Genomic DNA, 144,179 nt, shown 5'->3' with positions numbered 1-144,179 from the left:
TGTACGACTCTACGTTATCTCAAAGTTTAAAGTTAAGCTGATGAAAGACTCTGAAACTTGTGTGTGAATATGTATACATGCGCATGGACACACGTCTCCACTGTACAAATGTCTGTGTTTCTAACCATATTTAAGTTTGAGCGCGTTACCAGGAGAAAAGCTGCTGACAGATGCTACTTTTGCATCCTCGCAAAAACCATAGGACACAATAAGAGTGGACAAGACATCTGAGGGATTTCACACATGAGAGCGGCTTGGAGAGGTACGACGCACGCTGAGCGGATCCAGACCCAAGCTTACCGCGTCCTCCACTAAAAGGCTTCAGCTTCCTGCCGGTCGCCCCGTGGTGCGTGGATGTCAAAGACGATCTCCGCTCCCTTTCATATGTCGTGTAATTAGCCATCACTAGGCACGCATGGCTGGTGGCTTGGAGCTGATGCATCTGAATAAAACATCTGTGGGACTTTGAAATCCAGACAGTGTTGGTAAACGTCTGAGCAAATTAGCAGAACATTGAATCCGTTATGTGTCTGCAGAGATCTGTCTGAGCAAATGCACGTGTGCACTGGTTTAAGCATACATCCACACATTGCTCGATTGGTTTGTCTACATGGCAACTGAATGGTTCAAAAATATAAATAACTGGATAGAAATCCATCTCTCTGCCAGTAACTTTGTCCAGGAGTTTGGCTGTGAGCAGACATTCATTTTCTTGATGCAGCTTCCTGACCGGAAACTTTTGCATTTACAAAGCCTAACGAGGCTCAGACTAGTTATTTAAGCGGAGGCAGCAGCAATGACACTTTCGCAAAGGCCGACAGCATATTTCAATCTCCTTGCACACAAGCCTGTATATATACCCACACACACACACTCACAGCTACCCCCCACTCTCTGCACACACACACACACACACACAGAGTCCCCAATAAAACTCCACGGCTCAATTATGCTCACAAAAACCCACATACCTCACAGCCCAGCGTGGGCCTATAAATCATGGTCTGCTCTAACAACTGGTCTTGAGGATGAGCAGAACAAGCCTATGGGGCAATTGAGGATGGGATGGGATGGAGGGGGGGAGGTGGAGGCTAGAGACGTTAAGCCAGAGCTGCGGTCGCACGTGCTTTTTTGCTAACAGACATTTTTCTCAATCTGGCCTGTCACCCGGTGGAATGTTCTAAGCAAGATTAATCTCTGGTTTGGGATGCAGGTGAGTACTGTGGCATTTGTCATGTAATAGAAGGAGAAGAAGCTGTGCTCCACAAACACACAAAAGGCACATACGCCATCTAGAGCAGTGGAATGCAGAGATGGAAAAAAAAAAGTACACTTTCCTATCCTCTGCTTTAAGAGCTTAAGTGATCGACAGGTAGAGTTAAGGGTTTGCTCTCTTGAATTGGCAAGTTCCGCTGATCCTCGATCTATTGACTTTTGCTGGCAATATGACAATTACATCCAGTATTTGACACATAAAGCTCCTTTCATACATATATATATATATATATATAAAAAACCCTCAATGGCACATTGATGTACAGCAGCTTGGATACAAGTGCAGGTATTGTAAATGTAATATTTCCTCAGAGTTTCTTTTGTGCGCAATATTGCTGAAAAGCCTGACAACACTCCTGTGTTAACTGTGTTAACCTGGGTTTGCATGGTGTGCAAGACCCCAGCTAGCTGCTAACAATTAGGCACCTCAACATGAGACAAGTTAAGGCCAAAGAATAATGAGAAGGTCAGCTAACAGCAGCCCACATCCTGATTAGCAGAGGAGCCTGTGAAAGGACCACTCAGTAAGAAAGCCATTTAGCATAATTAGATGTCCAGCGGCGAAAAGCGCTCCAACGAAAGGGGGTGATCGTTTTAGATCGCATCATCTTGCCAGTGTGCCATCGTACTGTGGAGGAGGGAATGAGGGCTGTGTGCATAAGTTAGAGACATTTCTATTTTGTATGTAATTTCACACATCATTGCTGTTGTGGAATGTATTTCATATATGTATTGCATATACATAAATGACCTTGTGGGCTGGATGCAGAACAGTTCACAGTTGCTGTTGTTGTTGATCCAGAAGTGTAGTTAATGTTTTAAGAAGTTTTCCTTTAAAACAGTCGGAGAAAATTGCAAACACAGCTTTCTCACTTCTCGTGATACTGACTGTAGCATTTAAAAATAGCGCAGGGATCACAACTTAGACATTGTGAATGGCTATTGCCTTAGTAATGCATTTTTCCAGATTGAAATATTTATGCTTTTATAGGTTTGAGGTTAGTATCTGTTGAAGCCAATGTAGGCAATATGTTGACTTTGTGCAGCTTTGAATGGGAGCAGTTTCTGGACATCGCCGAGCCTAATGCTGTTATGTTGCAACAGGAAAGATAAGTTATCCTCAATTGAGTTAAGACCCATTAAATGCTTTACAAAACCAATATCACTTCTGTGTGGGTTTGTGGCAATAAATGGACCATAATTTCTTCGAGCATTTTTTTCCAGTGATAGTTATATGAGAGGGCTAGTATTTGTTTACTGAGCTGTACAAAATGTTTAAAGTGTAAAAAGATGTGAAACTCACTCTGATTGGACTATAACTGCGGGAATAATGCTGTTTTAAATGCACTTGGAAATTGTGCGTAGCAGCCTTTCGGTAAGTTAGATCCTCTCAGCTGAGAAAAAAAAGAAAATCATGAAATCTGGAGCAACTGCACTGAAAGAAAATAGGGAAATAATACTGAGGGAAAGAGGACAAATTAAGAGAAGCACATCCTTTGAAGAGGCCGCTATGTAGGGGGGATTCTAATTTGCTTCGGGTTTGTTGCTTGTTTTTTTTTTGCACTCATTCAATTTCTGGTGACATCTGCACTTTTTTCTCCCCACCCTTCTCCGAGTAATGAGTCATCCCGAGCAAAATCCCTGCATTACTAAACAATTAGATCAGAAGCCTCCGGTAATGCAGCAGGGATCCAATGCTCCCTACCTACTGCCGCGGTGAGAAATGGAGGGGGAGAGGGTGTCTAGAAGGGAGGGGCGACGGATCTGAGAGGGCGGTAGAGGAGGGAGGACTGCAGGAACAGGAGTATGACTCACAGATCCACACAGCCACTTTCCAGATATACAAAGTTTCTTTTTTTCTTTTCATGCTGAAAAATGTACCTTTTATCTTCCGTCTCGTGTTTCTTTATGCTCATCAGATCAGCTTTGAGTGATGTAAATGTTTGATTTGTGAGAGTTGGATAATGACTGGTCCAATAATGGTTCAAGATAACCACATAGTCACTTCGAGTGGTGTCCTCATTCATCACACTCTCCCTTTCCCCGTTTTGTTGCATTTCTTCTGATAAATAATCTGACGCATCAAAGGGTATTTGCTATGAATCACTGGTGTTTTCTAATATACATTTTTGCTAATTCATTTCCCTGGTGGATCTCTTCGCAAAGCCTCTTAAAATCATTGACTGATAATGAAGCTCATTAGTGCGGCTTCGCATTCTGTCCATTTTCCCCTCCGCAGCTTACTTAGTCTTGACAAGCAACACTAACAAGCAGCTGAGGGTCTCATCAAATATTATTATTTTTTTTCTTTATATAGAACACAACAAAGTGGAGCTTATTATATTTAGAGCACTGGAACAAAAGGATTAGAACTGGTTGCTTATCATTCAGTGCAGTTTATGAATGGGATTACTATTCAGTGGAATATGGTTCAGAAATTGACACCATGATCAAGTGTTTTTAAATGCAAGTTAATTATTCAATCATCCATTTTTATTTAAACGCCTCCTATATTTAGTGATGCCAGGGTAGATCGAAATCATTCGAAGGCAGGGATCGTAAGACGCGTGTATCATGTGTCGAAAACTGTGAAAAGTCCTTTTGATTCAAACAAACATGAACCCCACAAGTGCAGTTTATGTCTTGTCAGCTGGCAGCTAATGGATTCCTGCAGCATTCTGCACTAATGAATGTCAATGTGTCGCGACTTCCACAGGTGAGCAGGTGTGAAGGCTAATGAAATCTCAAAGAGACCCTGCCCTAGCTATTACATTGTTAAGTTTCTTGTGATTTTGTTAAACAGAACTGCCAATTACATGTGCTTTATGTCTCTAATATCACATTTTCATTACGCAGATGTAATATGGATCTCCTGTCATATCCGCACATTTAGCCTTCCAGATTCGCCATACCTAGAGTAGCATTATTTCGAATGGTCAATCACTCCTCCAACCGTAATTAGATTTTCCCTGAGTTTTGGCCGACATTCTCCCCCAGCTTGATACCGGGCATTTGTCTATGGTAATACTATAAAAACAATTCTATGGCAGCTGGAATTGAGTTTATGCCTTTCTCATTTTTAGTGAAAGAGAAAGGCGGTAACTGAATCAATCCTATCATTTAAAGCCATTTCTTCTAAGAGTCGAGATTATGTAATATCATATAATGGTGGATATAATCAATATCTTCAGACAAAGGAGCACTGATGTGCTCCACAAGCTAAAGGCTGCTCAATAATTTTTGTCTCCCATGTTTTCCTCCCTTTTGTGCAAAACTTGCTTTCATAAATATTTTCTTTGAGTTGACTTTCTCCATTGTGTTTGCCTTTCCACATACACCAACTCACACCAGTGGATTTTCTTGACAGTGAAACTGTCATTTAATTGCCTTTTTTTCTAAAACTATTCCCGTGGTGTAAAAGGTGTATAGGAGGAAGAAGACATGCAGTAGAAAACCTATTTATAGCATTTCTGCAGGATGTGGGTGTAGAAAGACAAGCATTCGCATTGCAACTTGCTTTTGATGGTATATGAGCCATGTAAGAGTTTTAGAGTATTAGGAGCCACTTATTGATCTTTAGGGTTTGGTATATCAGCTTGCAGTAATATGCTAATAATTCGCCCAGATGCTTTGTTATTAATGAGAATATAAAAAATAGACACTACACAAGGGCTTTTTGAAAAAACAACATGAGAGTGTTGAGATTAAGAGTAATAGTTAGAAGCAAAGTGAACAAATCTGTATAAACACCAGACTAATATATGATTAAACACTGAGTACTGTTACTTAATCATATCATATATTAGTCGGGTTTAAACTGTTTACAGAGACTTGTTGACTCTGCTGCTGCAGTTATACGTAGCAAAACAGTCATGGGGGGGTATAGCAGGTTAACAGTATATGCCAGTATTGCAGCAATTTTGGGGTTTACACAGATTTGGTGCTGAATTTAACCATTTTTTAAGACTCGAGATTTCATAAAAATGATAAAAAATCCGCAAAAAATCCACATTGTGTCACAGAGACCTTGAGAAAACACCATAGAAAAATCAATTTGGTATCTAAGACTTTTGACGTTTGGAGTTTTCTAAAAAGAATTGTATTTTTCAGTGATTGAATCCCATTTGTTCTGGAAACTGCTCAGAAACCCCTCTATTGCCAGTATCCTATAGTCACCCATCATACATATTGAAATACAGTTGGAATAATTGAATCAGCTTCCCATGCATGGCATGGTTGGTACCTATGGATTCATTAGGTTGTCTAGTTCCACAGTCTCTGACAGACAGTAGTGGGTGCGATGTTCATTAGTTATTCAAACAAGATTGACCTTTTGGCTCGAAGAGAGACATATCCAGTGTCAAGTTTGTGTGCAACATCAAGGGAGTATTTTGAGCATGAAAATTATAATTATGATCCGTGGTGTTTCTCCCAGCCAGACGCCTAAGCTGGGTTGTTAATCAAATCTGTTGCCTGAGGTGAGCGGTTCATGTTGCCTAATTAGAACCAAAGTTAGTTTTTCAGCCAAACTGTTAGAGGTCGTAAACATGTTGTGTCTAAAGAAACGCCAGCCGTGCCGCTTTCTTTCCTTTTTTCCGAGGTGTCTGAGGGGGTTGCGCTACTGTCGCGGATGCCGGTACGAAGCAACCAAAACTTGTGTACGGTAATGAAGACGATGAAGTTGCAGTAATTCAGCAGTAAGCCTCACTGACTAAACTAAACAAAGGGGATTTCCAGCACCGTAAATCCCTCACAGTGGCTTTAGCCTCCTGCTCAATTCGTCTGTGTCAGTTTGGCTGACCTTTCAACCCGGATGGTGCGACGTCATTGGAGGGAAAGGGTGAAGCACGCAACCGTCCGTAAGGCTTTGGGTGGCCCTGCGCTAAAATGATTAACTTCTCTTGATAGTTAAGGATATAGTTAAGGATTCTCTGGAAAGATATCTTCCAGGGTTAGGGTTAGTTGCGGCATGATCATCTACATTGACAACAAATGCAACATGTTGGTGGTTTATGTGTTTAAATTTCACAGACACGGTGGCAGAATCTGCCGTGATGCTGGGAGTTTCTTAGGATTTTCTATACAAACCTTTCATGAGTCGTCCACTGAACTACTTGACATGAATGTCATTTCAATGTCCTCTCCAACAGCAATCAGAATATATATGACAACGACATGACAGCTGGTTATGCGTCATTTCACTATCCTTTAAAGTAGAGAAAATGCAAGTGTTTATGAGGAGATGACAAACCAGCAAAGAAAGATAGAAAAAGACCAATTTTACAACATATTTGTATGCAAATCCATACAGCTCAAGCGAGGCATTGCAATGTTCTCCCATGTGGGGGAGACTGTGCAAAATGTAGGAGATTTTCTCAAAAGATTTGCCAGAATCCCCATCTTTATCTGCAAGTCATCGCTCGTGGAAATCAAAGAAATTTCTATTGGATTTGTGTCAAGCGATTCAAGCGTCTTCATGTGAAATGCAGCTTGCTGTTTTTTTTTGCACCACAGCTTTGCCAACTACGAACGACTTCTGCGGTAACCATGAAAGCACTGGATCCCCATAGCTACGGATGTGTATGTATTGGATAATGAGGATGCAGGGGGAGTGGAGGAGAACATCAGCGCTAGTAGATCTATTTTTGGCTGCAACAATTCCTGTTTTTAGACAGAAGCAGTCATTGAGGAACTTTGATAAAAGTATCATGCTTCCATTCTATTCATGAATCTAAAACAAACACAACAAAGCTTTCTCTCAGAGAGATGGAAAGCTTTATCTAGGAACGTCCTGATGCAAATGAGGGGCCTGTCGGAGAGTTAATGAATTTTTGAATGAATTACTGTCTTTAATTTATTCAGCAAAAAAAAACAACAACATATGATTATCTTCATGAGCAGAAAGATACGGTCTTTCTCGATGTTACAGGATATACCTGACTGCTGAGATTCAAGTGATGCACTGAAAACGGTTCTTTTCTTTCCACACGGGTCAAGGCCGTGGCCTCTGCTGGACACTTTCCGTGCCGTCGGGAAGACTCGTGGCAGCATCGTCTGCTGTTTACTATTCCTCATCAAAGAGAAAACACCCCTATCAAACAACAAGGGCCCACTTTTGCACACACACACACGCACACACACACACACACACACACCCACACACACGCTCACATGTCTATTAAACTCATCTTTGAGCAGAGGACAGGATTCATTAGTGAGACCAGCGGTGTGCTCCTCACTAATCCAGATTTTCACGTCTCTTTGATACATCTCTCCTGTTATTCTCCTTGACACTTCCCCGAAGGTAACGAGAGCGATATTAGGGTGACAAACACCATATTTCCCTCTGTCCATCAGCCAGGTGAGATAATGCAGAGTAATGGGCAACTACCTTTGTAACTTATTGACTTTTGAATTAATGCTAATCAATTAGATTAAAAGTTGAAGTGAGCCGCATATGAACTCCGAGAAACATCACCGTTCATCCTTGGAGGCGACCAGGCCCGAGCCACACAAGAGGCCGGTTTAATCATCAACAGCACGTTCAGCAGACAGCAATTCAGACAGGCCTATAGAAATTATTTGTACAAGGCTGCGCTCGCTGAAGGATCAATAGCAATTAGGGGCACTGTCTCCTCTCTCGCCTGGCCAGCATAGACAGAAATATTAGAGAACTTTAAGGGAGCTCATTAGACTATAAAGTGCGTCTCCCTCCCTGTTGATCTGAGGGAGTTCTTGCTGTCTCCATAGGGAGTTTGAGAAAATCTAAAAGTTGTTTGCATTATTAGTCACTCCAAGGCAACAGATAAAGTGGAGGAAGAAGCTAAAATAGTCTGCGAAGGTTTTTTCCGGTGAGCCCACAGCCTCATCACGTGCTCTGGTATTGTCGGCGAGTTTGTCCAGAAGTGGATTCTATCTGCTTCGTTGTCCTGCTGGGATTCCCTGACAAGGAATTGGAGAATCATTTTCTAACATAATCGGCACTAGAAGCACCGCGGGAGCACAGCGACGGTGTAAACACACTCCCAACATGGCCGGAAAGGGGAGAACACATTTCCCTCACCAGATCAGGGTTTTCTGAACATTTTCTGCATTGGAAGCCGCCGCCAGAGTTCACACGTTACTATCAATAAGGTCAAAGATGAACATGAAAGCACCCGTATTAACACTGCAATACTAAACCGCAGGTGACTGCTGTCTGGAGGGACTGTGAAGCCATTACATAGATAGAGATCATTCTCTCACCTTTCTCTTATGGGTTCACCCCATTACTGTATCCACACTCGTCGCTCACTCAGCTGTGCATTAGCTGTGGCTGTTATATTTGCAACTTAAAAGTTGACAAAGGAGCCATGAAGACAAAGTTGAAAACCAAGCCGATAATAATGCTAATAATAATAATAATAATGATGATGAATAGAATTTTCTTTGCAGAACATTTTGAGCATGTTTTTAATTCCAAACCTTCCAAAAAGCTCTTTGTACACATCCTACATTCAGTATAATTAAACACCTAGAGATTATATGAGAGCTACGATGGCATTGAACACGGGTAATATTTCATCAAGGCATATACAAATTTGCCCACACAGAGACATAAATAGACACCATGAGCATCATCACCGAATGTGGGAATCCTCCTTTCCTGCTCTTCCCCCCAGTTTCACATTGGCAGCAAAACAATATACAGAAAGAAAACAGCTATTTCATGGCAGCTTGAATGATGTAAACAAGTGGGATTCACTCTGCTGGTTTTTCTTTAGAAATGAATGTCCTTCATGAATCATATTTCATTTTGTGAATCATATTTTGGGCAGGTAAGAAGTTGTTACATGAATGTTGAATATATATTTATGTTTGCCGTATGTACTACTGTAGGCACACTTTGCATACCATATGTTTGCCCTAAATGCAAGTAATCTTTGACGAGCACTTTTTTTGCTGTAGATGCAGCAAATCTGTCTTTTTTCATAACCTGAGCATAAAGCGATGATATATTTATACAAAACTCTTCAGATTTACATAAAAATGTAAAGAGAGGGAGGTTTCATTCTCATGCCTCTGGGCATTTAAGACAGTGTGAAGCTAATAGAAACTAATGTTCAGAAGGGCTCAGATGGTTATTAATGGAAAGAACCAGGAAGAGATCAGCCTCGGAGGATGAGTCACACAGGCCTCGGCCAATCCCTAGAGGCCCTCCGCTGGGCAGTTCTTTATTATCCGAGCCTTCCAGTGGTTGGGTGGGATCTAAAGAGCAACCACAAACTGTTCTTTTTTAAGGCTTTGCTGCGCCTGATGTCTCCTGCTTCCCAACTACTCAGTGTTCACCACGCCAATAGCTTGTTTGCACAAGAGGCGTTGTTATAAATAAACATGTCTGGTGGAGGTGGCTGGAACAGAAGACGAAGAGGATACAGTGAGGGTGGGAAAGAACAAAAGGGTCATCTATTTTGTATGTTTTGTCCAAGAAAATGTAAAACAGGAGGAAGTGTGAAATGCAGGAATGAGATTTCTTGTCTCCTTCATGGAAACATCCATACAAGATTTGCATTTGGTTGTCGGTTCCTGTAAAGCTATTAATATGTATTGTTTTCTAAATGAATCTATTAATTCAGATGAGTCTTTCATATTAGGGAAAACAGTGCAGGCTTCAAGGACAAAAACGTCCGTCAAATTCATGTCTCCTGAGATTATACAACAAATACTTTAAAAAGAGATATTGTTACCAGACTCAAGAAATGTTAAGGCTAAGACAAAGTCATTCTGGGACACGTCGGAAGTACAAGAACATTTTTTTTTTTTTCCAGTTAAGATCAACTAGACATCTTAAAATAGGTATACTTTTGTCTGAATTGACCCAGAAGATCAGACATTCTGTTATGCTCTGGTATAAAAGGAGATATTTGGTGTAAACATAAAAAAATAAGACAGTCTTTGCAGGACTTTAAAAGAGTGATTCATTATTTATAGAGTTTAGGGGTCAAAGGTCACATAGGAAGGTTGGAGAAGCAGGCTTTTAAAGCCATCGCTGTCTGTTCAGATCCTCTGACTGCCTCTCTGAAGAGCCAGAGCTGTCCTTGAGCCTGGCTTAACTTCCAGCTGCTGCTCAGCAGCAAACAGCAGACGACGGGCATGCGTGTCAGAATAGTTCAGTACAAAACACACAGCAGACAGAGCAGACTATTTGGGGCAATTTCATTAAATACCCAAATACCCTCATGTATTCCTTTGCTGGAATTGGGGATGTCACAAGAACCAAGTTGCAGCTTTGCATTGTTGGTAATCCAGCCTCGTAGATAACTCAACTGTGCTTTTTTATTGAGAACTGCCACAAACTTTCTAACATACTTCTCTGCGAGGTGATTGTATACCGACATTTCCCTATTCTGTATTGTGGATTGTTTTTGTATTTTTACTGAGGTTAAGTATATATTTTAAATATATACTGTGTCTATCCCTCAGCCCCAGTGTGCACACACAGATGCATCCAGAATGTTAAGCAGCACTTTTTTTCCTCGAAAAACATTAAAGTTGTGAACTCAAGCTCCCTGAGGTGCATTTTAAGCCTCTGTATGCCATCAGCAGCTGAACATATCATTTCCCAGCACTCGACCGCGCCGCTTTCTGACCTACTATGTCCGTCTGGAGCTCATGAGACGAGCTCTCCAGATTTATTCAGCCTCACTGAACTGCCTTTGACTTGCGGTGTGGTGGTTTCCGATTATCGGTCCAGCAGTGCAGGTGTAAGAGGCTGGCAGAAGCTGCTACCTATTCGCCGCTTCTCAGCTGAGCCCAGACACATCAGTTGGACCAATTAGGTTTTTTCCGTCACTCTGCTGTCACACGCGGGCTCAGAGAGGCCGGATGTTACACTCAAGACACCAGAATAGACCCAGTGGAGGTTGAATCCAAACCTGTGGCTTCACTGGAATTCATTCATCAATTCATCCAGTCTGCTTAAACATGTTTTAGATGCAAGTGATCGATGACCTTAGAGATGACGGTTCTTTTCTACGGTTACTGACAAACAATGGTTGGATAATGCAGGTATCATCAATAGTGTGTATATGACTTATTTTCTTATTTTGTTTTGTTGCTTTTTCTGTATGACTTTTTTGTGCAACTTTTTGGAGGTACACACAATTTTCTTTAAATATATAGCAGCGAACCTTCACTTTTAAGAAGCTAAGACTGCTGAACGTTTGGCATTTTTGTAATTGATAAATTAATTGATCATCAAAAATTGTTCTCCGTCAATTGACGTGTGATGCTCAGTTCAAACATCTCAAACTAATGATTAATAATGGCGGCAACAATGAGGATACGTGGAGTAGCGTGAGTAATATTTAACATAACAAATAAATACCCTGAAATAAAAACGTTCTGCTTACAGTTTAAACTGTTCTTAGAATAAGCGAAGGACATCCAACAACTGTGTGTATACGGGCAAATAAAATGAATACCATCTTATTTCATATGATCCTGAAAAAAACAAGTGAATTTTCTTTTTCTGTCTATTTTTGTAACATGTTATAGCGAGGAGACTGCCTTTTTCAAAATGTCAAAAAACTGAAATCTGTAACTTTCCACACACCGTCAGCAGTGAGAAGTACCTGCAATACAATTACAACTTTGACAAAAGGTGGCCAGGTTGTGAATCCTGCTGTTCTTTTCGGAATCCACCTCAGGAAAACCTGAAAAAAACATCAGCTTGTGTGTTGCCATTAAAGTTCAGTGTGGAGGATGTATCATTTCACAGTTCCTCTGCAGGTTACCCTGCCATCTTTCTCTCACTCCCTTTATTACATTTTCTGACCGCTTTCAACTGAATTCGATTTCGCAGCAGACTCTAAAAGCTTCTCTCATTCACAAAAAAAAAGAATCTGTTGTTGGACGCTGTTCTTTAAATACCACACTGATGTTATCCATCTGTCTGCCTTTCAGACTGAATGTTGTGAAACTCTTCACCTCCTCCATTACCTTTGTTATCCGATTGTCTCAGGAGGTCTTCGCATCTCCCGTCTTCATGGATCTGCATTTTATGAAAATGCTACGCTTCTGTGACGTCAACACTCCTGAAACACCTCTAGCTCTAAAATCGATCGATATACATTTGATGTATTTTAACTTGACGTTATTTCTCCTTTTTGAGCCAAATCTCAGATCATGATTGATGTCAATCTCATCACTTCCACTGGCTCTGACTCAACCCCAATGCGTGCACACCATGCACGCGAGCAGTTTCTCGTTTGAGGTCTGTTGCATGGGGAGAGCCTCGTGTTCTCCACAGATGCAGTGGGAACCAGCAAGGAAAAAAACAACAACAAATAGGCTAACAACGCATAAATAAAACATGAGAGTGAACTAACCTGGAACCAAAGGCGGAGCTTTGCAGCATTATTCAGCAGCAAAAAGAGCTTCAGAGTAATTGGGTTGGGTTGAGGTTACATTCAGGGTTATGTAATGTAAAAAAAGACCAAAAACACTACTAGACAACAAAGACCGCTACTACACAAAGACAAATACATCCGTGCACATTTACACATGTGGACAAACGAGATTTGCACACGGTGACATGTTGTACAGCTTTCACTACTTGAGGTCAGAAAGTTGATACTATATTAAAATGATAAATGTTTTGCCTTACAGCCTCACCATAGGAGGCCGGGGATAGTTTTCAGTACAATGTCAATTTCAAATCTGTCTGGAAGCCTTTTTGTATTATCTTTAAATATTTAACAACAAAGGATGTTTCTTTACCAACTTTAAGATGTTAAATAGTAAAAATGTTGCTGTTGTTCAAATGCTAACCGAGATGCAACATATCAAACATCTTCCTCCCCCAGGACCAGATGTGTGCGCACTAAAAACTTTCATTTGTAATTTTCTACACATAAACTGGTATTCGTACATGTAGTGGAAATGTGTCACGCATACTAAAGGCTTTCTGTAAAGTGTGACGTAGGGCTGCAATTACAGTAATGATTACTTTCCTTGTCAATGAACACGTTGACTGCATTAATCAATCAGGTAATAATTTTCCGAAGGTGATGATGTAAATTGTTGATTTGATTAAACAAATGATGTTTTACTCAATAATGAGAAAACAGAGAGACGCGGCAACTTCTTACATTTGACGTTTGACTGGCAAAAGCATTTTGTTATTGATCAACTTCAGCCAATCGTTTCATCACCTGCTAAATTATGAAATAGAAATGAAAAATAGGGTGAGATGAAATCTAATATGGAACATTATCCTTTTATTTTATTATTCTTTAAACATGCAGTACACTTTGAGGCTGTGGAAAGAAGCTGTTAACACAATACTAATGTATTGGAACCTTTTAGGTTGATATGGCAAACTTATTAGCAAACAGTTGCTTATTTACACCTGACAATCGGTTGGTGGAGATGCTCTGATTGCAATTTTCTTCGCCGATTCTGATTTCCGTTTGTTTCAAAGTCTGACCAGCCAATTCTGATTTTCTTTTTAATTGACAGCAAAGCTCCGGATCAATTCATGGTTCGAAAGGTCTCCAGTTGCATAATCTTCTGCTGAAAGTGGCGACTGTTAAAAGTTCAGTCCTGGTTGATTTAAAATGTCTATTTTAGTGAAAATAGAGAAACTGGGCTGACAGTTTAGCCGTCCGGAGACTTTGACTGCGTCCTAAATTCCATATTAGCATGCTATTTGTCAGAATTGTGTGCATAGTTTAATTATTTTTCTGTATCCAATGGAGAAAAACTGTAATACAGCAAATTTTCCAAATATATGAATATTGCAATACTTTCATCAGAGGACAACAGACTCTATCACCATTGTGTGATTGAGCCTCCTTCAGGGATAGATAGTGACTTACCAGACATTTATTTAAATCAAAATCTTCAAAATTGACACTTCAAACACAAATAGTAAAATATGACTTTATCATATATTGCCTCCTTTGATATCTTTTTCCCAACATTCTACGTAAACCTACAGGTCCAAGTGTATTTTAGCCCGGCTGCCAAATAAACTGTTGCATATCCACCACTATTCATGTGATACCACCAAACACAGTGCAGACACGTTAAGATACACTGGTGGAGATCCAAGGGGGCCGACTCTTGCAGGGAAATCCAAAACCATGGAAACAAATCCACATGGGGTAATCGAACGCCATGGAAACAAATCAATTGTGACGCCACAGATTCGAGCTGGGTTTAGAAGTTTGCGAGCAGGCAAGGTGAGATTCTTTTCTGAAGAGAGGAACACAACACGTTTTATCCCCAACTACACACGCCCTTTTCTTCTGGTTCATTCAAAGACACGTTGACACGCTCAGAAACGCCTCAGATTAATTCAGTTTAAGCAGTTTGGTTATCAATGCCAGGATAAAGTATGATATTTGCAAGTCTTTTCAAAGGTGCCACTGGCACTGCTGATTGTTGTGGGCTTGCCAACCAAACATCCCACATCCCTGCAGTCAGAGAGAGGTCAGAAGGACAGAGGACCAGGGGGAAGCCACAAACAAGCGCTGGGAGGCATGCTGGTGCCCATGTTTATGTGAAAGTGTATGTATTAAATCTTTCAGATGCTACATTACCTGTGTACAACATGGAAAAAACACAATACTGCAATGTTGCACAACATGAAGACTTAAATGTATGTGAGAGAAGGATTATTGGGAGGGTTATTTCTTTGTTGGGGAGAAATTCAACACTTATATATGTGTTTTAGGTTGTCTTAACACTCCATTTGAGTGGCTGTGAGCATCGCTGTGTATAATGCAGCAGTGTGTTGGTGTCACAGCAGACTGGAGCGATGCAGAATGTGATATATCAGAGCCTCTGTTTCAGCGCTTTGCCAAGACTGTGAGTGGGCTGAACGTGAAAATAGAAAGGCGTTTATAGGGAAGGTCAGATCGCTGATATTAGCAGCACTCAACAGTATATGAAGCCTTTCGTCATGGTATTCACTTCTTAAGTTAGCTCTCAAATATATAACATGCATGAGTCAATTGACAGAGAAGCAAATGTTGGGTTTTGGAAGCAAGCTATTTGAAGGCTTTGGAAAACTGTGAAGGGCTTCCTTAGCCATGCTAGCGGCTAGCTGGCTTCTCATGTCAGTTCTATTATTGACATGCAAGTCAAAGTGTGACTGCAACTCCTTTGAGTTTTTGAAAGGCCAATACTGATTCTGATGAACTCATCCGCATATTACTCCAGGGATGAAGTCAATCCATGTCATAACCATTTTAAGTTTTGAGTCAAGTACTGAAGTAAACATACTGATTCTCCAGTCCAGGGCACGGGTTGCTATGTTAAACAGTAATTAAATGAATCTATGTGTCACAGAAATCCTTTGGAAATTGAGGTCCAGAATTTTTCTCATCAGGTATCAGACACGTTTGATTCCATATTTTGGAATACATAACGTTGTTTAAACTATTAATATGCTCTCAAAAACTAAACCCCACATGTGCCTTATAAGGCATTGACTGTGTCATTATGAAACAGATTGAGTGAGACAGAGTGCAAATCTAAAGAAAATTGTAAGTTTTTTTGTCTTCACACCTGCAAGCCTGGAGGCCTTCGGTTGAGTGAGCCATAGCAGCTCAAGAATAGCAATTCAATTAGTACAAAACAGCTCTGGTTGTCAGGCAACACCAAGGACACGGCATTCTTTGGAACTTCGGCATTCAGCTGCTTTGCAAACTCTAATGACATTAAAGTGAAATTCACAGCCAAGGATGATTACAAACCTTTTTGAAAAGCTCGGATGAACCGCGATCGTCACCCACGCTCTCTTTTGTTTGATTCAGCCAGTTGATGCGGGAAAACCGTGACTTGTGGTTTGACAGCACCACCTCGATGACAGTGAACACCAAGAACGCAGTCGGAAGGCGTACAAGCTGTGAAGACAGACAATATACGTTATTCATACGTACAGTTTGCAGACGCTCTACCTTGTCAATGAGTAGAACATTGAGAAGTTACGCTAAAAGAGAGCTGGTTTGAAACACAAGGCTTTTACCTGAAGTTCAAATTGAAAACTAGAGGTGATGTTTAACAGAAAGTTCTAGCACACTCCAATTTTCAGTGTTAATCATTTTATCTTCAACCCAGAACAGAAACCAATTTTGTTTTACTATGTGCGACACAATTCTGACCAATTCTGCACTCACATGAAATATGCACCTTCTTTTGCAAAGGCACGATTGCACACTAATAATGGGGCATACGGTTCAGTCCATCCGTTTCGTCTCTGTGCCCACTACAACAGGGTCACGGGGCGGTTGGAGCCGGTACCAGCATGCACTGGGGGAGAGGAAGGGTTTCCCACGGGCAGAGGTTGCCAGTTCATGAGCCCATCACGTTACAGGACATCCTTCCCGTAAGACACAATTCTCTATTTAATGTGGTATTTACCTCAAGTTAGTGTTTAATCGAATCATAAATCTCTAATATTGTAATATATATATATATATATATATATAGAAGAACATCATTTCATGAATACATTTCCTTTCCTAAATGAATTTAAAACCGACAAATGAATACAAGACCTTTGTCTCCACTTCACCAGAGAAATAAATAAATAAAAAGACCGAGATAAACTGCCAACACCTGCTATGAAGACGTGTTTCTCGGCTGTAAAAGAGTCGTTTTAATCCCAAACACTGTAGTCTACGTGCTTTAACAGAGGTAAACAAACACAAAATAACCAATGGCCACTTTCCGGTTTCAATAAATCAACAGGGTTTCCACACTCCTTTGATCAGCCATGCCGTCCCTTCAGATGGATCAGCCAGTTCTGTTTTATTAGCTCAGCCACTCGTGGACAAACAAGGAACAATATAAACCGTAGGTGGTCGAGCTGTCACAGAGACCAATAACAAAACAAGGCGTTATGAGAAATGATGCCATCCCAACTTTCCGCTTGTCCTTTTCACTCCCGACAACAACATGAACACGAGTAACAGTAATAAACAGCAAACAGACTCCCACACACACATATGCCATCGGATTCCTCTGACACCTGCGTGTACTTGTAACACGACCACTTTAATTCACCAATCATCTAAAACAACACTACCAGCTCTGCTTAAGGTTCCAGGAATTACGCTTTAGTATCAACTTCTGGATAGGCTGAGATTGACACCTATGACATGCATGACAAGTGTTGTTGAATGCACAATTGTTCAGTGTGATGGTGTTGTCATTTTATAATTGCCCTTCATGATGCTGATGGAGGAACAGGTGTGTGTGTGTGTGTGTGTGTAAATATGTTCTGTTCGAGTAGTACAAAGTAAAGCACTTTAAGTGAGGTAAACAGGTTGTTGTTGAATGCGTTGCTTTAATTAACACCATCCTTTGATTAAAACCTGTTGTGTGACCTAAGCTCTTACTAATGTAACTGAAATCCAAAATGATTACAGCAGCATCACATTATGTAAAGTGAAACCTTGCAGTTACCTTACCCAGGAGGAGCACTGTAATTATGTAATATTGTAAGATGGCGGGTTAGGTCACCTCCTCAATGGCGAGGGCTTTCTAAAAAGACACCAACACTGGGAGCCTCCCAATGCAAGTCCATCAATATTAAAACACGTAGCGCGCATATTCAGTACGTCACATACATCTCTAAAGTCATCTCTAGTCAGTGAATGTCGGAAGCTCTGGACCCATCACGCCTTTGAAGCTGGTTGTTCCGAGAAGTGTTTCATTTCTCATAAGTAATTTGTTAGAATATTGCGTCCTCTGTAATGTGATGGCTTCAACCATCACATTAGAATTAGAAACCTCTACTTGTGAAAACCTGTAAGCATTCATCTAACCTCCTGCTGACTGTCAATGGCAGACAGGATGAAACAGCATGAGAGGTATTTCATTTTTTTCCATGTTGTAACTCTCATCACTAATTTGAAAAGACACACTACAATTACTATTAAAAAAATGATACAAGACAACATTTCTGCTATTTTCTTTAAGTTACAGCAAGGTATCAAGTTTATTTCTAATCTGTTCTTAGAAAAATAATTTGTTATCCCCCAACTGTGACTCTGAGAAACAAATCTGAAACCACATTTTAAACACGAGGACCGATCCTGCCAGCAGGGCTCATCACGATGTGGCCCACTGAACAGATTTCAAGGTGATACTTAGTCCTGGCGGAAGTTAAGTCAAAGCTTTTCATCTCTAATTAAAGGTGAGGTGATGGAATAGTTATTACGTGGGAGTCTGGGGGGGGGGGGGGGTAGTTTTGTCAGCTTTGAACCTGACACCACCTCTCCCACGGGGCGAGGTCTTTTTCTGTCTTGCACTACACTACCCAGAAGTCACCAGACCAAAACAGCAAGGGAGTTTGTGAAGTATAATTTAAACACATGGCCGCACCCCTGAGTAATTAAATCACCAGGGGAAAGCCATGCGGTTTGTAAACAAGAGCAACAGGTAACAGTTCATCTTTAGAAGTTCCTGTTATTTGCTGCCTTTACTGATTGCAGGTCTGTTTCAGTCTTTGCCTTTAAAAAAACACACCGATGTCCGCAAAAATGTTTTGGTCATGTGATTGACAGCCCCTTAACCTTCACTGCTTTGTGGTTTTTCCATGACGTGTCACCGTGTACGCAAGCAGCTCATGGTGGAACAAACAAACCTTTGGCGGTAAAGCCTATACGTCCAACACGGAGCGTTGCTCACTCGGGAGCAGTGGAGGATGGTGACGGCTGTGGTAGTCACCGTGAACGGTGAGATGAAAAACACTCAGGTGCAGTGATGGAAGAGCTGAAGAGGGGAAAACAAATCCATGCACAGCCTCATGACTTTTGTAAGGTGGGTGGGATTCATTAACCCGGTCTAATAAGAACTAATAAAGTTGCTTTGCCATTGTTTGGTATTGATTTATTTATTTTTTTCTCTTGACTGTAACACCAGCCCTCAAGAGAGGTGGGTGGATCCATATGTTGGTTCATATGTCTGTTCCGGACGTGGCTTTCGATGGTTTTTCATGGTGAGTTATTGGCTTTGATGTGCGAGGCTTTTATTAAGGCACCTGTGTGTTTGTGGAGATCTCTTCTCAATTGACCTGTGGTAAGTCGAAGTTATTAAAACAGTCCCTTCTCGCCTTCTTCTTTACCAACCTCGTCCCTTCGTTCCCACACCTCCCTCAGAGCCGCACACCTACTTGATCACTTTCTCTCCGGTTTGACAGCTCCCTCCCACTTGCTCTCATTCATCATTATTACTCTTTCTCTCGGTCCATCTCTCAACCTCTTCCTCTCCTGCTACCCACTACCCACACCCTCCCCTGGGGTGTTCTCCAACTCTCTGTAAACTGCTTTCAACTCACCCTCTATCCGCCGTCCTGTCAATTCAGCCGCCCTTCATTGCCTGAACTTGCCACCGCATTGTAACAAGGGATCGTTTCCGAGGGTCTCGTGACAGCTAAAGTGAACACTTGTCATATTACTTTTGGTGACAGAGTGACTCTTTCTGGCTCAGAAGTGTCGAGGCTCGTCTCTTTGTTCCGTTTCCCACGGTGTTCCCGTCCAAATCCAAGGACTGGCCCCGAATTCACAAACACGAACGTACAAAAGACACAGAGTTATAATACTTCTATTCATTGTTTTGGAGCAGAATCATCAGCCTGAGGAAAGATAAGATGTTCTATGCTTCAAGTGCAACGCAAAGAACTAATCTCAAGAGGCTTAGCAAGTCATCTGCAGAGACGTGACTCCGGCGTTTTGGACTAGCTTTCTAAAAGGTGTCGGAGAAAACAAAAACAACTTTTGTTGGTTTCAACTTCTCGTGAAAGGTTACAGAAATAATCAGAAGTTTTCTGCTTGGGGAGGAAAACACTGCAGGCAAACCCGGCCAGTGAAGGCACTTACAAAGCACTAAACCTAATAGCTACATTAAGTAGCAAGAGTGCTATTAAATGGATCTAAATATAGTCGGAGGCATCATATTCCCAAAATTATAAATGTTTTTCCATGTGTAAGCAGATATGTTAAGGAAACAGGGTGTAGTGCTGTTGTAGAGACTGGAAAGAATAAGATTACACTCACCATGTGTATTGTTCTGCTTAAGAGTGAGCTCTAGTGGCAACACGCGGAACCACAAAGGATTGTGTGGTAAACGTTAAATGCATTACACTTGTAATCCACTTGTAACACAGCATGGATCTCTTTCTGTTGGTATAAAGATATTGAAAACTCATTTTGCAGATATTGGCACATTGGTCAATTTGAGTGTTAAGTAATAAAAGAGCACCAACAGTCCATCCACCCTGCTCTGTCTCCTGCCCGCAGACTTAACATCCACTTGAATTTGTAGCGTCCACGATTAAAACCAAAAGACATGAACTTTCCTTTATTTTTTGTGCATTGAAATTCTTTTATAAATTATGTATTTTTTTTACCTTTTTTAGTCGTCATGCTCTTAAATAGTTTTATAAAGTGTTATAATTTGTCTGAAATGACCGTGTGTGCAGGGTTTATGCTCTTGAATCAGGCTTTGGCACAGTGTGCGCTGAACCCAGCACAAACCGCGTTCTGTGTGATTTTATGCTGCCTCGTCAAGACTTGAAACCAACAATAATCTTCTTTTTTTTCCAAACTAGATTTATGCCTTTAATAATTGCGTGTTAAAGTGTCTTATGTTGATGGTAAAACTGCTACCCTTTCATGCATAAAGGAACAGTTACAGCCTTCCTCAACACCACAACAAACATTAAAACATCCACTGACCAGAAAACATTCGTTCAAAATGACTTGAAGAGGGATTCTGGTGAAGGAAATGGCACTTTAATGGCTCCCGCAAAGTGCTTTGGAGATCACAATCCTCCAAAACAAAACAATAACCAGCAGTGTGGTAGCCTGGAGATTTGGCTAATGAGGAGAGAAAGTGAGATAAACTATTTTACTTATATTACAGTCGCAGCTGAAAGCACTCTAACTGCTTTCACTTGGCCAAGATGGTGTTTTCAATAACTAAGTGGGGCATACGTTATTATGTGAATGACGCACTGTTGCCAGTTTCTGTAAAAGACGGACTCAGGAGCAATATTTGATGATCAACAAAGAAACAAAATGAATCTCTTTGGAACTGCAGTCTCGTCTGTTTGATGTGTTGGATGCGAGGTCTGACTAACAGAAAACGTTTTTGTGATGAGTAATAAAACAGAATTCAGAATGAACCCCTTAAGTCATGTCTCTCTGTCTCTACCTTGGCTAAGGGAACATGCAGCTTTCCTTCAGGTAACTCCGATTGAAGCAATTCAGCAACAGATCTCCTGCCGGACGCGTCCCGATTGAACCTTCAGAGGTCGGGTTCCTCCCCACCGACTAAATCACTGTAGATGCTCGGCTCGCTCACTCCCTGTGTGTCTCTCTCAACCCTGCCTCTGCAACAAACAAACAAAACCTGTTTATTATTCATGTTTATCATCACACCATGTCTACTGTTTGCTACCAGTTTCATGGATGGACTGGCAGCAATTTAGAGTTGCTACATGAAACCCAGCTTTACCGTCAACACTGAAACGGATCCCACTTAGTTCAACACAGCCAACCGCATTGATGTGTGCTTGCAGAGGGGCTTGCGTGCACACACACACATACTTAGAACAACCGCCCACACACACCAAACATTCACATACAAACACACACATCAGTTCTGGGAAATGTCTGTCGGTATCACCATTTGAGTTCATGTGTTTTCTCTACACCATGGGTGCTGGCTTCTCAGTCGCAGCCATCATTCAGCACAGTGGAGGGAGGAGAAATGAGAGTATTGCCGCAGTAATTGCAAATCTACTGAGATGGTGGATAATTACCTCGCAATGACTTCCTGGGTATATTCTAAACCTATTGAGGGTCTGACACCGTTTTTCTGGGCGCTGGTGTTACACATGAAGAGATGCAACACACAGGCAGGTGTGCAGCATTGTCCCGTTACATTCCCACCTCGACGCAATGTGTCTGAACATCCGCTGAGCATCTGCTTTATGGTTTTTATAGCCAGATGATGTCGGCTCGGCAAACTTTCTGCAAAAACTCTCCACAGACTCCTGTGATTTAAAAGCTCCTAGTTGAGATTCATGGCTCTACCTTTGCAATGAGATGCAAAGCAACAGCATGAGGACGTCACGGTCCAGTTCAGACTCAAGACGTAATCAGAAGTAGCCCTGATAACAAACAACGAAAGCCAACAGGAGACATATTTCATTTTGACATTGATTAAGAGAAGTCTGTACACAAAATGACTAACAGCATATGTCAACTGCATGAGATCATTAGATCTGATATTTCCAAATATAAGGACTTTGACTAATGATTATAATGTTATTACAATCCGCCTTAAATCAAACCTTTTCAAAGAGGATCGTGATTACGCTGGAAGCTTATCTTGTCCTTTCCCAACTTTTGGGTCAGTACTGGATCAAAGCTGAACCATCATCACTCATGACATCACAATTTGACTTTAGGCTGGACTACGACATTCAAACGAACATCAGGTAAAGGTTAAGTGTAAAAACAACAAGTTGCAGAAGTATTTCTTGGCCCGGGAGCAGAGAATTCCTGGAGTCTCCGATGGTTTCCTGAGTTCCAGAGGTGCTGGTAGGCAGATTTAGTCGTTGGGTAACGTGAAGCGCTAGCACTAGCTAGCGTTATGCGTTTGTTTACCAGGTGATATTTGTGACTTTAGCCTGACTGCCATACTTGCTGCTCTACCCTCAACTTTGACTGAAACCAAAAAAAAAACAGTGTCATACTGTGTGCCAGACGAGCTAAACTAATTAAGCTGCTCATCATTTAAACAGGCACCAAACCAAAACACAATGTACATTAAAGATTTATGAATAATAAAAAAAACTTTGACACGCAGTGCTGAGCTGCATCTTAAATGAAATCCCCAGGCTTTCAGATGATGTACAGCACTTCAATGTGGCGTATACTTTTCACCTGCTATCTCCCCCTAAAGATCACCTGTCTGCTCTAGAAAAGACAAAAATGATCCATGGCAGCGAGAGGGGGAGCGGAAGAGCACAAGCTACAATGATTTAAGATGTTTTCTTGGGGTTGTAAGATATATTGTAGGCCAGGACATTTCTGCAGCAGGACAATATTTAATTCAAAATGGTATTTTGACACAAATATTGCCTTTAACAAATACTGCACCTCCTGAGATTTAAACATTTCCGTCGGCCATGTTAGGCCATTTTGATAAAAATCGGATTCATTGTTAAGCCTTAGTTTTTAGCGCAATGATGCAATGTCCTGTTCCATCATTGAAAACCTGGAGGGAATATGTTCACAAATGACCACAGTACCCTACAATGTTCCCCCATTGTGCATTTACACCTTCGAACACTTAAAGCTGAAAGTCACAACTTTACCTTCAATCACCAATTCAATTCAAATTGCGACAAAGATGGTGTCCGACTGGAGTAAATATGCTGCTCACACATCATGAAAACTGTGACGGATTTGGTGGAGAGCAGTTGTTCCACATTTCCTGAAGAGAACAGAGATGGCGTTTCGATTTTTTAAACAATCAAATTCACATAAATGCTCGCGGGCTCGCTGGGGACGAACCTCTCAGTCGGGATTCATCAAAACTAAAACATATCCCAGCTCGAGTGTCGCCGCCACTGTCATCCACATAAATGTCATCATCATCATCAGAGATGTGGCAGTGATAACAGCATTACGCCTCTCAAAACAAAATAGGGCTGTCAAAGATATGGCTACGTCTATAGCTGTAACCCGCCCCTCGACCAATCGCGCCGCAGCCTGGGAGCTCAAAATAACCCGAGTAAATGAGTTGACCCTGTGTGCACCGCGGTTTAATAATAATGCCACCTCTCACTATCCCCACTCAACAATAGGGAGCAGGATTTCACACACACTGTCTTTGTCCAGCCTAAAGTAATTTCCTACTGGCAGGAATAAGGTTAAACTATTCAGTGAAAAAGCCAAATTAAAAATGTTAAAGACGGGTCACGGTCGCTCTATGAAAGGATCCCGTTGTTGTTGGATGCCGAAAGTCAGACTTATATCTGATACATTTTGTATTTCCTGGAACAGCACAGCAGCAGCATCAGACTTTTAAAAATGATCCTCTGGGTGGGAGGAGTGATTTCATTTTGTATCACACATATTTATTTCATGAAGCCCTAAGAGTTCATGTTCCTCCAGACCCGCAGCTCACATTTCTACCTGCAATCACCATTCCCGGCCCGCCCAGGGTAAAATGAGAGCCTGTAATTCCTGTGTCTCACCAGCCACCTCCTGGATCTGAGGACTTATCTACCCAACAATCCTTCATCCGTTTTGTTTCCCTCCATCTCAGAGGCCCATGCCGCTCTCACTCCACTGAGGAGTGTCTGAGACGACCACTTTCCACCACTCTCACTAGCGGGAAATGAGATGGTGTCGTGATGAATGTGGTCGATGCCTATTTTACACTGATGAGCTCAAGGATGACTGTGGCTTTACCGCTTCACCACATGTTGAGTATGATGATGTCAGGAAAAAAAAAATCAAGCTTGTAGCAAATAAAGTGGCAATGAAGGACAGAGAGAGAAAGGGGTATTTAATAGCACTGCAGACAATAGACATCACCGTCAAGGTTCTGCTTTTTCATCCTTTCACAGCCTGTTACTGCATCATCCGCAGAGTAACACCTAAACGCACACCCGCAAGCTTTCACACACACACACACACACTCGTCACTTTTTTACAAAACGGTGTCACTGGGGAATTAACCTCTTCAAGTACATTCTATCACCCTTCGTTGCAAATCTTTGTTCCCATACAATTTGTACCCCCAAAATAGTAATTATGTACGTACCCAAATGGCCTGCATTAGTATGAAGCTGTGAACAATGGTGGACAAAAGGTAGTAAACAGACATGATCCCTCACTGGTTTCCCATCCACATACACTGACAAATAGGAACTGTCCTTTCAAGAAAAAGAAGGAAAAAAACGTAATTTCTGGTAATGTTGTCAAATGGCCTATATTTACAATTCAATGATCAGTGTTTTTACAGTATAACTCGCTAAAAAGTAAATGATTTTGACAAAAAAAAAGATTATTTTCATTATCTGTTTATCTGTTGGTTATTGTCTTGCTTAATCACTTCATTATTTGGGCCAGAAAAGGTCACACCGGTATATTCAGACAGACAGAATGAGAAAAATAATGTTTTTATACATACATGTAAATTTACATCTTTTTGTATTTCAAACAACCCAAAATACAAATATGAACCTGAAAAAGAGCAAAATATATTCCTCTGTATGTGAATTTAGTAACCGTACTTTTTATTCAGGCTGAATCGTTACAAATGTTAACCTCAGATTTTCAGAGAACTACTTTAAGGTGAGTGATGAGATATGACTCATGGTAATTCTGAGGAAAAAAACCTTTCCTGTACAAAATGTACTCCACCTGTGCCTCCACTCTTGATTTATCTCTCACACACACACACACACACACACACACAGCTACACACTCATGAGGTGGATTATGATCTATAATATGCACCACGCTATTTAATGTGAGAGAGAGCAGGATAGTTTCCCAACACCTCTGTCTATGAGAAGATTTTTAATCAAAAAGAAAAGGCCTGTTCTGCTCAGAAGTATACATTTCCTCTGCAGAGATGAGACTATCTTATAATATTAAAAAAACAAACACACACCAGCAGGCTGCGATTCTAAATTAGACGGTCACACATGGCATTGAAGTGCTGATGCACAGCCACATCTACACACTTACAGGCACAGAGAGAGACGCTCACAGAAGCCTTCAGTAAATCAGTTTATGATTAGAATTCCATTTAGTGAGTCAATATCTGTGAACTTGCTCCACATAATGAATTCATAATGGACAAACACGTGAATACGCATTAGTGCGAGCATCCTCTTTTCCTTCCCTTGCCAACAACTTGATTCGCCATCGGGTGGTTCGCGGGCATCAAAAATGCTTCGGTAAGCACACCCTGCGGACGCATCCGCCATGACACCGCTGCTCCACATCGTTCTCAGCAAATTGGCTGCAATTGCATCAGGAGGTAAAGTAAAGCTTTCCTTCAACCCCATTATCCTTTTATCTCCTTGGTGATGATATAAACTAATCCTCACAGAACGTGGTGGCAGGCCGGACAGGTTTCCAATGACCTGACAAAGTGAAGCAGGGACTTTTTAAGCGCCGTTGTACCCTGTGGATGAGCATCTCCGCCATGTGCTTTGACTCTAACCACTGACTCAACTAACAAGAGAAGGAAGCCGGCAAAAAAAAAAAAACTTTCCCCAGAAAGCAATTAGTGGAGAGTGCGTTTGCCTAATTCGACGTGACATGCCTGGCTGCGAAAAACCACGAGAAGCCCGAGACAGAGTTGTGATGAGGGATCAGAGGTTCGGGCCACTGTGAGATGAATTGTCTTTTTTTTTTTGCACCCCATTCCGGTTCCTGTCACTGCGTGGTGACCTTAAGCTAAAAGCCAACTGGGTCCGGTGCCTGACTCCAGCAGCTTTAGTATGCTGCATTCAACCCACTCATCCATCACATTTTTAAGGTCAGCTTCTATTTCCAGTCAATCTATCAAATGATACGTAGGCACACTTAAACATGCACAAAGCCAGTCACGCACACACATGACAATGACATGCATGCAGATCAGGTGTAAACATCTGCAGGCACACGAGCGCTAAACAGATAAAGCGTGAAAGCCACACACTCAACCATTCGACTAATAAATGACGACGCATAACATTTTGCACGATCACAAGAGGCTCTGGTTTAAATTGCTTTCAATAGACGCCGAGGAAATGTGGAAATATCCCCATCACATATCTAGTGTCTCCTCCTTGCACATTTGTATGCGTTACTGAAAGCATCATCTCCGTACCAGAAGGGAAAGATAAAGATTTTAATCAAAAAGGAAATTTTCCATTAAGTATTTGGGATTTTACAAAGGATATGCATGGTTCAGATACATCTAACAAACCATCCACTGGAGTATTGTTGTGAATTTAAGCTATAACTGTTACGTATAAAACTTAACTCTCCCGAAGGAGCACCTGCATTAATGGGGCCGTCGAGCAGCAATCTAACAGCACCCTGATTGTATATAACCACAATAATGCAAAATATTTTCCCCATTCTTTCAAGGTGATAACAGTATAAAATATGATGCCTTCAAAAACTTCAATCAAAGCTTCCGATGTAAAATAATGACATTGGATACAGTGTATTACTAGTATACTCTAGTATTTACGAACAGCATGAGAGGTGAGTTATTCTATCATGTTGATACATTTTGTGATAAAACTCAAAAAAAGAGAATGCGAGGGACTGAATTTGTGCAACATGTTGCACAGATGTTGCATCATTAAATGTCTTTTTCTTATGGTGGCCAACCAATATCGTGTTTACGATAAGCTCGTCATATCGCCCAAGCCTTCCTCCATTACACTTTAACGGTTATTTTTATTTTCCTGTACTCCAGTTCCGTTCCAGTGTACCAACACCGTTCAACTGAACTCTGCACAATTTCAATATTAAGATCACACCACTTAGTAGTGCACTTATTTGGTTGGAAAATACACACAAAGCAACATTAAAAGTCTTTTTATTTAACTCTCTGCATGCACAGAGTGTATTCTCCCATCACATATGCAGCCAACACTACTGACGTCATGCAAGTTTTGATTATGTTACTGGACTGAATTCATTTGATATTTCAGCTAGCCAGCAGATATTAGCCTAAAGCTTATTACACAGTTATAACTTGTTAACGCCTTCTCCTAGTTTTTGTTTGCTAGCTGTTATCGTGTCGCATGTAGCTTGATTGTGCTAATTGAGCAGTTTAATTAATATAATTCCATTCATTCACTGTAAAAAAATTATTGTATGAATTAGTTAGCTGAAAGTTGACATTGTAGTACCTTTCCTTACATTACCTACCTAATTCACCACATGGCATATTTCACATTGTGACAAATCATTACATTTCTTTGACAAATTAATTGTTTATGTCTGCTAATGATATGGTGAAATGTTTGAAAACTACCTGCAGGTGACATGGTAAATACAGCCTAAGCAAATAACCCCTATTTCCATTTTATTCCAGTTATTACCCCCGGTAAATGCATTACATAAATTACTGTTAATTTCCAAGGAAAGTTTCCACCTTAAATATTGCCAGAATCCTGCAGCTCTAATTCAAACCGTAGCCAACTGAATTGCATGAAACATAACTGCTGTTAAGCTAACTGGTGTTGTTCAATCTGTCTGACAAGTAGTGAAAAGCAGAGAAAAGTGCAATTGTAAACACTAATTAGTGTAGTTTTCGACTATGCACTAATCTATACACTGCATATAGACTGCAAACCATTTCCATGCCTTACCGGGCTACTTGAGGTAGCAGCTGATGCTTCACCTTACTTTGTCTCACCCTGGAGACGCCCCCCAGGACATGCAACAAAAAAACAAGAAACCTGGATTCTGGTGTCCTGCTGCTGGGACTCCATCAGTCAAAGCCAGCATGTGTAGATGCAACAGTGTAAAGTATGCGTTTACGACCCCTCAAAGGCAGTCAAGGAGCCTTTAAATAAATGTCTGCATGTTTGCAGAAAGGGCAAAAAGTATGTTACGGATGAAGATTTGTCGTTTTGTTTTAGTTATTTGATTATAGCAGCATTTTAGATGCATTATACAGCAACCTAGGTTACATCTGTAACAGAGGGAGGAGAACGTGTATTGATATACACTGCTGAGATGTTTCCTTGTTTAAAGCAAAGCAGGACAGGCATGTCTCATTAGCAACGGACCGACATGATTGTCCAGATTAGTGGGAATATGAAGGAGAGAGTGTGACACAGCGTTAGCGTGCTCCATTAGAGAGCGTTGTCATCCTGCTTTTGTGTAATAAAGCTAGCTATTCAAACTGCTAGCCAAACGTGTGTGTCCGTGTGACATAACAGGCGGTACACACAACTGCCATCCATCACCCACACACTGTCAGCAGGGGAGCAAAAGAGTACACACATAAGTACACACACACAAACACAAACACACAGCCTGTGTGCTCTAGCTTGGCACGGATTGGAGACAAATACACACACACACACACACACAGTCAGAAGAAAAAAAAGTTCTCATCATTTCTCAAGAAATGTTCCTCCTCACAGTCTCAGACATGCTATTTTTGTGATAAGTTAATAACCAGCAACTGACTTCCAGCTCTCAAACCCTAAGTTTTCAACAATCAATTACAAAATTAATGAAACATCAGGACACGAGGCGAAGCTAAGCGTTATTATTTTTGTCATACTGAGCTGGCAAGCCCGAAGATGAGGTCTGTATTTATTATAAGCAGTGGTGAGCGTTGACTTTCCATTCAGTCACATCATGATCATTCCCCTACTTTTTAATTGGATACACTTTGTAACCTTCCGCTCGCACTGGCTGGTAATTTACTGGAAGGGAGATCTCTATATTTTAGAGGTTTGTTATTTCGCGCGAGGGAAACGTTGCCATGGTGTCCTCAGAAAAGAAAAGAAATAGATGGATAAATAAATATATAGGTGGATAACTGTATCTAAATATCATGCCATGTCTGCCAAAATGTCTCTCGGTATCTCACAGAGAAGCCCTTGTCAGCACAAGGCTCTAATTAGACTCAAGAGTTCCTTTGTGGTTGTTGTTTTCTAGGAAGCAGACAGGCATGAAAACAGGTAAACGGTAAAAAAATAAATAAAGACATGCCGTGTGTGTATGGACTTATCTAATGGCTCGTTGCCGACGTTCAGCAAACAGATGAAAAATGACTGCTCATCAGGAAGAGGTAACTTTAAAAGTGAAGAAGAACACTGAAATGTCCGGCTCGTGTGCAGTTTTATCTTACACGTTCTTTTTTCGGAGTATGCAGCTTCCCAGTATTTGTTTGTGGTGCTAAACCACTAAAATGCTAAACTTCAATAAGGGCCAACACTGAACACCTGAAGGTAAAAATGTAACAGACACACACAGATCTTCAGGACAAAGTGAGATATTGATATGCAGATCATCTTACTGATGAGGCAGAACTTACTATACCTCTGTGGCAAATATATATATTTATCCTATAGTGGGTCTTCAAGCAATAACAACATCACGCAAGAAACTGAGGCGTAACATACTTGAACTGGGTGCACTTGCTCGCAAACACATAATCACACCTTCCACTCGCGCTTCCAGGTCTCATTATCTTTCATGATCTCCTGTGCAATGTATCTCTTCAGATAAAGGTCGACTCTTGTTACAGTGTCACAAGGTGGAAATACACCTTCACACATATAAGTGAAGAGTGCAGAGCCATGGAGGTGTCACGGAGAAAGGAAAAAATAAGTTGTGCTCTTGACTAAATACCATATTTTATGTCTTACCTCTACTTCTTGTAGAGTGCAGCAAACACCTTTGGCACAGCGCAGTCAGTCAGCCGGAGGTTTAAAGCAGACGACAAGGTGTCGGCCACATTTATGAAGTGCTCCAGAACCCTGAAGCCGGGATTTTATGAACTGGATGACATCTGCCGTATCAAAAGTTCTTTTTACGGCAAAACAGCTATCCTGTAAAATATGTTTTAATGGATCTCAAAGATAACAAAACAAGAATATCCACAGATCTCAGTCCAAGATATAATATAACCGTATTAAATCAAAGCGATGCATCGTGAGAGTATGCTCGCAAAATAAGAGTAATGGTACGACGTCATTATGGTTTATTTCATGACCCCTCCCGGCTCTTTAAAGTAGCCATCTGTTGTGACAACCAAAGTTATTTTCATAATGATATTGTTTGATACAGCACAATCAATTCAACAGTATGCAGAGTGAAAACAAAGGGTGTATTGTTAAGTGTATTTATTATCCGTCTCCTGTTATCGTTCATTTTTAGGGGAATATCATCAGACATAAAAGATCTTTCGGGAAAAGAGACATGCTTCACAGAGTAGGATTTTACACCACTACATTTTAAGAGTAATGGCAATATTTCACCAATAAAAGAACTCTTTCATCTTCCCTTTCCCCTAACATACCCCTCTGTAAATATATATATATATATATATATATATATATATATATATATATATATATATATATATATAGAGATAGTGCCTTGTTGCACTACAAGGTGAAAGGAGTGCAGTGCATTGCCCTCGTTCAGGATGCATCTGGGCACTCTGACACCTGTCAGAGTTTGGCTGTCTTGACTTTTAGCCTTACGGCAGCAACAGTCCCGTTTTTAATGAGCTCATTTGTGGCTACCGATCTACACGGGGGTGGACTGTCAAGAGGCCATGGCAGGGCGTCAGAACATGGCGGTTTATCCTTGGCCAACCTCATCAAGACACAAAACCACAATCGCACTCTCTTATTTGTCCTGTTCTCAGGTCTTCTTTAAATGTTTTTCTTTAAATCCTCCAGGCTGTCGTTTCCATTGGGTCTGTGTCGGGGCTTCTATACATTTGATCGGGGCACTGCTGCTGCTAACAAACAACTTTGTTGAATTTAATCATCATCATTTCATCATCTGACCACTGATCATGGCTTCTTCATGCCATAGTAATCAGTAGTCAAGACACCTCTAGTAGGCTGGATTCCAGCAGTGCATTGTGGGGGAGTTATGATTGATGACAGGCTTCTCTCTCTCCTTCGGTGTTTCTTTGGTGTTTGATGTCTCGGCCCTGCCCCGGGCCTTTCCCCAAGCTCTCGCCTCGAGCAGATCATCTCATCGCCCGAGCAGGCTAAACTTAGGCGAAAAAGAGAGGCTGAAATAAGAAGCTCCGGATACAATACAAGCCAACTGGCCACAGAGAGAGTAACAGAACGTGTGATTAAAGCAGCTGCGGGCAGAGAGGCGATCAGAGCAGAGGGGTGAATGTTGGGATCATTTCACTGTTAAAGAGTGTGGCGCTTTAAGCTTTCCTTCCTGGAGGAAGGAGTGAATGCTCATCTCTAGCTCTCTCTATGCTAATGAATTAAAATACAACACTGTGTTCATACGATACAGTAGCTGTTGAGTATAGTCTTGTAAGGATGTAGAATATGTGCATCAGGTGGCAGTGGAAAATATCCAAATGAAATTTGTATCACCAGAAAAAAATACTTTTGGTTATCCGGACGTAAATCTACAGCCAAGGCCGTGGTTATATCCAAAATTGTATTTCCTGTGCTTTCAGACAGACATGCGAGCAGACGGACGGAGCTCTTAACATCACGCTGAAAGAGTTGTGATTTGTTGAAGGTCAAGCTTTCTTGCCTTACGGGGAAGTCTTTGTCTGCGATTTCAATAGCAAAGTATTGACGTGACAACATGTGGTCCCCTATTCAGATGGAGACGTGGATCATTTTTTTTTCCAGGAGCTCTTAGTGGCCCTGAACAAATGACAAGCAGCTTGGCCTCTGAATAAACCCCAGTATGGTGCATGTGAGAATCTTTGATCACTGTATTTCTAACACGCACGTACCAACTCACTTGCTTCTCCTCCTCCTCCTCCTCCTCACTATTTCTTTCCAAACCTTCTTGATTTTCTTCTAGTAGTTTAATTATAGGTATCAATATTTCCACTTATTTTAACAGTATTACACAAAACAATGACATACTTGACACTCACAATATTAGCTCGTCGCTCTTGCCATTTAGTTAATATAGGTGTATACTCTGGAGGTCCCTGAAATGGCAATACACTTCAAAAATGCCATGAAAGGCGAGTTGCCATCATAGGTGGAAATGTTCTTGTACGGCAATTGATCCGATTACTGTGATTGGTCATAATGCCAAGACTGACATTTCATCATCCATTAGGGAACGTACAATCGGAGGGAAGCACTCTCATGGAATTTAATTAAAAAACAAGAAATATCGCAATCCTTTATGTTTGGCTGAAGCTCAGAGTCCACACAAAGGGAGTGGCTTTGTTGTTGAGAAATCATATGAAACCAGAAAAAGAAAACTTTATATATATATATATGCTGACACAATTAGTTGATTCATCAATGGGCATAAAATGTATCAACTAATTGTCATTTATCAAGCAGAATTACCAATCATTCACTGTCGCATGGTTTCAGTTTCTTAAATGTGAGGATTTGTTGCTTTTCTCCGATTTATATTATTGTTAATTTAATACATTTAGGTTTTGGCTCGTTGGTCTGACAAAAGCAAGACATTTCAAGAAATCACATTGGGCTTTGGGAACTTGAAATCAGCTATTTTACACTATTTTTGACAAAGATTAAAGGACACCGCTGGTGATATTTCCATTTTAAGCCGATGTTCAGCAAGGTGCACTGCTGCCACAGACAGGGTAGTGAGTTCAGACAGCACTGAGAGACAGACTTGTTGGTTTTGGTATTTGTTTGGCCACTTGTTTACATATAGAGAGAGAAATAAATAGGTTTCAGCCCGATTGTATCTGCTGTCCAAGCATAAGTCCTTTGCGGTTGTGCTCGTATGATTTCTAGACTCGGTATACAGCGTGAAACGCTTCAAGCTGTCAATATGTCTGAACACCGATGTCACCGAGACAAATCTGTCCCTTATTTCCTCTCTGTGACTAAAGCACATCAATAAAGGCTGAGGAACGAGAAGACACTGTACACTGTAATGTGTGTGTCTGTACAGTATGTGTGTGTTCGACACCTCCACAGCAGACTTCTCCTTTTAGACGAGCCCCCACAGCTCCTTGGTGTTTCTTCACAGTGACGGCGAAGTCACAATCAGTGTGTGATACGCACATTTGACACCTCTGACACATTCACAACAAAGAACAATTACCATTGCTCCGATATGAAGCGAGAGCAGATTACACTCCGGCCGGCCTTTCTTATTGCCAGGTGAAGCCTCAGCGGCACTGATACCATTGTTGACCTTTGGCTCTCTTAACCCCACCACAACAGGCACTTCACTCGGAGAGCGAAAGAAAGTTTCACAGGAAGATAAAATCATTTTTTCCCCTTTCTTTCTCGCTTTTCATTTGGCTCCAGTCGAGAAAGTGGACTCACCTCAGTGTGAGTGCGCTATTAGACGAGCAGAGATATTGGCGTTTTGAGCCTTCCAGCTCAATGAATCTCAGCATCAACCGACGAGCGTTCAAAAACAAACAAAACCAAAGCTGCTGCCTTCGAGCCCCCCTTGTCCTTTGTTCGGCTCACATCAAGCTCGACTCAGACCCGAGTGTCGAGAGGCAGCCCACTAATCAAGCTGACCATAATGCTTTCAATCAGCCCTCTCACTCGCTGTTTTCGACTCGTCCCCCCCCCCCCCCGTTCGTGGCTCCCACCTCTCAGTTTCTTTACTTGGCTCACTCTCTCCCGCCATCACTCCCACTTAAACCCAGTACGCAGGAGGCCTGACCGAGCGGATTGATTTCCAGTAAGACGGTGTCTGGAGCGCGTTCTGGAGCTTTCCGGATACGTTCATCCTCCTTTATTGCACTCTAATCTCAAGGGGCGACCGTGTCTGCTTCTCAGGCTTTGCTGTAGACACACACACACACATAAAATACATAAAAGCTTACACACATCAACACACTCACACATCCACGTGGAGCCCACTGTACAGTGTTTTTAGTATTTGGCACTTCCCTCCAAAGGGCCCTGCTTAATAGCTAAGCATTGTTATTGCCTTCTTTGTCTTAATGATTTCTATTGGCCTTTCACAGTCGAGTCAGTCTTATTGAAGAATGAATAGGCATTTCATCTATAGCAATATATTATACATATATCAGTGTTAATGCTCCAGTACAGGAGGCTCATACTCAGGTCCGATAGCCTAAGTCTGAGAGAGAGGATGCGGTCTCTTTTGACCCTCGTACCGCATCCGTGAACCCTCATCCCTCCGCACTCCAGCTGTCGAGCTGGGAAATTCCTCGGCCTCTCCCAGTGCAGGCGCTCACCAAGTCATGCCCAGTTAATGCCGGGGTCAAAGTTTTAATACACCGGCCGAAACGTAGTTGCTATTCAGTCCGGTACCCCGAGATCAAGGCCCAAGAAAATGAGATTTCTTTGCACCTGGTGATTACGCCGAGCATCCGACCAGAAACACAACAGAGCAGGAGGGCAGGATATGCCCACTGATGGTTCTATTGCTTCAATCGACCCAAACAGCCTCGCTCTATTCTTAGCCATGTTCTGCCTGCCATTTCCTCCAGGTTCAGGGTTTTGGGGGTGTAACACACACTCTGAACAACAATTACCAAGAAGGATAGGGGAAATAAAGTAGAGCTCGGACTAACTAATAAATAAATTGTGTGGTGAATAATGTCAAAAAAGCCCTTCACAAGTTCCCAAAATCCAAGTTGATATCTTTAAATTGCTCATTTTGTCCAGGCCAGAAATCTAAAACCAAAGGTTTAAATGAGAACATTAAATTGACTGTGATATAAAAGCTGAAACTAACAGTTATTGTCATTGTTAATTATTATTATTTCATAACATTAGTGAAAAATGCCCATTGCAGTTTCCCAGAGCCCTATGTGACATCATCAAATGTCTTGTCACGTCCAGTCTATATTCGTAGAGCACCTTACAACAATTAAAAGTGCTTTACATGAAACATACAGCGGTATACAGTTTGTGCTGCAGCAAACAATTATTTTCAACATGGATGAATGTTAATCAATGGATTGATCTGTTAAACCTTTAGTCTAAAACATATGAAAAATAATGAAATATGCTCAGAGCCCAAGTTAAGTTTTATATTGTTTTTTGTCCGACCAACCATCCAAAGATGGCTGGAAAGGAATGTTTTGCAGTTTTACATAATAAATAACTTAAACAATTAATAGATTGTTAACATGAGTGTGGGATATTTTTTGTTGACTATTTGGTGATTTCGTGATTTCAGCACTATAAACGTTGCAAAGCAGCAAAAATGGTGACATTTCCAATAAAATGTTCTTCAACAGTGAAACAAGTCCTGCTTTCTAAAGTCCAAACCTGGGAGACAAAACCTCGCTATGATTCCACACAGAAAGCAAAGAGACTCTCGTCTACGGTCATTGAATCTGATTCTGCGGCTGAGTGAAAATGCTCGCGGTGTGACACGGGCTGACGGGGCGCCGGTCTCAGCATCTCAATAATGATGAGATAGATGTATGACAGCCACTCACAGGAGAGTGTCAGCCTATTTGTCTCTCTGTCTCCACAGAAAGATAGAGGACCCTTCAGCCCTGCACCGCTGGAAATATTCACAGTGCCGCCGTGTCACAAGATGCCCATCATCATCCCTCACCCTCGAGGCGGTCGCCCCTCAAGACTTCACAACTTGTTAAGACGGCATCAGTGAGCTGCTTTTGACGTCTGCTGTGAATTCTGTGGACTACAGCCATTCAATGGATGGTGATTACTCATGCTGAAATGGCAAACCCAAAAATAGTGAAGGCTATTGAAGGGATGTTTTAATGAAATCGTAAAATTTGACGATTGACATTTATTATTCGATTTGTAGAACACAAAAAAACATGTCATAACACAATTTGTTTTGTCTTTAAAGCTTCTTTAGAAATAAAACTAGGTCTAATCCACATTGCACTAAAAACCTCCGTCATGAATGAAATAAAAAAAAAAAATGTAATTAAATGTTTGAATCTACATTTTAGTAGTGAATTTATATATTTGGTACAGTAACGTTTTTCATTAACATTTGATTATCTTCAGTAACAGCATCATCTGCATGTGAATGTAATTCTCCATTTTGCGTTATACATCTTGTTAATCAGTAACAATTAATTACTGAGCAGGATTATGTAGACACACACACACACACACACACACACACGTCTCTGGGGATCAGAGGTCAGTCATAGATGGGACGCAGAGGACCACGGCAGAAGGCCGGCCGGAAGATTGGAGGAAATAATTATCTCCATACATTTCAGCCCCTCATTTCCCTCGAGGGACGCATCGCTCATGTTCCCAGCCCCCAACATCACATCAGCTGTACAGCCTTCCTACAGCGGGCCGTCTTATACAAGTGAAATCCACCTTTCTGTTGAAAAGGTAAAATCCACTCCTTAACTTTCCACATGTGCAGCTAACCCCAAACTCTGAGACACGTCATGTGATCGACTTCAAGGACGTTGTGCGGGCGCATTGTTTGGTTCAGACTCGTTTGGTTGGCTCCCACGGTTACCTTGGTAACAGCAGGTTGTGCTGGGGGAGTTCAGAGAAGGTGCGAATTGAGTTTGTTGATGCAACAGTTGTTAATGAGAAAATAAGTATGGGTGGGTGCGTCTCCTCGTCAGATCTCTGGAGCCTTGACGGGCAATCACGGCATCCAGTACACCACATCGCATTAAGGTTATTCCATGATTACTTTCAGTCATTCAAATTCATCAAATATTGAATTCTGCATAGTTTGTTTCATTCTATTACCTTAAGAAAAAAGGATCCATCACATTTGCATTTCAAACGGATGAACAGTGGCACTGTTAACCAAGACTTTCAGCACGAAAGCCATTTAATGTCCCTTAAAATTCACAATGCAGTTCATCATGCACACATTAAGCCCTTAAAACTTGAGCAGGTAACACTCGAGGTACAAGCAGAAGATTGTGTTGCCAACTCTTTTCCAATGATAGCAGCTAGCAACACTAGCTCCGAAAAATGCTAAATTCAAAGAGAAAGTCGCCAACTCTGCAAAAGTGACAGCGCGTCCCTTCAGGCCTCCCTCCTAAGCCACTCCCCCAAAAATGATCATGACGAACGTAAACAACAAACATGGCTATTGTTAGTACTCACAGCTGTCAAGCTAGCAGCTTAAGGAAGACTCCAGTGAAGCAGAACATATATTCATTTATATTATGATGTCCAATTTATCCCAGAGATGTGTTTTTGTCTGACGTTTTATAATTCAATGAAACTAAATGTTGTTATTAGTCCATTGAGTTTCTGTTCTCATCTAAGTGACTTTTATAGACCACCGTGGGCTTGAAAAGATTTCGGTTCGGTTGTGAGGCACATGGTGTCTCCTCAACATCCTTACTCACAAGCCACTTCTAACAGTTGATTTGGTCATCAATGTTTCGGACTTCGGAGTGAATTTTTAACACTTAACGATACATCAATTATTTAACAGCCAACTTGATTAACAGCCAAAACCTATAAACGTCCATTCTGTAATGCCAGGGAACAGCAACCTCAGTGCTGTGTTTTAAAATGTTGCTGTGTTTTATTGAGGTGGTTTAAATGTTTTGTGGATCCACTGGACGTATACTCTCACCATCGCCAGAGACAGTTTGATGGATGTGGATTTACAGCTGAATAAGATTTGCTTTACAGTTTATGTGCGGAACAAGAAGGTAAAGTTGTGGTTCAAACGAACAACACTGTGGGAAACCGCCATCCAGATCCTGTTCAGAACAACAAGAGTAACAAGAGTTACCTTATTTGTTTACATTATAGTTGATGTTGTGTTTGTATGACTTCATACATTACAGATGTTAAGGAACTTTTTGAGACAGAAAGTATTCTCAAAAATCAAACTTAGAGTAACAACCCTTTACATAAACAATTGTTTCAAGCTCTTACTCCCAACTTATTCCTGAAGAACTTAAGCAAGATGACAAACTATACTTATTGGCTTTGAGATAATGTAGGTATCATGGATTTCTTATAATAAATGTAATCTTTAAAAAGGACCAGTGAAACAAGTGCTTTTGAAAAGTTAGTTGCAGAATAACATTTAGACAATAAAAATGGCAAAATACGACCTCTGGCTGTCTCAGGCTTTAAGACACTTTCCATCAAATTGTAACATCTCCAATTTGAGTCCAAATCAATGTAGAGAGTTGTCTTGGCTAACTTGTTGCTAAAAAACAAACAGAAACTTACTCACAGTCAGACCCCCACCACTTCCAGACATACTGTAAATGCTGTGTATAATGTAAGTTAATCAAAAGTCAGAACAAAATGACATGATTTTGCAGAAAAAAAACATGTCTTTTAGGGGGTTATATTTGTCAGAGTCAACGTCATGTAACAAAGGTGTCGTTACCTAATCAGCTTATAAACATAGCAACTCACATGCTCCAATTATTTATCTTTGCAGGTGAGAAAAACCGAATTTGTAAACCCTATTGCCAGTAAACAATCAATAGTGTCAATAGATTCTGAAGAAATCAACATTTATATGTCCAACGTTTTTAAATTACCACAAGCTGTGCTATAGTTAAGGTAAGAGAAAGATGAAATCATGATTATGACTAAATTAAATATGGTACAAGTTTGGTTAGTTTTAGTAAACTTTAACACTTCGTAAGAGAAAGATGGTGATTATGTTGGTTAATAAAAGGGCGAACATGCACGTCAGCCGTGGCACATTCCTGGAGATACTGAGCTGGAATATATTGATAAGAAAGCGACACGTCACTGCTTGAAACTCTTGTTTATCCCTTTCTACCAAAGACAAGCAGAGAATCAGTATTAACAGAGTTCAGGAGCTGGATCATCACAACATGACGAACCATTTACATCAACATTAAACGTGGGTTTACCCTGGAGAGCGCCACTGCTGCTTGTAGTGAGCAATTTTAATGAAAGAACCATTTTCAAAGGGTTGTATTACTTACAGGGATTGGAGCTCAGGAGGATACACTGCCCATTTAAAAGGCATAAAAATATTCTTTTTTTCTTTTTTTTTCTTAAATATGTGAAGAAACTTCAGATGAATCCTTCCATCCCACTTTCCATATAGTAACTACCTCTGATGAGCCTTTGTACGAGTGTGAATCACGACCATTGCCCAGTAAAAAGGAAAGCTACCTTTAGCATGAGAAGTGAGTGCTTTGACGTATCTCTTCACAGGGTTCAGCTGCAATACCGCTCTGAACTCGAGAGACATTCAATTATCATCTGTCCATTTTCCACTTTCTTCCTCCCGGTAATCAAAAGGAACCAGTGGCACATGCAACGGAGTGATAGATCGGCTCTGAAATACACACCAAGGTACCTGGAAGTGATGAAATACTAATAATCAAGAGCACCAAGACCAACCGACAAACAGTATCGCTAACAGCTGCTTCTCACACGAGTCGTGGCAGCTGACGATGATTAGATCTCCACAGTCTTCCTATTAGAGCTGCACCGATCGATAGGCCACCGGTCCAAACTAGCCGGTTGTCAGCTGATCGGCCGTGATCGGTGACCTACCGATCTGTCTCACACATCCAATTTCTTGCTGGTCAAATTTACACATATATGGCGGTTTTATGTTGCGCAGACAGCGATACGGACAGTAAGGTCACGGCGTGGAATGGCGTTAAATAGTGATGTGCAGGTCGGGTTGGGTTCTGGGTAGCGTACCTACTATAACATATCACAGGTTCGGACAGGCAGGTCAATAAGGAACAAAAATGTCTGTGTACATGCCGTCAATCATAGTTTTGAGGAAAAGAAATCGGAATGAGTAAAAATCGGAATCGGCAACAAAATTGCTGCCGGTCGTCTGCACTTCCTGTCTCCTATATCTCCACTCTGAAGCATTGCACAGCAGCTAATTGCCTTGTGAGGGAATGTTTGGCATCCCTTCAGGCTGACCGTTGAACAAGACATCTATAAGGCTGCAGTCAACCTTGTCTCATTTCTAAAGCCTGATTGATTTTTTTTCCACTATTTTTCTCTGAAAAGATAAATAGATAAATGTCAGCCGAGGGACGCAATCTCCCACCAAAGTGTTTGATCACAGGCTAACTGGGCAATTCAATAAAAGAGTTTGTCTCAGCTGGAGTCTTGCCAGACTTTTGCATTAAAATGCTATCCCTCTGAGTCAGAGGTGTCGCAGTCATTGTTGCTCCAATGCCTTTCACACTTCCAGGGCCCATACAGCTAAAACCAACCCTGTTGGAAACTATGAAACTATTATTGGCAGCACTGTCGGCGAAAAAGACATCGGTGATCAGAAAATACATTTTACATTAACATTTACCAGCCTTATTGAATGGATCGTCACTCGTCAGAGGGAGGGCAAACACAGAAATAATTGGTTAGGTTGGTTTAATAAAGTTTCTAAAAGTACAGCTTGGATCTGCTTTCAGACTCAGGGGAAATATTCTCTCATTACGCCGGGTGTGGGGGAGGCGGGAGGCAGCAATAAGGTAGATTTCATCCGAGGCTCGGGAAAAAAATGAGACCTTCCGATGACAGCAGAGCATGTAATGTTTTCATTTGTTTCCACCCATGGAGGCAAATTAAATGCAAATTAATGTTGCATGTTTCTTTCTTTCTTTCTTTCTTTCTTTCTTTCTCTCACTCTACTCTGTGACTGATTGTTTGCTTCACAACAGGACAAATAAATGGTGATTTTCAGTCTTTATCTTTATGGAATTTGTACAAATACCCGATCCGATCTTCTGCCTTTGTTGTGCAGGACATGTGAGAATAGTCTTACAGGTTGCTCCCATCAACACTGCAGTCTCTGTAATCAAGTCTTCCAATTGTTTACTTCGTCTGAACAGCTGCAGGACAGTTTCAGCTCCTCCTAGATCAGTTTTTACTGAATCCTCCTGGCTGGAGAGGTGAAGGTCATTATATTATATGGTGGTGAGCCAAGAAGGAGGAAAGACAAGAGCAGGTGAAATAATGATAAATTATCAGAGCAATAGAAGGAGAGTTGAGCAATGGTGTTTCCAGAAAGAGCTGAAACATTACTCAAACATCAAATGTTTGAGAATTAACCAAACGTACTTTGGAACTACTTAGAAAATAATCTGCAGATTAAATCAATAATGAAAATAATATATAGTTGCTGCCCTTACAGTAAAATTTTCGAAGATCTCGGTTTTGTTTTCTTTGGCGACATCTGTGGCAATCAGCCGCAACTGCAGGTCGGTTTTTCGGATTTCACTTCCCAGAGAGCGGGAACGTCACCACAGACACTCATAATATGTAATATAACATCAGTTGGCCATAGGCTCAGTCACCATTGTGTTACCTTATTTGGCAATAGATAGTGACTTAGTTAACAAACATGTATTTAAATGAAAATCCTTGAGATTATTACTTTAAAAGTCAAACATTTCCAATTCAAAGAGAGCAACAAGCCAGTATACAACTTGTTGTAGTTCATAGGAAAATATATAATAGAAAACACCCTGGAAGAGAAATCTATTTGGTACATCTTCAATAAAATGGAATTGAAGATTAATATTTTTCCTCCATTTCAAAAAGGTCTTTTATCAGTCCATAACTATTAGCATAACTCTATTCATGCAGATGCAAATCAAAGCAATCCAATGCATCATCACATGGCTTCCACTGGCTCCCAATGCATTCAGCTGATCCGACTGAGACTTTTTTTTTTATACATATTTTGCATATCAATATCGGCCTCAAATTGAAATCCCTTTCTATTTCAGGAGATGGCTTTCTGACGGCGTTTCATTACAGGGATGTTGGATATGGTGTCAAATAAAAACGTCATCACGGGGTGTTGGGAGGGGGGGAGTCCTCTCCGACACAGACAAACGTCCCTTTACAGTTTAACCACCTTCACCGAGGAGATGATGAATAACAGAACCCAGCGGAGGAGCTGCACAGCGATGGGAGGCTGAACGAGCTCTTGACGAGGTGCCAGTCAACACGTTTGTGACAACCTTACACGCTTCCTCCGGTGGTACTCACCGGCCGTAATCACTTTAAGTCAGAGTTACACTCAGGCTTATCAAGCTTGCTCCTTTACAAGTTGCCTCTAATACATTAAGGAAAACCAAAACGACACATTGTAAAATGAGAAATACCTTTGTTCTTTGTAAACAGAAATACAGAATACACTGTTTATGTGACACTCGTCATTCGAGTATGGAGCAGGAGGATTTTTAAAAACTGAAGGATAAGGGGTTAAAACATGTACCAGTATCACGCAAAGGTCCAGGATATTTCTAAAGTGTAAAGATTTGGTTCATTGAGTGTTCTGAACAGGGTTACACAAACCAAAAACACAAAACGCTGTAAGCTTGACACACTCTTTCTCAATGAACCCGAGAACACGGAAACCAGCCGCTCGTGTCTCTTGAGCTTCACATTCAGCTGCATCCGAGTCGAGGTTAAGAGTCAATACACTGCAGCGATTTCACCTCCGTGGTAACCTATTGCTATAACCTCAACATACACAGCTTCCTATTCCCATCCTGCTCAAGAGCGCCAATGACTGTATCCTCTAACTAATTCTTGGCCATTGATGGCAACCACTTTTTAACATACAATGATAAATAGGGAAGGCAAACAGACAAATGTGCACCCTAAAATAAATACATTTGACATACATAGACACATTTATATTCCAAGAATTGAGGTGGACACTTTAGCTGATGACATAATGATTCAAATTCTGTAAAGATAAAACACAAACTACAAAGATTTTTGTTTGGGTTGTTGGTCGACATTCTTTTTGTCACATTTTCACGATCAAGCGGATGTATAACTACATAACTACACAAAATATAAGTTGACCCAAAATGACAACCAGATTTTCAGTTTTGGCAACCATCAAGTTAGTGTTGAGACCTGAAAAAATAAATACAAAGTTTGTATATTTTCTTGATGAATCACTGCTTTTCCGTGTTTCCGTCATGATGGAGCGGGAGGTCACGGTGCGTGATGTTACCCGGGAGCGCTAACGGAGCCTGGTCTCCAACGCTGCAGCGGTTTAAGCTGCGAAGAGAGAGTCGAGCAGTAACGAGCAACCTGTGGAGAGTCACTTCAGTAACGAGGTTTTATTCAGACGGAGGCTGTGTCAGGAGGACATCGGGCCCTTTCGTGCGGACAAACATCTTTCCGTCTCAATCCGTAAACCCGTGTTTGTGTGCGTTTGTAATGATGAGCGGGTCTTGGGAATGAGACGGAGAGGTGGGGGTGTGTAATGGAGAGGGAGCGTACTGTGGGTGCGTGGGTGGGTGGCATTCAAAAGAGGAAGCGTGCAGTTGTTCCAATCACTGATTAATGAGGCCATCATACTTCTCGTGTGTGTGTGTGTCTGTGTGTGTGTGTGTGTGGGATCATCTAGTATTTCTGTAGCTGAGGTCAGCGCTGGCTGACGTGGTGCTAGTGTGCTAATGCAGAGGAGGCATTAACCCCAATCTCTCTGGTGAGAGACCGCTCGGCGAGCATCCGTCCCCAGAGACTGGTGGCATGCTGCTGTCCGCCTGCCTGTCTTATTTCCCGGATAGCTTGCACACTTATTTCATTTTGGCCTGTTTCACAGCCCTGTATTGATTTGTGAAACATCATGCTGGTGCGAGGATGAAGGGCTCTGTAATAAGCTTGTTGTGTGTGCTGCTGTTTGAGTTTCTTCCCAGTAGTCAATCGATTCCTTTGTGTTCATGTTTATATCATCATCACAAAAGGATCATGATTTAAATGAATTAAAGGAAATTATTAATCAAAATCTGACTTTTAATTTTAATCCTCACTCAAGTTATTTATTTTTGCTTTTCCTTCCACAGTACCTGCATTGTTGTTTTTCTGTGCTTTCAAACTCTTTAATCTCTATGCGTCTAACCTTTCTCTTCCCCAGCTTTTATTTCCCCTGTTGCTTTTCTTACCTCGTGCGCTCGCTCCGTCTGGCTTAGTGTGTCGAACCCAGCGGATATGAGCCGGCGGGCCGGGTATCGGAGACGTCGCTGTCTGTCTGTCTGTCGGTCCCTGTGGTACATTAGCCGTCCCTTACCATGTATTATTGATTTCCCTCTCTCTCTAATCACCAGTCCAGTGTTACAGATGAGCCTTTACTGCCAGCAGCGCCTGAACTCTGAGGAGTTTCTGGCAGCAACAATCCTGGCTGAGGCACAACTCTGAAAGATACTGCGGTTTTGGAGTAGCAGTAGCCGCAACAACAACAACAACAACAACAGGTGAGGTATCCTGAAATCACCGCTAACGATTAACATTAAATGGAAGTATTTTCCAACCTCGGTCATACTCTCATAATTGTATTCATTTTGACTAATGGGCCAATGGATTCAGGCAAAACAACGTAGCCAACATAAAAGCCACCAGTCCGACTTTTACTCCCCAAATACTGACTCATCTTTGCAGATCCATGATCAGTTTTACAAGGACTGTATCGGTCCGTCCAAAAGTAGACCACAAAGGCCTAAATAACTAGTCATTGCGGGTCTCTGGCTCAGTAACCACAAGTGCCAAGAGTCAATATGTGGAACTTCTAACCTGCAAAACACGGTATTTAATAATATATGTTCCTGTTTTCCTACTGCTAACCAGCTCACAGTAGGCTATACATGCTGGCGTATGGTCCATGCCGTCACTTGTCCCTGTAAACATGAATTATTTACACAAAGGTTTCTCCAAAGAGACCGCTGTAATGAAGCCATGATGGGCATAAGACGGCCATGTGTGCTGCTATACTGTGCCTGTGACGGGGATAAAACGGATATATAGTCAGAGCTGTGAGATAAAGCCCAGATTTTCTCTGCCCTTTCAACTATTCAGTCAGCGTTTGTTCTGTGATTCTGAGAGACAGATTCCTCACAGCGGGAAATCAATTACATTCACACAAATATGGATCAGAGACCATTGGTGATCTGCACCCCCCCCTCCCCTCTTCACTCTGTGTCTTGCCGAAGAACAGAGAAGTCATAGTTTCTTCTTTTTTTTAAAAGAGATGACTACTTTTGTGTGAATCCCTGCTGCGAGCTTTGGCTCAGAGTGAAACACTGCAAACAACGGGGTTGTGCTGCATGTGGGAGGAAGAGTAGGGACTATGTACAGTAAAAAGGGAGTGGTGATTGAACTCATCGAGTCACAGGTCTCTTCTGACATCGTGCTGACGTCATCACCCGTGACCCCTGGCCCCACCCGACATACACGCAACACAAAAAAGAAAGAATCACTCTGAGTCATACTGCAGCATAAAGAGGTCGATAAATACTCTTTGGATGTTACTCAGAATGATTTAGCTTCATCACTTAACAGCAACGCACTAATCAGTTTCACAGAAGTTCGAGATGAAATTAAACTTAAGAGAGTGCGTCAGATTTTTTGGAAACCTGTATCCTTTTCCAACAAACGGCCAGGCATTCAAGACAAAGCTCAGGGTTACTTCTTTCTTCACACTTTTCGAACAAAGGAAGCACAGACGGAGAAGTGTTTACTCCCTCCGAGCAACAAAAGGACAAATTCTGAAAGAGGGTTTCATCACTTACATCTGATTCAGAGTAGTCCTTGACTAAATGATGTGAGAACGGAGGCATGCGACTGCTTGACAACGGAGTGAATAGAAAGATAAATGAAATTTTAAAATGGAATAAAAGAAGAAAATATAAAAAAAAGGATGACACACGAAAAGTTGAGGTTGACTCATGACGTGCGTCTTTGATTGAAATTACTTGAGACGTTGAAGGAATTAGAAAAATCCAATTTCATGTGAGAAATAACTTTAAGCTTTTCACAGTGTTTTGTAAGATTTTGGTTGCCAAAAAATGCGTTATTAGCACTCTGTTGTACTTAGCTCCACCCTCTCGGGTCACCTCTGGTTGGCAACAGCCAAAAACTAAGATGACGTTGGCCAAAACTGCCAAACTCAAGGCTTTAAAACGGCAGTCCACAAACCAGTGGGTGAAGTAACGGTGACTACTGCTGGAGGAATGAGTCCTTAAACCTGGAAACGAGTTCGCATTCTTTGCATTTTTGGTCCCATTGTCTCAAAGTCAATGGGTTCTTTGGTCAAATACCTGAAATAAGGTCAATGGTTAACACAAGCTTAAGAGATTTTAAAGTGTTGTTCTCTGATATAAAATAAGTCAGTAAATGCCCCTCTCTTGAATTTCAAAGCATTTAGGTTTCTCCTTCACAGCCTCATTATGTGCCTTCATGTGACCATCGTATAGTTTGTTTACAGACTAACGCCTGAACATACTACCAGTGCAGTGTGCCAGACTTCGGCCTTCAGCAGCCATCATGTGGCCATTACCCCAACAAAGCACCTTCATATTCAACTACTGTGGTAAATAAATACTATGGAGTCAAGTGAGTTGGATCAGTCCAGACACAGCTATCCACCTGATATAAGCAGCCAAGGACACGTCGGCTATGCAGCAAATCATTCACTCACACAATCACCCATCAGTACACAATAAAAGCCTAATGCTGCCACTGAGTGAGCTCAGCAGGTCAGATTTTATTGTGATACGAAGCAGCAAGAAGTCACATAGTCCCACTGCTTTGAGGGGAAATGTTGCTGAAGCTGATTGAGAAGTGTGTGAAGACAATGTGATTTTAAAATGTGCTTTTAAAAAGGAAAGAAATGGACAAAAGAAACAGTTGCGACAGGTGAATTTAAATGCACTACACCAAATTTAAACAATGAGCATTTATAGCGCAACAGTAAAAATACTTTAACAACATTATGGTGTGAATAAACTGAATAAAAAGCATAAAATGCCCAAAAAATAAGATCATGTTGTCCAAAGCAGAGATTCACACTTAGCTAATACCAATGCTGCACACATAGCTAGCATATCGTGGCACAACAGAAACTAGCAAACACCAACACATAAACAACAAGCTCTCAGCTGTTGACAGCCGAGACGTCGCTCACAACACACGTGTTAGCATCAACAGCAAACACTCACCTTGGCTCCGTGAAGTGAAGCAACGATCCCCCGGTCCTTTGGGGACGAGGACGCAGAAGTCCGAAGCTAACGTTACGGAGATGCAGGAGAAGGAGAACTCCGGGGTTGATAGTATTCCTCCACGAGGCGACATGGTTGCAGCAACGTTAGCATCACAAACAGTTTAGCAGACGCAGCAGTGTTGCAGGTTCGATAGCCCGCCTTATTGTGAAAGGGTGTGATAGATATACGGTCCTTTACAGCCCGTAGAGTCACTTATTCTAAGCAATGGTGGAAACTAACGAGGTAGCATACACTTACTCAAGATCTGTACAAATTTGAGGTACTTTTATTTATTTTCATTTTCTGTCTACTCAAATATTGTATTTTTTTAACTTCAATATACTTATTTGATCATTTAAGTCAGGCTACGATTATGGATGGAGATGAATAATACAAAATATAATCAACAAATAGATTATGATGTATCAGTATGTGTTAATGGTTAATATAATACTTAATTGATTCACAATCTACTATGTAGTATATAAAGTAATTTAAATAAACCCCACCAGCTGCAACATTAAAGTGATGTTATTATTATGTCAATGATTATCTTCCCCTAATAGGCAATATGCTGTTGTCTGGGTGAATACTTCATTCTGATTGGCTGCAGGGTGACCATTAATTCCTGATAATGGACACCTGTTAAGTAGTTGCGGTTAATGTGTCTGTTTGACTGTTTGAAATAAATGCGCTGGCTGCATTGAATGAAATAAATAAATACATTTGAATATCTAATTTAAAGCATTGCGTGATGTCCTGGTTTCTTGGCTCAGATTGCACAAAACGTAGCGACATCTTGGTGATTATACAGGGACTGAGATGAATGGAAATACATATCCAATAGTTGATTGCAATAAAAATGAATACTTATTTTTGCTCAGATTGTATGCATATGGCAGTGTGTTCTTTATACGATGACAGTTTTCAGAATTAAAAAATCCCGTTATATCGCCAGTTTATTATGCAATATAGCACAAATCTTGAATTGTTACCCCTGTATGGTGTTAAGTATCCCTGATAAGAATTATAGTTCAAATGAGCTCCAACTTGTCCAGCCACCACATTCATTATTATCAGTTAATAGACTTCTCTCTCAGCAGGCACTTGGACTTTTCAAACACATGTATTTATTTAATTAATAATGAACTGGCTCACGCACACCTACATGGAAACCAGCCACTGAGGTTTTTCCGCTGTGGAAAGTCAAAACAGGTTTTTTCTTTTGTTCTCATTAAAGTCGCTAAAATAAAAGTCCCATTATCATCAAAGTGGCGATGGAACCTCATTGTTTGGTGTTCAAGCTGCAGTGCATGACCAACAACATACTCACCTCAACATACTCACCTCTCTCACTGATTAAGAACTATTCAAGAATAAATATCATGCACTATTATCAAAAAGGGTTAAAGTTTGTCTTAAATTTAAAGATAAGAGTTCTTTTTTCCACAAGTTTGAACAAGACGGTACAGACGTAGACTGGTTGAGGGTAGAAATGGATATTCATCACTCAATTCCACTATCAGAACGGTTAATTCATACACCGCCATACATTAATTGAATTACTCTATGGCCCAATGGGCACGACCCATCTCAGGTGCCCTGGTTTCTTATCATAGCGTGTGGGGGGGGGGGGGGGGGGGGGGTTGTGGATGCAGTATTTGCTCAGTATTTCACAGAGACCTCACAGCCCCAACGCAATCTCACCTCATTAACATTTTAGGTGACGAGTCTGTCGCGGCCTTAATTAACAATTCATGAGCCGGGCTTATAGCTATATTAACATTTTACAACCAATAAATCAGCTTTCTTAATCGGCTGTGTGTGTCTGCACGCACAGTCCCATGTGTTTGTGCATGTGAGAGACTCGGGGGGGACTTTTGAGTGGGTGGGTGGGTGCGTTATTTGTGTACATCCACAACTACAGCAAATATCTCTCTCCCTTTGTCTCCGAGTCTGTCTCCCCGTCTGTCTCTGACCACATGTCTTTGAACTTTCTCTGAATCTTATGTTCTGATCACGACAGTATAGTGAAGAATTCCCGTTCTTTTTTACTCGGCAAAACAAGATAAATTCAAGCTGCAATCTGATCCAGAGGAGGCCATTCAGAGTGCCAATTAATTACCGAAAAAAGCTAAATCCCACGAAACAATTGTCACCCATAATAGAAAGGTCGACTAATTAGGGAGCTATTTTCGATCAGTCGACTATTACAAAGCGACAGCGATACAAGTCAGTCTCTGTCAAGACTGCTTTTTTTTTCTCTGGAAAGCGAAATAAATGAGAAGGGAGACGAGAAACAGGGAGAGGAGAGAGATAAATCTGAAATAATGGTGGAAGACAGTCTGGTGGGGTCTATTCTCTGAGGTATCATCATTTGTGCTTCTCTTACACCTAACACATATTCAAGAAGCCTCTGAGAGTGGGTGTAACAGCATGAAATTGAGACTAAGGAGTCTTTAGCTGCTTCACCGTGCTATGAAATGCTATGAGTATGTGTGTGTTCCTGCTATAGTATAGTATAGTATAGTATAGTATAGTGTGTATCTCAAAGGGACAAACAATCCACAATCTTCTCACCAGGAATGATAGACAGGGATCCTAAATTTGAAGACTATAATTTAGGCCCCAGGGCCTCAGATTTTTAAATTCATTCAGCTCAACATCTTGGAATGACTGAATAAAGTAGAATATGTGATCAAAACACCACGTCTCACACTCTCTCTTTCAGTCTGTGGAACTAAAGAAGAGAAAGGTGAAACTGAAGTCACAATCTCACCGCAGCAGCCTTCGGCAGCCCCTTGACTACACTTTGAAATCTATGTGGGCAGTGTGTGCATGCCTTGGTTCCCCCACTGACTTACGCAGTCTAAGTGCAGCGCTGTCAAAAAGCCAGTCATTTTTATTTTGTTTTGCTAAGTTTACAAGAGCATGTTTACTGTGAGGAAGCCACAAAATCCACACTGCACCCACATGAACAGGCTGAATTTAGTTTGATCCACATGACATAAAGCAGTGTGTACCCGGACATATGTGGCTTAATGACTCTACTACACAGCACAAAACTGGTTCTTTCAAAGAAAACCCTCCTTTGTGGTGCCTCAGAAGCAGCCTTGAACACCCCCCCCCCCCCCCCCCCCCCCCCCCCCCACACACACACACACACACACACACACACACACACACACACCCCAAGGTGAACCTGCACATTTATTATAAGTTGACAAAAAGTTCAGCGTCAGTGCTTCAGTGGGAGCACGTTGAAAAGCAGTCTTGGTGAGGGGTGGCCTTGGAAAGTTCATGTCTCAATGACAAATGCATTGTGTGCTGCAAAGGACCCACCCTGGTTCAGTGCAGGCTATTCCAATTTCAGTCAGTACTCCAACTTCTGCAAATTCGAGAAAAAAAAAAGAAAAAAGAAATCGATCCCAGAGAGGTGAAATGAGGAAAAGTCCCCTGGATTTATGGTCGAAATCAAAGGGTGTTTCTTGTTAAACTGAAGGCTGGGTATCTTCCTTCAGTCATGACTCATCTTACTCCCTGTTCTGCATGGATATCAGGGCATATAAGAAGATAATGTCTATTTTTAAATTGAGCAGGACCCATAGACTTAATGTCCACATGGAATATAAGTACAGCGTAAGTGAAGAGCGAGGGGCTTTAGTCCAGCTGCAGTCAGAGCCCTGAAAACAGATCGCGTGGCTTTGCTTGTGATTCTCCACACTGGTGACGATAATCTCTAAATATTAATTGTAAAGGTACCATTGACAAATAACCAAAGACAGAAATAGAATTTGGTTGATGAGGATTTAGCCTGAGAGATAACATGATTCCAATAAAATGTACTGTACTCATGATAAGGGAGGGTGAATTCAGAGTGCATAACACAGATAATTGACATGAGCAGAACATGGCAAGGTGATGGAGCTGGAGAATTGCGTGCGCTCATACTGCCTCAGTAATAAAATGTCCTTTTCTCACTCCAACAATTTTGGAAAGGAATTGCCATGACTACGAGAGACAGTTTTTTTTTTTGTTGCTTTCTTTACTGCTGCTGTGCTGCCCTCTTCTGGTGACTAAACAAACAGACATATACGGTCCACAGATCTGGCTCCCGAGAACCCCATTAAACAACCAATTCTATTTATGCATAGCCTGCAGATGTCTAGGTTTGCAGAATGTATAATATGAGAATTATGTGTAAATATAACAAAGTGAGAGGAAATCAACAGAGGGAAATCAATGAAATTGTCACTAATCTCCTTAAAAGGATCCTGTGGGTGGGAGGTATGGGTTGTAATAATGAAGTGTCAAGTTTATCTGATGCTCGTGTTGATTACTTGAAAATCAAATCCCAGTAGACATCATTCACTTCTATAACCAATTCCAGCATCTCTCAATTGGCCGGCCCTCAGTGCACGCTGCCTGATGAAACAGTGCAGGCTTATTTTGGGAAGGGTTATCTCTGGTCTGACACCAGTTCAGATAAGAAAAGAGCTTGTTGAATGGTGAAATGGTGGTTCGTTTGGAGGAGGGTCCACATGTGTGTTTATACATCATGCTCCCATAATGCTTTACAGCATTCCTCTGATTCATTATCACCCCATCTTGACTTCTCCACCCCCGCCTTTATCTAAGTCTCTTTACGTTAAATGACAGAATCTATCTGATCGGGGGAGAGTCATCCGGTGTGGCCCACGACAGCGGAACTGGAGGGAAATGGCTTCAGGCTCACCAGAAATTATTTCCACAGCAGCACTGTGTGCTTGGAAACTCTCCTCTTTCTCACACTGCCACACAGCTCTAAAGCACAGACAATGAATTCCTGCCTGGAGTGCTGTGAATTGTAGCTCTTGTGTAATTAATGTGTTACTTTCTGTCTCCCTACACAGTAAGATGTTGCTCAGCAAATTGCTCAGTTTGGCTCTGGAAAACAAATTATTGCTCAGTGCAGGAAAGAACAGACTGCACACTATACCCCCCCCCCCCCCCCCCCCCCCCACACACACACACACACACACATCCCCATTCAGCAACAGAGCAGAATGCAGACTACTGTTATCTCTGGCCATGAATATCATCAACACCTTTCAACTCAGGAGGCTGCATTCTAAAGACGTTATCCTGTCATGGTCATCAGTGAGGTGTGAATTACTGGCTGTTGGCAGATAAACAACTAATCAATTCCCAAATCGTCTCTGGTGGCAACATCCTCTCCGACATTAATTACTGACTTAAGCATAACTTAATTAAAGGAAAATATCGCCACAAAGGTTGTTTTTTTTTAAAGGTCGGGGGGAGTTTTTCCTCCTCGTGAATTTTTGGGAGGAGGGTGTTGGCCCCAAACGTCATTCCAAGGGAGTTGAAGTGAATGTGGACTTCCCCAAACTAGAAGTTTCATCAGTCACTGGGGCAATGTGACTGTGGTTTTTTGGGAACGTCGTGCATGATAATAACAGAGTTGCCTCTTTTTTTTCTGTTAGGAGTATTTATTTTAAAGCGTTTGTTTAGTATGAATTGCAGGAGCGGAGAGATGGACTGGCGGTGGACAATTTTCACACTGTTTTTGAACTTTCAGTTCACTTACGGGTCTCCCTCCTCTTATGACTTGTTCCAAAGGGCTGCATACACTGGAGTGGTACAGAGACACAGAAACAGGTACGTTACGGGTCTTTATACTCATGTGGCCAACCATTGAAACTTTTCTGTTTTTGAGAAAGTCACAACAACAAATTCAGCACGGGCGTTTCTTTAATCCCACTTTTCCCGAAGGTTAAAGCTGCGTGCCTTTTGTTGCGCAGTTGCCAAAAAAGAAACCGCGATGAAGTCCACAACTTCTCATTAATCGGAATGACCTCAGACCGGTGAAGATGTAGCCTCTTATGGTCATCTGCAGGCTGTTAACATCCACTGTGCTTTTATCAGCCCGCGGCTAAATTTGGCTGGAGTTTGCCAGTGTTGCTAAAAGGTGATACCATTTAGATAAACGCTGGAATGGCAGTGGATTACTCCAACTCCTCATTAAAAGGAGACCATTAGTTCATTTGCAACTCTTATACAGATAAACTAAAAAGACGCAACTTTCAGGGTAAGCTAAAGCATTAGGGCCGAATTGTGGTGTTTTATTATGATCTCAAATCACTAAAAACGTAATAACTCACTTTATTTACGGAGTACTTCTCCAAAAATGTTTCTGATAGTTCTTGGTATATACATCTTGTTTATTTCTGCCTTCTCTCCTCTCAGGAACTGGTGTGCCTATGTGGTGCGCAGGAACGTGAGCTGCGCCGTGCAGGGGAGTGTGGAGAGCTTCCAGGAGCCCGTAATGGCCCCCTGCCCAGCCTACCAGCCCGACTGCCAGCGACAAGTGACGTGAGCATCCGGGGGACGAGGGCACGGGGTCGAGGGTGCATGTTCAGATGTATGAGATGGACCGGAGTTCTGATACAAAATGTTTCTCTGAGAGAGAGAGAGAGAAACAGAAATATTCACAGCGGCGAGAAGAAACGCTGTTGGCAGAACCATTAGCACAGCTTTTTTTTTTAGCAAGTTAAAAAGCCCACTGAAAAGGCAAAGGCTTAAACAGGAAATGGAGCGTAAAGCTAATGAGGACTAGCACTCTCTCTCGCTATAGCAATACATCTGGTTACCTGAAATAACCTTCCAAGTTACAGCCATAGTGTTAACAGTGATCACCTGTGGACACGCTCCACTTTTGAACACTCCTGCACTACTTCTATTTTCTTTCAAACACAGTTCTCTACATGAAACCGCTCACAACAAGGTCTGTGGATTATCTTGAGTAACAGGGTCATGATCTCTGGAAAGAGACATTGCTGTTGAGTGTTTCAAATGTATTTTTTGGCGCTTTGAGCAACACAAGCAGAGTGGAGTGTAGTACCATTATATTGGAGAGAAGGCAGACACCTCTAACGCTGATAGCTCCCAAACTATGCAACTCTTACCAAAACAATCTAGATTGATAAAAGTCCTACAGGTGAGAGGAAGAATATGCATTATTCATTTTTGAGGTGAACTGGCCCTTTAACGTGTAAAATAAAAAAGCAGCATATTCATGATGTTCAAAGGATGTGGTTTCTTGGAGTGTTGGCCAAAGTAAGACGCATAGTAATTCAATTTAACTAGTGCCGCTGATATGTATGATGACCCTTATATCATCCTGTACTCTGTAAATTACACTAATAAACTGCAAACAATGTCTGAAATTGATCTATTCGGTTAACATGCTTGTGGTGTTTAGCATCACAGGGATGTTGAGCCTATTACAGCTCTGACATTTTTTTAAAATAAATCTGCACATTAGTCTTCAGATATGTGTTGTATTACACTTACAAATGCTTTACAGCTTTGTTTTGTATTATTAGCAGATGGCCCACAATACTATATTACATAATTCAATGTCCTGTCCTTCCCTTTATCAACATAACACAAAAATGATAGACCTCGCTATGAATCCATTTGGAAACTGCATCAAAAGGAATCTCATACTCAGGAGCTGCAGAAACACAGTTGTGAGCAGTTCATGAGAGTTATTATCAAAAAATATGAAACTGAAAACTTACTAATAAAACAAAGAAATCAGTTCCTCTGATGGAGTAATTGTGTTTTTTAAATGGGAGTACCGTGGAGTACAGTGATTAGCAACCGTTGTTATTGATTCTTTACTGGAACATGTGTTGGAATTTAATATATTTAGTTTCGTGAATCATTTTTAGTTGTGAAACGACACATGCTATCGGTTGTTGAGCTTTGTCATCCAAACGGTCACAACAGCCAGTGTGTGGTGGAAAAGATCCCTGGAAACGAATCATTCTTAGGTCACAAGAACACATTTCCAAGAAGACCTGGCAGTGAGAAGAGACACCTCTGGATTTTTCCATTTCTAAGTGATCACATAATGTATTGGCTTTATCTCATGTGCAGATGAGATGAAATTAAAGGAAAAATCCCCTTTTTACCCTTTTAGATCACATCCAGGGTCGTATTGTGCACTTATTTAACAATATATGCAAAAAAGATGAAAAAACACAAATTTCTTTGTATTGTCATATCAATATATCATTTTATTTTCTTCCAGTAAAACAATATACGAGGTGGGCTTACGTAAGCTAGTACCAACAAATGATATCAAGACATAATCATTCCGTTTCACTGATGCTAAAGGCGCTTTCGGTTTCATTGGGACTTTAAGCACACATAGTTGACTCCAGCTCTGATGTCAAGGATTACAGTTTCCGTTCTTCTATTTGTCAAGCTAGAACAGTGTTATCAGTGAGGGTGTCAGTTAGGAAATGTGCAAAGATGATTGTTTCAGTCATCAACTTTCCAGATGTTCTGCATGACATGAGCCCTGCCTTCAGGGAAGTGATGTCATCTATTGTTTCTTTGGTAACTGTTTTCCTTGGCTAGAAAGTTTAAATGTTCATGATAAAGTAGAGAAGCTCAAAAAGTGTTCCCAAAGGCAGATGTTTTGGTGATTGCAGGAGTCAACAGATCCCAATAAAAATACACATTATTGGAACAGTTTCTTCTTTTTTGGAATGGCAGATTAGATGTAGAACAACATCCCATAAATGGTCTGGATTTGATCTTGGAAATGAAGCTCAGTGTTCCCAATTTTATATTCATGTTTGTTTGAGCTTTTGAAAAATGTGTTACTCTGCCCTGTTTTACAGATACCAAAATCGCTTTCGACCTACATACAAGATTGCCTTCAAGACGGTCACAGAGTTGGAGTGGAGATGCTGTCCTGGTTACCACGGTCTGGACTGTAAAGATTTAAAACCACCCCCAGACCGACAAACTGTTCAGGGAACACAGCCTTATCTCCCACAAAATCCTGGATATACATACAGACACACACAGAGTAAGAGACAGTTTTTTGAGTTTTAAAAATTTCTGCAAAAATATCTATGTATTTCCAAATGTAACTAAGAACCGCTCAACAACTAATTTGAGCTACCTTAGTGTCTATCGCTTAAAGGAGGAGAGAATGTAAACAATAATAATCTAATAACTTATTTTCTGATCATAGGGCCAGAGCGGAGAGAGACAGGGCACCATGAGGGGAGGCATGTTGGGACAGATAAGGTGCGTCTTCTTGAGGGTGAAGTTCAGCGCCTGTCTCAGACAGTCCTGGATCTCCAGTCTGCTTTGACAGGGTTAACTGCCAACCTCCGCACAGATCTGCAGGAAGACACAAAGAAGATACTGGTGACACTTCTCAACAACATGCGTCCACCAGACAGTGCTACGGCTGCGGGCGCAGAGGACAGCCCGGCAGTGCTGGATGGTCATCAGGCTACCAGAGGTGGGATTGCTGGAGACAAGGCTATAGAAAAAATAGTGACCCGGTTGGATGATATCAACATTGAACTGAAAAGCAAGGATGAAGCTTTGGAGGACCTAAGAGGAACCATGACAAGTCACGAGGGGCAGATCCGAGTCCTGATGGATGCCTCTCAATCTCAGACTCCAGCCATAGCGGAGTTTGATGTCATACAGACCTATGTTGATGGAAAATTTGAGAAGCTGAAGAAGGAGCATGACCAAAACGTGGAGGAACAGATGGCCAAGCTGCAAAGCTCATGCAACGACAAGATCAAGACCTGTGAAGACAACCGTGATCAAGGCTTGGTCAGCCTGATCAAGCTGGTGGATACCAAGGAGGCTGATCTGAGAAAGGAGATCCGGGCACTACGTCGGGACATGGCAGCAGCAGATGGACCTATACGAACTCAAAGGCAGACTGATCCATCCAAAGTGGAAGAGGAGCGTAGTGACCACAAAGACCTGTGGCGGGAGATTGACCGTATTGCAGAGGCTCACCGCATCCTGAACGTCCGCATTGACAACGAGCTGGCGCACCTGTCTGCTCCTCTGGAAGACAATGATTTCGGCCCGATGATTGAAGAGCTGGAGGCACGCATTAACATCACGGAGCAAAATGCAGAGACTCACTGCTTCTATATCGAAGAGAAGCTGACCCGAACGATCTCAGACGAAGTGGCAGCACTCCGGCGGCTTCTGGAGGAGCGTCTGGACAGCATGGAGGACCAGTTTACGAACATGCTGGTGGAAATGAGCAACAGCTCCTACCCTGGGATGTTTGGTGACTCCATGGATGGCATCCAGACAGAAGTCAACAACAATAAGTTCCTCCTCAAAGGTTTGGATGATAAGGTCAATGCTGTTGGAGAGTTGTGCTCTGCAGGATGTTCAGGCTCAGGAATTAGTGTAGGTGCAGTGAGTTCCTCGCCCACACCTAAAGGTCTAGAAAACATTTTGACGGACCTGAGTCGGTACAGGAATGAATTGGACGTTCTCAACACAGATGTCAATGCCAACGTGGACAAGCTCAGGCAACTGGAAGATCTGGTTGCACGGCAGTCAGTCGCAAATGAGAGACGTGTGAAGACGATGGATGACTTCCAGAAGGGATTGATTAATCTCCAAGATAATGTGCTCGGTCTGGCTGAAGGTGTTACCGGGCTAGGTGACTCCTTAAGCAAATACACCCAGGATATGCACAAAATAAACTCGACATGCTGCCATGCAGAGCAGAGTGGCTTTGGGAGTCCAGCACGGGACAACTGGGCATCAGTGATAGCAGCACCCAGTAGCCAGGCAGAGGACACCAGACGACATGTGGAAGAGCTGAAAACCAGGTTTAATGCGCTCAGCAGGCAGGTGTCATCTGAACTGAGTCAATGTAAACAGAACACGCAGGGTGTTTCTGATGGCATTTCTGCTGTGGATGGACGCGTGTCCAGACTTGAAGAGGTGTGTGGAAGGTTAGATGGGGTTTCTGCCAACATCAAAGAGCTGAAAGATGGACTGGAGAGACATGTTGTTGGTCTGCGGGACTATGAGTACAGGATGAACGTCACCTGTGGAAATCATGGCGCGGACATCATCGCGCTGCAGAATTCCTTGCAGAGGTTCCAGGCGCAGCTGTCTGCGATGGCCAAACATGTCTTGAAAGACGTCGCCGCCAAAGAGCCAGGTGAGTTGATGACATCATTGGCTGTCTGTGGTAATGTTTGCAGAAGGAAATGATCATTTGGCATTGTGAGGTCATATTTAGCAATATTTCTTTGGAGCCAATATTCAGAGGCTTTATCTCTACAGAGCTTCAGTTTGCCAGCACAAGTTGAATGGATTATTATTTTAATGTTGAATTTGTACAATATTGGTATTTGGCTCTGACTTTTCACTTCTGAAAAATGGAAGCAGCACACTCAACACAGCTGTAAGTGGTGGTGGTGGAGGCCGAGGCTTATGAAATGCAGCAGCGGTAATGTGTCAGAAAGGGACAGCAGGTTAAGTACCGCTTAAATACACCACAATGAAAAAGAGTCCACTGCATGTATGTTGCAATAAGAAGAGTATATCATGAGAGTGTAAAATGAGACTGGCTACCTGAACCATGTTGCAGGCGTCACATCATTAGTGAATTTAAAGGAAAAGTTCAACATTTTGGCAGATAAGCTTATTTGCTTTGTTGTTGTCTTATTCAGCATTCTGTTGTAGGTAGCGCCACCCACTCTTGTCACATCTGGTGGCAAAAAGCTAAGATGGCGAAGATCAAAATTCCAAACTTGAGGCTTCAAAACGTGTTGTGTGCTCAACATTATGAAATTCATTTTGTAGAAAGGCAGGCTAGCTCTTTCCCCCTAATTCCAGTCTCTATACTAAGCTAAACTAACTTGGTGCTGTCCGTAGCTTCATATTGAATTTCATCTAACTCTCAGCAAGAAAGCAAATAAGCACAATTGTTACTTTAACCTATTACATTTCAGTATACTATATGACAGTATTAGATGTAGATTATGGCACAGTTTCACCACTCAAAAGTCTATGGATTCTCCCATTAGCGCAGGCAGGCACTTAAATTACTAAATACACACACTCCTTTGTAGCTTCCTCTCTAATTTCCACCATATGATTTTATCAAGTGTGATTAACATCTGTGTAAACACAAACTTTTCCTGAAGATAATCCTCCATATAATGCATTCTGCTTGCTTGGCTTATATGGAGGCTTGGTGGGAAGGATCAGCTCCCATGAATGGCCGCAGGGTATTTCCCAGAGAGGGAGGACACGGGTTCACTGGGCCTCCCGTGCTCGCCTTGTCATTCAATATGTCCCAGCACCAACAGGCAGAGGCCCACGATGGAAACTTCCTGCGACTTAGATCCATGTTTTCCTAATAATTCCCAAGTTTTTATATAAGGAATTACATTTTTAGATGACAAGAGGTCAGCCCCTCCTAACTACCGTGATGATTTGCTCGCACTGTTTTGTGCCTCATTGCTCCCTCATGTAAATGTCAGAACACCCGAGCAGACTGGTGCATCCACGTTGAGCTGTGAGGTCTTTTTTCTTGCACCGTGACATTGCTTTTTTGTTGTTGTTACTCATACCACAGAACTGCAGACCTCAATCTCAATTCCCGGTCTCTCAGTACACAATTAAACACACACACACGTACGCAATGCACCTCCCTCCCTCTCTTTTTTCCTTACACATACCAACCTCCAGAGATTCCCGTAGGGTGACCTCAGCCTGATGTGTGGAGTCTGGTCCTCATTAAGGGCCCTGACTCACTGCTGGAGCCAGTCTTGATGGAGAAGGGAGAAGCAGGGCTCCACACCCAGGACCAGATGCTTCGACTACCCTTAGCTGTGATGTCATGGCTGGGGCCCCATCACCGCTGCCGCCCTCTCTCAAACCATCCAAAACAATGGTATGATAGGGACCTGAGGAGGAAAGGAGGGCGGCTGGATTAGTGGTTGTGGAGGAGAGAGACGGAGAGAATGAAGGCATTTTCTATTCCATTTCACTCTTTGCCAAATTTGGGCAGTTATTTCCAACTGTGATATATGATTTCATTACTGTGTAACAGCACACTGCACCTCTGCCCAGCATTAAATCAGACAGGCCTGTGCATACTGTAACAAATTGTCGGGGCCTCTTGATTAGTTGTTTATCCCTAATCCCTGTATCAGTTTCTAGCTTTTTTTCAATATGAGGGAGCATATTTAAAGTTTGACATTTTGGGAAATACAATAGACGTGTATATAAGTAGTCACCATCACGTTGCCCGTTGGTTTGTGGACTACGGTTTTGAAGCCTCGGGTTTGGCATTTTGTCCGTCTCCATCTTGGTTTTTGGCTGCGCCACCTTGTTTTTCTGCGACCAGAAGCGACAAGCGAGGGTGACGCTAAGTAAAAAGAGACATTTTCAGGTGACCAAAATGTTACAGTTAACTTTCATAAACCAAAAACACACTGTGAAAGAGTAACTGTTTTAAGACGAAAACACGGACAACTCCCAGACCGGAAAACTCCATGGCAGCAACCTGTCAATCAATCACAAGACAGCAACGCCCTAAAGCATACCCTGCTTTATTGTCTATGTTGCTCTAAATGCAACTACAATTTACTAAATGAACATCATGCTGTATTGAAGAAGACTTGAAACTAGATTGAGACCATGAACTCATGTGTATAATGTTTACTGAGGTAATAAATCAAGTGAGAAGTAGAGTCATTTTCTCATAGACTTCTATACAATCTGACTTATTTTTGCAACAAGGGGAGCATCAGGAACACATAATGCAAGTTCAAGGCACTTTAGCTTTGGCTTCACTTTTCAGCTCTGGAGGTTGCCGCCTGGGAAATATGCATATTCATTTTCTTGCAAATACTTAGTTGAGAAGATCGATACAACTCACATTTGTTTGCTACACGTAAAGCTACTGCCAGGAGCTGGCTAACTTAGCTTAGCATAAAGGCCGGAAACTAGCCTGGCTCTGTCTAAAGGAAACAAAATCCTCCTATACCAGCACCTCTAAAGCTCACTAATTATGTTTTTTTCAGGCAACCAGCAACAATGTTTTTGTATGGATTGAATAAACAAGATACTTGTTAATTAGTGAGCATCAGAGTGCTGGTAGGCAGATTTGGCTACTTTGGACACAGCCAGGCGAGCCGTTTCCTGTTTACAGTCGTTGTGCTAAGCTAAGTTAGCTTGTCGCTGGTGGTAGCTTCATATTTACTGTACAGACATGAGAAACGTTTATTCTTCTCTTCCAACTCTCGGCAAGAAAGTGAATAAACGTGTTCTCCAAAATGTCGATCTTTTCCTTCAAGGGCAAATAACATGATATTCTCTCTCTTTGTGCTCATAGTCTGTATCCCCCGAGAGAGGGAGTGGTACTGTGTGGCTGAGGTAGCATGAGGATTTTATGTTTTCCTCAAGTAAGGGAAGGAGATAAATAGTCTAAATGGAGATAAAACATTTCTATGAAAAATCCCAGCTCTGCGGGTGTGGTGTTGGTGGTGGTGGAGAGCCTACTGAAATGTTTCCTCAGTCATATGAAGACCCCGACGAGGCTGCGAACAGATGAGTTGTTGTAATAACAGAACTGAAAGATTAACTGGAATAGCTTTGCCCTTACTCAATGTGACTGCTGAACGGAATTTGTGTGACTTCAGTTGCAAAATGTTGGCACTGCTTTGCCCACAGCAGCTGCAGCAGCGAAGGTCTGCTGCTGCAGCTCGTCAGTGTTTGTTTCTGGCTGTTTGCTTTCCGAGAGGGAGTCGTGGTTAAGCAGCAGTGACTCTGTATAACACAGGGGTATCAAAGTAATTGTGAAATGACATGTGATAAAGCAGTCTGTTTGATATAGGTTATTAGGAAATGCTTCTGTTTTCAAAGAGCTTGAACTTACTGTTCCTCATTCAGACGGTGACTAATCAACTGTCTTGTTCTGAATTTTCTCATTCGATTCTCAAGAAGTTTTTTTTCCTCCTTTTTTTGGAGGTGATCCCAGTCTAACTCCAATCACTACCCTGTTTCTTTCTCCCTCTCTTATCTCTGAACTACTCTCCCTTTTCTCACTCATCGCTCTCTCCTTCTGTCCAGTTTTTTTTTTTTTGTCCTTCCAAGAGTGCCAGAGGACTTATTTTCCTCCTCTCCCTCCACCCTGTCCGTTGGGTGTTTCTATTGACAGACGAGGCCTTCAGAAAAGACAAAGAAAAAGCAGTTGTATTAAAGCAGGGATAAATTGAAGGCTTTGATTTCATGGATCAATGCTTTGCAATTGATCATTGTGACTTTATACAGGAGAGACAGGCAGTGAGATTAACTGTCTACCGTGATGAAGGAATACAAGGAAAACAAGATATCAAAGGCTTTTTGAAGTCAAAGGGTGTCTGCTTGGAAAAGAATGAAAAATTGAACTCGACACCACAAACACACACACTGTATATATTTAGTGCGCAGGGCGCTTTGACTGCAACAGCTTCCCCCCCAGAGAGATCTCTGAAGCCCCGACGTGAGGTGTTTCCATCTCTGACCGATGAGCCCATCTGGAAGTCTTCAGAGGAGAATGGACCCCGAGTCACGATGGGAGTCTCCGAAGGTCTGCCATGCAATGCACAATTTCAACCTCCCATCATTAATATCACTGGGTGGAGGATGAAATTATGTCCATGTGCATAGCAAGAAAAGAAAAATGTATGGTCGGAGTGTGAGCGATGCGTTGTTGTGTGCGTAACCGCCACTCCCTGCTCTGTGCCCCTTGACACCATTTTCCATCGCATGATCAGCTTGTCTGCTGCAATATGGCTCGACGCTTTCAGACACTTTTGAACACTCACGCACTGTCACCCGAATCTGTGGACTGCAGCTTCCCTCCCCTTGGCGGTGTCTCAATCTGCTTGTGAGTAATAACATCTGTTTTTGGTGATGATCTTCTTGGTTGCACCAGCACTGGTGTGTATGTGTGCGCCAGTCTGTGTGTGTGTGTGTGTGTGGGGGGTTTTTTTTGTTCGACTTTGTGGTTGCCCCCTTAGTGAGACACTGGCTGAGAGCTCATGGGAAATATGCACTCAGCCAACCAACGTCCTGAAGGAGGCACGGGAAGGAAATGAGGAAGTGATTTCTGATTATCTCAGTACAACATGATTGCTGGGTTTAATTTGTTTTTGATTATACATGTGGTTTCTGAGTAGCTTGTGGTATCACTTGCAGTAAGGAGGAGGAGTTTCAATGGTTGCTGATGTTTTATTTAATAAGAACAGAGTGGATTTCATAATCCGGGAGCAACAGGCAGACTTTAATGTAATACCGTTGCTCTCAGGTACTTGGATTGATCGCTTTTCCTCAGTACAAGACTGGATGTACAGTTGACTTCAGTTGATTCATCGTTCAAGCTGAAAAGTAATTTAATGGTACCCTGTGGGTTTGAGCGTGAATGTTCATTCATGATTTATCAGTCTTGATTGTTTTGGCGTGAGAACCCTTCAGAGATGTCTGCCTTCTCTCTAAGATAAGGGAACTCAGCTTAGCTGCTCAAAGCGCCAAAATCCATAGTTCTCTACGTGAAACAGCTCACAACCAGGTCTGTGGATTATCTTGAGTAACCGGGTCATGATCTCTGGAAAGAGACATTGCTGTTGAGTTTTTCAAATGTATTTTTTTTTTGGCACTTTGAGCACCACAAGACGAGTGCCATACAGTCCCGTTATACTGGAGAGAAGGCAGACCCCGATATTTCCAAAACTAGGCAAACTAGGAACGTTCACTAGCGTGAACGTTCCCTTTAAGGTTGGTCTTTAACTACATTTTGTGGTCGTCATCAGCAGATGGAGTTCGAGCAGAACTCCATCTGCTAATGAGGTATGGTTGAAAGCTGTAAAGTGGATCTTAGGATTAATTTGTGAAAGTACCCAGTGGAGTTCTCTTGTAATATAACGCTGTTATGTTTACATTAAGTATTTCTCACTGAAATACATGAGACATTATCCTTGAAGGGCCAATAAAGTGGTTAAATGTCTTTCCCAGCTCATTAAACCGCAAAGACAATTTTGGAAGAGGCACTTGCACCAGCTGATCGGTGATCAGCTGTTCGTGCTTCAGCATCTTTTGACCTATTGTTACTACGGCCGATCATCTACCAGCTGACCAGTAGCATCGCATTCTTAAAATAACATGAAAAGCTAGCGTGCATTCTGTTTGTTAAACTGATGAGAGGAAATGAAAACAAAATGAGAAAGCCTGTTAATTCCACCCAAAGGCATTTATTTGCTCTCTTTTATAAAATGTTAAACATGGTGCATATGTTTTCAATAACACATGAAGTTGTGATTCATCACACGTACATCTCTTGGAAATGGCTGGTTTACCTATTCAAGAGAATATAAGGTGATGCGGAAATGGCAGTGATGATGCATTCTTAACGTAAAACCTCTTCACTGAATCTTAAATGCAGTTCGACACAATCAGCCTGACACCTGGTTGTGAGACGGAGCTGGCACAAAGCAGGTACTGTAATTATGTTTTGTTATTTGTCCCCAGGACACTCTCACAACGTCAATATGCCCACCTCAGAGGCCCAGGTGATGTCTGAGCCCTCAGGGGGTCTGGCAAGCAGTCGACTAGTTTCCGTTCAGATGGTTCTCGTTGCCTAAAACTCACACCGACCGCTGGTTCTGCTTTTATGAACGGTAATAATGGTACCGGTTGAAAAAAAACAACAAAAAAGCTCAGAGGGCCACTGAAAGCCAGGTCTAATTTGGCCTGTCTTCAAAATTCAAGCTGTTAAAAGAGAATTCACAAGAGAAGGGAGGGATGTGGTCTGAATCTTAGAGAGGAAGTGGGACTTATAAACAAAAACGTTCACTGGAAGCTTGTGCCTTTGCAGAGAACATTTGACATCACTTTGAGTTGTCGTGACCAGATGGTAACGGCAATCATATGGTCAGAAAGTGAACTGTAATTTGATTTATTTACAATCTTCCCACTGTCTGTCTTTTTCTTTCTAAGGAATGACCTTAAGACCAGAGAGGCCCGCTTCTTTGCCAGATCCCACCAGAACCAGAATCCAACAAATCCACATCCCTCTCATCATCCCAGCGCTGCCATCCAGCCCCAGGCAGCCGCACAATCCCAGCCAGCCACTGCAGCCCAACATGCACACGATCAGGATCAGTCCGCCAAGCCAGCCGTCCAGCCCCCGGCAACCGGGCCACGCCACTCTCCCGCTGGTTCCCATGAGGCCGGTGGTGGAGACGGGCGAGGCCGGACCTCCGGGGTACAGCCGCAGGGTGACCGTGCGGAGAGAGTCTGAGGACTCGTCCAGCGTGCCTGTCAAAGGGTTTGCTGGCGCACCAGGTGAGAAGTGCTAATGGTGATGGTCTCCTGCAGCTCTAATCTGGATGATTTCATTAAGTCAATCTGTGTGAACACCGTGGATTTACAAATAAAACAAAGACCAATCAAAATGAAACACATAATATAGGTACCTCTTGGTATATACAAGTTGACGAAGTCAATCAATTAATCAATCAATCTTTATTTGTATCGCACCTTTAATACAGATTACTGCAGTTCAAAGTGCTCCACAGATAACTGGCATGCCAAAAATAAGATGGAACAAGTGTGGACTGTGTAAACAAATAAAGCGAAATAAAAGTTTGGAAATGTTACGAGTGAAACTTAACAATTTGAAACCACTGCACACGAGACATTAAAATGATAAAGTGTAATAAAATATAATTAACAGCTATTAAAACCTAGTAGTAAAGGAGCGTGAAATAAAAACTAGATGAATAAAATAACAATAAAATAGAATAACATTTTACAACTTATATACAATCAAATAAGTGAATTGAATAGTTTAAATATCTATAAATATATAAAGGCCTGGCCTCAAACGTGCATTACTGCTCCCCAACATTTAAAAAACATAAACAGCAGCTTCAGAGGCCCACGTGCAGCCTCATGCTCTCCGTTCCCCCGGGCTGACATCTAAAGCGTTAATCCAGATCTGGATGCACAGAGTCGACGAGCATGTATGAACGCTGAAACTGTCACCGCCGCTGAGACGAAAAGAACATTTCATGACACCGTGTCATAATTCTGGCACCGTGGAGAGCGAGGCTGAGCCAGCGTTACCACATGTGTGACACAATAAATGCATGTTCCTCTTTTCAACAGTGCTGTCAAATCCCAGTCACATCAGATGTACTCATCCAAACCACATCAGCATTGACAAAAAAAAATGTGGTTTCAGTCTTTTCGTGTCACACATGGAACTCATAACATAGGTTTAATTATCCATGTACTCTGTTTTCTTTTGTCATCAACACAAAGGAATGCTATACTTAAAAGGCTTTAAACTGGGGCCAACTCAAATTGGACAGAAGAGTCAACAGATAGTCACAGAGACAGTTCTGGATTGAATTAATATGACTGCATATATAGGATGAGTAGGGGAAATATCATAGGCTTTGTTTTAGCCTCCCCGTGGCACATTTTGGCAGTAAAATAACAGAGAGCAGTTTTAAAATATGTCCTATAAATCCATGTTGGTCGAGATTCTTAACCTGAGAATCAAACTGCATTCAGCATTCATGCAAATCTTCAGGCTTTAATATAGAGTAGTACAAGTTTTGAATTACTCTGCACCATTGAAGGGCATGTTTCCACATCATCATTACAGGGCTGAGAATCCTTGTGATTGGATGGTTGTATATCTGTTATTATGATTGTTGGTCTTCTTCAGAACTAAAACAGCACAAATATCTGCAGGTTTAGATCCATTTCAAGGAAACTGGCAACGCTTGAATCTACTTATAGATCCCCATTGTCCTGGAACAGCTAAAACAACATCATACTCATTCAAAAAGCCACTTGTAAAACCAAAATAATGCAGATTACAACCCGTTTTGTTTTAATTTATACCTTCTCTGGGAAACCACCCCGCAATGTGCAGATGGAAAACCAAACAACTGCCTCTGGCACTAACTTCTCTCTTCAGATGATGATAAAACATGATGTGTTTGTCATCCGTTCCTTTTGCAGGCTATCCTCCTCTGCAGCCTGTGTCTTTCAAGCCCCAATCACCCAGCCGGCAAGGTATAAGCAGTTCATTATTCAGTTAAACAACAACCCCAAAAACTGGAAACGCTGTGAAAAATGTGTAGCCTGAGAGTGTGAGGGAGTGGGAACTGGATGTGTTTAGTTTAAGGAGATGTGGGCGGACTATGGAAGGATTTCAGCTCATCTGAAGGCACTCACCACAAAGCTTTACCCCGGGCTGCATGGTGTTACATTTGGTGACGTTGGAGACAATTCCTGAAGTAGAAAATGGCTATAGTCAATGGCTAAAAGTAGATTCTGTATGTTGATTTTTAACATATCATATACTCATAATTAAATCTAAAATCAGTGTGTCAACCCTTGAGCTCACAGCCGTGACTGTAGGCATAAATACACAATCAACACTTTCTTTATTTGTACCTTGTAGTTCCCTTGGCAGCGAAGATGCCCTGGAACCCGATGTATCACGCTCCAGCTGAATCAGCAGGTACAAATCAGCTCTCTCAATGTTAGTAACTGCATCGAATAAAGAAAAAAAAATAAGTAAACAAATAATGAGCTCAAAAATAAGGATTTTGTGTTACTTTATATAAAGTGAGAAATGTAGTTCGTCTTTGAAATGAGGCTCTGATCGACTTACACGTTATCGTTGCAGCGCCTGCCGACATCGGCGCAGATCCCTTCTCCTTCTCTGCCGGCCTCACACAGCAGCCGCTCTCTGGAGACTTTGGCTTCATCCGCTTCAACAGAGTTCTGGTCAACGACGGAGGACACTACAATCCCCACACAGGTACACAACAGCAGCAGCAGATTTAATATCTGTTGCAGTGTCACTACGACACTGTACGTGGACTTTTGACATTGCATTATAGGCATGCAATAGGCATGCAAACAAACATTCAAGTTGCATAGTAACACCAGTTTGTGGTTTGAGTCTTTTGTGGTTTCTTTAGTTTTTGGTCAGGGCCAGCTGACTCACAGCTAGAGTTAAAACTCTTTTGCTCAAGTTTTTCTTCTTTATTTTGTGCATATAATAAAACATAACAAAAGAGACGAGATATACAGTAGCATAAGAAAATGCACAGGTGGGTTGAAAAAAACCCCCCTAAGGCCTGAGGGCTTGAACCGATCCATGTTTGTGGTACCGCAAACTAAACACAAACTTTAAAATTCATTTTTATACTCAATGAGGACTGTGGATTTTGTCTCTTCCATTGGAAGTCCAGCTATTAGGCTATGACAACAAGACCCACAGTAGGAGTAACATTACATTAGTAAATATGCGACTCTAGTCATTGATCTTACCCACTTGTTCCCTTTCTCATCTCCTCAGGGATCCTCACCGCACCTCTGGATGGCCGATACCTGATATCCGGACTGCTGACCGCAAAGCAGGGTGACCGTGTGGAGGCCGTCCTGTCCGTGTCCAACCGCAGCGTCCACAGGCTGCAGAGCTCGGCGGGGCCTGCGGCCGGTCAACACGGCGGCTCAGCAGGCGGCAACTGCGGCTGCGGCGGCTCGGTGTCCTTCAGTCTGATCCTGCCCCTGAGGAAAGGAGACCGCGTGGGCCTGGTGAGGACCGGAGGCCAGCTGGCCACCACCGGGGCCAGGGAGATCCTGTCCACCTACAGCGCCATCTTCCTGTACGCACCACAGGACAAGAGATAGCTGGAGCTCAGCTGGACTAGTTTGTTCCAAGACAGTTGGACTGCAGGAGATGTTGCAGAAAGCATAGTTTTCACTGTTTTGCTGTGATGCCGCTTCTTTGCCACGCAGTGCCGGTGTGTGAAGATCCTCACTTATAAATTCAGCTAAAGTCATTACATTGCCATTTGTAAGCCATTTGCCAAATATACCGGAATACAAGAAGCAGGATTTGTTTCTAATATATTTGATTATCAAGATGCCTTTTTTTGTACCTATTGTGAATGTCTTGTGTAAATAAGTGTTTGTAAATTAACATAAAAATTCATAAAATGTTATTTTAACAAAGCCATCTCAGAGACTCGGTAGGCAAGAATGCGATATCACTATCCATAAACCGTGATAAATCAAAGCATACGCTCACTTCATCTTACTCTGTAATGCACACTGTAGAAGGAGAGAATGATTAATAAATACACATGAAGAGGTTTTGCAACACAACTTGCTTTTATTAATATTCCAGACTCGGCTGGCTTCAGACACTGCACTGAGAAAGACGGTCTGAAGGCAAAAAAAAAAACCATGTGTGTCATCACCTAAAGTGGGTGTGGATGAAAAAATAAATTCCCCCTCACTTCACTCCCGAGACTTCAAATATTCGAGCAGCAAACTGTAAGAAGCAGCAGCAGAGTATTTAGCCTTCAGTTCAGCCTCTCTTAACCTTTAAAGAGGAGAGAACTGCAGATTTATATTCACAGTTTAACAGTAACTCAGTGGGCTATTTGGTTACGTGATTCAATAAAACAAACACGAATGTGGAATTACCCGAGGTATTTTAACACTTAACTTTTATTCATGTATTGATACTTCTCTAGCCTGTGGTTACTGTTGAACTTCTTAACTCAGAGTGGAGACGGAGAAAAGCGCAGCACACAAATGTATTCAGTTAGAAACTTTATTCGATACAAATATGGACCGCAAGCCACACTTTGTTAGCTTCAATAGGCCTGCATTTCTCTTTTCTTCTTACAACTTATTTTGTTCTTTAAACATACTTTAAACCACATCTCTATACAAATCAAACACAGCATACATTTAAGGTATTTCTGTTGGTCAGACAATCAAATAGCAAGCATTACCTCCAAACAGAATGGAACAAACGATCATACGCTTCATAAGAAATAATCAAACGATAAGGCATCGAAGACAGAAGAATGTGATGATCAGCGCACACGCACACACACACACACACACAGGATCATTTTCCACAGCAGTTGAGCGAGAACAAACAATATTATATATTTACATATACCACGTATCCCACGATCATAGAGGATGAAGTGTGATTCTTCCACACGAGATGCTTTACTTTCATAGAAAGAATGGAATTCATTTTGTTAATCATAAAGATAGATATCTATTTGACTTCACCAAACGTTGCAGAGCACAAGCAAATTAAATCAACGCAAAACACGCATCTTAAATCATCACAAAAACAACTGAGCAACAGAGTGAAAGCGGAAAACACTTCAGCGAAATAATGACGATAATAGTGACGATCTGGACGTAGCCATGATCGTAAATTGTGCTTTTTTTTTATTGAATGGTTTTCGTCGATCAAGTCTCGGTCCGACTCTTGTCCTCAATAGCACACACCATCATGTTACTGTCACACTTGTGCTGGAGGTATGATCCATGTCAGTGGAACGGCCCACGAGTCTTCTCCTACGACACAACACACATAATGCCAGTGAAGCACTTTCAAAAAGCTTCAAGTATTTCCTGTTTATCTCCAAACAATGACCCAATGGCTCTTCCTCTGGCTCTTCCTCACCAGAGGCCCGGGATCAGTCTTTTCCCGTTCTCTCACACACACACACTCACATCGCCTTTTAATAATTGCTTTTATTGACATATTTCAGAATAGCTGCGTCGTTGTGGTGTCAGAAGGTCACACACAAAATAAAAACTTGAACTCTTCCACCCTGCATTGATTGCATACTCTGGTCCACCGTCTATGGAGACCTTCAGTGAAGTGCATGTGGGTGAGAGGTGTTCTGGGTTGCACCTGTGGGTGCAGCTTAGACAAAGTGTGTTGGAGAAGTCTTGGCAAAGCCACTGACTCATGTCATCCCCATCAGCAGCAGCAGCAGCACTCTGTGATTAGGTATGCACACACACGCACACACACATATCTTCCCATAGTCATCCTGCAGAGGACCTTGCTAACGGGGAAAAAAAAAAATCCTTCATATTAAGCCCTCTCTCTAGATCGGCTCACTGCTCCAACTCGAGCGTTACCTTTTACATTTACACACATTTTAATACTAAATCCGTGGATTCTGAGGTTTGCTGAGGAATGTGTATGTACCTCCTTGCATGTTGAAAGTTTCACTGTTAAACAAGGAATACAGATCGTTGTGAAAATGGGATACAGATCTGAAAAAAAATTTAAATAATAAATCATACAAGGCCTACCAGTTACTGTTAAGTGCATGTTAACGTATGACCGCCCATACAAAATACCAATTGGAAGTATTTCCACATCGCATTGGTGATAAATTACTTTTTTCAGACAAGCAAAGGCATCACGATAGAAATCAATAACTTAAACATACCAATTATCATAAATAATGACTGCATTGATAAGAAAACACACTTCATTCGCCAGAGCTCGTATAACAGAAGAATCCATTTAAAATAACAGCGAGACGATACACCACGAAGCGCCTTCATTTTGTTTTTAAGTCACATCTAAATGTGCATCTTCACATACTTGCTGGCAATCCCTGGTATGACCTTGATTAATACCAACATCACGCATTCGGTACAAAACGTTGTAAGCTCTCTCTGGCGATCTGGAGTCTGTTCCAGCAACAGTGCACTAATGACCAGTCAGTCGACCCACAGTAGAGAGTCTGGAACAAAACGGAGCACCTACAGTGGCCGAGTATGGTTCATGGTACTTCATGTTTGAGAACAGGACTGGATAACTGTGTGTAGGCAAACATAGCAGCCACAGCTAAATATTACCGTGTTGATTGCCTACCCTGTGTGTCTTTTTTTTTTTTTTTTTTTAGCTTCGAAGGTTTCATTTCACTACTTCATGGCGCTCAGGAAATGTGAAAAACTTGATTCAAGGAAGAAAAAAAAAGTATTTTCCTTGAGCTCAGACTCTGTTGCTAAGGGCCAATACCTCGCATGGGGCTTCAGTCGCGTCCCTGATGGCAAATGCAGACCAACCTGTTTGCTAGAAGTCGCAGATCGTTATCCCTGTACTTTGATGGGGATTACATAGTGCTCGTTGGGTTAGGATGCCTTCACAGGCATGAGGGAAGATGATCATTTAGTCTCTAGGGATTATTCATCAGCATTTACTGTTCTGGAGATAACTTCCACTCATCTTGATAATGGGTAATTACTGTTTGTGTCTATGGTCATAACCCTGTTACTGTGTGAGCATGTTTAAGTACTATATAGCAAAGTTTGGGTTTCAGTCCACGTGTTTACTAGAGATGCATTCAAGTGCACAGTCCAGCTGCATGTATACGAGCACCTGGGTATCCATAGGTGCTGGATTAGACCAGCTCCTCGGGGTCGACGTCTGGTATGGGCTGTCTCCAGTAACAGAAAGAGCTGTACTCCGGCAGGACAAAGGCCTCGTTCTGCTCTTTACTCAACAGAGGGAACACGTGCTCCACCAGCTCACTGAGCCGGCCGTACCTGTGGAGAAACAGACGAGGTTAGAAACAGAGACAGAAGGGTAGAAACAGACAGAAAGAGAACAGAAATATTTAGAAAGACTTAAATAATGATATTAACAGGTATTTCTAGCTTGTAAGCAATCAAAGAAAAACAAAAAGAAATGCAGTAATGACAGAATTCTTATGAAGGTTAAGAGTTGTAAATTGCGTAAAATGTAAAAAACCGTACACAACGCTGATATATATTACATCATAACGTTATGGTATATGTTAGCAAACAGTATTTACACATCAACCAGACGCTGAGCAACATTAGCATTAATTTGACATCATGTTCCTGGAAAGCTGACAATGAATTTTAATCCAATATACACTCTCCTCTGAGGCAAGTGTCCGTCTCTTCAGCTGCTAAATGCTACACTATGTTCAACATCTACTCACTAACTAGTCAGTAAATCTGAGGTGTTTTGGTCTGAAAACAGAGGCCTTCTGTTGCTGGAAACAAGGATTTAAAAAGACACTAAAAAGCTCCATAAATCTGAGTTAATGCAGAGTTGCATGATAAATATCTGTGGAATCATCACTACGATGGACCACTTTCACAAAGTAATTGTAACTCTGTTAAAATAAAATAACCATTAGGGAAGCTTTATGCTTATATTTCCCTCTCATAATAAATCCCATTTGGTGGGTATTTAGTAGAATGAGTGCACTTGTTTTCTGAACCCTTTTCTTTCCGTGCTAATGTCTAATCATTACTATTAGGGACACAGATCAGTCAGTCAGTCAGTTTATGTACTTACGAGGACTTGTTGCCCTTGGTCTGCTCCTGGATCAGCTCTCCCTTGGGGTTGACTGTGAAGATCCTACACACTGGAACTCCCACCTCCTTGTAGGCAAACACATCCTGCATGGAGACGAACAATCAATTAGGATTAGTTCAAAAACACATTAAATGAAAATCTTCTTCTTAGATAAAAGTATGAAACTGAAACGTAGCCACTGGGCATATAAAAGCCATCTGAGATCAAGTCATTTTCATAAAGTAGCTCTCATACATAATACACACTGGGTACAAAGTGACATAAGAGCCTTAATAACATTAACCACATTTCCTGTTTGTGTTCCACCTAATGCACGTAATGGCAATATTTCCAAATGGAACATTTTGATGGGAAAGTGCAAGTGTGTTTGCTATTTTTGTTTGTTTTTCTTTTCTTTGGCGAGCGTCGGAGACAGACAGAGGTCTGATGGCCGGCCCAGTGCTTCATCTGGGTGTTGGTGTTTGTGCAGCTGAAGATGGGATGCTGTGCCCGGCGTGAGCTCTTTTCCACAGACGGTGTCACATGGGACCGAACTCCGCCAGTGACCTCAGCTCAGGTTCAGCCCAGTGCTGACTTCATACATTTGTGTCTGCTAATTGACAGCCAACGTGTCATGTTGATCTTGCAATACATCACGTCTGCATCGAGTTTAGGAAAAAAACAACACACAGCTCTCCCGACATGTGAAAGCGAGCGCTTTAATGTCTGGGAGTCGGACATCTTCAAACATTCATTAACTCACATTAGCTCTATTCCCAAAGGCGGCGTGGAATGGCTGCTTGTTATGCTGGAACAGGTTCTTGATATCTGTAAGGCATTCAATCTTGAAGATCTCCGGTTTCTTCTCAATGACCTCCCTGAAGCAAACAGACAGTTTGGTTAGAGCAACACACAGATGCACGACCTTACCACAGGTCACTTCTGAAGGAGAGTTGTTAGGTTTCTCTCTTCATTGTTATTTTCTCAGCTTTTCTTCCTATAAATACAGTAGGTATACATGTGAAATACTATGCAGAGCATCTAAAAAAAACCCAATAAAAATATCAGTTTAGTCTAGCTTTCCTCATGGACCTCCAAATGCTTGAATGCAAGAGAGTTCTGTGTTACATGCGAATGAAATCAAGAGGGCCAAGTAAATAATGCAAATACAGTATCCGCAACTTAAAGACATGGCTCAAAAATCCACATGCTGTAGACTGGTGCCACATTACCCATGGCCCTGTTTACACCGGCTATTACCATGCATCTTTGGCGATCATCTCTAGTATCAAGTATCAAGTATGTCACTTCACACACGGCATCGGACTGCGTCTCCACATGCATCTCGAGTGACCACTTGTGAGCGGACCTCAATTCAGCGCTCTATAGGCCAAGAGACACGAACATCGTTTTTTGTTTGCAAACACAACATGCATGTTTTGAACCGGAGGGAGGCAGCAATGCACATTCTATGCCTCGTCTGCCAGAAATGAAAAGAAGAAGAATTCGAGAATAGCGGGTCTATTCCGTGGCATGTTCCAGGCAAACCATATCGCCAATGTGTTTGATGCACTAGTAATCTATCTGCACGGGCTTTTGACATGGCAGACAGATTACATGCTTTGATATCAGAAGAAGGAGAAACAAAAGGAGAGCTGTGGCGTTGACGGATTGTCCCGTTACATCCTTGTCAGGGACGCATTAGCGTTAACGCCACAAAAGATAAGTGATCCGATGGCTCACGACGCATTTTAAAAGTGTAAACAGGGTCCATGATGGAGAGGGAAAGGTCACAGAAGAATCCCATTGAAATGACATAGGATTCAGATGAAAACACAGCAGAGCAGCTTCTTCTTATATTGTTATTATACTGTTTGTGCGTGTTGTGTGCACACAGTATTTAAGCCAGAGGGTGGGAGATGTAACGGTATGTGAAGAGTAATAGCGGTTTAATTAACTCTACATTAACATATGCTATCGCAAATCATTGTTGCGTCATGTACTACATATTGTTAACCAAGGTCAATAATGTTACCAGCTCAACTGTGCAATTAATACAATAAATAATTTCTCAGCGTCACTTTTTGTGGTCTCCTAAAATAATCCATCCCCAGCTCAGCGCTACCTGGACATGAGTTGCCATCCTCATAAGTCTAACTAGCTAATTAATAAACATGTCAATCGCCCATCAAAGGTATTGCCTTAGCAGCTGTGCCCGTCTGTGAAGACACAATTCAGAACAGACTGTGGAAACCAGGAAATAAAGATGAAAAAAATAAAAGTTAAGAGACAGTAAGGAGATGAATGCAGAGTATATTTCTAGTAGCTGATGGCAAAGGCTACCACCTAACTAACTAACTAACCAACTCACATATTTTGAGTTAGAAACTCACAAGTTTGACTTTTCTGTAGCTTCAGCAACCTCTGCAGACGAAAGGCTTATTATAATGAATGAGGATTTGGAGTCGGGAAAAATGGAAATATTAAATGTGAAATTAGGTTTGCAGACAAAAAGGTTTATACTTTGAGGGGAGACATATGAGATGGTTTCAAATTGGAATTATGATTTGTGATAAGGAAGAGTCAATGTATGCGATGACTTTGGCTTCATGACACTGGAACTGGAAGCCATGTATATTGCATGTTCTTGTACCTGTGGAAGGCAGAGAAGAGGCTGCTGGGAGACAGCATGAGAGGTCCTCGGGGTAGAATGGTGCCGCCGTCATTGACCCACTGCAGGTAACCTCTCGTCATGTCTGCCATGCCGATAGCTCGTGCTGAGCAGTACAGGAACTTGTAGCCGTTCCTGCCAGTGGAGAGAGCGGTGCTCATTAACAGCTTAATATCACCACCATCATTAGCAATCAGTAAGAATAGCACTTTAATAAGATCACATGCTTTCACAATGCAGTTTTCATACATTCCGACCATTAGCAATACCCACTTATCCTTCAGGATTTCCATTATATTCCTGTTATTTCCTGTCTGTTTCCATTAATTCCCATTCCTGAAAGTTTCCACCTCGAATATTCCAGGAATTTAGCTTGGGGGTGGGTTGGGCTGGAGCCAATCAATCCCAAGGGTGATTTATAGATATAGGCAAGTCACGCTCACATTGATACCTACCTGTTAATAATTAAGTAAACCTGCATCAGGGTTCCCAGTCTTTTCTACAGATAATATTCCAGGAAGTTTTCAGTGACGATGTAGCTGGCATGACAGTCGGAGATTGTGTCATATGTTCCTCTCTGTAGAAGTCGGATTTAAAGGATGGGCAGTCTATGGCTATAACTTCCATGAAATCATCCCTTAGATGCTTAAAAATGATGACAAGTTGATCATAGAGTAATGCAAACACACCTTCAACTGTACAGCACTTCACTTGATTGAGAAGCTACCGCTACACAAGTGAAAGATGTCATGTCAGGTTATAGTCCATTTCACATTAACAATGCATTTGTAGAGTCAATGCTGACAAAGTACCGTTAGCCAGTCTTTAGCCGGTGTTTGACTCCCATACCATTGGGTGGCCATTCATGGACTTCACCCTGCAAACTCTACACACAAGCCGGCCAGTTGGAACCCAGAACACTGCCGCCCTGAAGTTATACCAATTCAATGAAAAGTTTACTTCCATTTATTATAACTACTAATGCCACTACAGAGTATTTCTATTGTCTGCATGACTAAAGCAGCAAAGACAGGTCGAGATTAAAGTATCATAAATCACAAAAGGAACCTACAAAGGGAAAAGTGGTCGAACGCTGACATGGTGTTCTATTATAACTCCGTCTTGATTTTTAGTCAAACTTTCTGAGTCATCAACCTCAAAGCACCCTACGCAAACACTGCGAGAGAATATCAACCCCACAGACAGACTATTGGGACTCAAACTCAGACAGCGCTAACCACAGACCAACCATTCAGCCTTCCTCTGTGATTAATCAGTGTTGTTGTGCACTTACTCAGCTACTGAGTGGTAGAGCTTGGCAATGCCCTGGTGGGTCCAGTCCTTCCCCAACTGTGGCAGGATCTGTCCAAATACATCCGACCTAAAATATGAAAACAAACACATATGGACATTAGTGACATTAAGGCAGATATATCTATATATGCATCTGCACCATAACTACTCAACCAGTTCATCGTAAAGAGAACATGACTGTTCTCCACTAATGAGGATTACGAGCCCACTGGGCAGGAACTGTCTCAACCACATCTTATAGCGATGTGCTTACAGACTAAAATGTAAATGAGCTCATTATAGTCCGTGTGCTCTTCACCCTGTTGCTCAAAGAATATCACATGTCACAGGTTGGCCTAAAGGGTCACAGAGATAATAAGCTTCAGTCAATGTGGACCCGTTTGATGTTGACCACCTATGGAACTCATAGAGAGGGCGTCAGGCAGACGTGCGTCTAAAAGAGACGGAGCTAGCCTTAAGCCAATCTTTAGAAACTGATTCTGCATTCACAGGGAGAATCAGAAGGCAACGGGACCAGGTTTGGGCATCAGAAACATTCAAGTTTCTCTGTGTGGAGCGCAAAAGAAGTGGAATCTCAGAACCCAGCGGCGACCTTTCCGTCGATGATTTAGCTTTTTTTATTGGTTTAAAATGAGCTATATCTGCTGGCTACACCGGATCCCGAGAAATATAGCCCCTTGCACCCAGAGGCTTATCCGTCGTCAGGCCGATAGCTGATGGGTTCCCAGATTGGCTTTGAGCTAATTAAAAAGATTAACATAAATAAAGATGGACTATGGACTTAATATCTGCTATTTGAGAAGGACTTGAATTAGTCTGTGAAGTTCCAGAGAACTGCGCAAAATGTCTAAGAAGGGAAATGAAATATTAAGTAGAAAGATGATGAATGATTTTTTTTTCTTTCAATAAACCAATCTATCTAATGTTCTACAATAACTTTAAAGGGAGAGTTTGAGTTTTTGAAGTGGGGTTGTATGAGGTACTTATCCAGAGCTGGTGTTTAACCTGCAGCAGAAGGCTTCCGGCACGCCCCCAGTTTGGAGAGACATGAGTTGGAGCTAAACAATGGACTGCTGTGAACGGGGGCAGCAGCAAAACCTATTTAACCACCTAAAGAATAATCTATATCAGAATATCTTCACTGCTATATCTTGCTGTCAGATAGCCATTTCCATTTCACTTAGATGAAGCTGAACTAACCCTTTAAAAACTAAAATCACACAATAATGCAAGCAAACTAAACGATCAAGGCAGCAGCAGATCAGCAACTCCAGTGTTCTGTGCGGTAAAATGACTGTTTTTGTCAACTGAGTCTCGTGCCTTTGATGAAAGCACAGATAACGGCTTCAGTACCCCGTCGCAAAGATCTGTCTGATGACTAGGTAGAGCAATTCAAATACTCTAAATATAGCGTACACTTAAATGGATATTGATAGAGCTAGGTGGACGTTTTTTTATGGTGCCTAAAATACATTTTGCTGACGTGCCCGTCCACAGCAGTAGATTGCTTTGCTACAGTGGTACTCCCGTCTGTTTCTCCAAACGGCAGGTGTGCTGGCCACCATCTACTGTAGGGAAAACACTGATTATGGATAAGCACCTCACAAAACCCCCACCTGTAGGCCTCCATCTGCAGTGATCACTAGTCACCAAATAAGGAGAATTATTTCACAGTATGTGGCCAATTTATAGACATGAGACTAAAAATAACACTACACCTCTACAGAGGCTGCCTTGCTAAAACTCTAATTACTTTCTTTCTTGAAATACGGACACTTACAGGTCATGATCAAAGACGAGCATGCGTCACATCTTACACAGGTAGTTCTGCACAATTTCACACTATATATATATTACAAAAAGGTCACAAGAAGAGTATGAGTAACCGGTTGATTACTTCACATATATATGCCTATAAATAAATATTTGGTATATATATATATATATAAAAACAAACTGGCATGCACTGGTGGAGAACCGATGAGCCCCGGATGATGTTATTTATCTACTGTAGTAAATCAATAGTAATTTACTGTGTCGTTCAGTTCTGCCCACAATCAGCATAGTTAAAAGAAAGCAGAACCGTTTTCCTTACTTTCACTAAAAGCTGGTTTGTGACAAATCCGTGTGTAGTATTTATGTGTACAATCAAGTGCTATGTAGTGAGATAAAAGTAGATTAACGGCTCATAAAGGTTCAGCGCCATCACACTGATCAAAAGGGTTGTGAGACGGTTGCCGTGAGTCACGTACTTGGTGATGGTGCCATCAATGTCAGAGATAATGACTTTGTCGTCCCAGTTCCACAGGTAGATTGTGCCCTCGCAGCGGCATGTGCCCTGGTACTGGGTGGTGATGCTGAACGTCACATCATTAGGTCCTTCCTTCAGTTTCAGACTGGCCTGGTAACACAAGGAAGACGATCAAAACATCTGGAGGCACAGGCAATATCATCCATTGACATGTGTTCCAACAGCATATGCATTACTCTCCGGTATGATTTGTTTTTGCCACAGTATATAAATGAACATATGCTGGTCTTTAGCACCCCCTGCAGACTGTAAGTGGGACTAACACTATGAAGGTCATAGCTAGCCAGCAGAGGGAGCGCTAATCTACAGCAGAAAAACAATTGTGCTATCCACTTCAGTTTGTAATCTAATCAATCATCTACTCTGATAAAAGTACAGTTTAATAATATAACAGTACTCTGCAATACTTTTAAGAAGTTGGCTAGATGACTGAGGAAGGAAACCACGTGTGTAAAGAATGTACTAACTATCTGATCAGAGGAGAGACGTAGTGACTTCCTGTAGGTGGGTTGGCCTGCTGGCTGCAGTCTCTCCTGACAAGATGCAGCGCTCACTTCCTTGGCCTCTTCATCACTGGACGAGTCTCCTGCTTTAGGACTACAGGGAAACAACAAGAATCAGTGTCATCTTTTACTCTATATAGATAAATTACTTAATGTTACTGTTAGCAAACCTATGCTTGCATATTGATCCTATTTAATTATTTAATTTATTATTATACAATTAAACTTAACCTTTCAGCTGTCTAACCCTGCCAAAAACACCTTTGTTTGTCGATAATCTGTTCAATCTCCAACAATATAATGCGATCATGCTGAGCTTGTCATAAAAACAACAGATTCATAAAGCTTAGGATTTTTTTTACAATGTCATTCAAGAGTTCAACATGTCACTGAACTCACTTGACTTGACTGAGTATTCATAAACTTTGATAACACTTACGGCAAAGGCAGTTTCTCCTGAGACATGGAGGGTTCTTCCCCCTCCAGATGACACTCCTCCTTGGTTTCAAGCTTAGTCTCTGACTGGAAGAGTAAAAGGGGAAATATCCCAAGATATAAAGTAAATATGAAATCTAAAGCACATACAAAGAAACGGATAGATTTGCAGCGTGTCTTTATTATTAGTATTAATGATAACGTTCACACCTGCTTGATTGTACTATCTGCCCTTTTTCGCCAGAACCACCAGCGGCCGGACTTCTTTGGCATTTTCTCCTTCACCCAGGCCTCTTCTGTAGCCTAGGATAAACAGTCAACGATGACCTCGTTAAAGACGACAATGATCCACATGTAATCACACAAACAGAACAGAAAACCAAGATCACAGTTACCTTTGGTAAATTCTTCTGAAATGCTTGTAGACTTAAAATCAAGGGTGCAGCTAGAGTCCAATTATAATATCTAAGAAAAAAGGAATTAGTTAAGAGATAATATTCACCACACACTCTCTTGTTCATTTCGTGTGAAAAAAAAGGCTTACTTACCTATTTCCTATCTTTACTACCAGGTTGGGGTTATCTATAATTGCTGGATTTTCAGCAAATTCAAGATAGGTGATGATATGCTCCATGAACCTTTCTGCAAAACACAGAAGGGAGTGGAACATTAATTAAAGTCAGCAGATGAAAGGTCAGTGGTGGTGAGCCGTATCATTGTACTTAAAGCCACACAGAGAGAGATCAGGGAACTTTTTCCTCTTCCATCAGCTGAGGAAGAAACACTTCCAGAAGAGTGTATGAGACACAAGAGAGAAAGTACCGTCGGGATTCACACCCATTCAGATCGACACTTGTGGCCTTAAAGGGCAATGTGGGCACAAGCATTGTTACAGTATGTGGCCAATAAAGTCAGGTAACCTCGTAGTTACACAACAAATTCAGCTCGTCTCTCCTGGCTCAGGTTAACTTTCTGTCCTGCATAAAAGTACTAAGTGCACTTTCATCTACATTTTTTATGAATCATTCTAGGTTACCTTTGGATATTTCAGCGTTTTCTGTGAGGCCTCCACACAGAGAAAGAGTGACGTCGGGGAGGTCACTCGCTGAGTCAGAAAGACACTCTGTCCCGCTGTCAGCTGCTGCGCTGCCCACCGACTGTGGAGACTGTGAACCAGAGAGCATCTCAGAGTCCATCCAGTGCTTCGTCGCGGCCTCAGACTCACTGAAGCAACAAAAGAGAACAACGCGTCACGATGCTTCGTTTGGTTTTAAAAATAGACCACATTCTGCTTTCCATTTTTAATTCAAAACAGGTCAGGCAGTGACACAATTAGGTGCCTCTTTCATAATCTAACCTCTTAGGAAAATATCTTGCAGCAACATCAGGTTCAAGTACATTCAGGTCATCTAGGTAGATATCCTCAGGACCCTGATGCTGGCTCCGCTTTGGGACACCTTCATTCAACGACAGAAGCATTCATCGGTTAACGTGCGATCGCAGCTAACCAGGAGACGACGGAAAAAGGGGGCCGCCGAACATACCTTTCTTCTTAGAGGGGGAGTCGCTCTGTTGGCTGTTGAAAGGGGTGGAGGTTGCCACATTGGGAGGCAGGACATCCAGGGGCTCTGTGGGGGTCAGCGGGCTCCCAGAGGTTATGGTGTCGACCGATTCGAGAGGAATCACAGGTGATAGAGTGGTCATAGGGGTGCGTGGCTCAGGCTTGACAATGGTACACACTGAGGAGGAGGCACCATTTCCCCTTTCAATCTCAGGCTCGTTCTCCATGGCCTCAGAGCTGAGGATTACACGGAAGTGGGTGCTCTCCGATGGGGTGATGGTCACTGTCTTTATAAGCTCTGGTTTTTCTTTTTTAGGGACCTGGATTTTGGATAACAGGGAGAAAAAAAAAAAGTTACTAAGAGGAGAGTAAACCGAGAACTATCTGCCTCTCAATATTAGTGGAGAGAGGCAGGCTTACCCTGGTTGTTTCTGGAAACTCCCCCCAGGTCCACTGCATGTGGGACTCGGCTCTGAGCAAACTCTCTGAGGGCCTGACCATCAGTTCAGAGTCACTCTTTGGGGAAAAGGCCTGAGACAAGCCATGACTAAAGGGACAGGAGAACAAATACAAACAATCAATACGATAGAGTCTATTTATGAGTCTCTGGAACACCCTTGCCGATGGCTCCATGTTCTCATCAATACATACCTGTTTGACCCATTTGACGGCCAGTCCCCATCCGACAGTGGATATCCATCAAGGTTATGTCTGGCTGCAGGTAATTTGGGATCAATGTCCCGCATTGTGGCTATGGAGGGTGACCTAAAAACAGGGTGAAACAGATATATATAATAACTAACTCCTATTTAAACAGATCTCTGCTACAACAGTGAGCATTGACCCTGAACCTACCTGGAGACATGTGCTGCAGCTTCTTCATCAGAGGTCATGTCCATCTCAAAGATCTCTTCATTCTGCCCAGAGCTGGACATAGCAGCAGTCATAGCAGCAGGTGCGTTAGCAGTAATAACATTACCAGTAGTGACGGACATTGGCGGGGTCAGCTCCTCTCTTCGAGGGTCCCCTTTGTGCTTCTTCCTCCGTTTCTTCTTCTTTTTTGTGGCCATGGTGCTCGGAGCAGGAGGCTCGGGTGGGTCCTCTGGGTCAGCGGGGTCATCCTCCCGATCTTTTAGTGCCCTGTGCTCAACCTCGGACATCCAGAACAGGTGACTCTCGGTGGGGATTGGCGAGGTGGCCAGGTGGGCGGGGACAATCTGCAAAAAGCATCGAAGAGAATTAGGACAAGGCGGGAAGTTGAACTTGAGGCTTAAGAAACAAGTGCAAACCAAAGCGGCGTTATTATTAACCCGCAGCAGTATTGTTATTTCAATGTAATCCCATTAATCTGTAGTTAGTCGGGTACTCACATTAAGCTGCTCCGCCTCCTGGACAAAAAAGGCCTCTCCGTTGTCACCGAGCTTCATGTGCAGCTCTACTGGCTCTCCATTCACTTCAATGTCGATCTGGAAGAGCAAAAGCAGTATAATGATAAGTTTGTTTAGGAAATCTAAATCATATAGAGGACACTGCTGATGTCTATAATCAGCATGTATGCATCTATCTATATACATCTGATTATGCCAATTTAATTGATAATAATTTGGGTTTTGTTTTATTATACTATCAAAATGACATGTCAGGCCACACTTTAGCTACTTACAGCCCCATCTTTCTCGCGGGGCTTAACAAAACCTAATAACTGTATGGGTCCTCTGGGCTTGCATTCAGTCAACCCTGCCAATAGAGCGGGGACATTCATGTTTGCCAGGCAGGCAAACCCCCAGCGGACATGAGGCTATTCAGAAACTCGACACCAGAAAAGCAAAAAACAGATCACGTCTGGCAGAGACTACAGAGGAGGCAGAATTTGACTCACAAGTGCCAAGCCCAGTCTGACAACCTGAAACCAAATCATCAATATTAATTCTCAACTAAACAGACACCAACATCATCTACCCCCCCCCCCCCCCCTCCCCTCTTTCTATTGCAAACAGTCATGTTGTAGCTTTTCCTTTACTGCCTGTGTGGTTTCTCAGCAGCCTCAAGATGTAATTTCAACCCCTCAGGCTTGCTAAGGGCAATTCATGTTCGTGAGTGATGGCTGGGAATTTCAATAACCAATTAATAAGGAGCCAGAATAAATGAGAGTCCCCTTCAACCTCTCACAGCCGGTTACATTCACTTGGCCGGGTTGTGGATTTACAAACACCATGCTGGATTACTGGAATTACTGGAGGCAATGGCTGCCGGCAGATGTTAAAAATTAGGGCATATAATTGAGTTGTTTCTCTCTGACGGAACGACCCGAAGTAACTTTTGAAGTTAGTCTTAACTTCTGACCAGAAGAACGGAGGAAAAATAAGAACTACTTAAGCATAACAGACTTATTTTGTTAGTATTCCAAATGTTTTAAGAATCAGAAAATACTTGGAAAAAAAAACATTGGCAACCAGTTATGGGCACAGACACACCATCCAGAGCCAAAAATGTATTAGGATTTGGCTGAAAACTACAGTTTTATTCTCACTCTGAAGTTTTGAGAAACAAATATGAACACACACACACACACACACACACACACACACACACACACACACACACACACACACACACACACACACACACACACACACACACACACACACACACACACACACACACACACACACACACACACACACACACACACACACACACACACACACACACACACACACACACACACACACACACACACACACACACACACTATTGTTTTGTAGCAGCAGCCCTAAATGATCTGATAAGTGCTCTCAGGGCCACATGCATAACAGTTTGTTACACAACAGCCCTTCACGTTTCCTCCCACGCATTCAAGTTGTAGAGCTGTTGCCATAGGAACCCTATCCAAGCCCATCAGCATTCTGGGTAGGTGGTTAGACAGCCTCAATCCCCCCCCAAATCATCTCCCACTCTGATCCTAAAGCAAGTAAATAAGCCTTTTTTGAGACAGAGTGCACCATTTACTGTTCTAAGAATAGAAGTCATGGACAAGTTCACCATTGATAGCGATGCGGAGGGAAAACACACTCAATTATAATTCCCGTCTTATTTTAGCCATTACTAAACGCAAACTGAATAGGAATATTCAGAATTGTTATACTCAAGTAACCTCAATTTTGCACACGAGAAAGGTTGTGTTGACTGAGACTAAAGCATGTTACAGACCTCTGAGCAGATATGTAGCTCTACATTTACATCAACAACAGGCTTAACTTGCTCTCCCAACCCATCAACTAGGCCAAGATGTCCTTTTCTCAAGTGAGAATTGAGCACTAAACAAGTACTGTTGTCCCTGAACCATGATTAAATTGGATTTTATCTCCAAGCTAGGAAAATGTATAATCAAGTCAACTACTATCAAAGCTGGAGAAAAGCCCAGAACATCCCATCTATGTTCTGCAAACAGACCCAAACACCTCCCTGAATGGTTCAAATATGATAAATCGAAGCTATTAATTGCTGCAGAAGCTCCTCGACATGCGAATGGGTAACCCGACTGGGAAATGAGGCAATCTATATTCAGCGAGGCATACAGACGACCCAAACCATCGATCCCTTTCCATTTAAACGTATGAATCTGAAAGAAATCAGAACTTAAATTCAGTCTAGTTTGCTCAAAGACAAATGTTAATGGCCCAGAATACACAAACAGGTGTTTTTAGGTCACCAATAACAATGATAAAGCATGCCATCATCCTGTTTAGTGCAATATTACGCTGCAGAATCACTCTCAGAGAACGTTTACGATATATATTTGAGCAAAGTGATCAAAAACTGTAAAGTAGGCACATCCCAATTGTGTTGAAAGGAAGGCTAACGTGACCGTACGCTCAGGGAGACGTCATTCAAGCACAAGCCTACACCGTCCTGTAAAGTGCTCTAATAAAGCAAATAAGTGAAAACACTCGTGTGGTGGACAATTGGAGTGTACAGCTTTTAGCATCGTAAATAATCTTGGTCCAAAACTAACACGCCTGAGAACGCATATCACATGACCATTCACATATACTCATATACAATACTATGGAGAATAACAGCAATGAGGAAAATTAAGATGAGAGATTTTTGCTTCTTTGCTTGTTGGACATGTTGCTGAAAGGCAGTCAAAGCTGCAGCAAACAAATAGGGTGAGGTATTTGAGCGGTATCTCGAGAAGTATCCATTGCCCAGAGGAAGCCATGGCAATGTGAAAGTACCAACGCAAGAAGGATGAAATCACAAAAGGAGAGAGCAGAATTTAACTGAACAACAGATACTAGCATAAATAACAAGGTCAGCAATGCAATTCCTGTAATTCGTTTTCCATGTTGAATGTACCACTGGTAGTCAAGGCTGATTTTGTTTGTTTTCTTACGGAAAAGGGTGACCTGATAGAGGTGCAATAAATCAAGGGAGGACACGTCACGACTGATAAGACACAGCACTCATAAAAAAGGCAAAATAACCACAAACACCTGAAGAAAAAAAGAGAAAAATAATTTAACTTGGGTCTCTGCGTCATCTTTGTTAAAAGTCTCAATTTCCACCCGTCCAGACTAAAACGTAATCCCGGAGTTTTCAAACTACAACAGGGTCAGGAGCATTTTTATAAGTCTCTGTTTTATAGGGTTTGAAAGTAGTGTGGATGCTAGGTGTAACTGTAGCAAAAGTTACACTTTAAAAAAAGTGTAACTTTTGGATTTAGCCTAAATTAAGAGTCAGTTACCCATTTAAGAAAAGCTTTAAGTAATCTGGCTTAGTTTTGACACAACCATTAATAAACACAGTTACTGTATAAAGTTATCTTGAAGATTAATTAAGCTGTATGACAATTCATAGTGTTCTTCAAAAGGGAAACAAAACATCTGTAGTTGGCACACACACTTCTAACTACACTCAGCCTCTCACTTGTTTCCATAGATAGATAGATAGATAGATAGATAGATAGATAGATAGATAGATAGATAGATAGATAGATAGATAGATAGATAGATGCAGCAAGGATATACTTCTGCAAACGAAGTAACAGAGTAAATTTAAATATTAAATATTAAAAATGCACAATATATACACTAAAATAACAGAGTAGGACATATTAAATATAAGAACATAAAATAACAAAAATGCACAGTATATACAATGAAATAGAATAGTATTAAATTAACTAACTAGGTAAAAAACAGTAGTGCAAAAATCAACCAACAGCGAACAACAACAGTGTAGCAGTGTGTAGTTATGTGGAGGATGATCTGGCCCGAGGTGATTTGTTATACAGTGTTCTTGCAGAGGACAGGAATGTTCTCCTGTATCTGTCCTTGTGACAGCGGAGCTGGATCAGCCTGTTGGAGAACGTGCTCCGCTGTCCCTGCAGGAGGTGGTCCGGGTTATCCAATATGGATAATAACTTCTTCAAGTGTATGTAGACTCATAAGCTGTCTTGATATGGAGCATTTTAATTATTACATGACTTCCACACGTCAGTAAGAGAACACAAAAACACTGTTTTCAAACTTACCACTTTCTCCTTGGAGCGCAGTACACCCAGCTTGCCAAAGCGCACATGGAACGGTGAGCACTGGTAGGTGCCGTCCCTCTGGCGGACCACCACCACATCAATACAGCCCGACAACGTGGCCTGATTAATGCCCTTGTACAGTTCTTTCACGGTTACCAGCACCTGACCTGCCAGCTGGCCCACGTAGTTCATGGTGTTTGCCTGGATGGGGGGAAAAGTACAAAATATTAGCTGAGTTAAGGGAAAAAAAAAAAAACACAGGATGAGGAAGTACTGTTAAGCAAGAGTCCAGAGGAGGAGACAGTTTTGGCTCATACAAGTTGTGAAATCGAATAGCTTTCCACTTGACTTAGCACGTTCTCAGTCTATCTTCTGTGGTCTCTTCTTTTAAGCATCTTCTTCTGGACAGTCGGATGGTCCCATTTGTCTTTTGCTATTATTCCTCAGATCCCTCTCTGCCCTGTGGTGTCTGTTATCTCCTGACTTGTATACAGACTGTCAGAGTGCCACCGTTACCCTGACACTGGCCGCTGTCCCACATGAACAACATCAGGGGGGGGGGGGGGGGCTGAAACAATGAAGAGACAACCTCACATAGAGTTCACAGTGCCTGTCTGCAATGGAGGCAGCTGACTTCCTGTTTTCAAATACAGTACTAAAAGCCGTAGTTCTAGTTCTGGCTATAATTAGACGGACTAGGATTGACCCGGCACATTTACTCAGAGAGTCTAAGATTGTAAACTATTTAACAAGTTGAAGCAACTAAATCAAAGAGAAAATTCCACATAGGCCTCAGCTGATCACACAAACTTTCCAGCCGTCCCGTGGCCTCATTACTGAACCAGATTATTTGCAATCACATCTGGGCAGTGGGCACTGCATGCTACAGAGTGCATATGACCATTAACCTAGCAAACAGGATTTGGGTTTGTTCAGGTCAGGGTCTAGTTTAGCTGGTAAACATGTCCCCCTTGTTGACTTCATTGGGTTTATGCAACATGAAATGTCCCCATGTCACACTGACCTTTTGTTCAGAGTCGAGCCCTGGGGGGGGGGTGTAGAGAATAGGGGCATTTGTGCAAGGGTGGCATCATGGAATATGGGAAACTGGCATGATGAGTTTTACCAGAGTAAGCTAATGAATAGATAGCAATAAAACACTAACATGCGGGTTACTCAGAATAAGTCACACATGTCTAACCACACACAGGCAAGTAATCAGCATCAAATCAAACAGCAACCACTGTAAGCTGACAGTTCAAAGGGTTGTAGAGGGGTTCAGATGATTTGATACGAGGCCTGTCAGCAACAGGAAGCTCTCAATCATCTCAAAGAACTCCTCCCCACATTTGTAGACGAGGTGGATGGAAAAACACTCATGACTTTGTTGACATTCACTACAATGACACTCTTCTGGAAGATAGCGTGCAACTATGATCTGAAGGAAAGTAACCAGTCACAATGATAAGAAAGTAAACAAACCTTTGGAAGGATATTTTTAAAGTTTATTTTACTACGACTGCTTGTATGGCGGAACAAAGTTCTAAACTAAATACCAATGTTATTGAAAAAGCTGGACTTTATACAACCAGACACATGGTTCCTTCAAATTACTTCAATGTGTTATTCTGAATGAAACCAAAAACTGAAATCTCAACAAGCCGTTCAGTGGAACATTTTAAATATGTGGAAAAGGTTTTAATCTGTCAAAAGACACTTAAAATAAACAATAAACATTAACAAACAACTCCATAATTACAACCGATGTCCTTGTTTGTATAGAAATATGAAACAAAGGCAGTGCGATTACTACCATCTTCAGTTGTATATGTAGTAGTCAAAAGTGTATGTCGACCTTGTTCCCCTTTGGTGTACTTGTTTTATGGTGATCAACGCTGGTACACACAAAGTTGCTCAAAAAGCATCGACCAAGTAGATGAAAACTGTAACACACAGATGAAGCCTTTCATCTCAGAGTGACCAGGGAACTCAAACATTGTCTGGAGCATAAAAAAAGCAACACACCTCAACTGATAAATAATTTCACTGTCAGGGATAAAAAAGGTTCACATGTGGCAGGCTAATCGTCAATTATTTGCATGTTTTTTTTCCCTTATCTGGATTTTCTGTATTTCTGAAAAAAACAGTCTCTTGATAAACTTTCACTTTCACTCCAATTTTGACACCACAGAAAGTCACATTGTAGGTGCACCAAGAACGTGGCTCCGGTCCTCTCAACTGACGATGTTGACATCAAGTGCAGAGATAGATAAAGAAGTTTGTCATAACAACAAGGCCCCAAATATCTATAAAAAGGTAATTACATAAGAGGGAATATTCTTAATTAAAAGCAAAAATACACAGGAGCTGTCCAGAAAGGCGCCACTGAATTCAGTTATCTCAAACACCCCAAGTCCCTAAGGCAAACATACTGTACCTGCTGCTACCATTGACTTTTCCTTCTTTCAGTGTCAACTCATAAGTAGAAGCACACAAAACAAGCGACTCTGTCAGACCCAGAACTACAAATCACACTGGACAGCTTTGGTATTTGGATAAGAAATTACTGGCTGATTAGACAGACAATGCAGACATCATGACCCAGCAAGAATATTTGATACCATCTTAAATACAAACACTTCACCAGAGTCCCACCCTCTTCTTTCATAGTCCTGAAACAATACCTGTCAGGTATCAAGCCACTAGGCTTGGTCCCAATAATAAGCCAATAAATCCAAGTAACCTGCCAAACCAAACAATACAGAACAGGATGTCTAACAGCATAGAAGGCCCTCCAGCACCAGGCGAAGGCTGTCGGCGCTGACTCACCAGGGACCAAGACAACTTGAGAGAGGAGGACTCCTCCTGTTCACTGGTGTCTGTGTTGCCTCCCAGGAGCTCCCTGTCCCCCCAGGATCTCTGCCTCTTCATCACCGTTAGTAGAGCACCAGCTCTTACTTGACCTGCCTCAGGACACTCCACTAGGACAGATGTTTTCCTCCCGTGGATCATGATGATGGTGCATTCCTGCCATCCTGAATCCGATCTCAAATGTGGTCCACCTAATCATGTTGGAACAAACCCTCACGAGGGTAAATACCAGTACACTGCTATCTGAGGCGATTGCGCAATGCCGTCGTAAACTTTGCCATCCTTCATCTGGGCTATTCTTTGCAGGATCTGCTCGATCCAGTCAGCTGACAGGACACAAAGGGCTCAGCCAATGGGACGGCCTCTTTAAGATGGTGGTGTAACGCTGATAAGGGATAGCGGATTCCTGTGAACTGCTACTCAATGTTTTTCCCTGATAAGGGTACAAGCTCAGGGGGGGGCAAGCAGTCCTCTGCAGCGTGACGGTCTTGTACAGTCAGTCACATGTACGATGCGATCGTTGCCATGTGTGCTTGTTATTGTGCGTGACTAATCAAATGACAGATTGGCTGCAGGAGTCGACCAACCAATGGGACTTCAACTTGTTGCCGTTCTGTCGTTCATTACCCTTGAACTTTTTGACACGTGATCGCAAAAGTGAACAGGTGAAAGTTCTGTAAATACCAAAGCGATAATCTCTGTGGGGAACGGTCTATATTAAATATCAATATAGCTTGCTGAAATTAGCCCAAGTGCTATTTTTAAATCGTATCGATCGGTACGCTCATGAGACTGTAGTCCACGCAATGATGAATTCAAACATGTTTTTGTACAATGGAGGTTGTCGCTGGTCCGTCTTCCAGCGTCTGCCTGCCTGGTTTATCTTCTAAACGAAGGCTAAGATGAACATAATGCATGAGGCTCTTCCAAAAAAAGGCCTCATCCCCACTGTCCCATCGGCTAAGCCTTTTGTAAACACCATCAAACCAAACACATGGGCCTACTGGGTGAAAGGCTGCTGGTTCATCCTCCCCCTGTGCTACGATCGGTTCTGTGTTTTATATAATATATTTGAGAAGAGCCATGAGCAAAAAGACTAATGCTTTCCTTTTAGAGAGAACCCTCACCAAATAACCCATAAGTGTACTTCATTAAATACCTACTGTGCATGTATATTTAAGAATTACAAGATCAGGCATCCGAGTATTATGGTCAGAGTTACTTTCACAACAACATTTTGGTCAAGTGCACATTTGCTTCGACGGTGTGACAAAAGAATCAGTCCTGCGACTGAGCAGGCCAACCAGACAACACAAGGTTCATGTTACACTCTCTCAAGTATTAAGTTACACCAAACTAGACCAAAATGAGCCTACTTGTTATGTGTGTAACATAAACCATGACAACCCCACACAGACAGGCTTTTGTGTTTACACATTATGCAGTGCTAGAAAAACAAAGCTTTTTGGATGGAGGTTACAGAGTAATAGTTAGAAAGAAGAAGTCAAAAAGCACTTTACAGTGCTTGCTTTTTCTTTTAGGTGCAGGTACAAGGAATCAATTATTTCCTCAAATCTTCTTCAGCTGCAGTAAATGTAGAAAAAGAGGAGACAAATGCTTTTCATGTTTGGTGGTTTCAATCTTTGCTGGTCATGTTGTAGGCTGTAGTTGGTGGTGTAATGTGTTTTAAATATTTAGTCTACATAACACAGCAACATGTAACGTCTCATCAAACTACAGCCTACAAAAGGACCATGAATTAAACACCTCAGTGTAAACAGCTTGAACTGAACAGTCAGGAAACATGCACGGTTGTTGACTGCCTTAGTTTTAGCTAGTAAAGAGAATATAAAGTCAGTGCAAACGAGATCAAATGTACTGCTGTCATTATATAGTTATGACAGATGATTCAAAGTATTTGGGTTTTGTCAGGTTACCTTGGTAGTGACTGATTTGAACGTCAATAACTAAGGGACAGTATCAGTGTCGGACTATCTCACATTACACACCTAAATAAAATGCCTGGGGAAGAAATATTAACATAGACCTATTTGAAAAAGAGAGGTTTTGGTTAATTGTTTTTTAAACGCAACCACCCACAGGCAGGTGGTGTATTTGGTGAGGTGGCAGCACTGCTTTCAAGTCAACAACACTTAGAAACGTCAGCAGTTAACCAACTACAAAACGTGAATTAACACAACACACAAGCTGCATTTCACAGTTTTTGCGGCAAAAAAAAATGCTAATTTCGGAGATTAAATCTGCCATATATTGCTCAATTGTAAATGTCACCCGCAACCTTAACACGCGCGTTGTAACGTCAGATGAATGGAAAACACGGACATATATGTTTAAACAGAAACCAAAACGGAATTTGAAATGATGTTAACTGTGTAGTGCAATGCTTGACATTCGTGGAGATTCAAATCGTAAACAGTTGGGCAGCAAATGTCGACAGGAACAAAATGAATGGAGACGAGGCTCAGCTAGCAGCTAGCTTTAGCGTCAATGTTATCGTGGGGTTACCGTTAATAGCAAACGGTTAGAACGGTTAGCCGCGGCTAACGGCAGGTCAACGGTTTTTAATGAAAAGCGGCCACGTAAATGTGTTAACGTTACGTGATGAATGACTTTCCAATCCCGTAGCTATGTCCCCGGGTTAAATGAATCCACCGTAGCTAAAGTATGTTAGCCAGTTTCCAGGCTAGCTAACGTTAGCTGACGGTTAACGTTCCTGTCAAAAATAAGCAACTATCAAACGGGTTGAAATCATCACATCGCTGAGTATTTAGTTACCTCTCGAGTTACTTCAGCGGGATCCTGCCGAGGAAGCACGTTTGTGTCTTCAGCGAGTCCCCATATTTGTGACTGTGAAACTCCTCCAGAAGAGACTCCTGACGTGTCCGCGTCGTGCCCCGGGACCACCGTGGCTGACTGGTTTGAAACCAGCTGAAGTTGATGGGACAGAGAGCCGCAGAGTGGCGGCGGCGCACTCACGCGGCTGGTGTGGTTCTTTTAATAACCAGGGTTAAAGTAGCTTCGTACACAATGTAGTTAAACTTAGAGCTCCATCCTTTTATTTAGTAGTACTTTGCCCCGGGCAGCCCAGTTTGGAGGACATTTATTGACAGATATTACACAAAAGGATTACATGTGCGGGTGAGCGGTAACCTCAGTGACATGTCTGATGCGTGGGACCTTTGGCTTCCCCTTTGACGACCTATTGTGGACCCAGCACTCCACTTTGGGAACTCATGATGATTGGCACCAGCAATGAATGCAGGCACAAAGTAGATGCCACCCTTCGAGCAGCTGTTTTCTAATATGCCATCATTAAGTCCCCCAAACTCTTGAGCTTGCTGCAAATTAAATTATTTAACTCGAATGAAGGCATTTTTAATCAATAAATTAACTTTTAATACGGGAAAATTATGTAAAGACAAAGGGAAACCTCTCCAAAGCATGTGCCCCTTTATTACAAGGAGTAACCTGAAGGGAAAACCGTCGTATGTTTAACTTGTCAATTAGACACACAGCCCAACAATGCTGCAGAGCAGTTTATCTTTAGGATTTCATTATATTGGACTGGAAATACAACATTCCCCCCGCCTCTTTGAACACATTTCTATGACAGCGTCTGACGCTCACAAGTTCTGTTGAAAGACCTCCAAAGGCATGTAAGTCATGCCTGTCCAACATGTAGGCTGTGTCTGTAATCCTAAATGAACCCTGTTAAACTGCCAAATTGTTTGATCTATTCTGCTCAACATCAGGGTTTACCTGCACCTCCTCTCCTACAAACTGTTCTAGACGCTTGCAAACAGTACATCAATGACGAATAACACACATGCACACAGTACTATTTAAACATAATACCAGTTTAAATAAACACCAACAGCTCTACACGTGAAGCATGTGACATATCCACTGACACCTTTCTTCCAATCTCTCACAATACAAAGAAAGCAGCTGGTAGGAAGTTCATGACATCAGTTTTTTTTTTTTTTCACTTTATTTTTTTACATTGCATAACTTGACTTGGTTTCAGAGGTCAAAGGTTTTCCAGATGTAATACTGTAATAGTTTTAATAAAACTGTGTTTTGTTTTGCTGGCCTTCATTGCTAAAACAAAGATGAATGATTCAACATTACATCAAGCAACTACTAAGCACACTATTTCCTTCTCTGTATCACATTCATTGTTTTCCTCCGCGACAAGCAATGCCCAAAGCTCTTTAGCCCAGCACATGAAAGAGTCACGAGGAAGCAGTTGTATTAATCATTTATTTAAACTGCTCAGTGCACCGGCATGTGCCGGGGTAAAAATGCTTTGGAGATAGCCCAGTCCTATTTCTTTAAAATGCATTCTCCTTTTTTGCTCTCCTCATCCTCTGGGTTGTAGACGCTGACGGTGAACTCTCCAGCCTCTGTGCCGTACTTGTTCTTGACCATGAGGGCGTATTTGCCAGAGTCAGCCGTGGTGACGGCGGTGATTATGATGCTGGCAAACTTGCCTGCCTCGAACTTGAGTTTGTAGCGCTCGTCAGATACCAGCTCCTTGTCGTTCTTCCTCCAGCTCACCTCAGGTGCGGGCTCGCCCCAGACATTGCCAGTCAGGTTCAGGGACTGAAGGGAATGAGAGGATTGCAGGGGTTTAATGTGTGTCAGACGAATCTGGATTCCACAGAGTTCAGAGACGCTCCAATCAATGAGATCACGAAAAAGAAAGAGGAAGGTGAGACAGAGACGCTGAATATCTAATTTATTTACCTTGCCCTCTTGGATCGCAACCACATCTGGCAAGCCTCCAACAACACGAGCGCGATCTATACAAGAAACACAAAGAGTGAGCCAAGAACCAACCATCAGTCAGTCAGTCAGCTGGTGGAGCAGTTGCCTGTTGACAACATAATATTAACCAACTGACTGAACTGGTTAAGTGAACCAGCCTTCAATAAAAAACTATTACAATATTTGAACTATACTCTATGCATTATTGATATTTAAAATAAGTTTTGGCTGTAAATGTCCTTTCTTCAAGAAATATAGCGACTTAAATCTCCTGGAAAACCATTTCCCTTGAATGAGATCTTGACAATAAGATGACCAACACACTCATGTATCTTTAATACCACTGAACCCAAGTTTAAAATGATAGTAAAACTGAAATAGCTTTTACGGCCAAAGAAATACTGTCTCATGGGAGGAACCCAGTATAAACAACCACTTACTTCTCTCAGCGATTGCTGCCGCCCTACGAAGGGAAGGAAGGAAGGAAGGAAGAAAGGAAGGAAGGAAGGAGACGGACATTGTCAGAAGCATCTTAAAATGATATCACAAGGGCAGAAAGGTTGCAAACATTTTGTATTCTAAAAGCCATACAATTCCAGGAAATGCATTTAGAGTGCCTCTGAAAGAACTCACAAAGTAGAGTCTATTTTAAGTTTGTGATGACAGTAAGTATTTCTTTGTGTAAACATCCTCTTCTGACAGAGTTACACAACGGAAGAATTGAGTCAGATGAGTTTATTTACTTACTTGAGCCTTTGGAATTCTTCGAATGCCTCTTCCCATGCTGCACCAGAAGAAGATCAACATATCATTATTAATAGTTACATACAAAATAGCCAAAGTAAATGGGACTTTTCTGCACAACATCCAGCATCTTCCTTGTTTGACTTTAAAAGTTCCACTCACCCTTGCCAGTCAGCTCAAAGACTCTCTTCACACCGTCCTTGCCATCGAAGATGTCCATGGTGTATTTGCCTTTGTCCTTCTCAGTGGGCTCATTGATCTTCAGCCAAAGCTCCTCTCCTGTGAATCCAGACTTAACTCTCTCTGAGGCGGCAATCTTAGCATCTCTAATGGAGAAATGGGTAACACAGAGATCAATTAAAGCTGGTCTGTGCACTGAAATGCAAGATTCAGACAGGAGAGCTTAGAGTCTGCACAGTCATCCTTGTATTATACCAAAGTGAGAGATCTGACACACGTGACCTGCATCAGTAGCAGTTGGTGAGATTTTGTCCCCATCTGTGGATTGTTTTCATATAGTTTGTGAGAAGATTATGCACAGAGACTGACAATTATAGTCAAAATAGTCCAATTAAAAAAATTTCTTACGGTGCGATATTAGTCACCAGAAAATAATTAGCTATGGAAGTGGGAAAAAATGATTATGAATGCAATGATTCTCCCTCAATTTCTTTACTAAAGCCTTTTGAGATTTGACACATTTGAAGGTCTTTGACAAAAAGCCGTTTCTTTCCGAGCATCACATGGCTGGAAAACACTGCCAACTCATTTGAGAGAGACTTGGACTTGAAGAAACAACTCTGCAAACATGATATTTGATATATTTTGTGATATAATTTGTGCATCACCCTTCCTTATTGACAATACATCTTTTTAGTCCTTTAGGATGTTTAGTCTATTGTAAAGTTGTCTGTATTTTAATTGATTTTACTAGGTTTTCTTTACAGAATATGTGCTTTGATGATTTTTGTATGTCTTCTTATATTTTATTGTATAACATCAACCTACCCAAAAGCTGCAGGGGAAAATTTGCATTGATTTACAGCATTTTAGCATTGTAAATAAGCAACACACTTTCAACGGGTTGTGTTCATACTTGTTTGTGCCTGTGTAGATAGAAAGGAGATAGAAAAGGATGTCAAATATGTTGGTGAATGAGGTTGTGTTTACATACTTGTGGAGCCAACCAACACGCTGTTCCTCATTGTAATATGTGACCGTGGAGTAGAGGATGATGCCATGTTCAGTACTGGTGACTTTGATATCAGAGGAGGAGTTGGCTGGAGGGAAGAGAATAAAAGGCAGGTGTTTATCTCCATGCCATGGAAACCATATGGATACATGGTATATCATTTTATATTAATTAAATAAGTATATATTTCAAATCATTAAATGTTTCAGTCTAGCTTTTAATAGTTCATGCAGTGGAAGAATACTCTACATGTGCACATTCTGCTGGTGTTTTTCCAGTGTGTGGTGCTTCATTGCTGTTTGACGCGTGACGTGTAATGACTCACCAATAACCCTGAACAGCTCATTCATTACAGCTTGGTATCCTGGGGATTTAAAAAAAAGGATGCAAACAGAAATTAATCACCTTTTTTTGTGCAAGACTGACTGCACCACTTTTTCAACTCACAAAATTCATGAAAGAGACTTTACCTGCGTCCGTCAGATCGAAGATGCTCCTATCTCTGCCTCTGTCGTCCCTCAGGAAGACCTCGTAAGCACCTGCATCCGCCTTGGAGATCTAGAGTTTGAAGTAAAAGCAATTTTAGTATCCTTGAGCCAGCCATGAATTACCTTCTAAATCAAACAGAGGGAAATACAGTATAGATCTTGGGACATATAATAGACGGTAGAACAGTCAGACAGAGACCAATTAGGCAGAAAAGGCATGCTTTTCTCCTGCCCGGGATGCTGCAGGTGTTAAAACGGAAACGTAAAACGGTGAGACGTGGAGGACACACAGACAAATTATAGAACTTATGGCAGCAAGGACTATGTCCAGACTTTGGGTCTTGGCGGCAGGGGAACATCCTCTGCAGTTGGCTTTTTTCCTTCTTTTGTTTTCAGTTTCTCCTGCTTAATAACCCACTGTGACTCAGACACATAAAGCAGTTAATGCGAGTGCAGCTGACAGGAGTGCCGATGGACAGGCCACCTCTCCTGAGCTCATGCAATGACACCAACCCTCTCTTTATGAGTGATGTTTATATAGTTTCAAGGTACAGGTACCTTGAAACATCAATATAACTGCAATGGCCCTGAATACCATAAGAAAAACAGCTTTCCAGTTTTAAAATGTTTGAGTAAATTGGCCAGAGGAGTTAAATTGAATAGAGTGTTAGAAAGTGTTTATGAATGAATCACACAGATAAACCATATAGTGTATTTACACTATATGGGCATAAATGTTTAAAAGCATGACCTATAAGTCTTTAATATCAAAATAAGAATTAAATAGAGTCAGATGTACCCAATACGTCTACTCTAACTCCCACGTACGACATGCTGACGTGCTGACTCCAGCAGCACTCCAGCAGGACTCGGGAACGTGAACATTTTTAAAAGTGTTTCATCATTTATGATTCTGTGTGTCAGAGAGGGATGGTTGGCAGCGTAGCATCTAGTCTAGGTCTACGATGGAAGCACAGCTGCATCAGAAGCGAGGCTTTTAGCTCCATACTCATAAAGCTCACGACTCATCACAATGTACAGCCTCAGTCTAATGGGCTGACCTTTCCGATATTAAAGGTCAGATCGCTGTCCTTTCTCTCGATTTTCTTAGCGTTCTCATCACGCTCTGCAATCTCGATGCTGTCCTTAGACCAGGTGATCTCAGTCTCTGGTCTGACATTTCCTATCTGTGGAGGGAACGAAGAGAGACGGGATTAAGTAATGTCGCCTACAATGCAACCATTTGTGATGCTCATTTAACAGCACAACTATTTACAGTCACTTTTCTTACCTTGCATTTCAACAGCACATTACATTCTTGAGTAACAGTGAACCCAAGGTACTCGACAAAGTGAGGCCCTGTGGATAGTTAATGAGAAATGATTACGAAACATACTTGTGCAATTAGTGTTTAACTTGTGTAGAGGAAAAGTAAGATCCCTTACCTTGTTTCCTGACCCATTCTGCCCTCTCAAATTCAGATTTCTTTTGAAGCTCCCTGAACTCTGTATAGCAAGAAGTGCATCAGAAAAATCAGCTGACAGACATGACAGTGAGGAAGGGTGGTCTTCTGCTGCCCCTCAATGGACACATACTTTAACTGCAGCAAATGCAACACACCCAGTAGAGAACGGCTTACAGCTTCAAAGGTAATCTGTTGGTTGGGGTGTCTATTCCATATCCACAATTCAAACTAACATAATGGAAGATCTGTAAATATATCTGTAAGAACTGCATTTGAGGACTTACCATCTCCAATGAGCACCAGACTGGTTGTACCCTTTGCTTTGCCGTCCACCAGGTTAAAGGTGAACGTTCCCTCATCGCTGATCTCCAGAGAGTCCATGAACATTTCAATGATGCCGGTGGACTTGTCGAAGTTCATTGTGTATTTCTGGAAGCAGAAACACACAGAGAAACCCCGATGGATCAGTTTGTGGAGGAACGATTTCCAACTAGAACTAGGACGACATGACAGCAAGTCATGATTCCTACCTTTCCATGAGCAATGATGACATCATTAAAGACATAGTCCACTAGGCAGGCCGATGTGCATTTCTCCACCTGAGTCCAGAAACGCACGCGACCCTTCTCCAGCAGCTGCATGGCCATTTCACTCTTGAAGGGAATAACTGATAAAAAACACATTTTTGAATCATGTAAGTAACAAAGGCTTGGTAAATATAATTTCTGAGGGAAACCTGTGTTTCTGGAGCGCAGTGATGGTTATTCTAATTCCTCAACTATATCCAAAAACTGTATCTGCACTTGATAAATAAAATCTAACGTCTTGATAAGTGATAAAAGAAAATGTGGTGTTAGCAGTTTGTGGTGGGATATTCACCAGGGAACTTGTGGTCATGGCTGATGTCCAGAAGACGCATGAGACCTGTCAAGTGACAACAACAACAACAAAATGAGTCAATGTCAAAAACCTTCAGCATTGACTCCTTCACTACTAGCCTGACAGTATTTTATAAGAGCACATTATTAAAAAAATACTCACTATCAAGTACAACCTTGGCTCTGACAACATCTTTGACAGACACTCACTGAATAATTTGAGGCAACTTTCCAGACAAACACACATATACACCAGAGTGTAACAGAGGTCAATTTGATGCAGCTGTTGAAACAGGATAACAAAGACAGTCCTTCAAGCCCTCCTCTCAACTTTAGTACTAACGTCGCCCAAACAAATAACAAGTAAATCAAGTTTCAAGAGCACAGGAGCCGGGATGCCAACAGTATGGGCTGACTCACCCTCCTCGGTGAGTGTGTAGCTGGAGGAGAAGCCGTCAGTGTTGGTGACCACACAGGAGAAGGTGCCCAGATCCTCCAGGGAGGGACTGTTGAAGATAGCTCTGGACCTGGAGATGAGGACACGAGGGGGGGGGGAGGACAAGGTATGAGGAAAACATTGCCTTTGCACACAAGCCTGGAACAAGAGCGAGAGCGTCAATTTGGTCCCTGTGCGTTGCATCTGAACCTAAAGGACACTTACCTGCCCTTTTCAGTGACAATGGTCAGGCGAGAGGTGTCTGTCATAGTCTGGTAATTCTTGGACCAAACAAACTCAGAGCCTTCCTTCATCTCAGAGCACTCAAAGATCATAGAGATCACACCATCATCATCAACGTCCACATAAATCTCTTTATCGCCTGGGGAAAGGAGAGCAAATGGTTACAGTGTGTGCATCACTGAGCTCAACAAGAAGTTTATTCATCTATTAGTTTTGAGAAATAGACATTTTACCCTACTCTTCCAGACCTGCGTAGGAACACCATGCAACTGAATGTGTGAGTTACATAACAATCACACTCACCAGGGCGAGTCTGGGCCAGGATTGGACCTAAGGCTGCTGAGGGCTTTCCAACTCCAGCAAGATTTTGAGCACGCACACGGAAGACGTAGGATGTACCCGACTTCAGCCCCGTCACCTGAATCGGCACGACAGGAGTCGAGGGGATGGATAGTTAAAAGAACGCCGTCCTCATTATGCATACATCACATGGAGATACACACATGTTGTTCACAAGGTAAATAACTGCATTTCAGTAAAGATCCAATAAAAACAATCTATACATCATCCTCACCTTCATGTGTTTCATCTTGTTGACCTTTTCGTGAGCAGCCTTCCAGCCTTCCTCTCCAGCAGAGGCCTCCTTGACGTCCAAATAGTAGCCATTGACAGGAGTGCGGCCATCGAATGCAGGCGGCTCCCACAGGACCACGGCGGAGGTGTCACGGACCTCCAGCATATGAAGACCAACAGGAGGACCTTGGAGCATAAATAGAGATAATGTTCTCAAACACGCTGTAACGAAACGCTGTAAAGAAAATGTATTTGACAAAGATTTTCAAGACAGTGAGCTCTTCAAGAAAGGAATACAAATCCATGTGTATTTTTAGACAAACATATCAAATGTATTTTTGCAAGTCATTTCTACAGTATTTTTATAATTCAAATATATCTATTGGAATGGATTGCAGGTTACATTTTTTTTTTAAATATATAATACATTTTTAAATGTATTCTGATGATCCCATGAATAGGCTATTTTTGGCCTTGTCTGTTAATCTTGTTTTTACTTAAAAATAGCTTAAAAGATAAATTGATCATCAATAGTTGCCGATTAGTTTTCTGTCAATCTGCTAGTCGAATAATCATCTAATTGTTTCCTCTCTTATATCTACTGACCCAACGTTTTGGTGAGCATATTGTCTCTCGTACCTGCCACAGTGAGGGTATACTCCTTGCACTCCAGAGCTGAAGTATGCAGAGAGGCTTTACTCACACCTGCCATGTTCATAGCGCGCACCTGGAACTGGTAGAAGACGTTCTCCTTCAGGTTCTCAGCCTAAAAGACACAAAATGCAGATAATGAGAAAGGATTGAAATACCTGTTTTGGGTTGGCAAACGTTAATTAATCACCAAGTAGATAAACTGATTTGAGCTTCATAAAAAAAAATGAAAAAAGAAAAGGTTCAAACTGCCTGCAAACTTGACGAAATGCAGTGAATGATGACATTGCGTTTCCTTCAGTCATAGAAAAGCCAAAACAATTTAATTGGAAATTTGATCCACGGGTGTCTGAAATAAGTAAACTTACTTTATAGGAGGTAGTAGTCAATGCCTTGAGGTTCATTTCATGCCATTTTCCAACAACGTCTCCCTTCACAGTCCTGTAGTCCACAAAGTATCCCCTGATATCTGCTCCTCCTTTGCTAGCAGGCTCGGTCCAGGCCAGCATCATGTAGTCCTTTACAGCCTCCAGCTGGGTCACACCAGTAGTCTTTCCAGGGACGGCTGCGGAAAAAGGTTTTTTTTTAAAATGAAAAAAATGATGAAGTGTGTTAGAAGTTCATTTTCAGCTATTCAGACACTATTCGTTTGTTTCCCCTTTCATGAAAAATTAAATCCTGTACATGATCGCATACAGATGGCCTGCCATTATCCAAATATTGCACAGATCTTAGTTCTCATTAGTGTACGGTTGAACATGCTCCATGCTTTGGACACACAAGATAAAGTACTTACACTCGAGGCCAGAAGCAGGATAACTTTCACGCTACGAAAATCTCCGAAAGCCAGACGAGTCTCTCATTAGGCTCATGCTCTTTAAGAACACAATGCTTTAGCCTTCACCTTGGCAAAAAGCAAAACAGAACTCAAGCAAAAACAAATCTAAACAGAAATCAATACCTGCATAAAGCAAAAGCATTGTAAAGCATTATCTACTTTTTTTATTTGACTTTGTCTCTAAAAAATGAAGGAAAGGGGAACAGCAAACTGACAAAATCCAGTGTTAGTGATGGTAAGTGAGGCAGGCTCATGCAAATATATCAACCAGCAGCCACATATAAACATTCATTAAACTCTAGATATACGGAAAATAGAGAAGATATTTGGGCAGCTAATCGATCAGAAGAGAATCTTACATAATATCTGTAAAGTAACTGAGAATAACGGTTACAAATGTTTGGTTAGGAAAAGGAAAACAAGCGATGATGAAGGTTATTTCATGAACAAAGATGAGTTAAGAGGGTCACAGCATGAGGGCTTCGGGTCGTGTGTACGTGAATGTGTTGAAACCAACATGATTGTACATTCTCAGCGATCATTCCCTGGATACATAAATGTTTAAAAATAGCTGGGAGGAAGGAGCAGACGGAGAGAGTATAGCTTGGCTGCTACAGACAAAGTGAATAATGGAGAGGAGTTGAGAGGACACTCACAGATGGCAGCCTGCACAACCACGGCATCAGAATTGGAGGAGCTCTGGCTGTATCCAGCAGCGTTGACTGCTTTGACCCTGAACACGCAGTTTGACCCGGTAGTCAGGCCATGGCACACAAACCTGGAAGCAGTTCAGACCAAAGTGTTAAGAGTCATATTATCTTCAACTAATAGGAGCTAACCCATTGTGCCTCACTTTAAAAAAAGCTGCTCTGATGTCCTTAGAGGACAGAAATATCTGTGTCAAAAAACTACCATTAAATTACAAATACATATTGTAATTCTAATTCTGACCTAATATTCTATTCTCTAACTTTTACTGAATTAAACATTTTAACCAACTCCCGTCATGATCATCACTAGCAAATAATCATTCATTTTAAACCCTTTAAATGCCAGTTTGGTTTATATTATCTTCGATATACCAAACCTAAAGGCATTGTTTTCAGTCTGGGATAAATCAATGATTAGCTACAACATTGATTTTAATGCATTGTTATCTTTTGATTGAAGGCCTGATATCATAGCATGTGGGATGTTACGCTGTATCAACTGTGGTTTTAATGGGTCTAAATAGGGACATATGGGGACATATGTGCTTTTGTTACACAGCTTATTATAGACTTATTATAGGAGCTGAGGTTGAACTTCCCAAATTTGAAAAAATTAAATAAAAAAGACTGATCAAAAACAATTACATGAAATGACAAAAATGTCCCTAGAGAGGAGTTGCTATCTTAACACAACTGCAAAAAGACAATAAAAAGATTGCAATAAAAAGATTGCACTTTTAGTTGTACAAACGCTTTACATTAAAGCACAGAAAAAATATATATATTTATTCATTTTATGAAGCATTAGCCCCCTTTCATAGTCAAAGGCAGCTTAGCCTGCTTAACATTTGGGTGATGGACGCAAAATCAAAGAAAAAATAAGTCAGAGACATTTATCATTATTATTGTTACCATTATCATTAAACCAGTATTTCATTGAAGTTATCACATTTGAACACCAGTACAACCCATCATGTATTTCAACCACTAGAGCAGAAACAATAAATGTTTAAATAAACTTCTGGTTTACTGCAACCATGAGTAAATTGTGGGAGTGTACTTTTGAATCAAATTTCTCTTTTTAAGCACTGACTTCATGAACCCAGAATGTTCTTCAACTGTACATACCTGGTCTGCTTGACAGGTTTGTTGTTGCAAGGCATCCACTCATCGGTGCCCACCACGCTGTATTCAATATAGTAGCCGACCAGGTATTTAACATCCTTAGAGGCCGCCCAGAAGACCACCACTGAGGTGTCGGTGTTCCTGGTGGCCACTGGATTGCCCGGAACTGAGGGCAGGCCTGTTAAGAAAGAAAAAATGGAAGACAGAAAGGAAGTAAGACTAATTACAGTGAGCAAATTGGGGACGTCATGGATTGGGAACAGAGAGAACGTAACGCAGGAAGGACCAGCAGTCTCTAAACTAACTAAAGAGGGAATACGGCTTGACAATAAGTCGGTGATATCACGACATGTAACACCTTAGATGTAAATGCAGGTCCTGCCAGCTCACCCAGTTTATCTCCGACCGTGATCTCTCCTGTGGATACAGAGGACTCGCTCACACCAGCGGAGTTGCAGCAGCGCACGCGGAAGCTGTAGGATTTACCCTCTTCCAGGTCAAACAGGGCAAAGCGGGGAGACTTGACTGGCATGCCAGTGTTCACCCTCTGCCAGGTGTCTGTCTCTGAGATACACTGTGGTAGACAGATAGCCAGTAACATGTCAGCAAATAACACTGTACAGTAAACAAAGGAAAGGTAAAAAGGTGCTCAGGCTTCAACAAAACAGTCATCACATATCAGCAGTAATATAATCAAACAATGAGCTAGAAGAGGCCATAGGTACGCCTTTACCCGCGCTATGATTGTCAAAAAACTGCCATCAAATTATATATTTATATTATTTTCCACTTTCACATTGAGTTCATTTTTACAACTTCAGTCCTGATCATAACATCCAAATATTCATTAGTTTTTCGGACTCAAAATCTTTGAATTCTAGTTTGTTTACATAATGTGACTGCTGATGTAAACAAAAACTGAAGACTGAAAATTGAATTATTTTCTGCATTCCTAATGTTAATGAGATTTTTTTCTTTTTACAGTCTGGGATATGTCAATGATTAGCAACTAAATTGAATTTGATGCACTGCATCAAACACTTTGGGGGGTTTCAATGGGGACATTTGTTTCCCTTATTAAGGAGCTAAGTGTATTGGCTCCAGAGTTTATTATAGACGTATTATAGGAGCTGAGGTTGAACTTCCAAAACTTGAAAAAAATATGAAATAAAACTCCCACCCTTGCCAAAATGAATGCCATGTTCATTAACACAGACAAAATAATTGAAAACAATTAAATAGCTCCTACTGATGCATCAGGGTTAAAGCAGTGACTCCCGAGCTATTTTGGCTTGTGGCTTAAAATGAGGCAATGTGTGCCTGTGACTACTCGTCCCTGTCTACCTTTTCTACTCACCTTCTCAATGTAATACATGACTCCTTCATGACCCCTCTGGACTGGAGGCTTCCAGGCGAGCACCACGTAGCTCTTGGTGGCCTCAGTGACCACAACATCAGAAGGTTCTCCGGGGACAATTCCCACTGAGGAGTCAAGAGGAAGTCGCTTCAAGCAGGTGACTGTACTTAAAGTCGGTACAAGTCACTTTGGCTGGTTCTCACTCTAAAAAGTGTCATACTGATACCAAAACAATATTATTTTCAGTACCTTATTTTGAGGAATATTATAATGTCTTTTTTTTACAAAACTCATTTAACAAAATGTGCCAAACGTTTCTCTGTTCTCTCACACGCGGTCATACAAGAACATGGCCTGAATAATATTTGATTTAGGTTCATAAATATCTATTTAAAGAATCAGTGAACTAGATCAGCTCTAAATCAGAGCTTTTGATACTTTTGATACCGACAGTACGGAGAAGGTATTGAGGTTCGATGCCCAGCCCTATTAGTCAGTATAAAAGGTCACTTTTAACTGCCAACACATCTGGAAATTACATTATCTAACATTATGACTCTATTTACTTTACTTAACAGTTTAAATGTGTCGTACCAGTGGGATCCTCCTCTGTGAACTTGATCATCCCAGTCCAAGGAGCTAATGGGCCGGCTGTTGGGGAAGAATACAAATATATATTTTTAAAAAGTGCAGTTGTTGTTTGCTGCAGTGTGTCGGTAGGACTCCGGCGTGTCTCTCACCTCTGAGACGGGCTCTGTCGGACGGATCCATGGCAACCACGGCCTCGGAGACACGGGATGGACGGCTGACTCCTTCCTTGTTCAAGGCCCGCACCCTGAAGACATAAGAATGCCCCTCCGCCAGCCCTGTGACGGGGAAGCGGGCGTACTTCACTGGGGCGTCATTACACTGAGCCCAGTGGTGAGTGCCCACCTCGCACCTGCATAGAAAACACATGTGAGTTAGATTTCTGAACACCACAAGCAACACTGTAAATCACGGCGACTGACTGACTGACGGCTGCAAGAGACCGCTCGGAACGCACGTGGGCGTTTTAGTTTAGTATCCGTGGAGATGGTAGTTTGGCGGAAATATAGGAGGAATTTGGAGTTGTGCCATGTGCCTGCAGAATTATCCAACAAACCAGTATCTGCATGTAGGAGGGTATCACGGCCAAAGTAATACGATGAATCTAAATAGTCATTTCTCCGGCAAACAATTTCTATAATAAAGGAAGCCGTCCAACCTGTCGATGTAGTATCCCACGATGGAGCTGCTGCCCTCCACCGCTGGCTGCTTCCAGGTCACCACCACATAGTCCTTGTTGGCATCATGACAGCGCACATCCAGGGGGGCCACAGGAACCCCCTCCACCTCCACATCGGCATCTGGCATAGCAGGACACACATATTCAAAAAGGCACACACACACTTGTGAGTAGTGCTGTTTCTAAATCAGGCTGATCTCCATTACATACTCAGTTTCCATTTTCTGACCTACTTACGCCTTTGCAGTGCTTCATGGGTGGCAGCACTATGAAACACTAGGTTATATCTTGAAACATTAAAGGGGATTCTGAAGATTCCCAGTTGTGCATAAACCTCCTGATTATCTTTTCAGATCACACTCTCTGTGGCGACTTTACTGACATGCAGACAGATATAGAAGCATTCCTCAGAGGAAACCAAACACCTCATAGAGAGAGCGTTGTGTCACTTAAAGACACAGCAGACTTAAATGGTTCCCTGCCAGGTCTGGGTGTGTGTGGTGAGCTGTAATACGTTGCTTTACTTTGCACGTAACGCAGTTGTACATAAAACTGCATAAATCAGTGCAGACTTTTGGGTAATTAATTCAATTTTCAATGAAATGCGAAACAAAAGAAGCTCAAAAAGCTTCATTTGAAATATCTATCAGACACCTTACCTCTGACATACACGTAAGCAGAGTAGGTATCAAAGCCAGATTTGGTGTTGACACGCAGGGTGTACATGCCCTCGTCTTCCTTGTTGAGGTGGACAAGTGTGAGGGTGGCTCGTTCCCCGGACCAGTGGGTGTGCACCCATTTAGAGGGCTTCAGGGGGACGGCTGATAGTCAAACACAAAAGACGTGAGACTGGCTACATAGAGCGGATTCATTCAAACAGGTTCAAATGCTATTTCCATTGTTCTTTCTCTACTTACAGTTTCTGGACCACACGACCTCAGGCTGGTATTTTTTCACAGTGGGATAAATGATGACAGTGCAGCCCACACTCAATGTCTCGCCTTCATTGCCAAAGGCCACTTCAAATTTATCAATGATGGTTGTTTCAAAGGTGACGCCATGCTCAGCGCAGAAACCATCTGCAGAGGTAAAATAAAGAAATTAAAAACACTACTATTAAAACATTAAATCTGCATTTGTGTACTTTTTGGAACACAACATTAACATATCATTTCCTCATTGTAAATGACATAATCATTCAATTGAAGCTGTGTTTTTTTCCACCTGATGAATGCAAGTCCAACATTTACTCTCCTTTTAGCTCTGTTTTGGTCTCCACCAACTCCTAAGTAAAACATATCTGGCTCTATAGCTTTAAATAATAAACTGTGTTCAGCTGCTAGTCGCCAACTTTGTACGTCTGCCATTTGATGTTGAGCAGGTAGATATCCGTGGATTTTTAGAGCTTGTTTGCTAAAAAAGATGTTAAAACACTGAAGCTGAAGGGGACTGTAGTTTGTAACTATGAGCAATGCCTTTTGACATTTCACATTTTTCCATTGTTTTGTATAACAATGTTGATTAGTGAACTGAACACGTGGACTCACGTGGTTTGGGATCGAGCGGGCCCGCTTCCTCGCCCTCCTGGAACCCTGCAGAGAAACATGTCCATTAATCTTGTATCAGTAACAAGAGATTTCAGTCAAATAAAACAATAAACAAAAGTCAAAATCTAAAACCAGATTGTGACCAGACACAACTGTAAGACCATGTTTACAGTGGTGTAAATCTAAACCTCTACTTTAAACTTTGGCCTCTAACCGGAGGAGACGGGAGCAGCTGCGGAGAAGACGGACAAAAGGTTTACCTACTTTTGACAACGACAGTCGCCACAGAAGAAGCTTCTCCTTTCACATTGAGGGCAGAGGCGTGATACTGAGCAGTGTCGATGAATTCACAGCTGTAAATAAAAACATGGAAGACTGGCTGAATTACCGGCATCTCTTTTGCATTTATCACTCTTATTTCCAATATTTCCAACACCAGTTTGGGGAAATGTACATTTTTTTGGTACATCTCGTTAATTCTAACTGGAGCCACGCCGCGTGAGCTTAACGATTACCTACTTCTTGATCTCCAGGGAGTGCATGTTGTAACTGCTCTCGACTGTGTACTTCTCGGGGTGGGCCTTGGCATCAATGACCACGTTGTTTTTGTACCTTGAAGACAGAAGAAAGACAGACGGTTTATTTTTACTGTTGTAAAGTGTAATTGCAGAGAATTGTGTGTGTGTGTGTGTGTGTGTTCATGTCGCGGCGGTGGAAAATAGATTTGGCTGATGACGAGAGCTTTTGGATGGAAACTTCTCGATGACACACACATGACTGATCGCCTCTCATCAGCCTCTTTTTTCTTGTGACTCAGAGAAGGCGGGGACCAGTGAACTTGGAGCGTATCTTACCAGGCAATCCTTGGCTTAGGCCATCCAGCCACAGTGCAGTGCAGCTTGACAGTGTTGCCCTCCCAGGCAGTCTGTCCGCGGGGCTTGACGATGAACTCTGGAAGGTGTGTCAGGCTGTCTGGGTTCATCTTCTTACGGAACTCTAACCACTCCTCCATCTACAGCAAGAGAGTGAAGCGCCACATTGTCATATAAAGCTCGAGAGCATTTGTAGGCTTCATGTGGGAGACCTGATTATTCTTGGAAAATGGACACAACCTTGTTGTTGCAAATTCACAAAGAAATGAGGATTTACCGTCCTGTTGAACTCCAGACGTTCGGCAGATTCCCTGATATGCATTGTTCTGGTTCTCTTCTCCACTTTAACGTCCACAGTCTCCTTGGCCTCCCTGACAAACAGGTTCCTCATGGCCACATAGTTAATGCCCTCCTCCATGACCTCCTCCTCCTGGGCCTCCATCAGACCGCGAACAACCTCATGACTGGCAGACAACAAACCACCAACATGTGAGAGCAGTTCACACTTACAGTAAGATCGGAAAATATATAATTTAGTGTCAATAACTGCAATAAAAATGTACATCTTCAATGTTCAGCACCAGGGGTGTCGATTACTTTGCATTGAAGGACATCAAATCAGTTGTGTTTTGCAGCGTCCGCACTCACTTGGCTCTAAATACGGGAATGACATAGCCGATAACTTCCTTGTCCGTGTCCATCGCAAGGTAGGTGCGTTTGGCTCTCTTGGGTAGCGGGCTGAGTTTATGCCCCTTCTCTGACTTCACAGTGATCTTCTGGCTTAGGGGTGAGAGACAACAGTCACTTTCACTACAAACAACAACTTACATCATAAAGTATTTCCATATGGTGAATGGTGCACTATGTTCTACATACATTGTGTCTTAAAGGATAAGGCTAATAATACTCTGTGTCTTTCTTGTTGTTATTAAATCCTATGATTGACATAAATGCATTAATTCTACTATTAATATTGTCTGTTGGTGATTTTAAGCTTTTTGTGGAAATAAAAAATGTTGCCAGTGTTATTCTTAGATTGAATATACCTTCCTGTAACTAACTTTATTTATTAATTAAACTCTTGCAGTCTACACAGATAATCCGATCGGAATTACTGTAGATTGAGCTGATTTAGTTCTATTTAATCAAAGATGAACCTTTGGCTACATTGAAATGGGAGAATAAAAAACATGACACATATGCATGTAGTTAATTGAACTTCCCAATTAGCAAGTCATTTAAATGTAACTTGGACAGTATGCACCATAATGCTCATAATAACATGAAATTAGGTAAAAAAAAAAAGACATAAACCTAACAGAAAGAATGCAAAGCTGCTGTGAAATCATTGACATACTCTTAATTTATAAAACTTCAGTACTAAAGTGTGCTGATTACATAAAGACAGGTTCAGACGTTACTCAGAAATGGAAGATGTATTTCTGTCCATCCTCGAAGGAAGCTGACCCATATTGCACACTGACTCATTTACCCATCAGCCTCTCGGGCCTCTCTATTGTCAGCTGGGTTTATAAGTGGAGCCGGAGCTGGTGGATATGCAGCGGGGCAGAAAGGTTCATTTTTAAAGCTCTGCTTTCATTCATAATCTCCTCCAAGTCTGCCCTAGTCTATCCATTGGGCCTAGAGGAGTAGCGGCATAAAGTAGCTTTGATTAACTCTCTTCCGGATCAAGTCGATGGAAGGAGCTGAACGCACAGCAGAGGCAGACAGATGGAGAGAGTCTCGTAGAGGATCTCTGCATTGTCATAAAGTTATTCATATACTGCTGACTCACCAGGTGTGTTGAAAGGTAGTCTATCTCGAGAGTATAAGAAAGTCAAAAGGTATAAAAAAGTTTTACCGCTGCTAAAAGCAGTCTGAGAAGCTGAAGTAGGTGTTCATCTTAAGATTTAAATAACACAAGAAACAATTGGAAACTTTCTAACAGAACAAGGTGTACTAGTTACTAAAGGGAATAACACTGACTCGTCAAATTGACGAGTGAATGTGGATACTGGCCCACGATTAGGACTAAGACCAAGGCTACCGAGAGTTATTAAACATCTGTGGATGATGGAGTACGACCGTTTCATGACTTCTATACAGTGTCTTTACAGTTGGCCTAATGGCTCCGTCTCATGTCCTGCCTACAGAAATAGCTTTACTGTCCGTGAATACATCTGGCAGCCATCCGCTACAGCTGACATTCCTTCCCTGACCCCTGTTTAGAAAGCGCTCATGGTTCCAACATGCGCACTGAGCTGTGCAGCTTGAAGGACAAAGAGACTTTGACAATATTACGCGTTGACACCACATACAAGTGAATCTAAGTTTGCTGTGCTCAATAGAGTTATACTAGACTTTACTTTGATCAAGCTCCATTTTGAATCCAACACAGAATGTCACAAAAAAATCTGACTAAACATGAGATTCACCCCTAGTTAGAAAGTTTTAACAACTATTATTGTCTTGGTTTTCCCCATTTATTCCTGCAGCAGACCAGTTTTATAAAATGCAGGCTGGAAAGTGTAAATAAATCTACTTGTGTAACAATTATTTCTATTATATATTAATCTAAAATATGCTAAAGCAGTGAAAATGCATGGTGCATTTACTATGATGACGTCTTCAAGTTGCTTATTTTGTCCAATCAACAGTCCAAAAACCAAAGATATGCAATTCAATAGCATAGAAAACAAAGAAACACAAAATCAGCAATGCTTATGATCAATTCATCATAAAACATAGTTGCTGGTTTAACGTTGTTGATCAACTTTTAATTTACCGACTAATTGCTTCAGCTGTGTTGTTATTGTCTTTGTGCATTCACTGGGATTTGGATTACTGTATTTTAATATGTTCATAGAGATGCTAATTAGCTCCATACTAGTCTAAGACTGAAGTAAATAAACATAATGTGCTCTTTCTGTCAAATATGAGCACAATACTATTGCTACGTAGTATTTAGTAGTTACCAACGTGAGACTTGGACCAGACGAAACTAGAGACTTCAGCCTTGACTTGACCACTTTGACATTTCACTTAATTAAAGCTTGATTCCAAATCCTGGAACAATAATAATTGTATAATTGTGTAATTGTATATTCAATTATTTGGCCATTGCATTGCAATTACTTGCTTTAAGCTTTGTAGAAACACAATTAACAGAGGTTTGATACATATAAAGAATCTGAGAGTTGAAACTCAGCCCAAAAGACTTTAAAATGGGCCATTCTGCAACAGCCTCAAGGAGAACAATGTGTGTTCTTATAAAAATACAAAACCCTGACAGCATCAAAAGTTGAACATCAACTGTATGAGCAGGTGAAGACAAGTAGAGTCAGCACCTGCTCTACATAAAAACACACTTTGAGCTGCATGGGGTTTTTTTCTCTTCTGCTGCTGAACACACTTCACACCAGATGCCAAAGTACAGTGTTGAATATTTGAAAGAGGTTCGCTTGAATGCGCTCACCACTTCCGAAGTTATGGAAGCGGCAGGTTGCTTTCAGCGAACCCCATTTTTTTTTTTTTTATAGTTTTCAAATATCAACCATCTCATAAGTATTTTGGATCTTTTGCCTGCGTCACTCCCATCCTCTTACCGATGGCTGGTGGTCTTGTATGTGGAGAACGACTGCTTTTTAACAGACGACTTGCTGCTCAGGTAACAGCTGCTCTCAAACTGCTGCTGCTGCTGATGCTGCTGCTGCTGCTGCAGCTGCAGCTTCTGCGTCACTTGTAATGATGCTGACATCCTGAGGGTCACTCCGCCAACTTATATGTTGACTGTGCTTTACTTAACCAGCTCTGTGAATCAATCTCATTGTTATCATTACAAATTAATGTCTGTATTGGGGGTTAGTTTAAGCCAGGAGATGGTGATTAGGTATTAGAGATGGTGAAGTTGTTATGATGGCGTTGGTTAAGATCTACTTCTAATGTGTTAAGTGAAGAAGCAGCAGGGTAATACACATTGATTTGATTTACACTCTACATGTTAGTTTTGTGTCTTTAAAGATTATATGAGAATTTAAAGGACAATCACCTTCAGAGGTGGAAAAACAGAAGTGATGAACTTGTGATTTAATTGAAAACTACGCGTGGAGTGATGTAATCCAGCGACTGATGAGAACATCCAAAGGTAAAGACGTGTTGTGTTTGGGAATAACTTAATTCAAGGTAATTATAACACTCTGTTATACTAAAGCTGTTGATTATTTTGTTGATTATTTAAATAGCCCTTTGGTTTATAAGTTTAAAAAAAGACCCCCCCCCCCCTCACAATTTCCAGAAGCCAGAGTCGACATATTCAATCTGCTTGTTTTGGTCGACCAAAAGTCCAAGGCCCAAAGGTATTCAGCTGCCATGAAGAACAAGCAAATACTCACCTTTGAGAGGGGATTTCTGGAATTGTGACTGAATTAATTATCAAGATTGTTGCAGATATATTTTCTGTGGATTCACCAATCAATCGGACAAATCATTTTCAACTATGCTGCTCAAGTTATACAGCTTGAAAACATGAGCAGCTCACACACATCTGCAGTTTATTATGACAATAGACTTATTGAGCAACTCTTTCAACAGGCAGCATGTGGTGTGTGTGTGTGTGTGATTTGTAAAGAGATACAAAAAGTAAACTAAGACTGTAAGAAATGAGGGCACAGAGTTCACAAAGAGAAGATCTGAGTCATAGTTAAAGTTAAGTGAATGTTAATGGGAGAGATTAGCAATACTTTTAGGATGACATTTCAATTCAATGACACATGCAGTCTAAACTACAAGGACATAGATATAAATGACCAAAGCGTGGTTAGTATAAGGGACAAGGAAATATCTGAATTAAATGACATTATTCAAACAAATAATAACAATAAAGAGGTTGAAAGAAAGGCCTCGGGCCTTACTGATTCAGGATTATAAAAAATATTAGCACATGACATAAACCAGAACAATTCCTCAGTATTAGAGACAAATTTGTTAATAAAGAAATATACATATACATCACTCACCACAACTAAGAATGCACCAATCCGCAGCAGTTAAAAATGAGAGAAAGAGTGCGCTATTCCAAAAAGGAGCTAAAGCAAGTTGAGATCCGGGGAAAGCAGCAGGGGTGAGGGCAGCGGACAGGACGGGAGTCCACTGAACAAAAATAATGCTGCCACTCGGCAGAATGCACAAGACACCGTCAGGACCTTTTAAGGCTGGGACAGCTTTAAATTTAGACCATGAGACGGCCCAGCAGAGGCTCCTCGGCTCGCCTGGCCCTCCGCTGCGAGCTGTCAGTGTGGGGATTTCTGGTGTGCGTTCGCAGGTCTAAAAAACCTGCTGAACTACTGCGAACACACCAGTTGAATTTAATGAATAGGATTTGTCTTCTTTTAGACGACGTGCAAAAGTCACTAAAGCCTCTGGTCACCTGTCTGAACCAAAACCCTGCCAATTCACCAACATGTGACCTCAAACTGCTTCAGAAGTCTCTATGTCCCTAAACGTACAGCTCAGTTTCCCAATGTACTTGTTTCTGGGCATTCTGTGGTGTGGAGGTCACTCACACGCGTCGGTCTCACTTACACGACAATTGAATATTGAGATAGAGAATTACAGCAAAAATAAACGTTGACGTTTATTAGCGAATGCTGCCACCTAGTGGTGAAACATATACACTACAGGATTTGTCGTTAAGACAACTATAAATATAGTATCAAAGTAAAAGCTGTAAATTATGTTGAGTATGGTTTCTTATCGCTATTTAACTATCTCACCTGGTCCATTGTAAAAACACAAACAAGCAGAGGTGAGAGGGACAACATGGTACAGTCCAGTCTGTTGGCTCCGTCCAGCTCGGCTGTGATTGGTCAGTTCGGTAAAGAGGAAATAAAACATTAATGGTCGCTCTTCATCAGGCTCTGGATGCTCTTGGTACCTCTGTGTAACGGTTACAGCCATTTGGGTATCACGCTTTGTATTTTCTGAGGTGGGTGATGTCATTTTTTTAACGGCCTCATAACGTTAATGTTGTTCCTTTGAGTTTGAGATGTCGGTTAGCTCGCTTAAGCTAGTCTGGTCGGTGAGTTAATGAGGTCAACGTTGGGCTAACTGTTAGCTGGTAGCTAATAACTGAAATGTGTGTCATCATTTGTTGTGCAACCCTTGTGACAGGTGACAGTAAATAACGTAGTTATCTTACCAATGTACATTTCCATTACGCAGTTATCAATAAGTAAATAGCCAGAAGGCCATATAATTCAATTGTCAAATATCAACTGACATCCAACCTTTGTTCACTCGAAAGTCCAGTCCAGAGGTCCACATCTGTAAACTGGGCCCTGTTCTGTTCTACTCTGGGCTTTATTTGACACTAACTTGGGTTTTTCTGTTCAAAGATGTCTTAAAATGAACCAGAAGCTGGTGTCAGAGAAACATGAGCTTTATGTTCAAGCCTGCCAAAAGTGCAGGCTCATTCATGATTAGATTTATGATGATGAAACCTTCGTATAAACAGTGGTATAGATAACAGATGACAGCCTTCATATGATCTGTATCACAGGAGAGGGAGGGAGCCACTGACCGCCAACATGTCGAGCAAAAGGGCCAAGGGAAAGAACACCAAGAAGCGTCCTCAGCGGGCCACGTCCAACGTGTTCGCCATGTTTGACCAGTCTCAAATCCAGGAGTTCAAGGAGGCCTTCAACATGATCGATCAAAACAGGGACGGTTTTATTGACAAAGAGGACCTTCATGACATGCTGGCCTCGTTAGGTAAACGTAACAATGTGTTTACACACATTTAGACAGCAATAGGAAGGATGTGTGTATATATATATATATATATATATATATAAAAATCACATCATATCATACATCCTAATGACTGTGACCCATTTCCAAGGTAAGAATCCCACAGATGAGTACCTGGAGACGATGATGAACGAAGCGCCGGGCCCGATCAACTTCACCATGTTTCTGACCATGTTCGGAGAGAAGCTGAACGGCACAGATCCCGAGGACGTGATCCGCAACGCTTTTGCCTGCTTTGACGAGGAGGGCACCGGTGAGTCACAAGTTGTTCGACACAAATGCGCGCTGCACTTTGTGTTGCCGTTTCTCATCCAGACCCAATTTTGACAGGATATATTTTTGTTTTATTAGAAAACGTTTGAAAGAATGTCTGTATTCCTGTTGTATTTTAACATCCGATGTAAAAATCAATTTAGAAAAAGTCCTCATGACTGATGAATCGACTCCTCCCACAGGTATAATCCAGGAGGAGTACCTGCGGGAGCTGCTCACTACGATGGGGGACCGGTTTTCGGATGATGAAGTGGACGAGCTCTTCCGAGAGGCGCCCATCGACAAGAAGGGCAACTTCAACTATGTAGCATTCACGCGCATACTAAAGCATGGCGCAAAGGACAAAGATGATTAGTGGCAGAAGCGACTCTAAATCGAGGCCATGTGCATCATTGTGGGTTTCCACTCAAGTTAGAACAGCTATGTCCTGTTATTTGGCTCATGGCAGGCTTCACTGTGGTATAGCTCACTGAAGTCCATTTGATTAAGCTGCTTGTGGGACCATACTGTACCTCTAGGACCCCCCTCCCCCCCAAAATAAACTCCTCAACCCCTTCTCTCAAAGCTCATTTGCACATCTGTATAAACACTATAGGGTCTGTATAAGCTAGTTAAGATGTATGAAAAGACCCACATGGATAAAGCTGGAAATAAAAGGAGGTTGTTGTCGTGACTGTTTGGTTTTTACTGAATCATTTGTATTTTGTTGGAAATTAAGAGATTCAAGGTTAAAGTGTGGTGTGAGCTGAATAATCAATGCTCTATTAATTTTTTTCAGTGGCTTTATTTTAAAACAAAGGAAAATAGATGTGATGGTTGAAAGCAAAGACAATTCCACAGTTCACACTAACGTCAAAGATGCGTGGTACACTGGATCAGTCCCTGGATTAAACAAAAGGTGCTGGCTTGGTGTAGAGTAATACATACACACCGAATGGCCGAAGGTTTGTGGACAGCATTGTCTACTTATTTTTCTATTTGTAACGGTGTGCTCGGGGAGCAGTTTTCTTGATTCATTTATTTAATCCTTTGGTCTATAAAATGTTGCCCTTCACATTTTCCTGACGCTTTGATATGATTATCAAAATAGTCAGTCTTCAATCAACAAATGGTTTCAGCTCTAGTTTGGGATTGTCCCTTTAGTTCCCATCATTACAATTGTATATGAGACAATAATTGACAAAGGACCCTGTGTGCAGATCTGGGTCCTTGCAAATATGTTTTTTTGGTGATGACCTCAACCAACACCGTTGGGATGAACTGAAACGTTCTTATTTCCCATCATCAGTGGCTGACCTCACTGGTGATCTGGCAGCCGAATTAAGAGCAAATCCCTGCAGTCAGGTTCCACAATCCAGTGGAAAATCATAAAAATCATAAACTGTTAGCGTTGTAGATTAATGCTAATTAATGTCATCATTTTGGCCATGTGTGTACAAATTGCCACATGGAACACTCCACAGTCGGTACATCACAATGAGAAGAAACATGTTTTCTCTATGTAATTGTGTAGTTTGTGGGTGATTAAACCAGTATATTTTACAAACCGTTTTCATCATCAGCACTATTTTAGGATGCTTTAAAAAGAGATCTACATATTTATTTTTCACAAATCAAAGCACCTGTGATCCTTTCACAGCGTGACTGTGGTTACAACGTCTTGAGGAGCACTTTCATCTCTCTTTAACCCAGAGGTTGTATCCCAGATGTACCAAGCATCAGCACCAATAAGCAGCCTCCTCCTGTTCACAGGATCCTCTGCGATGAGGGCTCTCTCTCGCTCTCTCTCTCTCGTACACATCAACCCAACAATAAATAGACACGGATCGCATCCACACTTGACGCTTTCTGTACACTTTGCAGTTGCTCACAGAGCAATGTATAGCACACGATACGGGCGACTTGATGCGCCCGCTCTACTCCCCCAGGGCAAGGTTTTTCGACTGGATCTTTGATAGGTGGTCCGATATACAAGCCTCGATCTTGTCACACTGGGCCAGGAAGTCCTATTGACAGATAACAATCCCACTTAGTAATATGCACAGTGATTTTCAATTAAAACATGGTGACACAAAAAAAAATTAAAATGTTTACCTGCACAGTCTTTACAAGTCCCTTTTTCTTCAGTTTGCAGTCATTGAAATTGTCTTGGATACTCTGTTGAAAAGAAGAAACAATTCTGGGTTTATGACACGATCAAAAATAAAAACCTGAACAAAAATAAATATAAATTCATTTCGATCTGCGATCAACAATGGAGACAATAAGGAAAGCAACTGCATATGAAAAAGAAAGATCACCAGGGCATCAATCTGCTCCAGGATCTTCATGAACTGTTCAGCTGCTATTTTCACTCTGTGGTCCAGTTTACCCAACGCCTCCGCCTGCAGGTCTTTGGCCAGGAAGCCCTGTGGGGGGAAAAATGGGTGATAATAAAAAATATTAACAGAAATGTCTTCAAAATATATATTGAACAACAGATCAGACCAATGCAGGAAGACTATGAATCTTAAACACCACAATAGATGGCTTACATTCTTGAGTCCAGTCAACTCCCCGTCGACCTTCTCCAGCTTTTTAGCCGTCTGTTCCACAGATTTCTCGATGTCTTTCAGCTTCTTCAGCTCGGCTTCTTCCTCGGGACTGTTCTGTTTGTGGATCGTTGGCAGTATTTGATTAAATATATAGTCACGCATCAGAGAAATCACACATGTAAAGAAGGCCTTACCCGTTTTCCAATCAGCATGAGTTTGCAGCCCTCTTTTACTCCATAGCTGGACAGACTCTCCTCTACGTCCTTCAGCGATTTCCCTGGAATGTCAGAATGGATCAGGCTCGGTTAGACCTAAATATATAATACGATATTATTTGAAAGAAACCCACAGAGACCCACAGCCTACCTTTGAAGATGAGCTTCTGTGAGGTTTGAGGAACTCCAGTAGCTTTGGTGAGAGCATCAGAGAGGTCTTTGACAATGGGGCCCTTGTCTTCATCCTGGCCAGTTAATGTGATGCTGTGCTTAGTGGATCCTGGAGAGGGAGAAATCATTTGGGTTCATGCATGGCCTGTATTATGCATCATTGTCCCTCAAATAATGCTTTGAAACCGCATGTTAGTAACGTTGAAAGAACTGTTCATGTTTCGCCAAACCCTTTGTGTGTCAAGAACATTGATTTAGAAAGATATTATAAGAAGAAATACATCTTGATAAAATGACGTTATGCAGCTATGAAACAAAGAAAGACAGTGAAACATTCGAGGGCAACGTTTCAGTCATTTTAAGCGTATCGAGGCACAAAATACATTCAACTGTACTAAGTTAAAGCTAGCTTCACTATAGCTACACTAGCTAACCAATTCATAGCTACTGAAACTTACAATCTTTATATATCTAACGTTATTTATCATCTCGCAAAAATCGTGTAGCATCGTGCAAAGTCCGTATTACCGTATGCAACTGTCACTGTAATCGTTTGCGCTGACATTTTGGTTTTTATCGTCCTTTAATCACAACATGAATCACACGGTTGATGCTATCAGGCTATAACTGTTGCTGATAGCTAACATACTACTTCCGGAACAGACCGGAAACAGTTCTTCTAACGTCGGTCTCAAAAGTATATATATATATATATATTTTGTTAAATACTTCATCTATTTGTCGTTGTCAACGAAACGGTCAGCTACATACAAACAACATATTTTAACAGAAACTGGTCATGACAGCGATGCATGCAGAATTTATTTAAAAGGTCCACACATACGGTAATCAATGTCAAACAAAATTATTATACATGTTTCACGACAGCCGTTCAACACCTAACATGTCTGTGGGAAAAGTTATCGGTTTCGGTGTTCAGACAGTAAACCTAATGGCCAAAGAACAAATGCGACTTTGCTCAAACCTTTTACGGATGTGCGTCCTAACAGACTATTAGCAGGCTCTGTGGCGCAATGGATAGCGCATTGGACTTCTAGTATTCAAATGAGTAGTCATTCAAAGGTTGTGGGTTCGAGTCCCACCAGAGTCGGACTTTTAATTATAAAGACCAAAACGGGTTCGTTGAGACTATACATAAGCAGTAATGCCTAATGATTAACCTCATTAGGCATTACTTAAAACTTCTGTAGGGATGTTATAAAATGTTTGTCAGAGATCTTTAGTTAAATGGACAACATGGAACACATTTCTGAAAATATTTTTAAATACTACCCTCTAGTTAGTAGCATTATAGATGGTTTCGCGACTGTGACTAAGTGGAGCGGGTCGACCTTCAATCAGAGGATCGGCGGTTCGATCCCCTGCTTGCTAGTCATGTTTCCGTGAGCAAAACGCTTCACCCAAAAGTTGCTCCCGTAGCTGTGTATGAATCTGGATTGGATAGAATGCCATCAGTGTGTGAATGATGATGACACGCATAGTGCTTTCAGTGGTCGGAAAGACTAGAATGTGCATGATATGTACATTTGTCTTTCATAAATAATTTCATCAATTTTTTTTTTTTTTTTTATTAAATATCTTTTGAATTCAACAAAATAACTAAATTCATTGAGCAGCTCATACCTATTTTCCTTATTGTGACAAATATGTCACATTGGTTTTTTTGAGAAAATTATAAATTAAATTTTACTAAACATTTTCATAACCTTTTCATAAAGTTGCAAAATTATACATTAGACACAAAATGACCAAAAAGAGATACAAAGTGACCACAAACAGACAAAAAACCCCCCATAAAAGATGCATAACAACTACAAAGAGATGCAAAATCCCCATGAAAAGACACAAAACAACCACAAAGAGACACAAAGTCACCACAAAGAGACAAAATGACCACGAAGTCACAATAAACAACCACGATGACACACAAACTGAATATAAAGAAACACAAATACTACAAAGAGACACAAAACCACAAAAAGATGCATACAGACTTCAAAAAAGGGAAACTGTCCCCGGAAGAGAGAAGAACGGAGGTCGTAGGACAAATGTATACAGAGCTCAAAGCAATGGAGATGGAGCGCAGGCAGAGAGTTGCTCTGGAGATCACGGAGAAGTGCAACAGAAACAGAAAGGAGAGAGAGAAAAAGACGGACAGTCGGCCGAAAATTTTGCGGATGTGCGTGCTACAAGTGTCCCATGGCTCTGTGGCGCAATGGATAGCGCGTTGGACTTCTAGTATCCAAAATGAGCAGTCATTCAAAGGTTGTGGGTTCGAGTCCCACCAGAGTCGGACTTTTAATTATACAGACTAAATGCTCCAAACGGGTTGCTTGTGACTATAAATAAGCAGTAATGCCTTAGTGGCTAACCTCATATACCATGAGAAGTGTTTATACTCTGGAGTTTAATTATTTGAACTTTAAATAAGAATGTACATTTTTCATGTCAAATGTCCTCATATGTCTGGTAATATACCAGATGCATGTACAAGAAAGATACTTCGCTGTCTATGGGAATGTGCAAAGATTCAAAACTTCTGGAGGGATATTATAAAATTGTTCTAACAATTCTAAATTGTTATAGGTTAAATATCAAACTGTGTTCTTGGAATAGCCTATACCTGGAGAACTTTATACAAACATATACAGTATATATACAGTATATATATATATATATATATATATATATATATATATATATATATATATATATATATATATATATATATATATATACACACATACTGTATATATATATATATCTCATGATAATATATCATCTATATTCAAAACAACATCTAAACTTCTGAACCCAGGGCACCCAGGGGCCCAAAGTAGCAGGCCTTCACCTGAAAAATGTCACTCGAAGAGACACGTACCGAACAGGAAAAGCTGCCGCTGAAGCTGCTGAAGTGAAAGCATCACAGTATACTAACCTCAACACACGCAGAGAGAAAGAACATAACGATGAACGAGACAAGTAAAGACCTCCTTGCTGAATTGGCGCTTGCGAAAATCAGAGACCTGAATATTTCTTCAATCAGTTACAATACACGTGTAACAGACATAACCATCACACAAGGAATGCTATCAGGTCACTTCATACCTCCAACCCCAAGAACAAACCTCCTCAAACTGTTATTTTTTCGTGCAATTACAGCTTTGACTTCCTCCTCAGATAACCCATACAGGTAACACCGTCATTTAAAAAACAATTAAAGGCTCACCTCAGGCCACTAACCACTTGACGTTTTCCATTGCTTTTGTAGTCTCCTGATCCTTCTATGTATAAATTATGGAAGCACTGTGTATCTGGTCGGTTATGGCTACACATCCCAGTCTTTGACTGCACTATGTATCTGACTACTATTTTTTTATTATTATTATTATTCTGATTGTACTATTTTTAACTGTTTCACGTCATGTTTTGTATGTATTACGTTTCGTCCTTTCTGTGGACCTCAGGAACATTTTCCAATGGAGAAGCAGCGCAGGCAAAGAGTTGCTCTGGAGATCACGGAGAAGTGCAACAGGGACAGAGAGGAGAGAGAGAAAGCGAAGGACAGTCGGAGGAGACTTTGCTCAAACATTTTCCGGATGTGCATGCTACAAGTGTTCTACCGGGCTCTGTGGGGCTCTCCTTCTAACCCGTGAGTCGAACTAAATCTTGGTTGTGAAAGCCAATCGCCGCTCAGTCTGTAACCACAAATCAACCAAGAAGTGTCCGCTGTGGCCAATCGGCGCTCGTAACGCAACCAAGAATCAACCAAGAAGCAACCAAGAATTGACCAATCGGCGTCTTCGAGCTCACGAACACTCACGATGATTGACGAGAACGGCCGAAGACGGTTGTTTTCTGCGGTGGAGGAGGAGAACGGCCGCCTGTTAAGTTAACAAACTAACCCGCTTGTTGATTACCGTAGCGAACTAACGTTGAGTGGGACTGTCCGCCATTACACTGTTATTTTAGTTTTTTTAATGTATTCATTAATTTACAATTAAGTTATACACACAGCAAGACACGACCTAAAATGAAATGAAATAGTACTCTCGTGAGTCGTAACCTTTACAATAACGTAATAACGTTACAACAGTTTGTGACTTGCCGTTAATTTCATTACTAAACATACTTACTTTAAAAATCGTCTTTGTCGCAGGCAGCGATGGAAAGTAACTCGGGAAATGACTGTACTGAAGTATCATTTTGAGGTACTTGTATTTTACTTGAGTATTTCTGTTTTATTCTACTTTATACTTCTACTCGATTACAATTCAGAGGGAGATATTGTGCTTTTTACTCCACTACATTTAATGTATAACTTCAGTTACTTTGATGATCGAGGATACAAAAGAAAGCTCAGTTTATAAAATATATTGCATCATAGATACATTGTTAAAGATTAAACTACCTTGATTAGTTGTATGCTGCAACAGACATACATAAGAGGGCGTGATCAATTGCTGTGATCCCAGCTGCGCCATGCTGCTGCATCACAGTCGTGATCAAATAGCAATTGATCACTGCTTAAAGGTACAATGTGTGTAGCAAGTGGTATTCAGCTGCTTGCAATCTGTTTATTAATATGGATTGTTTTATGTTTTCCCAGGTTCAGCAGGCGTGGCAGGGCACTTGAAAAAAACATTTTGCAGCAGGGTATCCCAGCTCCAGATGCACCTTTAGCAGGACCAGAGAAGCTTCCTGCGGCTCTGCAGAAAGGGCCATCTCTGCATTCTGGCAGTTTGGCTGAGCCCCACCTTGTCCTCCTGACACCAAACACTGCAGGAGAAGAAACGCTCAAGAAGAGACCGCAACGTCAGGATATCTCCCAGGCTCCTCCATCAAGTCAGGGATTTCCTTTCATTGCACCAGCACCACCCGTCTCCTTCCCATCTGTGGTGCTATAGTGCCTGGACCCTCACAGGTGATGGTCGCACCTGGAACCTCACAGACGAGGTTTTTCAACTCCCCCAACCCCAGTTTACCTTCAACTATGCCACCTTCAACACACATCCAGTCAAGCTGTTCCTTACAGTACAGGAAAAGAAAAGAGGAGATGGCGCAAACTGAAAGCGTCGAGAAGGTACGTGAAAAAGACAGACGTGATCCTTTGCAAAAAGTGCAACAAAGACAGAAAGCCACCACCACACCTTCAGTACTTTGGGAACTGGTACTGTGAAGAGTGTGTTCTTGGAATAGCCTATACCTGGATAGATAGATATAGATATCAACTACACATTTATTTATGGAACTAGTAACTAAACAAACCAACAAACAAACAAACAGGTCCTCCACACAGGCGTTAGAGGCGCTCTCCTTGTAACCCGTGAGTCGAACTAAATCTTGGTTGTGAAAGCCAATCGCCGCTCAGTCTGTAACCACAAATCAACCAAGAAGTGTCCGCTGTGGCCAATCGGCGCTCGTAACGCAACCAAGAATCAACCAAGAAGCAACCAAGAATTGACCAATCGGCGTCTTCGAGCTCACGAACACTCACGATGATTGACGAGAACGGTCGAAGACGGTTGTTTTCGGCGGTGGAGGAGGAGAACGGCCGCCTGTTGAAGTTAACAAACTAACCCGCTCGTTGATTACCGTAGCGAACTAACGTTGAGTGGGACTGTCCGCCATTACACTGTTATTTTGGTTCTCTTTTAATGTATTCATTAATTTACAATAAAGTTATACATACAGCATGACAAGACCTAAAATGAATATACTCTCGTGAGTCGTAACCTTTACAATAACGTTACACTCGTTTGTGACTTACCGTTAATTTCATTACTAAACATACTCACTTTAAAAATCGTCTGTCGCAGGCAGCGATGGAAAGTAACTCGGGAAATTAGTACTGAAGTATCATTTTGAGGTACTTGTATTTTACTTGAGTATTTCTGTTTTATTCTACTTTATACTTCTACTCGATTACAATTCAGAGGGAGATATTGTGCTTTTTACTCCACTACATTTAATGTATAACTTCAGTTACCTGTTATTTCGATGATCGAGGATACAAAAGAAAGCTCAGTTTATAAAATATATTGCATCATAGATACATTGTTAAAGATTAAACTACCTTGATTAGTTGATTGCTGCAACAGTCACACAATGGTTAGTATATGAGCCTGCTTCAAATACTCATTTTATGCAGAGCATGTTTTCTGCATTGCATACATTAGTCAGTTTTGCATGCAGCTGTAATTGTTTTCATAACATGATGGCTGACTCAACAAATGAAAATCTAAATGAAGTATCTATTTTACAAAATCAAGCATACATAAGAGGGCGTGATCAATCGCTGTGATCCCAGCTGTGTCATGCGGGAGAGGAGCAGAGAGGCAAACCAGCCAAAGAAGAGGGTCCCTCTTTATAGCTGGCCACTTCCAGCAGGCTCAGGTGGGGCTTGTTAGCTGCCGAGACAACCTGAGAGGAAACAGGACACAGACCCCTGGTGGAAGGGAGGGGTCGTCACAATAGATAGACAGATATGTCAAGCTGGACCAAAGCGATGCCGCTTGAGGCTGGACTACATACAGTATTCAGTGTATCTCTGCATCGAGAATATTCATAGGATTCTATGGACACATTAGAATGTTCCAACTCCAGAATGTCAACTGATGTCATCATAACAATTCTGTCACAGAGAACTCTCCTGTCTGCTCATTACCACAAAGCTGCTGAAGTGAAAGCATCACAGTATACTGACCTGTACGCGCATAGAGAAAGAGCACAGCGATGAACGAGACAAGTAAAGACCTCCTTGCTGAATTGGAGCTTGCGAAAAGCCGGATGAAACTGTCCCCGGAGGAGAGAAAGACGGAGGCCGTAAGACAAATGTATACAGAGCTCAGAGCAATGGAGATGGAGCGCAGGCAAAGAGTTGCTCTGGAGACCACGGGGAAGTGCAAGAGGGACAAAGAGGAGAGAGAGAAAGCGACGGACAGTCGGAGGAGACAGAGAGGAGAGAAGGAGGAGACGTGGCAGGAGGGTCTGGAGAAGATGAAACAAAACCAGCTGAAGAAAGAGCGGCTTCAGTGGGACGAGGTGATGATGGTGGAGGAGCGCAAAGGGCCTGGACATACTTTGAGTGCTCTGGAGAAAGAGCACGAGAGGAGGCGAGAGAAGGCCGAGCTCTGCCGTCTGCAAACGGTGGGAGACGAAGCCGACCCAGAGAGCCCGGAGTCGCCCGGGAGGAAAAAAACTCTGTACAACAACTGGGACGGAGAGGAAACAATGGACAGCGATCCCGTCAAAGAAAACGTCCACACAGAGAGCTCCACCCATCTCCTCTTTGCTGCACGGGACCACACGTCTGAAGGTCTGGCTCACGTTCCTGCCGTTCCTCTACATTTACCATGTATATGTTTTAAATGGGTCTTTTGTATTTAAATGTTAATTCAACTTTTATCTTCTTCCTTCTTAAGAAAAACCCCAAACACAGCGAGATTGGGCAGTGGATGCAGGACGGACTGAGGATCGCCACAGACTGAAATCCACTTTCTAATGTACTTCTTTTATTATGTGGTTAAGCCATGATATAATTGTGTTGAGTTGAAAACATCAAGTTGTACTGTATTGTCTTGGGTTGGGGTTAGAGGCAAAGATGTGTTTAAATATATTGAAGTATAATAATGTGTTGATTTTGTTTCAATCAGCCACAGCCCCGGTCTTTATGCTGAGCTAAGCGTCTTCTGGCTGTAGCCTCATGTTAAATGGACACATATCAGACTGCTATCAACCTTCTCTAACGCTCTCTTCTCGTGTGCGGCTCAATATGGGCCCACATCTCCATGTCGGGTGATCTGGTCCTGGTTGAACTGTTCAATAATTAACCAAAAACATTCAAGATTAAATTAAACCAAATAATTTATTTCGCATGTTTCAAATAACTTGCAGACATTTATTTGAACAGGCTCTAAGGGAATCATCTCCACACAACGGTAAAGACTGACCAACACACAAAACTAGAACACAAGTAAGACAAATAAAAAATGAACTTAGTAACACTGGTGATGGACGAGACACGTGTTAGACGGGAGGACGAAGGGAATAGTGTTTTTAAAAAAGGTTCAGTATGTTACAAGGCCACATGCTAGCACGGTAGTAGTAACAGTGCACAACCCAACGCCAGGACAGCTTCGAAAATCCTAGTGTTCTCAGGTCAAATGTTTTGCATGTATAAATGTTACTCTACATATAAAAGTGTTTTCAGTTGAAGTGCAGTTGTTTTAGTCCGTGCCTTGTTTATGAGGCAGGAATCTGGGGCAGACCGAACTCATCCACCAAAACGCCGTCCTGAAAAACAAAGAAGAAGAATGTAAAGAAAACACTTAAATGACGGCCTTCATATGCGAAACACACCTCTAAACACACACACACACACACACACACACACACACACACACACACGCACTTTACTTCCATGTACTTTCAATGCTGTAATTCCCAATCCGTGAGTACGACGTTATTTACGGTGACCACTGTGTTACCTTGTTTGTCTTGCTGTCACTGGGGATTCCCTCAGGGATGGACGGGGCAGTCGAGGCCTCATCCAGGTAGGAGCTGTCATCGTCCAGCAGCAGCTCATCACCCAGAGCGTCCAGCTCTGAAAGCACAGTCACACTGTCACTGGAGTACTGGACACACTGGAGTTATTAGGACAATGACATTGTTGTTTTGTTTAGAAACTAAAATAATACCACAAGGATATTTTTCTCTCTCCCTGAATGGTTCTTTGATTCATCCAACTCACTGATGCTTTGGGAGAAAAGATGTCTCTGCTCGTTTCTCCATCTAAACTTTCAATTTGGTCTCAAGAGCTGCGTCCCAAATATGGGCACAACCTTGTGAAGTCCGCATTTTCAAACATAAGTGTCAAAAAAGGCCAGTCCGAATTCAAAGGCTTCTCTTCTCATCAACCAAAACAACCTCCTGCTACTCAGGTTTAGAAGACACAGCTTGTGTATCCATCATGTACATCAGATAAACACACGTTATATGGATGGATATGCCATCAACCTGATAGACTTTTGTTCCGAACGTGTTTTTAAAAAAGTCCTAAATTGTGGTCTCTGTGTTGAAAATGCACAAGATATAAACACACAGGTACTCAAGAAGATCACTGAGGCATCATGGGAACATCAAAACATTTCTGCCGTCCCTGCTGTGAGCTTTGTATTCGCACTACTTTCTGTTGTATTAAATGTTGGTGGTTTAAATACATTTGGAGTTGCTCCATAGCTGAAGGTGTCTGCGCAGAAACCTAGAAGCAGGACAAAGATGTCAGAGGCAGTCGGGTATACCTGCTTCCAGATCGTCCTCATCTATCTCTGGAGTGCCGTAGTTGCGGCTCAAGGCCTCTTGCACCTCGCCTGCGTCCTCCATCATGTCCTCCAGTTGGTCCTGTAAATCCTAAAAATGAAAAAACATGGGTTCACTTAATACGTCCGACATCTCTGGAACAGCTGGAGTATTGATTTTTACTTAAGACCAGCAGCAAGATGCAAATACATCCGTTTCTTTTTGTAATCCTGTGTTCGAGTGATTTACCATTTGGTGAGTAGCATTCACAATAAATAATAACTCGTCAAACATACGTCAATCTGATCAAGTTTGACGTCCTTGTACGCTCTTTTCATTTCCTTTGCACCGATCTTCATGGCCTCCACCTGGGAACAGAAAACAAGTTGCACAAGTTATATTTAGTCACTGGTAACAACAACTCTATCAGCACCGGAAAAGTAATCAGTTCTCAGGTACAGACACATTAACCTGACCCACCAGATGTTCTATAACACTGAACATTATGAGAAGCCGTCGTTAGAAACTGTTTGGAAAAGCCCCAAAAATGATGTGGCAGGTGATTGGATGAACCATCTGTCAATCAAACTCTTACTGTCGCGAGTCGGGAGAAGAGTTTTCCATCAAAGAAAGCCCTCAGTGACATTCTTTGCTCTTCTTTCAGTTAAGAAAGAACTTCTGATACAACTGATGCTATTGCACGTAACAGCCAGTAGCTGCTCTGGCTTACCGGACACAGACACATTACTTGAAGCCTGACAAAGATGAATTTTTTGTGTGATAAGAGATTCTGCAACTCTACTGTGGTCTTGTGACATTGCGATAAGAGACCCATGCCGATGAGGATCTGGAGAGAAAGTACTGTGTTCAGATTGTCTAGACTTGACTCAGTCTCAGCTCCTTCTAAGTAAAAAACTAAATAAAATCATGAATCTTTATTAATGTGCAGGAATTTTCTAAAAAACAATGTATAAACTCATACAAAAAGAATCTCTCCCAATCATCTTATGATCCACTAGAAGTAAGTGCCAGCATCTGTATCTGCAGACACGCGGCCCTCTGCCTGGATTTTCTCTTTTCGTATTAATTCGGCGGGTTCGTGACGTTTCTGGGCGTCAGCAAAGAGCCTTTTGGCGCCACACGGGAAGTAACACCCAGCCAATGACAGCGTGCAGAGTGTGCTGCACTTTGAGGTCATCGGCCACCTTATTTAGTTCTTTCAGATTCAAAGCCGCCGTATTTGACGGATGACAACGGGTTGTTACATCTCTGTGTTTTCCCCTCTCTCTCTCTCCTCTGCTGTGTGTCTGTCTGTGTCGGTTGTGCGAAGGCGTGTAGAGGTGTGGCCGTGTGTATTTATGCTAGAATGTAACGGCCGTGAAACAGTCAGAAATGATTGATTTCTCTGATTCACTGCTTTGTTAACGTCACACTCTCTCTCTCTCTCTCTCTCTCTTCATTCTCTCTATAGCTCGCTCGACCATCCCAAACTGCTGAGTGTTTCATAACGTGCTGTGGCTCTTACTGTGGTTTTGGTGTCCTTTAATGTCTGGATTGTGTAGTTTGCCTGCTCCATGTTAAAGGACTGCTGAGCCAGCTGCTCTCTTTGACCTTCATACCTGTGTAAAAACAATGCAGTTGGTTTTAAAACAATGAATTGTTCACATCATCTTTTTTTTAAAGCTTGGTTCTAATTACTATGCTACCAATACTGGATACTTGAGGCTGATACAGGGTGATATTTGAGCATTTAAAAAAAATAAAATCTGATGACATTTTATCAGCTAATAAGGATACCCCCAATTCGAATCTTTTTTTTTTTTGATTGTGCTCTTTAATTGATAGGTTATGTAACGGTGACTCAGTTTCTAAATAACCATACTATTAGCATATTATGATACAGTACAGATCGGCCAACATATACCTTGATAGTGATAAGTTTAAATTAGTCGTATCAGCCTGATTAACATACAGGTCAGACTCTGTATTGAAACATAACAAAGAGTAAAAACTGTGTATTGTAGGACTCACATTCTCTTTTGCTTCAGGACTCTCATCGCCTTCTGTTTCACCATGTTCTGCATTCAAACAGGGAATAAATAAAACGGATCTTTTTCTATATTCTGCAAAACAATCCGGGCAACCTTCACAATTCCTTCCAGCTGATTGTGTTGCGAGTTACCTTCGAGGGTCCGTCTCTCATCTTCTTCATCTGATCCTTGTACTTCACAAGTTCAGCGTCCAGTCTGCCGATCTTCTTCTCTATGGACTCTGATCTCGCATCAACCTGAGTACGGAGGAGAATAGTTAGAGGAGGAAGCATTTAGCATCCTAGCAGACCAAACACAGTGTATCTATGTCAATGCTCAACATCCTCTTAATATGATGAAGGAGATCTTTCAAAGGGTTTTATGTACTCAAAGCCAAACAATAAAAGTCCAGTGTGTGTTTAGATCCATGTTCAATGCATGTTTCTCCATGTCAGTTATGTTGGAATCACCCAACCTACTGATGTTACACCCCTTAAAAAACGACGCCCTTAAATGTGCAGGCATGACAGTTTGACAGCTGTCTTGAGACATTGATGTCTCCATATTATCTGAACGGATTGTGATTTATTAATAACGCTTCATCTCTATTTCTCCGAACCAGGAGGAAAAGACACACGAGAGAGGTTGTGTTTATGTTTGCTAGCATGTTAGCTTGCTAGCACTGTGTGCTGGTGTTGTGGCCATGTTAGCTTTGTAACGGCACCGTTACCGTTAGATCACACGACATCAACAACAATACATCTGAGCCTGATGGTACTCACGTTGCCGATACAGTCCGACAGATTCGGAGGAGGCGTTTTCGGCGTTCCGCGTCCAAATATTCTGTTCATTTTACAATTGACCACGAAGCTTTTTTAGCTTTCTTTAGAGTTTACACACAAAAAAAGCATCAGATGTAAAAGGATTTCTTCATTGAAGACACCCGGAAGTAACTGTTCGGACGCAAACGGTTCCCATTGGTCAACGTATACAGTTCTGACCAATGACGGTTTTTTTATTTATCATTATTTTTTTATTTAAACACGCCTGTCCCCGTGTGGCGGGCAGAAGGATTGCAGCTGTAATGAAAACCCATTGTACATTGTAGACTCTGCATTAATCATCAGTCTCTGTTGCACCTCCTCACTTCAAATATGATTAGATGTTTTTTTTTTACTTAATTAGCTCCTTACATATAGATTAGTATTAACTGATTAAGTGTTTCATGATTATACATAATTAAAAGTTGTACGTACAAGTTCCTGACATGGAAACGTCTATGTCTATCAAGGATAAACCACATTCTGAATTTATTAAATGGATAATTTTCGTAAAGGTGAAAGACAGTAATTAGAAAAAACAAATGAATATGGCTTACTCGGTTGAAGAATTTTGACAAAATGTATATTGTATTATCTTATATGTATGTATTCTCTGTTAGATATTTTATGTTCTTTAATGTGTGTTCAATAAAAAAAAAAAGATTAATTGGTACCAATTTATAATGAAGCACCCCGTTAACAACACTGGAAGGAGTATTCAGGTGCTTTACATTAGGTAAAAGTACAAATACAACAATGTAGAAATATTTCATAACAAGTACAAGTATTATAAAGTGAGAAACCCATTAGCTGCATGTCTGCCAAATGGAACAGTCATCAGCTAAAGCTATTTTTCATTACACGGAAATCCTTAGCTTGTTCCCATTCATGTCTTAACAGCCAGTACATATTATTATACTTAATAGTACATACTAATAGCATGTTTAAATCCTGCTTCTTTCTACCGCTGTCAAAGCAATGAGTGACGTCTTTTCCTGTGAACAATGAAGTCTATTAGAGCCGTAATAGACGCGAGAACCTACTACTGAAAATGGCTGTTTGGCTTGCTAATGCACATGGAACTTGAAAGGCAGACAGTAGAAAACCTGCAGTAATCTTGGCAGCTAAATCAATTCACTCAGGGACTGATTGATGTAATTTGCCTCTCAAATCTCTGAGAATCTTAGTGCCCAATTAGACCGGTCAGCTCTTTTAGCCTTTAAAAAAATGCCAACTAGGAAATCCTTCTGTTCTTCGTTGTCATGTTTGTGGCCACCTGGTGAACGTAAGTCCAAAATTCAGTCTCTTTTATCTGAACAAACAAACAAACAAAGAATGTGAGCAATGAGCAAAGCTAGACACATGAGCTGAGGGTAGTGAACCCTGCAGGCATTATATCTCTTTATCAATGAAAGTGATGAGCAGTGTTCTGTACAGAGAGAATAAGATGACAGATATGTAGAACAACTAATGTCAAGGCTACTTTGGCTACCACCATCTCTATTGTATGCTGTATTTGTAGTATTTTTCATCTTGTTCAAAGTCAGTTTATGAGATATTTAAAGAACATCTTAGCAAAGAAGATACTTGTCTTTTACTGGAACCTGTGCCCCAAACGCCTCACTAATTAAATTACTTTGTGTCAGAGTTGAAGAGAAGGTGGGTCATAATGTCATGGCTGTTTTATGACGCTAGACCGTATTTCTTTTCATTGAACCCACCTTAATACTATGAAGGACAGAAATGAAATCCAATTGATTTAAATTGCAAGCTTTATTTGTGACTTTGTTGCACATGTGTGAAGCATGGTTTTACTTTTAAAAGCGGAAACATACGGCAAAAAATCCAACCGATACAGTTCATTTACAATGCAGCAGCACATTATACACACAGTATATGGTGCTCAAACCTGGGCTGAATTCGATCATTTGTTTATGAATACAATCATCATATCAGTATTAGAGGAATAGTTAAGAAACACATAACCAACAGTGGGACGTACTCAGTAAGACTTCAGTTTTCTTAGAGATAATGCTACAATGCTTATACCAGGGTATACTTTAATGCTCGTAAAGGGAAACAAAGTAATCACAAACATGATTGTGGCTAATTGCTGATCTTTTAGAGCAAGCATAACAGCTAGAGGCCAAATAAGGCACACAAAGCCAGGCACAAAAACACATTTTCTGCTATAACTACTGTATCATTACCAGATTTAGACAGATAGACACATTCGTGGGTTGCTCTGACAAAAGCCTTTGATTTCATGACTCCTATAAAAGCTACAATAATTAAGGAAACCAAGACAGTAAATCAGTTTGTTTTAGCTTTTAAGAGGATAAACTTCTAAATGCATTGTTAATATTCCTTCAGATGAGCAGAGATTTGCAGTATAAACACTCAATTGCACTAAACACCCGCAAAGGCATGTTGTGTAGATACAGTATAGTATTCTAATGGAGCCCTGTTACCCAGTTTTCACATGTACTAGTAGTTCAGACAAGAACATGTCAGGATGGCAACGCTATGTACAATACTCGACACCTCCTCGATGAGATGCAGCATCACGGCTGGAAATCTGTAAAGGTGTGGAGCCGTGTCAGATGTAATAATGTAAGAATAGTTTCTCAAAGCACAACGTTCATCTAAGAACACACTGTTTCGACACCGTAGCCTCATCAAAGACTTGACTTTGATTCAGTATCTTCTTGTGGTGAAATATAGAGGATGATCCCTGAGAGGTTATTAAATATTCTGCATTCTCCAATAATATATAGACGATTCAGAAATATACAATTCAGCAAAGCAGTAAACTACAATTCACATAAAACAGGTTCAAAACAATGCTCATACGTTCCCCCACCAAAAAAAAAAATCAATTACTTGTTTTTATTTTCTGCACAAAATACCAGTTGATCTTTTTATGCATGTGAGAACTTTACTGTATCAATCACTTTTATATGAAGGCCTATAGTACACTTTACAGGTCAGGTACACAAAATCTGATCGAGCTACATAACGAAATACTTTTGGTTTGTGTTGTCTGGACATCTTTTACCATATTTTCATTGTTGATGTCAACAATGTGAGAAATAGCATGAAAGAAAGTACCTGTTTTGAATTAGATTTCAGCTTTATACAATACGAAACAATATTCAGTGATTTAGTATCTAGCTGGGTTGTTATAAGATACATCTTTGCACAATCATCGTCACATAGGCCTTTAATTTAATTTAAGCATCATTTCAAAGGATAAGTCTGGTGTTATTCCATATTTTTCTAAATGTCAACAAATCCCACGAAAACAACAAGGACAACAACAATAACATGTTCGTCTGTTTTCTCAATACTTACTGATATATATCTATATCTATATATTATATAGATATATCTATATATATATATATATATATATTATAAGAGTTTTTAGACGGCTGGGTACTGTAGATTGTGCTAATATAACTCTAACAAGAGTAAATGGTGTATTTGTTGGGGACTATTGTCAGTGGTGGATTGTGTCATAAATGATTGTCTAGTGAGTAATTGTGGCAGCAGGGCAGTGTACGTGGGATTTACTCAAGCCCTCAGGAAGAGTGCCGACCTTTGAAGCAAATTTTTCATTGTGGCGATTTCCGGGTCCGTCAAGTGATGCCATGCAGTAAATCAACTTCCCAGTACTGACACTTGAATTGCCCTTATTTAAGTCTTTAGATCCTAAAAGTTTTAAAATGCACTAATACCAGAATCCAATTATTTCCCTTCCTTCCTACTGAGAACGAGGCTGGACCGAGGGCTCAGAGACGGGGTTAAAGAAAGCGCTAGTGGGCTTGCCTTATGGGCCCCATGGATGCCTTATGGGCCCCAAGATCGTCGGAAGAACCGGGTATTTCATACTCGTTTTTCATGGGAATGAAACGGGGTGCCGCCTCCAACGTGGTATCCACTTCTCTTTATACATCCATTGGTTAATACGGAATAAGATGAACGCTCATGTCCATCATGATGAAGGAACATGCCATGTCAATAGTTTTTGGACAAACCAGTATTAACTGCGTCACAGTTTAATACTGGTCAGTAGGATCAATTCTGCGATGGTTTTCATGGAATTAGTTGACAATAAGAAGACTCTCACCAGATTATCTTCAAAAGTGAATCTGCTTCTGGATTCTCTGACCAATAAATAAATAACAACTCTCTCTTTAGCCGTTCCCTCAGATAGAAGTGGTGACTTGAGTCAATCCCAGGTCATTGGAGTCCTCCCAGCCCTGATAGGTCATGGAGGACGAGTCCATGGCTAGTCATACGGGCCTGGCCTGCCTCATATCTCCCCGGGCTTCTGTGGGACACGAGTGGTCCCGCAGGGTGCTCCTCACCCGGCTCAACCCATGAGAGTTTCTGTGTCCTTTGACGCCAGGGCAGCAAAAATCCCTGAAGCACCTCTTGAAGTTCTCATCCAGGAAGGCGTAGAGGATGGGGTTGAGGCTGCTGTTGGTGTAGCCCAGCGCCACGCAGAAGAAGTAGGCGGCCATGACGGCGGTGGTCTCTGGCACGTTGCCGGAGAGCGCCTTGACTAAGATGAAGATGTGGATGGGCGTCCAGCACACCACAAAGACGGCGACCACCACCATAACCAAGCGGGTGATCCGGCGCAGGTTGCGGTCCTTCTCGCGTGAGCCTGACAGCAGGCGCACGCTCTTCAGTCGCATGACCATCAGCGTGTAGCAGACGGTGATGATGATGACGGGTAACACAAAGCCAAAGATGAAGACACAGATCTTCATCAGGGTGTCCCAGTAGCTGTAGGGCTCAGGGAACTGAAGGGCACACTCTGTAGTCCCTGTTAGTTACAGAACAACAGAGTTGACCAGTCACACACATCATGTGTAATCCAGTAAAAACCAACAAGCCTAAGAGTCTACAGCCACGCTAGCGGCTCTGTGACGCTGTTGTTATGCTATGAGCTAAATGCTAATGTAAGTGTGCTAAAATGCTCACAACGACAATGCTACTATGGTGATATACGTATAAAGTTTAACATGTCACGTCTTAGTTAGGCATGTTAGCAATCTAACTTTGATATTTAGCACGAAACGCAACACTGTGAAAGTTTTTACAGTAAAATTACTGCACATTAATGTCAGCAAGATATCGTACAATTTGTAGTATCTCTACTGTATCAAAAGAACACAGCAATGTACTGTAATCAAAGCATACGGATATTTGTCAGTGGTAAACAGTAAATTACTGTGAAAAGAAGAAAGAAAAAGTGAAAGTATCAGCTGATGGGAGTGTCAGGTATTTGGTCAAAAACCAAAGACATGAACATGTCGCTATATAGATGAAAAGTTGAGAACATTTTATTTTAAGGAAGCATTTACAAGTTGTATCTAAACATTTATAACACATTAGTTGTAGTCGACGTTAAGGACATTTTTAAGTACTAATTAATCAGCCAATTATAATTTCTCCCATGAGATATTATATTTTGTAAAATGATATGTTATGTTATATCCTCATTGATTATCTGTTTATACATCAGCCACCACTTATTGGTCCCCACAGGAGGAGACATATGTTAAAATACATTACGCTTACAACTACAACATTTATTAAATATTTATCAACTATTTATGCGTAAAGTTAAGTGTCAACCTCTTAGTGATGCTTGAAGAACAGTCAGGGGATCATCAAAATCAGAAGAATTCATTCTCTGGGAATCATGAATGTCTGTAATATATTAATGTTTGTTGAGATGTTTCAGTCTGAACCAACGTGTTGAACAAGTGCAAGTGATTCAATGTTCATCCATTGGCCGTGATTCAAAACTATAATTAGTAGAATCTGATTCATCAGCTCTGGGCAAAGTGCATTGTGCTTTATCATTGTGAACATGAAGAATCTATCACACTGTGGCTGAAAGAATAAATCCTCCAAGTCATTGCTGCCCAGATCTCTGCAATGGGATCTCGTTTAACCCTACATGGAGCATCCTCTTCAGGGGTATTTGAAGGAGGATTCATGCAGCTAATTGTGACGGTTCAATGGAGAATTAATGGCAAAGGTGCTACAGATGAAGTGGGGCTTCAGGTTTGAAATTGCCTGTAAGAGTTCCTTCGTCTCCATAGCAGACAGAGATGTAATACATCTGAGGGATATGAGTTTAGAAAGACTGACAGACCCTGTGGAGTCATACCAGTGTGAATGTATGTCAGGTCAAGGTACCGTTATTGGTCTTCGTGCTGCCAAGTATCATGGCCGGGATCCCAGCAGCAGACGACAGCACCCAGATGATCACATTGATGATCTTAGCCTTGACGGGCGTGCGGAAATCCAGGGCCTTGATGGGGTGGCACACGGCCACGTAGCGGTCCACGCTCATCATGGTCAAGGTCAAGATGCTGGTGAACATGTTGTAGTAATCGATGGAGATGAAGACTTTGCACGCCACCTCGCCAAACGGCCAGGAGCTGAGCAGGTAGTCGGTGCTCTGGAAGGGCATGGTGGTGGTGACCAGAGCGTCGGCCACAGCCAGGTTGAAGATGTAGATGTTGGTGGCTGTTTTCATTTTGGTGTATCTGTTGTGGGGGGAGAGAAGGAAACATTGAGAGATTAAATGGATTTGATTGGTTTGTATCAGGTTCTCTTTTCTTTTTTCATTGAAATCCTTTCAAAGAGGATCAAGGTTAATGAAAGCACTTTTTGAGATAAGGATTAATTGTCAGCGTGCTCTGCACCTTTCCTGAATAAACAGACAAAACGTAAGTAGCCAAAATACTGTGCACACACAAATACAACACAAAGGGAGGGAAATAACTTGCCTATTCAAAGCTTTAAAATGTCAAGGTTTATCTCACATTCAACACTTGAAATACAAATGCTGAGGCTTTGAACGGATTCCTACATGAAACTGAACAGATGAGCTTTGAGAGGAAACATTGACATTACAATCCCTGCAAAGCTTGTTACAATCTATAGTGTTGTCATTGGTGGAGAAAAAAATAGCTAAGGATTCTGGATTCAGTGTACATGCACGGGGAACGCCATGTAAAGGCATACATGCAAACAGCAGTTCCACTGTGATTAATTAATGTAGTTCAAATATGAAGACGCACTGCATTTCCTATTGAGCCGTGCGCATGCAGGTATTTCAAACGTCATGAGGTGACTGGCATTTGCTTCTGACTTGATATGAATGACATATTTCAAAGCTGAAAAAAACTCACCTAATGATGACAAACATCACCAAACAATTTCCCGCTAAGCCCACTATGAACACCACGGAGTACACGGCGACTATAATGGGGATGATGGGCGACAAGGGCTCGGGTTCAGCGTCCCAGGTGCCGTTGGGTGTGTCGTTGAAGAGGTCCGAGGAGCCGGGTTGCCAGGTGAAGTTTGGGAAACACTCCTCCAGCTGGCCCGGGGGACACCTGTCCTCTTTGTAGATGTGCACCACGCTGCTCTCCATAGTGCTGAACTCTGTCTGCACCGGCCGGGGCTGCTGCTTTGCGTAAAGTGACCGCTCCGAATCAAGCGGAAATTCCGATGACTCAAAAATAAAAAAAATAAAAACACACAACAACACACGAAGCAAATTTCTATATTAGGACACATTATGGCTTCAGTGAAGAGGAGCGCAACAGCCTGCGCTCAAGGACATCATTACACAAGTGCAACACCACCTTACCTGTTTTCTTTCTCCAGAAAAGTTCGTGCAAATACAACAACACCGATTACGAGTTCCTTACGGGACGCTCAGTCACAGATTAAAATCCTGATGCTGACAGAGACAAAAGCTTTCTGGGTAGTTGTGTAGTGTGTTGACGAGCAGACAATTCGCTGCCTGTGCCACGGCTGCGTCCCTGACGCTGCGCACTGGAAGCCCGCACTGCATTCAGTGACATCAGAGGCTGAGCCAACAGATGTGACAGTATCCAGCCAGCAGAACCGATCTAACCCCATGCACCACACTCAGCAGAAAATATAGATTTACATACAATTAACAATTTATTCAGATTTGGTTCTTCTTTTGTTTGCACTGCAGGCTACCTGGTAAAATGCCTCACTAATGACGCATCACGCTCCAAAGCGGTGACCAGCAGACATGTTAGCCTTAAACAAATAAATCATTCATATGTCTTGTATTTTGATGAGTTCACAAGTCGCCTGTGTGAAAAGTAAAACTAAATGTGCTGCGATATCACGTGCACACCTTTCTGGAAATGTTTAAATTCCCGTCAATGCTGTCGTACGATGTTCCCTAGCAACTCCTGTGAGAGTAATGACTGCAATGCAAACATGTAGAGTCCTACCAGATGTTGAAGAAGGCATGAAGTCAGAAGGACACTCACCAGCAACCTTCAGAGGATTGCATCTGCATGTGAACCATGCAACACCAAATCATACAGGCAATGTGTAAAATAACAATTAAGAATGAATTAACAACGGAGAGAGGCATTTAGTGGACCTTCAAATAAAAACAGCTCATTGTCTCATCACAATGTTTCGACTCCATTTGGTGAGAATCCCTTTTGATTCCTGAGTCATTTTCACCATTTCCTTTCAACTCTCTCTCTGCTCATAACTTGCATCTTTTTTTAAGTGCATTTTCTCTATTTTATCAACTGGATATTTTTCCGTTGCATTAAAACATGAATCTGACTCCAGAAAGACAACATTTACCTGCGCTGAGAGCTTATAACAAAAATAAAATCTTGCTCTGAATAAAACCCTTGTCAACCAGACCACTCCTCTCTTTCTTTTCTCACCCCAACAAACAGGAGACAGATTTCCTCCAGCACGTAATTAAGTGGGTGCTGTTCCCTTTCCCTCGTTTCATGCACTAACGCCTGTTGCTTAGAGACCCATCATGGCCAGGTTTTGCTTGAGGGAGCCTTTTTGTGTGTTTCTATTGTTAAGGGCTGAGAGTCTTGAAGATGTGAGAAGGATGCATTTACATATAAGTTCACTGAGGTCCTCAGCCTTGAGCTGACAGTAAAGGCGTGAATCACATCTTTCCTCTTATCAGAGCTTCAATGGAGGAGGACACAGTTACAGTATTTACCCTTAACCCCGATAATGCAGTTCCGAAGGTCTGTTTGCGCAAAGATACAATCCGCTGCACTTCCTGTGGCATTTGAAACAGGTTGTTTGAGTTGAGTTCCAGAGGAGGAGAGGAAAGATAAGGTCAAGAACAAATTCCTTTTTGTGTTTTTGTGCCTTTTTCCACGATGACCTGAGGTGCTGTCTATTCAGTGAAATGCTTCAATTAACGGTTTAATGATGGAAACGGGCATTCAACACAGACACGTCAGAGAGACATGGGTTACCATGGGGAAAAGTCTTTTCACAAAAGCTCAGGTTTTTCAAGTGTACTTCACTAGTTGATTACTGTCTCAATTTGGTGTTTTTCATTCATCAGTCACAATTTGAAAATTGCCACAGCCCTCCACATGCACTGTTAGCGTGAACTCCCTTGAACATTCATTACCATAGTCGACAACAGAAAGAGCCAACCCAATTTCAGAGATAAAAGAAGTTCTCTCCTTCAGCAGCAACACGTGTTGAGTTCACAGACAGAAACCTTTCAAGATCTGCAATGAAATACTTATTGGATCCTACCAATATATTGTTGATTAAACAGAACAAAATGTCTGCCTCTCTTCTGACCTGTGTCACAAGGAAGATATACTGCTCACTGAGAAAAGTGTACACAAATTACACCTGATTTAAGACTATAGATATTAAACTTACATGTGTCACATGGAGAAAATTAACAGCAGGAAACTTGCTTTGAAACTGACTATGACACACCAAACAAGAAGGAACAATGATTTATATGTTTGTGAGGGGCAAGTGGGCCACATATGCTTCTATGTGTGAAGTGGATGTTTTCAGGCTTAACTGTGAGTTACCCATTAATGATGACTCATCTCAGTTTCATAAGTTATCTGTGAGAACCTTTTGATACGAGGTGGGTGGCAGCCATTTCACACTCTTTTATCACACTCACTTTAAATATGTTTTCGTCCATTCTTAAGATCTTTAAAAGAGATACAAATGTTTATTTATTCATTTCAAAGAGATATTTGAAAGGGTTTGGGCCAATAAATCTCATTTTTAAAGAGCTATATGTCCAAACTGATGGAGGGTGGGGGGTTGTAATCAGTTGTATAACTACAGATTACACCCATAAAGATCCATATGCAATCACGGTAGAGCTCATAATAACGTCTCATTACCCATAGATTTACACTCATGACAGCTCTTTGTTTGAAATGTCTTGAGAGGGAGAAAAATAGAAAAGAGGTGTGAAATGGCTTTTGTTCGTCACAGTCCAGTGAAGACATATCTTGAAATGTTGGCCTCTCATCAATCAATGATGGTTTGTGCTTTGCGACAATGCATTTGTGACATATCCAATGAAGTTTTTGAAATTATTTATTATAATTTGAAGCTAGATGGAGTTTGCTAATCGTCTGTATTTTCACTAACCCCTTCGTTAGGCTGGCTTTCCCGTTGTCTTTAGAACAGAAAATGCCTCTAAAAAGGTACATAAGCATCATACCAGATTAGTATTCCAAGTTGGTTTCCTCCACTCGGCTCTGGACAGAACAAGAGTAAGCAGTGCCCCCCCCAGGTGAGGTACCCAGAAGGTTCCAATATTCCAACCTGTGACCAACATCCTGCATCGTCCAAGTCCAGTGTATCAGATGAATGAATGTTTGCACACGGAGAACATTGCACGAACACCTAAGCAGCGTAATTACAGCCTACTATACGTTCGTGCGGGTGCGAAAGCAGCTTTGTATGCAGACGCTGTTCTGCCTCGCAGAGATCATCACCTTCGATCACAGTTATCCAGATGGTGTGGTCACTTTAGGTGTGCCTGTGTCTGCTCTGGATGAGAATGACTTGGTTTGTGAAAAATGTGATCGGCGTGTGTTGTGTTGCACCCAAAGAGAATTCAGCCGCAGTTTAGCACCAATATTGTGTCTCTGCACAAAGGACAACAATTTGGAACAAAATGTTCTTTTTCTTTTGATCGAGCTCGTTTCTACAAGCAAGAGCAGTAGATAAATTACAGCAGTGAGGTCAAAACACATTTGAATGTCAGTTACTGAAAGACATACATGAGGTAAGTTGGTCTTATGGCTGAAAGATTGTCAAACACTATTAATATATGACATCTCCTTTTATACCCGAAGAGCATCTTCTTTGTCAGCCGGACTCTTTTCTATAATGGAGGAATTGTTAAAAAGGTCAAAACAGTTTCACAGGTATAGACAGGTGTAGGAGGACACTGTACATGTCACACAGTACTCATGTTCATACATGGTGATGTAATATTATTCAATTAGTCTCTGAAGTAGGCTTTTATTTTGATAGTCATTAGAGTGGCACATGATTGTAACATGAACTATTCCATTTATTAGTTAAAGACGCATGCATCATCTTTTTCTTTGACAGTTGGGGACCTTGTAAAGTTTACATGGCCAACATGTGTAGACATCCATCAAACATGGAGCTACAATATCATTCATTAATGTGTCTGGACCCCTTATAAGTCTAAGTCCAGTAGTCACTCCTAGTCCAAACATCTCCTGAGGGAAAT

At 41.6% G+C, this 144,179-nt stretch overlaps 8 protein-coding genes across 9 annotated transcripts; 3 read left to right on the top strand and 5 right to left on the bottom strand.

The window, feature by feature from the left end:
* Positions 1-53,458: 53,458 nt before the first annotated feature.
* emilin2a (elastin microfibril interfacer 2a) lies at positions 53,459-69,992 on the top strand (the record flags this gene model as incomplete). Its single annotated transcript, XM_079172532.1, has 9 exons — positions 53,459-53,604; positions 54,193-54,318; positions 56,643-56,833; positions 57,002-58,972; positions 65,803-66,150; positions 67,843-67,896; positions 68,288-68,347; positions 68,516-68,650; positions 69,194-69,992. 9 exons carry the CDS (start codon positions 53,459-53,461, stop codon positions 69,526-69,528), a joined length of 3,366 nt encoding a protein of 1,121 aa, XP_079028658.1. The 3' UTR covers positions 69,529-69,992.
* Positions 69,993-70,445: 453 nt separating this feature from the next.
* On the bottom strand, positions 70,446-94,128 carry lpin2 (lipin 2). 2 transcript variants are annotated; one of them, XM_079173149.1, is made up of 20 exons: positions 94,013-94,128; positions 88,346-88,546; positions 84,177-84,272; positions 83,662-84,023; positions 83,458-83,571; positions 83,227-83,353; positions 82,790-83,126; positions 82,603-82,702; positions 82,282-82,469; positions 81,794-81,887; positions 81,641-81,710; positions 81,456-81,548; positions 81,250-81,332; positions 80,775-80,904; positions 80,249-80,397; positions 77,977-78,063; positions 76,665-76,817; positions 74,775-74,889; positions 74,012-74,115; positions 70,446-73,227 (listed from the first exon to the last, which is right to left on the bottom strand). In XM_079173149.1, exons 2-20 carry the CDS (start codon positions 88,535-88,537, stop codon positions 73,083-73,085), a joined length of 2,739 nt encoding a protein of 912 aa, XP_079029275.1. In that variant the 5' UTR covers positions 88,538-88,546; positions 94,013-94,128; the 3' UTR covers positions 70,446-73,082. The 2 variants fall into 2 exon arrangements, with proteins under 2 accessions (XP_079029275.1, XP_079029274.1); XM_079173148.1 differs by lacking the exon at positions 94,013-94,128 and adding an exon at positions 91,175-91,298.
* A 1,068-nt stretch (positions 94,129-95,196) lies between these two features.
* On the bottom strand, positions 95,197-115,566 carry myom1a (myomesin 1a (skelemin)). Its single transcript, XM_079172593.1, has 37 exons — positions 115,409-115,566; positions 113,999-114,203; positions 111,042-111,173; positions 110,671-110,857; positions 110,376-110,533; positions 110,041-110,133; positions 109,786-109,874; positions 109,522-109,566; positions 108,892-109,053; positions 108,634-108,795; positions 107,954-108,095; positions 107,448-107,647; positions 107,302-107,358; positions 106,708-106,832; positions 105,741-105,924; positions 105,354-105,528; positions 104,172-104,293; positions 103,046-103,242; positions 102,666-102,792; positions 102,028-102,212; positions 101,757-101,871; positions 101,436-101,592; positions 101,195-101,301; positions 100,776-100,820; positions 100,427-100,563; positions 100,181-100,325; positions 99,877-99,936; positions 99,723-99,790; positions 99,493-99,618; positions 98,414-98,501; positions 98,269-98,307; positions 97,926-98,031; positions 96,914-97,077; positions 96,755-96,791; positions 96,448-96,470; positions 95,987-96,042; positions 95,197-95,842 (listed from the first exon to the last, which is right to left on the bottom strand). The coding sequence occupies exons 2-37, from the start codon at positions 114,148-114,150 to the stop codon at positions 95,564-95,566; spliced, it is 4,446 nt and encodes a 1,481-aa protein (XP_079028719.1). The 5' UTR covers positions 114,151-114,203; positions 115,409-115,566; the 3' UTR covers positions 95,197-95,563.
* Positions 115,567-116,303: 737 nt separating this feature from the next.
* On the top strand, positions 116,304-118,146 carry myl12.2 (myosin, light chain 12-2). The gene is made up of 4 exons (XM_079173459.1): positions 116,304-116,376; positions 116,950-117,161; positions 117,292-117,453; positions 117,656-118,146. The coding sequence occupies exons 2-4, from the start codon at positions 116,978-116,980 to the stop codon at positions 117,826-117,828; spliced, it is 519 nt and encodes a 172-aa protein (XP_079029585.1). The 5' UTR covers positions 116,304-116,376; positions 116,950-116,977; the 3' UTR covers positions 117,829-118,146.
* Positions 118,147-118,260: 114 nt separating this feature from the next.
* bag1 (BCL2 associated athanogene 1) lies at positions 118,261-121,038 on the bottom strand. The gene is made up of 7 exons (XM_079173707.1): positions 120,922-121,038; positions 120,374-120,502; positions 120,202-120,284; positions 120,008-120,121; positions 119,774-119,881; positions 119,568-119,630; positions 118,261-119,479 (listed from the first exon to the last, which is right to left on the bottom strand). The coding sequence occupies exons 1-7, from the start codon at positions 120,956-120,958 to the stop codon at positions 119,390-119,392; spliced, it is 624 nt and encodes a 207-aa protein (XP_079029833.1). The 5' UTR covers positions 120,959-121,038; the 3' UTR covers positions 118,261-119,389.
* Positions 121,039-126,214: 5,176 nt separating this feature from the next.
* Positions 126,215-127,999, top strand: LOC306705742 (uncharacterized protein). The gene is made up of 2 exons (XM_079172574.1): positions 126,215-127,732; positions 127,839-127,999. Exons 1-2 carry the CDS (start codon positions 127,150-127,152, stop codon positions 127,916-127,918), a joined length of 663 nt encoding a protein of 220 aa, XP_079028700.1. The 5' UTR covers positions 126,215-127,149; the 3' UTR covers positions 127,919-127,999.
* A 293-nt stretch (positions 128,000-128,292) lies between these two features.
* On the bottom strand, positions 128,293-132,660 carry chmp5a (charged multivesicular body protein 5a). The gene is made up of 8 exons (XM_079172535.1): positions 132,527-132,660; positions 131,897-132,001; positions 131,746-131,792; positions 131,240-131,333; positions 130,011-130,082; positions 129,717-129,825; positions 128,904-129,019; positions 128,293-128,709 (listed from the first exon to the last, which is right to left on the bottom strand). Exons 1-8 carry the CDS (start codon positions 132,593-132,595, stop codon positions 128,659-128,661), a joined length of 663 nt encoding a protein of 220 aa, XP_079028661.1. The 5' UTR covers positions 132,596-132,660; the 3' UTR covers positions 128,293-128,658.
* Positions 132,661-136,863: 4,203 nt separating this feature from the next.
* Positions 136,864-140,033, bottom strand: oprk1 (opioid receptor, kappa 1; the record flags this gene model as incomplete). Its single annotated transcript, XM_079173455.1, has 3 exons — positions 136,864-137,402; positions 138,788-139,140; positions 139,789-140,033. 3 exons carry the CDS (start codon positions 140,031-140,033, stop codon positions 136,864-136,866), a joined length of 1,137 nt encoding a protein of 378 aa, XP_079029581.1.
* Positions 140,034-144,179: the final 4,146 nt, after the last annotated feature.

This window comes from Pholis gunnellus (assembly GCF_910591455.1).
Source record: "Pholis gunnellus genome assembly, chromosome: 14".
NCBI lineage: Eukaryota > Metazoa > Chordata > Actinopteri > Perciformes > Pholidae > Pholis > Pholis gunnellus.
The sequence above is the reverse complement of the archived record's forward strand: the minus strand, read 5'-3'. Positions and strand labels throughout refer to the sequence as shown.

Excerpts from the sequence above, each read along its gene's own strand:
- chmp5a (XM_079172535.1), bottom strand. The coding sequence starts at position 132,595 with ATGAACAGAATATTTGGACGCGGAACGCCGAAAACGCCTCCTCCGAAT. Across the intron at positions 131,793-131,896 it reads TGAGAGACGGACCCTCGAAG|AACATGGTGAAACAGAAGGC; the intron begins GTAACTCGCAAC and ends GTTTGAATGCAG. Across the intron at positions 128,710-128,903 it reads GTGACAGCAAGACAAACAAG|GACGGCGTTTTGGTGGATGA; the intron begins GTAACACAGTGG and ends TTTGTTTTTCAG.
- myom1a (XM_079172593.1), bottom strand. The coding sequence starts at position 114,150 with ATGTCAGCATCATTACAAGTGACGCAGAAGCTGCAGCTGCAGCAGCAG. Across the intron at positions 106,833-107,301 it reads CACAGAGGAGGATCCCACTG|TGGGAATTGTCCCCGGAGAA; the intron begins GTACGACACATT and ends TTGACTCCTCAG. Across the intron at positions 98,502-99,492 it reads TGACCTTTAATATCGGAAAG|ATCTCCAAGGCGGATGCAGG; the intron begins GTCAGCCCATTA and ends TTCAAACTCTAG.
- bag1 (XM_079173707.1), bottom strand. The coding sequence starts at position 120,958 with ATGTCAGCGCAAACGATTACAGTGACAGTTGCATACG. Across the intron at positions 119,882-120,007 it reads AGTTGACTGGACTCAAGAAT|GGCTTCCTGGCCAAAGACCT; the intron begins GTAAGCCATCTA and ends TTCCCCCCACAG. Across the intron at positions 119,631-119,773 it reads TGGAGCAGATTGATGCCCTG|AGTATCCAAGACAATTTCAA; the intron begins GTGATCTTTCTT and ends TCTTTTCAACAG.
- LOC306705742 (XM_079172574.1), top strand. The coding sequence starts at position 127,150 with ATGAACGAGACAAGTAAAGACCTCCTTGCTGAATTGGAGCTTGCGAAA. Across the intron at positions 127,733-127,838 it reads ACGGGACCACACGTCTGAAG|AAAAACCCCAAACACAGCGA; the intron begins GTCTGGCTCACG and ends TTCCTTCTTAAG.
- lpin2 (XM_079173148.1), bottom strand. The coding sequence starts at position 91,276 with ATGAAGAGGCAGAGATCCTGGGGGGACAGGGAGCTCCTGGGAGGCAAC. Across the intron at positions 83,572-83,661 it reads GCTGCAGCACATGTCTCCAG|GTCACCCTCCATAGCCACAA; the intron begins GTAGGTTCAGGG and ends CCCTGTTTTTAG. Across the intron at positions 81,549-81,640 it reads TTCAGAAGAATTTACCAAAG|GCTACAGAAGAGGCCTGGGT; the intron begins GTAACTGTGATC and ends TGTTTATCCTAG.
- myl12.2 (XM_079173459.1), top strand. The coding sequence starts at position 116,978 with ATGTCGAGCAAAAGGGCCAAGGGAAAGAACACCAAGAAGCGTCCTCAG. Across the intron at positions 117,162-117,291 it reads TGACATGCTGGCCTCGTTAG|GTAAGAATCCCACAGATGAG; the intron begins GTAAACGTAACA and ends CCCATTTCCAAG. Across the intron at positions 117,454-117,655 it reads CTTTGACGAGGAGGGCACCG|GTATAATCCAGGAGGAGTAC; the intron begins GTGAGTCACAAG and ends CTCCTCCCACAG.